Source organism: Conger conger, chromosome 7 (genome assembly GCF_963514075.1).
Source record: "Conger conger chromosome 7, fConCon1.1, whole genome shotgun sequence".
Taxonomy (NCBI): Eukaryota; Metazoa; Chordata; class Actinopteri; order Anguilliformes; family Congridae; genus Conger; species Conger conger.
The window spans coordinates 12,745,505-12,867,400 of NC_083766.1; the positions used below are offsets into that span (position 1 = coordinate 12,745,505).

At 41.4% G+C, this 121,896-nt stretch overlaps 2 protein-coding genes across 2 annotated transcripts; one reads left to right on the plus strand and one right to left on the minus strand.

Moving 5' to 3' along the window:
- Window positions 1-45,385: 45,385 nt before the first annotated feature.
- smarca1 (SWI/SNF related, matrix associated, actin dependent regulator of chromatin, subfamily a, member 1) lies at window positions 45,386-74,038 on the minus strand. Its single transcript, XM_061248585.1, has 24 exons — window positions 73,866-74,038; window positions 72,570-72,659; window positions 70,886-71,052; window positions 66,877-66,977; window positions 64,478-64,578; window positions 63,101-63,280; window positions 61,203-61,358; window positions 59,953-60,084; window positions 59,303-59,371; window positions 58,969-59,078; window positions 57,840-58,066; window positions 57,202-57,323; window positions 56,914-57,066; window positions 56,670-56,802; window positions 55,045-55,193; window positions 54,486-54,614; window positions 52,973-53,083; window positions 52,742-52,855; window positions 49,579-49,701; window positions 47,890-48,022; window positions 47,545-47,663; window positions 47,206-47,418; window positions 46,469-46,579; window positions 45,386-45,998 (listed from the first exon to the last, which is right to left on the minus strand). Exons 1-24 carry the CDS (start codon window positions 73,920-73,922, stop codon window positions 45,930-45,932), a joined length of 3,069 nt encoding a protein of 1,022 aa, XP_061104569.1. The 5' UTR covers window positions 73,923-74,038; the 3' UTR covers window positions 45,386-45,929.
- An 11,873-nt stretch (window positions 74,039-85,911) lies between these two features.
- On the plus strand, window positions 85,912-121,653 carry gab3 (GRB2 associated binding protein 3). Its single transcript, XM_061249801.1, has 10 exons — window positions 85,912-86,127; window positions 94,947-95,250; window positions 106,012-106,201; window positions 106,654-107,075; window positions 111,604-111,659; window positions 112,209-112,464; window positions 115,342-115,432; window positions 115,985-116,069; window positions 117,312-117,431; window positions 119,391-121,653. The coding sequence occupies exons 1-10, from the start codon at window positions 86,056-86,058 to the stop codon at window positions 119,505-119,507; spliced, it is 1,713 nt and encodes a 570-aa protein (XP_061105785.1). The 5' UTR covers window positions 85,912-86,055; the 3' UTR covers window positions 119,508-121,653.
- Window positions 121,654-121,896: the final 243 nt, after the last annotated feature.

Genomic DNA, 121,896 nt, shown 5'->3' on the forward strand with positions numbered 1-121,896 from the left:
TAAAAAAAATAAATAAAAATAAAAAAGTCTTCAAAACGGTATTTTGTATTCCAGGATCAATTCATCCACTCTTTATGAGTAACACATGTACGCCAACTTATTAATGTGATTATCTAATTGGCCAATCATGCAGCAGCAGTGCAATGCATAAAATCATGCACATATGGGTCAGGAGCTTCAGTTGATGTTCACGTCTATCATCAGAATGGGGGAAAAAATGTGATCTAAGTGACTTTGACTGTGGAATGATTGTTGGTGCCAGACTGGGTGGTTTGAGGATCTCAAACTGCTGATTTCCTGGAATTTTCACACACACAGAATAGGTGGGAAAAACAAACAAAAAAATCCAGTGAGCAGCAGTTCTGTGGGCAGAAATGTCTCATTAAGAGGAGAATGGCCAGACTGGTTAAAACTGACAGGAAGGTGACAGTAACGCAAATAACCACACATTACAGTGGTATTCAGAAGAGCATCTCTGAACACACAACACGTCAAACCTCTATGTGGATAGGCTACAGCAGCAAGGGACTTGCACAAGCCATGTATAAATTACCATTACAAAGAAACTGTAATACATTTCCTGTCTACATGCTACAGTTCACCATTATTTTTGTCAAAACAAATTAATGGAATGTATACTGTATATGAAATACTCACTCTGTGCAGTTAACCGCACACAAGTAATTATAAAGATTGCTAGCCAGAAATGTCTTGATTTATATACATATCTTTTCAAAAAATCTTATCACATTCACAAAATGAGATTAATGTATCTCCCAAAATAGAAGTGACTTTTCAACAAGTGCCTTAGATGTGGGCACTTCATTACATGCATTATTTATACATTCAACAGCATTAATACCGCAATGCTAAATACAGTGCTTTCGTTTGTACAGCTTGATGAAAATATATTTTCTCCAAGCAACTTATTATCTATATCATTATAGCTGTATACCTGTATGTTGTATGCCAGTAGGATGTAGATTAAATGGATATGAATGTCCAGCCTATACAGTACATCTTGCTTAAGCAAAGTGATTTCTATTGTTTCTTCGGTATCAGTGGATTTGTTTGTAGATTCTGAGCATCAATCAAATTACTGTCAATAAAAAACTGCTTTGTTTTGATCACCCTCAGCTAGTTGTACAAGGTATTCTACTAATTAACTGCCATGAATTCTTAATTCAATGACTGTTTATTTTGAAATATTACATAATAGAATGTAGAACATATTATACAATCCATAATATTTTTAAAATGTTGGGCTATGCTTGATTCATTGAATGTATTTAATGCGTTTAAGTACAGCAATCTTCAAAACATACAGGTGCTTTTGTAAGTGATGTTCTTTTGTTTCTGTTCTCTGGAAGATTCTGTAAACTTTATCTACTGACTCGTCCCAGTCAGGGTAAAGGTTTCTCCTTTGACTTGTCCAAAGAGTGTTGACTTGCATTGTATTGTGTATACATGCATTCATGAATGCTATGGGCACTTAAATGGGAGTTTATGCCATGCATATTTCTGACCAAGGCTGAATAAAGAAAATGAAAAACACAGGTCTGGCAATCTTGGGGCTAACTATGAATGTTAATTTATCTAAGAACAATGCAATAGCTGATGTGTTGCCACAGCGGACACATTTTGTGGGATGTATTGAATGCGTTTTGTGTTGCGCTGTCTGTTTTTAAGACAAAATTCTATTCCAAACTATGGTATTACCAGTATCACTCCACAGAATTCAGCTTATAGCCTGTGGTAGAGATTCCATGTTGTACTAAATGTGCTAAATCCCATTTGTATATAAGTGACTTAACTTTTCTTTTTTTTTGCATTCATTCCTTTTTTAGGGTGCAAATTTCAATCACTATGGTAACAGGATATACCGCTTGCATAAAACAACACCTGCATTACATTACATGGCATTTAGCAGACACTCTTATCCAGAGCGACGTACAACAATGTGCAAATCAAACACAAGAACAAGTGCAAAGAGGACCTGAGAGGACAGTACAGTTCCGAGTCCTAGTGTAAACATACAGAAAATCAGAACCCTTGAAGAGTACAATCAACTTTCAAACTAGCATACCACAGTTGGAAGCTAGAATACAACAATACAACAGCCAATAAAAACAACGATACCTATACAAGTAACAATATCTATACATAAGTGCCATTACAGTCTAAGGCTAATCATGGTGGTGAGTTGGGGAGGGAAAGGTGTAGCCTGAAGAGATGGGTCTTCAGTCTGCGCTTGGAGGAGGTAAGAGTCTCTGCCGTTCTGACATCCACCGGGAGGTCATTCCACCACTGTGGGACCAGGACAGACAGCAGTCGTGAGCGTGAAGTGCAGGTGTGGCGAGGGGGAGGCGCCAGACAGCGCGAAGTGGCAGAACGGAGGGGTCTTGTTGGTGTATAGGTCTTGATAAGGGATTGAATGTATACAGGGGCTGATCCTTTAACTGCCTGGTATGCGAGCACCAAAGTTTTAAATTTGATGCGAGCCATAACAGGCAGCCAGTGGAGGTTGCTGAGCAGGGGGGTGACATGTGAATGTCTGGGAACATTGAATACCAGACGGGCTGCAGCATTCTGGATCAGTTGTAGGGGTCTGATGGCAGATGCTGGAAGGCCAGCCAGCAGAGAATTGCAATAGTCTAGGCAGGATAGGACCATTGCTTGAACAAGGAGCTGAGTGGAGTAGGTGGTGAGAAAGCAGCATAATGAAACTAGCGTTTTCAATATGCATCTTGAGATTTTATGCCAAAAAAGGTTGAAGTTTGAAGTTGAAGTTTTACAGCAAATGTATTTTGTGATACCTACGTCTAAATGGAGAGTTCCAAGGAATCTCTTGTCTGAGTGAATATTTCTGAGGAAGACAGTGAAAACACCATTAACACAATAGAGGGTATTTTCAGTAACGTGACCCCATTTTATATTAGTGAGCATCAGAATATATTTTCAAAATAGTTTATAAAAATTCAGTGCTTATAAACAAGGAGCCAGCCTGCTTTTGAATAATAACTGATTACTTATGGGCGGCACACATGGTGCAGTGGGTAGAACTGCCGCTTCACAGCAAGGAGGTCCTGGGTTCAAATCCTGGTCAGCCGGGGCCTCCTGTGTGGAGTTTGCATGTTCTCCCTGTGTTTGTGTGGATTTCCTCCGGGTACTCCGGTTTCCTCCGACAGTCCAAAGACATGCAGGTTAGGCTGATTGGAGAGTCTAAATTGCCCGTAGGTATGAGTGTGTGAGTGAATGGTGTGTGTGCCCTGCGATGGACTGGTGACCTGTCCAGGGTGTATTCCTGCCTTTCGCCCAATGTATGCTGGGATAGGCTCCAGCCCCCCTGCAACCCTGTTCAGGATAAGCAGGTTAAGAGAATGAATGAATGAATGATTCATTATGGTACTTACTTAGTTGGTACTTACCTTTTCATTAGTTAATGCATTTGTTCATTTCATGCTTAATTAATGTATTAGTACTTCAATTCATTCCAAGTTAATAACTACATTATTGGCCTCCACTGGCTTCCCATTGCCGCACGCATCCGTTTCAAGGCCCTAGTGTTGGCATTTCAGGCTGCTAAGGGGACTGCCCCACCTTACATACAATCCCTGATCACTCCCTACTCCCCAGCTAGACCACTCCGGTCTGCCAGCCCTGGTCGCCTTACGGTTCCCTCTCTACGTGCACCTGGCGGTCGAGCTGCACGTTCACGCCTGTTTTCCGTTCTGGTTCCTCAGTGGTGGAATGACCTGCCTACCACTGTCAGAACAGCAGAATTCCTCCCCCTATTTCGACGCAGACTCAAAACCCACCTTTTCAAACTCTACCTTAGTCCTCCCTCCTGACTTCCCCTGCCCCTCCTTTCTGATATCCCTATCCTTGTCTAACCCCCCCCAAAATAAAAAAATAAAAAAAACACTTCTGATGACAACTATGTTTAGAACAGCGTTTCCTGTGTATTTTGCTAGTTTCTGGATGTGATGCTCTGACTTATGGTAGAACCTATGCACTTGTAAGTCGCTTTGGATTAAAAGCGTCTGCCAAATGACTAAAATGTAAATGTAAATGTAAATGTAATTGTGACCCATACAGGATTATAGCATTTGCTCTTTCAATATTGTGCAGATTTATGCACTTTTAATAGCACCAGTTCTATGAAATAATGTTTTTGCATGCCTGGAAATGACTTTACGTGATTATACATGCACATACACATCGATAAGTTATATAACTGCGTCTGCCCAGGAAGGGGTTTGTAAGGGACACTGGGTACCTGAAACCTACCAACCTCACCCAGCTGGGATGAGAACCTGAAGAGGATGCAGGTCATAAGGTTTTAACTAGAGGAGAACAGCATGATACATGAACTAATGGGAGTAAATGTGAAAGAAAATGTCTTTCTAAAGGACTGTGAGGAAAGATACTCCAGCTGGTGGATGAATTGCTGGCTGCATCTGTTGTTTTTAACAAAAGATTCGTCAAGGACAAGCACTGGTGAAGTTTATAAAAGTCTGTTTACTGATGTGAATTAATTTATTAGCCTTAATGATATCATTGCTAATCTAATCTCATGGAAGTCATTACTGTAGATTGCTGTAGATCTTTCTAAAATGGGTGTAACATACCTTAATTGAATTGAGTAATGCCATTATCATCACCGGTTTATACACCTGATCAACACACTTCAGGCAACGCTCGCCAACATACCTGAATCAATTATATTAATAAGGAGTATAATGAATTTGCATACACATGAGGCCATACACCCTTAATGTTATAATCATCCAGGCGCTAGATGTGAATAAAGTGTTAATAATAATATCTGTCACACGTGAGGATGAGGACGAGATGTGCAGGATACCAAGCACATTCATATTTGTATCACTTAATATATGATATTCTGTACAGTCAGTTTTCATGGATTTTTCATTTTCTCTTCTTTATTGCCCGTATGTATGAATAGCTGTGCTAACAAGGATGCAAAAGTAAACAAACAGCCTAGTCCTCACAAAAATTTTCTGAGGACATTAAAGTGGTTAAAATAAAATCAAAAATCAAAAAAGTATTTCAGTCAGCAGGCTTTGCAGCAGGATCTGCCAGTGTGTTTTTACTCTAGGGGAAACCTCACATTTCAACCGTAATATTCCTGTCAAACACGGCTGAAATTTTGCTAATGGCTGCTCTCATCATTTGGCTAATTTACTGCTTTCTCTCGAATGGCTAGATGCATATGAATGAGCGCCCACTCGATCATCAGCGGCGCTTCGTTTCTGAATTGATGAGATGTCTCGCCGGAGTAAACATCGCATGTCTGTGTCAGTCAGCCGTTGTCTCAGCCTTGTCCCTGCCGGGATCGATGATGGGTCCTGACCGGAATCTGACCCCGGGGGCGTCCTCAGAGGGGGCGCCTGTAAGAACCGCAGTGCGTCAGGATGCGAAACGGGAGACCGTGCGGTCAGGCAAACAAACGGAAACGCTTGTAGCGCACGCTCTGCGTCACGTGCCACGGAGGCCGTCGCGGTTCTGTAACTTGCGTAGGGGAGTTTGTAATGAAAACCAAACTAGTATCGATACTCGGGAGAGACGCACATAAGAGGGTGCTTTCAATGAGTTTGATCTTTGGAATTAATCTAGAAGTATGAATAATACGACATATCAAAGTGTAAATAATACAGACTTAAAACAAAAGGAGCATCCAGAATTTTTCATGTGTTTGAGATTGTGGTTGTGAGTTATTGACACTTATGATGAATTTCTGTCGGGAAGCAATTACCATATGAGTCTATTGTTCGCTAACAGTGCTCTTTGATATGGTCTATATACTATGTACTACTACTATATACTACTCTCCTGCTGTGTCATAAAGGTAGAAAAAAAGGAAAATAGTTTTTTTTTGCCCTTAAACAAATCATTCAGTTATTGGCTACAAATGAGTCAGGTCTGACGATTCATGGGACTAACTATCATCATTTAGTCTAATGATTGCTTCTGTACTGTTGGACTAAATTGAAATTGATCCCTCATTTTCTACTGAAACACACTGTTATTGACTTCAGCAGCCTAGACACAGCCCCGCACCTTCAAGTGCCTTGCGCCATTAAACCACATCATTTTCCATTTTGAGCTGACCGCAAGAGGTTCTTGAAGTGAGATATGCTTCAAGTCTCAATTAAGGGGATAAATGACAAGAGTCTCTTGTCTGCTGAAATAACAACGCACTGCACTTCTTTTAATACAACTTCATTGTAAAGTCAAAAACAAATGGGGTCTTTTCAGGTGGAGAAAGAGGCATCGTACAGCAGTGTAGCATGTTTCATGTTACAGCATGCCCTCGCATTCCCTTGATTATAGGCTAATCCTCCCGGTTTTCCTAATTTAGCTTCTCACCGGCCCCTCTCCACGTGTGAGCTGTTGTCCCATGGCGATCGCGTTCGGATACCGCCTCCCTCCTTCAGCTTACCTGGGCTGATCTGAGATCAGTGCTCAGCGAGTGAGCACTTCAAAGGGCATTTTGAGGGTAGTAGGGGCGTGACTGCCAGACCAGCTTGGAATACAGCCTAGATTTTAATACCTGGTCCTTACTGCTCGGTGCTGCTCTTTTCCTGCCCCCTTGTGGTGGAATTAGTCATGACTGGTCTTCAAGGCTTCCTCATACTGTTCACTCACATTATATGGTTATTATATCAGGCTTTCTCTTGAATTTTAGTATCCTTGTCACCTCCAGCCTGGGTATGTTCTCCATCTTGAACTTTCTTCCTGCTTAGTTCATCCCTTTTTTGTGTTTCCTGCTCTCGTCCTGTCAGTGTTTTCCTCTCCACATCCTGTAACTGACAAACCTCTTCAGTTCTCTGGACACTTCTACCTTTGGAGAAGAAATCCTGCTCTAAATGTATTGTTTTGAAGTTTTTTTGAAGTCTTCAAGTTTTACTGTTTTCCAAGAGTGTACTTAACACAGGACTCAGCTATGTTAGTTATTGTTCCTGAAATCTCCCTGTTGCTATTCTTTTGTTTTGTCCTCCTTATATTGTTTTCCATAACCCATGTGCTGTTGCTGCTATTAACATGTGATTACTTGGGGGACCAAGAACCTTTTTGTGTTTGCTTTCTTTTGTCTTCCCCCATCCTATAATGCATTTCTTCATTATGACAAAAACAAAAGCTTCTGTCTTAAAAAATGTTAATCGCGAAATGAGCAAGGAATTTTCAAAGAGGAAACAAATTGGAGAGATTCTTCATTCACCATTCTCTGTACTTTGAGAATTCAGGTTTTAATTTCAGTGGAAGTTCCCTTAAAGCCATGTGTTTTCAAAACCAGAAGCTGACAAGGGATTTCTGAGGTTCTAACATAATATAAAATATGTTAAATATTTCACCACCATTCGTAAGCAGTGGCATCAATCCCATTCAATGGCAGCTACACTACTAATAATTGAAGGAAATGGGTCAAAGGTTTATGAGGTTATCAAGTTTGATAAATGGTTCTATTGTTACCTTTTTTTAAAGCATCAGAGAAATCTCCTGGCGTACTATGCCCTAGAAAAAAAGACTTTTCAAGCTGTCAATTATGGCCTCTATAGCCCTGTATGGCAGTACCAGAGCAAGAAAAGAAAATAAGATTAGACTGTCATTTCAGAAATACAGGTTAAACAATAAACCACAATTTCACACAAAGCTCTCTTTCACTCTTCTAATAAAAAAACACACAATAGGGTAGCATTAGTAATCACTTGGGTGCTATCTTTTATTTCTTTCTGTTTTTTGTTTTTTTAAAGCCCAAAGGGTCCAAATAATGCAGTTGTGTGATGTCTTTCTCCGGTTGGGCATCGTGCTGTAGCCTCTGCCTCAGCTTTCTGCTGTGAAACAAAGCAAGGGGGGGAAATAAAGAGCATGAAATGGGGGCCCTGTTCAGTTCATACCTCAGAATCCATGAATGAAAAAACAATTCTCCCGGCCAGAAATGTCAGGCTGCCAGCAGCTCCATTGTGTGGAAAAAGGCACGGTGACATTTGTGCCGAGCGGAACCGGGGGGAGACGAACGGGGAGGAACCGACTTCGCCTCACAAACTGAATACAAATAGCCTGATAAATAAGCTATAGCACCTCCCGTCCTGTTTTTAACAACTTCATTTTCTAATTGTAAGGATCTCCTCACCGGCTCCCTTTTTTCCCCCTCAGAAAAATGTGATTCAGTGATTTTTACTGCAAGTTTTACCGGCCTGAGTGAAAACATACTTACTAGCCATACAAAGCAGCCTACAGAATTTGGACTGGTTTCTTGATTGTACTGAAGGTGTATATGCTGCCTGATTTTGTACGTTTCCTGGGTGATCTGTCTCTTGGACACAATATTCCCCCGATGCATCGCTGGTGTGCGGTTACCATGGAAACGTGATGCGGTTGCCGCTCTGTCTCCGGTGGACCAGTGCACAATTGACTGAAGCGACAACAGCAACTCGGAAAGAGCACACTGAACACAAGAGCTCAAGCACATTGCCTGCACAGCCTCCAGTAATTACATTAAATATATACATTTCTGCTGGACCAAGAGTTCTCATCTATGGGCTGATTTCAGTATGAATCAACCAGGATGAACATGTCTGTATTCATAACATTACACTCAAAACTCACAAGTTATTGTATTTCTGTCTGGTTTTTGTTCTTGACAATTGGAAGTCAGAAATGTTAGATGCATACTCATTTTCATCAAAGATAAAATGTCTACTTGCAGCGCATTGCAATCACAATTCAGATTGTGTTCTGAGCTAAAAGGAGTAATGCTGACATTTCACGATATTTAAAAAGAAAAAAGTAAATGTTTTCTTGTCAAGGCTAGGCACCCATGAAAGAAACATCAAACAGCTTTACCCTCATCAGTGTCTATTATAGTTTACATAAAACAATCATAACTGGGCATGCGTGAAATATGTTGCTGTTATACAATGTTAGATTGATTATATTGATTTTTATAATGGTATTGAGCCCCTCCCACATTGTTCATGAATGACAGGTATTGTCCATCATTAACTGTATAAAACCAAAAATATAGTGCATGTTTTAATGTTACCTTTTCCTTTAGGAATATATGTTAGTAATTACCCATAATTTCCCTCAATTCCTACTACATCTGTCCGCTTGACATTTTTATAAACATATTGCTAAGCCCAATTGAGGTGGGAAGGGGTAGGTATAGGTATGGTCTTCAGGATGTAATATAGGTGTTCATGATGCACATCATGATTTTATCACATTGTTGAGCACTTTTGTAACAAGACATTTGTTCAGTGAAATAATACAATTATTTCAGAATAATACAATTAATACAGAATAATACAATTCCAAAAACATTGTTAGCATTGTTAATAAAGGTTGGGGCCTATTTTTCCTCTGTCTAATTGATGGTTGGTGGAGTAGATTGACTTTATATGACCTGGCAGTTGACTCTGGCTCACTAATAAGGTGCTAAAAAATACATTTGAAAATGGCCAGTAGAATAGCAGTAGAATAGGCGATAACTTCAGCAACAGCCACAAATGGTTTTGGAATAAGAGTTTGCATGGTGACTATAACTGTATTGCACATGACAATTTAGCAGCATAACATTAGCCATGCTAGCATAACATAATTCCTCCAGCAGTTTCTCTAAAGATGACAAGATGGATGACCTTGCAATTGACAATCCAAGGAAGCTAACCATGTATAAGTAATTGTTTATATAAGCTTCCTTCCGGAGTTAAAGCACAATACTTTGTATATTTTGTAACCAAAACAATACCTATTGTGAGATTTGCAACTACAAGGTCAAATTCTCACGTGTTTAAATTATTTGAATGTGGTACTATAATATAAAGAACAGAATTTAGGTTTTCTTTACACCATAAATGCTTCAAGCAACACAATTAAAATATTTGAGTTGAAGACATTATTCCAGAGCCTTAATTTGCATTTTTTCCCATAAAAAACAAAGACAATTTGTAGTTGTTACACTATTTAGAGAACCTCACACTATTTAGTGTGGTGAATACTTCAGTCAAGGATGAGGCTAGTGTAATTTAAGGGTCAGATTAATTGGGCCAAATCTGTCTTTCAACAGGTCATGAAGAGTGAAGCAAAATCAATGTCATACATTGTGCCATTATCCCATTCACTTTACTCCAGTACAATGACTGTCTAGGAGTGATGTTTTGTGATGTTTTCATTTATTTTATTATGGACATTATAGATCTGTCCCGCAAAAATGTCACCGTTTATCCGGCATTTGGACAGTTTGCATCTGGTCACCCAAGTTTGGTCTGAACAATAACTGAACTGAACCTCTTGACTATGTCTGCATGCTTCTATGCATTGAGTTGTGGCCATGTGATTGGCTGATTAGATATTTGCATTAACAAGCTGGTGTGCAGGTGCACCTAATGGGGTGACCACTATATACACACACACACGCATACACACATTTTAAGTTAAATGATGCATAAAATCAGTCTTATTGGTTTATCTTGACATTTCAGTTTGAAATACATTGTCTCCCACTGCTACATATTCCGCCTTTAAATCTGCCTGCAGCCCCAAGAGGTTTACCCCTGTAAATATTTTAATATGGCAAAATAAAAATAAAAAATCCCCCAAGAGAGCATGTAAACATAGATAAAACCAATAAAATCCTACTGCAGTTAATTTGCTAAATCACAGCCACATGTCTTATCAGATTAAAGACCAGTAATAGTTAGATCTAGAAGCCTGCCAGGCAAGATAAACATTTTACTGCATTATTGATTTGATGTATTCCACCCAAATTAATGCATTCAATCACTTTTGTCACAACCTTGGAGAATCTATTCAATCCACAATCATACAATAGCATTCATGCTACTGCTGGTGAAATGCAGGGCTGCTGGTATCTAACATCTGTAATTATTACAGAAGATGTTTGCTTTTTCTTTCTAATCTTTCAGGGAAAAAAAAACTTAATAGTAGTGGGATGCTTTTTGCATTTTGCATTAGTTTGTCATGACAGGGACACAATGATATAAATTATTAGAACAATCCATACATTTTACTCAGTTTTACTGAAATAAAACAAATTTTATTTCAACTTATTGTATTTTATTTTAGGTCTCAGCCAGTGGTTAAATTTGGGCCCGAGTGATTGGGAGATCAGCTCCGGCACCTTATATCCCTTTCTCACAGAAAACCCACCCACTCATACCACACGATGGACCCGGGAATGTACCGGGTCCTTGCCGTTCACACCAGACCCTGGACTTTCCCAGGTCTGCAAGTTTACTTCCATATAAGTCACTGCTGAACAGGGCTATCCCGTCTTGAAATCATTCAAAGTGGACGTTATGTTCCTGTGAGGCTATACACTCACCGAGTATGTTCAACATGCGCTTGGCTAAATCTAGCATCTTTCTAAGCATTAATTTTATGTTTGACAACATATACTATAGGCTACTTTCTCCAATAGAAAAAATATATATTTTGCACAACAATCAAAACTGAAAGCTGTCTCGTGCTCAGTTGAATGAGACAACTGTTCAATGTCAATATACAATGAAATGGCAATTGTTCAATAGGTTTAATGCTACCAGCATACTGATATTTACATTCACATTCCGCATATGAACAATATTATTATATTATTAATATAATATTATTGTACTAACAATAGACCTTGTTGACCTTGTTGTATCCCAGCATACATTGGGCGAAAGGCAGGAATACACCCTGGACAGGTCGCCAGTCCATCACAGGGCACACACACCATTCACTCACACACTCATACCTATGGGCAATTTAGACTCTCCAATCAGTCTAACCTGCATGTCTTTGGGAGGAAACCGGAGTACCCGGAGAAAACCCACGCAGACACAGGGAGAACATGCAAACTCCACACAGAGAGGCCCCGGCCGACAGGGATTCGAACCCAGGACCTCCTTGCTGTGGAGGCGGCAGTGCTATCCACTGCACCATCCGTGCCGCCTGAAAATGTGATTCAATTTATGGAGCTTTTTACTATAATTATGTCCTTCGGTCTGAGACAAAACATTTTCTACAAAATAACCAGATGGCATCATGTCACATGGTGTGTAACAACCCTAGGACTGAAATGCGGCACTTACAGGTTTTCACCGTAATTTGCCACAGACAGAGAGCGACAGACACAAACACAAATGGACAAAGATTTCCACCCTTCTCTCTCACAGGTTTCTGGCCAAAAGCGATGAACAAAAATGACAAACTAAAGGAAACCAGCCTCAGCAACAGCTTTTCCCCTCTGCTTCACCAACCATTCAACTCTCCACCAGATCGAATGCAACGCATCACAATGCCATATTCATGCATGTTGTCTGTAAAAAAGATATAAAAATAACTGCCTTTCATGTAAAGATTCAATATCCCATGTTTTGTAGTGGTGCACCCCTTTTCCTTCCTTGTATTAGCCTACATATAATGCTGAGAGTAAGGGAATTATTTATCTGGAGTAGTACATTAGTTATTGCTGCACACAGCTTAATTGTAAGTTTAATATAATAAAAATCACATCACTAAGTAAAAGGTGGATTTTAAGGTATTAACCTGTAATTATCTCCCTCTGTTCTATTGGCACTACTGTCAGAAATTCAGTGTCTGCTGGTTTTTAGTATATTTCAGCACCAGCGGTTCATTGAAGTCTTACAGTAATATAAACACCTTGTTCTCTGTTGAATGAAAGGAAACTGCATGCAGGCAGTGCTAAGGGGGCACAAACAGTTCTGTGTTTAGATCCACCATCATTGATATCCATCATTTTCTTTCAGTGACTGTCAATTACATATACCTAGCTCATTTATTAAGGGGGAGTAACTGAAATTGTCACTTTCCCAGTACTTGCATTTGACACTAGTAATTTTGCTTTTGTATATTGCTTTTGATATTTCTTAAATTCTTCTCCACAATCCACCCACAAGCATCTGTCCAACACAATGTCTGAGTTCGATTTGGCACTGATGACAGGTAGAGGCATATGTCCTTCTCTTGGGCATGTTAGCAGACCATAAGCCAGCTCATTGGCGTGTGCTAGCCTGGCGAATTCCATCCCAGGCAGGCATGTGTACACACAGGGGCCAACCAGTACCTGCCCGATTTCCTTCATAGGAAAAAGTGCCCTTATGCCTACTCAATTTCTCTAGTTTGTTGCTCCCTTGCCACACCAAAGTACATGGCCTACTCTCATTAAATACAAAGGCTGCATGAGTCACAATCACACACTCAAATGTGGGAGTGAGCCTTCCACAGGCAGCCTGGGACTTCTGGGCTAAAGCTCTAAATGTTTTGAGGCTAGTCTCATTATTTTGTCCTGCCTCATAAAAATGTATTTGTTGACCACTCAAAGCTCATGCAAACATTAGTAAATTCAGTTCAATACTTTTAAAGCCTTTGTTTGGTTTCTTTAGTTAGCAATATGGATACGCAGGGCTTTTTCCAGTAAGCCTCTACAAATAAAGGCCACAAAGTGAGACTCAGCCAAGGGAAGATTGACCTCAACGTGCAAGTGCAGAAGTGGCAGAGCAGCTAGCTATTTCAGGTTAGTGTAGACCCAGGGAGAGATGGCTGGCCAGGCCAGGGATAATACTATGGTACACTGTACAATTCATGTTTTCCATAATGAAATGCATCATCAATAATCCACAATGGGTCATTACATGAAATGGTACCAGTTTCAGAGAACTTTTCAAAACCACTAGCACGCTGCTGTAAGGATACATCTAACTTTCCAGCTAGTACATACTGTCCACATACTTACTTTATCTAACATTAACATTAGGGATCCACTGTTGTGCTTTTTAAACAGTCCCCCTGGAATGCCAACACAAGCACCTTGAAGTGGATGCTTGCGGCAATAAGAAGCCAGTGGAGGCCAATGAGGAGTGTGTTGACATGAGCCGACTTGGGCTGACTAGTGGTAAGGCGGGCTGCAGCATTCTGGACCAGCTGGAGGGGCTTGATGGCAAAGCTGGGAGACCAGCCAGGAGCAGTAATCCAGACAGGAAATGATGAGTACCTGGACTAGGAGCTGGGTGGCTTTCTCTGTCAGGAGATGACAGATACGGCGTATATTATAGAGCAGGGGTCGGCAACCCTGGTCCTGGAGAGCCGCAGGGTGTGCTGGCTTTCGTCTCCACCTTAAAATAAGCAACCGATTCAGACCCAAGAAACCAGGTGAGGTGAGTTAACTGTGCAATCCACGGCTTTCATTGATCAATTAATGCCAAGTAACAACGAAAGCCAGCACACCCTGCGGCTCTCCAGGACCAGGGTTGCCGACCCCTGTTATAGCGGAAGAACCTGCAGGTTCTGACAGTGGAGGATATATGTGGAGTGAGGGTGAGGTGGTGTCTACTTTGTTATTTGTTATTCTAAAAACAGTTTGGGCCATTTCTGAGTTTGGCCCTTCTTTCTGTATTTGAAAAGCATGTGTCCAAAATACTGAACTCATACAGGAAGAGGAGGGCAAGAAGACTAAATAAATAAATAAATGCGACAATGAATTGATGCATTTGTGAGTATGCGTGCTAACATTACATTACAGGCATTTAGCAGATTATCTTATTCAGAGTAACGAAGTGCAGATCGAACACAGGGACAAGTGTGATGAGCACCCTAGAGGACAGTACGGTTCCAAGTCCTATCGTGACCATATAGATACAATTGGAACCGTTGAAGAATACATCAACTTACAAACTATCTATATATAAAGATATATAAGTGCCATTATAATCTATGACATGCACAAGGCTAATCATGGTGGTGACATAGTGGTCAGAGACTCTGCTGACAGCAGACAGCAGTCGTGATGGGCAAGTACAGGTGTGGCGGGGGGAGGGAAGGTACTACGCATCCCGCAGTAGAGGAACGGAGGGGTCTTGCGTTGTATGCGTTGGTGTATACGTTCTGATAAGTGATTGAATATATGCAGGGGCTGATCCCTTAACTGCCTGGTACGCGAGCACCAAAGTTTTAAATTTAATGTGAGCCATAACAGGCAGCCAGTAAAGGTTGCTGAGCAGGGGGGTGACGTGTGAATGTCTCAGGACATTGAATACCAGACGGGCTGCAGCATTCTGGATGAGTTATAGGGGTCTGATGGTGGATGCTGGACGGCCAGCCAGCAGAGAATTGCGGTGAGTCCTGGTGGGACAGGACCATTGCTTGTACGAGGAGCTGAGTGGAGTAGGTTGTGAGGAAGGGACGGATTCTCCGGATGTTGTACAGGAAGAACCTGCATGCCTGGGTCACTGTAGTGAAGGACAGCCCGTTGTCCATCCCCGCGTCCCCTCACTGTGGTATCCCCTAGTGAAATGGAAAAAATCTGAGAAAGGAGTGGTAAGAGCAGGGATGAAGATTAGCTCCGTCTTACCTGGGTTGAGCTTTCGATGGTGGTTGTCCATCCAGCTCTGGATGTCTCTCGGGCAGATACGGGTAGAGAACTGCGTGTCAGATGGGGGGAAGGAGAGAGAGTTGTCTGTCATCGGCATAACAATGATATGACATGCCATGAACAGAGATAACAGGGCCAAGGGGTCTGGCATAAATGGAGAAGAGGAGGACTGAGCTCTGGGGGACTCCTGTAACAAGGGGGCGAGGGGTTGATACTCTACTAACCCAGGTCACCTGGGAGGGCCGGTCAGAGAGGATTTAACCCAGTCTAGGGCTGTACCACAGATCCCTGTAGATGCCAGGGAGGATAGTAGGATGGAATAGTTAACTATGTCAAAGGCTGAGACCAAGAAGCATCAGGACCGGAGAGGAGTGCAGTCTCCGTCAAGTGGCCAGGTCTGAGGCCGGACTGGTGGGGGTCCAGCAGGTGATTCTGTGAGAAGGAAGAGTTGGTTAGAGGCAGCTCGTTCAATTGATTTGGATAGAAAGGGAAGGCGATAAACTGGATGGTAGTTGTGTATGCAGGAGGGGTCCAGCATGCGCTTCTTCAGGAATGGGGTGATGTAGGCCCTCTTGAAGGATGAGGGAAAGCAGGAAAGCCAGAAAACAGGGAGGTGACAAATGGGAGGGTGTCAGGTGTGATTGCCTGAAGGAGGTTTGAGGGGATGGGGTCGAGGGCACAAGTAGTAGGGCGGTGGGAGAGCAGGAGTTAAGACATCAGCATCTGTGAGGGGAGAGAAAGAGGAGAAACAGGGGGCAGACACAGAAAGGGAGGCAGGCACAGAGGTGGTGGTGGTCGTGATGGTGCTGCGGATGTCTGTGACGTTCTCATCGAAGAACACTGCAAAGTCATCAGCAGTGAGGGAGGACTGAGGTGGTGGGGGAGGTGTGCTGAGTAGAGAGGAGAACATGGAGAACAGTTGACAAGGGTTAGAATTATGAATTTTTGTTTGATGGTAGTTTATTTTGGCAGTGGTGACGGCAGAAGACAATGCCGCTAAAAGAGACTGGTAGGAAGAGAAGTTCCTCTCAGCTGCATGTAGGCTGGTCCTGGAGGTACGTAGAATGTCGGAAATCCAAGGGCTGGGAGGGGAGTATCGAGCAGGCCTGGTGACAAGAGAACAGAGAGAGTCGAGAGCTGAGGAGAGAAGAAAGCTGGTTGGAAGATGAGGAGTCAATGGGTAGATTGGAGAAGGATTCAAGAGGCGGGAGAGAAGAAGTGATTCTGGGAGCAAGCGAGGGGGGTGACAGAGCAGAGGTTACAGCCAACTGTAACAGTGGGAGTGAGAGGACGGGGAGCAACGGCGATGGAGAAGGAAATGAAGTGTGATTAGATATGTGTAGAGGGGTAACAGTGGGATTAGAAGAGGAGCAGTTCCTCACAAATATCAGGTCAAGAAGGTTTCCAGCCTTGTGGGTTGGGGGAGAGTGCTGCAGGTCAAAGGAGTGGAGTAATTGTAGGAAGGCAGCAGACTGGGAGGCTTCCAGGTGGATATTGAAATCTCTCAGGAGGATCAGTGGGGTGCCATCCTCGAGGAACACGCTGAGCAGAGTGGCAAGCTCATCAAGGAAACTTCCCAGGGAACCTGGAGGATGATAAACAACAACAATATAGAGTTTAACGGAGTGAGTGATTGAGGCAGAGTGGTATTCAAAGGTGGATAGGGATAAGTCAATGAGGGGAAACACAGAATTTCCAGGAGGGGGAGATCAACAAGCTAGTGCCACCTCCACAGCCAGATGGCCGGGGGGTGTGTGAGAAGGAGAAGGAGGATGAAAGGGCAGCGGGGGTGGCAGTGTTATCTGGTGTGATCCAGGTCTCGGTGAGGGCGAGGAACCGTAGGGACAGGAGGGAGGCATAAGCAGTAATGAAATCAACCTTCCGCGTGGCAGACTGGCAGTTCCGTAGCCCCCTGCAACTGTGAAGTTGTCACAGGGGGTCAGTGTGGGTTAGCAGAGGTTGGTGGGTTTCAACATGGATGGCCATGTCGCTGGAAACGCCTTCTGTACTGTAATGGGGTGCTGACATGCCATACCATGCTAACTGGGAGGGAGTGTTACTCTGAGCATGCCGATACCACCTGCTAATGACCAAATAGGATAATAGTTTGATCACTAAGATTCTAACAATTACAGCGTCCAGTGTTTAACTGATTCTGATCACCCAATCAGAATAACAGCAGCGAATAAAACTGCTGACGGCTGGGTGAAACTTACAAGATACTGTAGCTAATAACAAATACAATACAGCTGGTCTAACAGCTTGACAATTCGGCTAACAAAACTAGCACAGCTGAGAAAGGTTTCCTTAATATCTAATACTGACATGCTAAGTAAAACAGTATCAATACTTATGTTCTCTAGTCGGACGGCTAGAGCAGACTGAAATCCACTGGTGTTGGCCGATTGTTGGTTAATTTTATCACATCTAACGTTTAGCTAAAGTTAGTTATCCCGTTACTTTTCTGCATATGGTTTGGTAGAGCTGCCTTTGAGACGTAATTGCAGTAACTTGGCTAGCTACTAACTAATGAAATGTAAACACGAGTGATGTCAGTTAAATGGCTTGTGTGGAAAGGGACTACTAAAACAGATGTTTTATGAATCATATTAGACCATAGTTTTTGGCTCATTGCTATCATGGCTATCACAAGGTAGTTTGTAACAGTGCTACAAAATGACCAGCAGCTGGAGGGAATCATCTTAGGGGTGTAGGCTGAGTTGAGACTGGGGGCGTAGACACTTTTTGTGTGTTTTGTGTGTACACAGGAGGGAAGCAAGGAAAGAAGTATGCCTTTCAATGATAACAGATTACATAACAATAACACACTTCTATTTCGAATCAAAGGAAAAAGAATACATATTATAAATAAAATTAGCATATTTGGCTGTTGATGTTAAGGTGACATTAAAAACTTCATTTACTTTACTGGCAATCAGCAGACATTCTTATCCAGAGCCACTTATAATGCAAAAACAAGGATCAGCAACTGAAGCGCAGCAATCCCAAGAGAAACAAGTGCAGGAGTTCAACATAACTTTATTCTAGAAAGTAGACCTGCTTTCTAAACTTGTGTTATGCAGTAACAGAAATTGGACTTCAATTGTGGGTCACATAGGGGTTCCAAATCAATAAGCAGTCATTTTTATTCTTTTAGGGAGTTAATGGATTTAACCAAGCCCTTCTCACCTAAAGTGGCTTAGAAATGGAAACCAAAAAATGAAGATGACAGAAAAAAACTTCAGAAACTATAGCTGCAGTTTACTCTTGCATTCATCTTGCATTACTTTTAAATATCATTAGGAGCTCAACTGGTCCCTGTTGATGAGATCAGCTGGGTTCTATTCTCATGTCAACTTATATTATGTTAATTAGGTGGCCTTTATTTAGCCAAGTAAAAGCCATTTAAAATTGGGGAAATGTCCAAGGAATATTCTGCTGCTGTTGTCTCTTGTTTTTGTGATCATATGAGCTCAGATGGTTTTGTCAAACAATGTCTGATTTTTGGTGTACAAGACTACACAAACTACCATATTAACGTCCACACCTTTAAGTAGTATTAGCACCAATAGTTTTGTGTGAGATTACTTGTTTTGAACTTTTTCTGTGCTTTGACATTAAATGCTTGATGTTTTGAAAGGGACCAGAAACAAAGATCGCAAGAGTCACAGCTGAAACCATTTGGTGGCGGTAGTGAATAGCTTAGCTTACCCACTTCAGCAGAGTTCAGGCCTACAGATGTCTGGGAGGAGAAGGGGTTCAGCAGCGTTCTGTGATTAGAGTGCATGTGTCCCATGCAATGGTCAAGAAGTGCACTAATTTAATAGGTGACAGGCAAATGATGGGAGGGGTCAAACACCTGGGGCACGTTCAGTGGAAAACGGGTTGAACTGTACGTTTCTTCCCAACCGTGTGCAACCTGTTCCAACTGGCTTTGAGGTGGTTTTGCTCCAATTTGGGTGGGTGTGTGTGTTGGGGGTGTAGCACAAATCAATAAGGACATAGGTCTTATTGCTTTAAAGCCGGGAGAACGTCCAGAATAGTCTCCTGAGATGCAAACCGTACCTATGTCAGTCCGCCCATAGTTTGCGCCTGGAAGCCTTCCAATCACTACTCCACTCCTTTGATCAGCCGCACTCTCCCCAACCCACAAGGCTGGAAATCTTCTTGACGTGATAATGTTCAGTGCACCACCGTTTCTGTTTAAATAAATGGGGCTGAACGTGATTCTGGCACCCTGTGTGTCATGCTTTTCCTCTGCTGGCTGGCTGCAGGTTTGGGAGGTCAGAGATTAGAAGTGAAGCCGAAGCAGTGTTAATTCCTAGCCTGAAAGGGTGCCCTTTCAAAGTTCCTCTTACTGAAGTGTGAATCTCTGGAAGAATAGGCTGGTTTAGACAACTCACATTTTTCAACTCTAAACTTTCACGGTGTATACTTATTTGGAAGATCGGGTCTTTGAACAGGAGAGTCACAGAAAAAGGTGTTATGGGGAGGGAGGTGAAATTGGTTGTGCATTATTTTGAAAACATGCAAACTGCTTTTTGCCTTATCCCTCAGCTGTAGAAACAAACATATATTCCTGCCACCCCAGATTCCACTGCCTCTCCCACCCCACTCAAAGTTATTCAAAGCGGGACTACCTTTGTAGTTCATTCCAAGCCTGTGCTCACACAGGATGAAAGAGGTCGGCTTTCGCGATACCTTGTGAAGAGCGCGTTGCGATATCCTTAAAAAAGTGAAGCCAGAGAAGTCTGAATCTCATTTCAGGGAGGTGCTAAAGCATCCCTGTTCTCAGGGAAAAAATCGTAATAAAAAGTGTTGAGGTGAGAGACTTGATATCTCACCTCATTTAGTCTATGAATTTTACTTTTTAATCAGACCCCAGAGTTTTCACTCTTTGCAATTAAGTGCTTGCCATGTATTACCAACGGGCCTATTCTGAAAATGTATTTCTGCAATTTTTGGTTACTGAATCCTTAATGCTCTTGCCTGGTTTAGGGTCTCATAACTTTAGTTGCGACACTGTGTAAAGGATCAGCAGAATGGTGGCCTTGCTCATGTCACTATAAATCCAGTAGAGTTGCATGTGATGTGATATCTGAGTCTTCATTGCCTGCTAATCACCTCATGCAAATGTCAGAGAATTTCTTCAGACAGGAAATGTTCTCAAATCTATTACTTCTATCAAAGATCTTTCAGAATCCCTGCTTGAAAAAGCAGCTGGGAAAAGAGAAACTATTCGTAAACCCTCACTTACCAAGGCAGGCTTTTTGCCATTACAGCTGTGTGTAAAAACGCATTTCAAGTGTTCATATTAGCATAAGACCTAAACCATGTATTTCCGTGTAAGCATGAACATGATTTCAAAATGGTTTAAGTTGTGTATTAGATGAGTGTAATTATACTTCCAAAGTGAATTAAGTGCTGGGCGGTCCTCAACGTCCTGACTAACTTGGGCACACTGTCCTCAGGATTTTATGGAATTTTAAATGCGTCTAAACTACAGAGTTAATGCATGGGAGGTCTTGACAGTTACATCAGATTGTGCTTGCTTAATTTCCAGTGCTCACCCTTAGAGCCATTTGCAGTTCATTTACTTTTAATTAATTCAACAGTATCACTCAGCAGTATCACTTCCTTTTATTAAATAATTAATATGCACTAGCCTAATGCATTCCTAATTATAATTAGAAATATCCTCTGTGCTCGGTGTATGTGCAGTGTACAAGCAACATGACACTCTGCTGATCAATATAAGCCTATATTTCATGGGATGAGGGGGTACAGAGCCACCATCTGTAAACAATTATTTGTGTCATTAAAAATACAATAGAATTCACTATGCATCCTCTGCATTCAAAATATGATGGCCCTGCATTTAAATGTCATGCTTGAATTATAGAGTAAAATATTTTCCTGCATTAAAAGAAAAGAAAAAAAAGATTAATTTGGTCTTGATTTAAATCACAGGGTATTGTTGCAAGATGCAAGGGAAGATGGCTGCCACAAATCTCCTCAAATACAAAATGGAGAAAAACCTGAGATGGGCATGGCCTTCTCAAGTGTTATCTTATGATGAACAAGATAGTATTCCATTTGTCAGCCATTTAATTACTTCTGGTATTTGTTTACTTTTGGGAAGTTTAATAAGATTGGTATGATTGTGTTCCCTCCCACATCCCAGTATAAATGAGTTAAATGCTTTGTTTTTGCTTTGCTGTCGAAAAGTGAGGACCAAAACTCTCTGGGGGGCTGGAAAACATCCTTTTTTCCTATCTCCATTTTATGTCTTGTATTGCCAGATTATTTTTCCCCTTGCAGGATCTTGTGTGATCCTGTCAAGACTACACCATGTGACAAGGAAGCAGTTAGCAAATCAATCGTAAAGTGATTCATTTTCAACTGGCAGGTTGGAAGCTGGCACCAAGAATTCATCATCCAGGCAGAGTCCTAATAAAGACAAATTCACAAGCCTTCGTCCTGCTAGGAAGCCAAAGAAACATCCATAAATACACCTAAAGACAGTTTGCTGCTAATTAGTTAGGCTGCGGGATTCACTTCAATTACAAATCTTAGGGGTTTCGAAAATGTTTGAAAATGGATTCTCATACAAGGTGTTTTATCCATTCATGAGTGAAAATGTTCTGTATTTACTGTAAATATGATGTATAAAACAATGAAGACATCAAAATAAATATTGCCATCTAACATGAACTCAACTGTTGGGATATTCTGTTGAATAAGCATGCTGCATATTTTTAAGAGAATATGTATGAAATGTGTTTAATCTATTAGTGTTAAAAGTCGATTTTGCTTTTTCACACATTTTGCATTTTAAACATGTTCTTACAGGAAATATGACTTTCCATTCATATCCCTAAAATGGATTCTTAACTCTTAACCCCTTAAGTATCGGCCCTTTTCTTGACAAGCTTGCAGATGACATTAAATAAAATAAAATTAACCCTGTTGACTACAGGCATAATCCTGGGTAAGCTTTTGGTCAGGGTCAGAATTACTCCAAATAATACTAAAACAAAGTTAGAAAAGCTCACACAGTAAAGTAGCAGCTTTCTTTTCTCACTGAGAAGATTTTCTGTATTTGACTGGATACAGATTATTGTGGCTGTGGCTGTTGCACATAATGGATCACAAGAAATTAGCATTCTGCATTGTTTTTTCTAAGCTATGTCTAGGCAGTTTTCCAAAAAGGCCATTTGGAGACACCAAAAGGACACATGGAAACTAAATTATATTATGCGTCTTCTGAGGTGTAAAATACTACATTTTGCTTACTAAACTAAGTATTTTTATCCAGAAAAAGTGTTGGCACTCCCCCTCCCGCCACTCGTCACCTGTCGATATGTTTGATATGTTTCATATACAGCTGTGTTTGACTTTTGTTTCTTCTACTTTCGTTTGGTTTGGTTTTTGCTTTTCTTTTAGGAGTGCGTGAGCAGGGGAACGGTGGTGACAGTTGCGGTAATGGTGAGAGGGAGAAGAAGGAATTGGTGCTGTGCCTTCTACTCCCTGTAGTACGGCCCCGTTCCCTGATCGGAGGATACAGCAATCCGGGGAAGCAACAGTGTTCGGCCGCACCCGTTTCAGGACCCAGCCCCTGCCTGGTTTCTTTGGGGTTTCATGGTTTATTTAGGGACACGCAGGAGTCACCTCACACCCTTTGGTTTCTGTTTTGAAAAGTAATCATTTTGCAGAAGGAATTGGTTATTGGCATCTTAAAATGAAAAAATAAAAAAGGATAAGGATATCTGCTAAATATAAATAGTATTACATGTTCTACTTCATTACATTACATTACATTATTGGCATTTGGCAGACGCTCTTATCCAGAGCGACGTACAACAAAGTGCATACCCATAACCAGGGATAAGTTAGCTGAAAGACCCTAGAGGGAAGTACAATTTCAACTGCTACCTGTACAACAAAGATAAGGACAAGGGCCATTTTCTTTCTTTTTTTTTCTTTTTTTGAACAAAGAAACAAGCAAACAGAGCAAAAGTGACCAAAGTTAACTATCCAAACACTGCTTACCTAGCCAACTAAAAATACCGATACACAAAGCAAGTCACAGAGACAACAATTAAGGTTCACAGGGAGGTAGGGAGGGATGGGGAGAAGTGCTGCTTGAAGAGGTGTGTCTTCAGCTTGCGCTTGAAGGTGGGGAGAGATTCTATAGTTCTGACCTCAACGGGGAGTTCGTTCCACCACCGTGGAGCCAGAACAGACAGTAGTCGTGAGCGTGAGGTGGAGGTTCGGAGAGGGGGAGGTGCCAAGCGGCCTGTGGAGGCTGAACGAAGAGGTCTGGCAGGGGTGTAGGGTCTGATGATTTTTTGCAGATAAGCTGGGGAAGACCCTTTAACTGCTTGGAAGGCTAGCACCAATGTTTTGAATTTGATGCGAGCCATGACAGGCAGCCAGTGGAGGGAAGTAAGCAGGGGGGTGACGTGTGAGTATTTGGGAAGGTTGAAGACCAGACGAGCTGCTGCATTCTGGATGAGTTGGAGGGGTCTGATGGCGGACGCTGGGAGGCCAGCCAAGAGGGAATTGCAGTAGTCCAGGCGGGACAGAACCATCGCTTGGACCAGGAGCTGGGTCGAGTAGGGGGTGAGAAAGGGGCGGATTCTCCGTATGTTGTATAGGAAGAACCTGCAAGACCGGGTCGCCGCCGCAATGTTCTCGGAAAGGGACAGTCTGCTGTCCATCACCACGCCGAGGTTCCTTGCACTGGGTGATGGCGTGAGTGTGGTATCCCCAAGGGAAATGGAGAGATCCAGATGGGGAGAGGTATTAGCAGGGATGAATATCATTTCAGTTTTACCTGGGTTGAGCTTTAGATGGTGGTTGTCCATCCAGCTCTGGATGTCCCTCAGGCAAGCAGAGATATGGGCTGAAACCTGCGTATCAGATGGCGGGAACGAGACGAAGAGTTGGGTATCGTCCGCGTGGCAGTGGTAGGATAGCCCATGTGCAGTGATCACAGGGCCAAGGGAGCGGGCCTAGGACTGAGCCCTGGGGAACTCCTGTGGCGAGGGGCCGAGGTGTCGATACCGAACCAGCCCAGGCAACCTGGAAGGAGCGACCAGAGAGGTAGGACTCAATCCAGTCCAGGGCTGTGCCACAGATGCCCGTTGCTGACAGGGCAGACAGGAGGATGGAGTGATCCACAGTGTCGAAGGCAGCAGAGAGATCTGGAAGAATGAGGACAGAGGAGAGGGAGGCTGCTCGTGCGGCATGGAGTGACTCACTGACGGAGAGGAGCGCAGTCTCTGTCGCCTCTGTGGCCCGATCTGAAGCCAGACTGATGGGGGTCTAGCAGGTTGTTGTTAGAAAAGAAGGAAGAAAGTTGAGTAGAAGCGGCTCGTTCTATAGTTTTTGAAAGGAAAGGAAGAAGAGATACCGGGCGGTAGTTCTGGATGATGGAGGGATCCAGGGTAGGCTTTTTTAGCAGGAGATATACCTGGTTAATGTTTGCCCACATCTTTTTTTTTAATAGGTTGTTTTTGTCTTATTCACATTGATGTGTTGCTATGGAAACATGAACATTCCATTTATTGTACAGCAATTATTGCAGTATTTATAGTGGTGCAGAGACTGACAATTAATGTAGAAACATTCCTTTGTGTGTCTATGTTTATATGACGATGTATACCTCAACATGCATATACAAGAATATTTCTAAATGAATCATTTCTTTGAGGCGATTTGTTTTGTTGCGTCCTTCTGGAATATAACACAGGAGTGAGAATGGGTTGGAATGTACAATACTGATGAATAGATTTGTTTTATTTATGCCAAACAACTCTGCATCATAGGCCTGTACACAAATGGAGGGGAGGACTATGTATTAAAAAAAAGCCTCCAATCCATACACGGATCACAATGTAGGAATTATATATGCAGTGCACTCCATAATGTTTGGGACAGGGACATATTTTTCTGTGTGTGTGTATGGTCTTAGGCATCTGTATAAAATTCTGTACAGATAAGATTCTTTCAAAAATAATTCAATGAAAGGTCCTAAATAAATGTACTATACATTTGACATTATATTTTAGTAATTTGGCAGAATTGTTGAAAACAGAATTATATCAATATTTTTTGTGACAACCCTTCAGCATTAAAACTGCATCACTTCTCTGAGATAGCCGACGCTGTCCTGCAGTTCTATAAGACAGTCAGCAGGGAGGTTGTTCCAAGCATGTTGGAGAACTTGCCACAGTTCTTCTGCAGATTTTGGGTCCTTGCTTCTGATCTCAGACAGCCTTGATCAAGTTTTTATGTAAAAAGTAATCAATTGCTTACAGTATTATGTTACTTTTTAAAATTAAATACAAAAAATTCATTTGTGTTCAAATGTGTTCTGTTATACTAACACACACAAAAAATTTACATATTTATATATATAAAGTCTAGGCTGCCTAAAACTTCTGCACAGTACTGTATATATTGCTCCTCAGTTAACCTGTTGCTTCCCAGTCACATTGTCTTTAGAAATGATTGTCGAGGTTTGTAGGATCAACTTTGTCTAGGGGAGAAGCAGGATCTCCATATGTTGCAAGAAGAGGAAAGTTTATCCCCTTCCAAACATGTGGTTTCATATAAAGACCGATAAGTCAGTCAGTAATTTTGTTCTATTATATCAAATTATAGCATCATGTTGAAACTATTTCAACAAATCACTGTTATTTTATTTTAACACTTACTACAGTGACTATTATTTTACTGCTTGCATTATTTCAGGAACATTGAGATGAATCATAACTAATGAAACATACAGGCAGCAATGATGATCTTATTAAGCATGCTATTATTTTTTGTTGTGTGAATGTGTTTTGCATGGGCTGTAATCTGCAACGACAGGATATATTGCCCCATAAAAGACTGTGCATCTCACAAGCAGCCCAATAATGGCAGACCTGTAACTCTCGACAATGAGCCCCCTCCCTGCCTTCCTGATGCACATCAAAGATGGCATATTAACAACTCTATTCTTACCTTGAGATGGGTAAATAATGTGAATTAGCATTGTCGCAGGGGCACAGAGAGAGTAGGAAGAATCGTGGTATTATCCAGTGTTAATCACACTGCAGTGACACATTCCGAATCATATTAGTTTGCCATCACTCCACTGGTACTTTTGCTAGCATTATTCCCAGGCCAGTGACCCCTCAACTGACAATGACATCTACTGTACATTTAGAAAACAGGCACAATGTTTTTGAGCCTAGGCTGGCATGTGGTAGTTCTGAAAATATTGTAGGCAATAAATGCAAGTGTCAAAACACAGGTTTAAAGCCGATTCAGATACTGATGAAAATTTAGCTCTTGAGCTAAACTGTTTTATGCACTGTCCCTTCTAAATAAAAAAATATATAAAGATACATTTTTCACTCAAGCATTACCAGGATGAACTGGAGGTGTTCTGTTAATCAATGTCTAATAGATTAAATGCACAAGCTAACAAGTGCCTATTGGCATGCTTATTTTCCACAGAAGCTGTAATATAGAGTAAAATTACCACCTGTACTGGAACCCGTGATATTGTACAGATCTGTGATTACGGTCATCTTTATAATTCTACAGGTACCACATACTAGCAGAAGAGAAGCCTGGATTTGATTGAACACAATACAATGTAAACAGGTCTTTTCCTCCTTAGGGCTAGAAGACATTGCACTTATGATGCTCCTTTTCCTTTTCGAACGAGTAAAACCTCTGCAAATATGACTGCTTACACTTGATCCAGATGGGGGCAGATGCGTTGGGTCAGCTTGTGCTGTGTGTTGTGGCGGAGTATTTAAACTAGGGATTTAGGTGGATAAGGATCTTTATATCCCTTTCGCATAAAGCAACTGTGATTCAATGTACCTTCCTTTGCACTCTGTCAATGGACAATGGACAAGTGAGAACTATTTATTGAAATGATAAAGCATAACAAAAGGTTAGACAATATGTTTTCATCAAGAGATTATGCTTTACATACAGTATATCCTGGACTTTATGGACACTATTATGCGTTTTACCAAACATTAATGTTCAGCTTTGGAAGAAGCACTAAGACATGGAATGGCTGAAGCCGTAATGACCATCTTAAGACCAGGCTGTGAGTCTTCACTGTCTGCATTTTTTGTATATTTATCCTTATGAAGGGATAAATATATTTGAAAAAAATGTTTGTAATTTGTTATTACTTGCTAGGTTATTGATATTCTACCATGTACACCAATTTACAAAAGAGATATATGGCTCAAAGTTTATCGACACATACTGTAGGCACAATTTCATATGACAATTAACAAGCGATTAATCCTGTTGGGTGTAACAATCATGTACTGATAAGATCCAAGCATCCCTCGGTTTTTGCCTAATGACCGAACAGGATTGTCCAAATTTTCAATAATTGATTTGTTGCACGACAGCTTTGGTTATTTCAAAATGTGAAATGGATGTACAGTACTGTACACCATCCCTGGGAATTCTGACTAATGTTACATTTAAGGCTTTCCTGTGTGCTTCGAAGCTGTGGGGTTATCTGGAACAGCACCTTATAATATCATGCTTTAGTCGAATCCCTTGGATACCTCTGCTGTAGAAATTCCTCTCGTCTCCCCATTCTATCTCTGGGGAATGATACAGCCAATTATATGCCACCTTGAGGTCGGAATTTCATAGCAGACTGGAGAGGTGCCTCTACACTAAAGCCCAGTGTTTTAACAGGATAAGCCACCAGCAGCCCCAGTGCTTTCGGTACTTAGGGGATATACTGTTACATTATTCATGCTGTATGTAGGCCTACTGCCATCCTATACTAGCATCCCTGCTTCTATTAGGTAGTGTACTGCTCCCTGAACACTGCTACTATACTGTATGTAACTTCCTTATATTTTGATAATATTTGATTGTGGCACTTGAAAATAAGGCAGTGATACAATCAAAATGTGAGTAACTTCTAATGTATTCATGGCCTTATTCAAGTTTCATGTTTTGTAAAAAAAAAAAGAAAAAAAAAAAGGACTATATGAAGATTTAATTGAAATTTAAAAGTGCAGTGTCAAGCATGCTTATTGCTGATTGAGACACTTCTTCTTGAAAGAACAAGGGTGTGACCTCACCTAGAAGAAAGCGGTAGGGAGCTGTTTGAGGAGCTGAGATCAAGAGATGAGAGAGAGAGAGAGATGAGAAAGAGAGGAATTTACTGGTGGTCTCTGATTTGTTTAAGGAAATAAAGTATTACTTTGTAGAAGATTCCTGGAGGCTGCACAGTAGGGGACGGTTTCCGTTTCGGCCAAAATAGAAAATCCAATATCGCAGCACAGTGATTGTGCCATCCATCGGATGAGATGTTAAACCAAGGTCCTGCTCACCGTGCTCATGAAATCCCAAAGCACTTTTAGAGGGAGTAGGAAAACTGAGAAACTCAGAACTCAGAAACTGAGACTGTTTACATCTGACCACCTAATCACTGCCTACATCTGATAGGCATCATGGTCACTTGCATTTCTGCCCACTTTGATTCCCCAGGTCGTTTCAACACACAACAATTACTGTGATGACCTATGAAGAATTTTCAGTTTACCTCCCTGGTTAAATACAGATGAATGATTTTGGCTTTTTTAGTTTTGTGCTTTGCTGTATTTTGCTGTAGTTTGTACCTTCAAAACTATTTTCATCAAGCTGTTCCATTAATCTTTTGTTGATGTCTGAAATTGTATCTCCATTCCCGTCAATTAAAAAAAAATCTAGAAGCTCACTCCTCACTTTCCTCCAGATGTCATCTCATTCTAGAGAAACTTCATGTGATTCATGTGAGCATGTGGTAGACCAGGGATCATTTCCATGTACCTCTGTGTAATGGAAGGGATGGCACGGAATTGCTGTCGCAATTAATGTGATGAATGCCTGTTTTCCTTCAGGTCTGTTTGAAAGTCAATTACAGAAATTACTTTGGAAAACAGATGGCTCTTGCACCCGGAAACTAAATAACTTTGTTGTACGGCTGCAACAATTCACATGTACACAATTAGAAATGGTGCATACATTTGTGTACTTGGGGGTAAGGGGTGAGAACCTGTTTTTAATGTTTTTGGGTTTTTTTGAGAGATTGAGAGATGGCACCTTGGCTAAACAGATACTGTATGTCCCATGATTATATCAACCTGCACTGTTCCCCTTTTCATTGTATGCAATCATTTTACAGATGTGTGCTAGACGTTAAGTGGCTTTGATGTGTAGAATTGCACAGCTATTATGCATATTGTGAATTAGCATTATTCTACAACAATGTTACAAAATGCATGCATTTAAAGGCATACTATGCAGGATATAAAAAAATAAGCATGGTAAGTAAAATATCAAATATAGAAATGGAGGTGAGTGGGCAGGGTTGAGGTTGGAGGAGATTGCACACACAGGACCACAGCAAGGCTACAAATCCTGCATAGTATGCCTCTAAGGAAGTAGTAATAGTTTGCATATGCAATACATTAACCCCTTGAGTCTTTTTTGCATTCATTCCATTTTTTAGGGTGCAATTTCCAATCACTATGGTAACAGGATATACCGTTTGAAAGTGTTAACTCGTGGTTCTATCTGTATAACCTATTTTAACATGCCATTGCTTTAGTGATAACAGTTCCTTATTTTGTAATGTGGGGGGACCCTTATCTTCTCTGCAGATTAGAAAAAGTAATGCAGAATGCTAATTCTTGGTGATATTTTGCTCAAATTTGAAAGGGGATTTGTCCAGTGTTGACTTGGCTCCATTGGGTTTCTATGCGGACAAGCAACAGGTACAATAATCTGTATCCAGTCAAAGACAGACATTTTCAGTGAGAAAAGAAACTTCCACTTTCTCTGTGTTTGAGCTTCTGTGAGTTAGTTTCAGTAATATTTGGAGTAATTCTGACAAACCCCAAAGGGTTACCTTTCAGAAGAGATAAGGATTATGGTTGTAGTCATAAAGCTTCAAGAATAATAACTATTTTATTTTGCGTATGTCAAGTTTGTGTCAAGAAAAGGGGCGATACTTCAGGGGTTAAGCGAAATATTTTGACAAGTATTTAGACTATGTCATTCACCAAAGCTTAGATCTTGTTTCCATCTGAAATGCGTGCTCCCCATCATCAAATAAAATAGAACCTTGAAAAGCTACAAAATGGTCACCTTCCATTGTGAGGGTCACTGAAACGGTACAAAACGATTGACAGATTGTAAGATGCATCTCAGCCGCATTGGAGACTGCCTCTGGTGAGTGATAGAGAGTGACTGGAAGTCATTAAAATATATGGACTATTCTACTGCAAGTCTTGGCTTCCCCCAAATAAGCAGGATGAATTGTGATATGATCTATCACCGGGGCACTCAATGGTCACGGTTTATCACTGCAGAAGTTTTGCTGGGGATATTTATGGCAGACCACCCTTTTATTGCCGAAGCTCATCAATAATTTAACCTTGAAGAAGCCTCTGAACAACAGCCTCCAGCTGTGGTCTGGCAGGCTGCCACAATACGCCTTTACAGCTCCGGCTGAGCGTAAATACTATTTTCTTAAATTAATGTGATTTTGTAATTTATGGATTGCAATAATAAATATTGGCCTGGGAAAACACTCACAGCTCCCTTGGGAAATGGGGGTGGGGCCACAGGACCCTGAGGATGACATCACCACCATGTTGTAACTCTGTAATGTGCCCTATTTTTCATACAGTGCTGTAGATACAGGTCCGTAACGCTCAAGTGGATGAACAGGGATAATTTGCCTGCCAATTGTAGCCTCATTGTGTCTGAGAACTGAGCATCCCCAGAGCTAGAGAGGGCTTAGTCCCTGTTGCTGAAACAACAGGACGAGCCTCATTGCCCACAATGCCCTGGGATCTCACCACGGTCATCCGCTCTCTCCTACTGTGTGTTTCCTTTATTTTCCTTTTCTCTATTTTTGGTGCTGGATTCTTTTCCAGAGTCGGTAGAGGGGGAGGCGGGGTAAATGTCATTTACTGTTCAGTGAAAATAAAATGCATTAAAACACAAGACGGCTCTGTGAAGCGTACACAGAGCAGTCCGGTCACTAAAGCGGTGACATCAGCAAATAGCAGAAGCAGGCTTCTTCCGATAATTTTTCAATAGAGTGGTGCTTGGGCCCTTGTGTTTTTGAAGTGGACACATGGGTGGGCAGGGGGTGGGGGGGTTTATGGAGCAGGGCAATGGAGCTTTTGCACCTTGAAAGTAATTTCCTGCTTTCTGGGGCATTAAGAGCAATCACAAAAAAGCCTTCAGACAATAAGGGTTAATAACCAGACGTATTTATAAAATAATATAAAATGTTACAAGTGATAGTGAAAGATGAATCTCTCACTTCAAGGTTTTGACTTAATTTATAAACTTTTAAAAGATTTGAGGAAAGAAGCGCTGCAGTGTTGCACGGCTAAGGCATCGGACTTTCATTCAGTGCGGTCCCACACCGAGATTCAAGTATGGTTTAATATGTCATTGTGCATTTCTGGGCTCCGTTCAGTTGCATGGCACTGAAGTCTGTAATACTGCATATAATTTCTATAAATAGCTTACTATTATTCTTCAAGCTAGTATTTTCTCAGCAACAGGGACTGCCTTTTCTCCTGCTCCCATTTGCGTTTCAATTAATACATTTGTTTCTAAACTAGAAACAAGTTAGCCGTGGTATAAGCGGGATAATACCCTAGGAACAAGTCAGTTATGAGGAAATAATTGCCCTTACTTAAACACTTTGAATTGCGATTTGGAATTTATTGCATGTGGAACGTGACACTGAATTAAGAGTTCCATGCCTTTTATTTTGCTCTTATGAGAAACTATTCATGGATCTGATGATGACAAAGAATCACTGCATTATCAACACATTTTATTTTAGGTAGTTAATAACTTGGAACATTTTTTGCTGAACTAAGGAAGATCATGGATTCTAATTACCCCAATTAGGACTACTGTAATTACATGAGAGAAACCACACTGCTTTTACAAAAGTGATGTTCAGCATTTGTATAGAGTGCAATTTGAGAGTGTGGATATATGTTTTTCCACTGTTAATGTTTGCTGCATGATTAATCCGGACCCTATCCAAATAGGCAAATTCACTCTAATTTACTTTATGTATTCTGTAACATCTGACAAAAAAACTAGCTGATACATGCATAAAACGTGCCACGAAAGCCATGAATGTGAGCTTGTTAATTATTTCCTTAGGAATGCGTGATCAAGATAATTGGCAGCAGGTACAATTCAAGAGAACAATGCAGCTGTGATGTCATTAATTTGACTCAGAAAAGTCAAATAGCCCACTGTTTGCATGAGCCCTATCATTACACAAAGCCTGGTGGTGAGTTTTAAAAGGGGAAATAAACACCTGTAAAAAAGCAGCAGCATTGCTGTTTTGAGAACAGGGCAGAAAGTGGCTTGGTACATCACCTGCAATGCTAAAGACCTACAGCTGCAGAGCCCAAAGACAGCCGGATAATTATGAGCCTAATAATTTATCACATTACCAACACTGAAGAGTGGGTGGGAATGCTAAGCCATTCTCATAATTGTCGCAGCGCTATGAAAAGAAATGCTCGCAGATGAACCAACAATTTTTACGCCAGATGTCCCTTCTCTAAAGGAACAACATAAAAACAGATGTGTAAAGACGGGCACAATGAATTTGGGATGTAGATTTAAGGAAGGTGAGCAGAGGTTATGCTGTGTGTACAATTGTGCTTTTTACATCTGATGTTTTGCTTTCCCCGTATTCCGTCTGAAAGCACTGAGTGACAAGTGATAAAACCCTACCTGAAGGAGAACCCCCCCTCCCTGATTCACATCACTGCATTTCACACAACTGATGAGCTGATGAACAATTTATATTCAGAAAGCTAACTCGTCCAGAACACATTTCTGTCACAAGCAAGCATATAGCATGCTCTAAGAAGAATGCATTATTACAGTATATTACTGAGTTGGCTTTGTGTATATTATTTTTGACCAGCTCATCAGTTCTGTGAAACAGTGATGTCAATCTGAATTCATCAGGTAGGATTCAATCACTAATCAAATCAAAGCATATTTCTTTAGTCCTGGTTTCCTGTGCTAGGACAGGCATTTGCAGGTCTATGACATTTAATCTTCACAAAGATTTAAAATGTTAAATAAATATCTTGCACATTGATCGTTGGTTGTTTATGTGGGTCTTGTATCAGAATCGGATACAAACATCCGCTGTGATTTTTATATAGCTGTGAAGCACCCTGTATACACAGGTTAAACACCCAACATGAAGCTGAACTAACATAATCAGTGCATATCTTCAGAAACGCAATGGGCATTCAATTTTCCCATCGTAAATGATCATTTCTTAACATTCTCACTTTCCTTGAGCCAACTTTTAGAATATGATTTCTGTTTCTTAGCAACAGGTCTCAGAATTGTACAAAGTTTCCAGTAAAGTCTGACGGAACACTTTGGATGCTGACAAACCCATTGAAGCAGATTGTTTTTTATTGCTGAGAAATATTTAATGTGACATTACCCAGCAGAGACAGATAACATTTCATTTAAAATGAGTGCAGCAGGCATGACTTAAAGTAACACCAAGGAAATGACAAAAAGAAAGTGCCTTATTAATGCATACAAATGCAACACAAACAACATGTATTTTTAAATGCCTCCTCAAACAAAATGCCTGGAAGCAAAAAAAGAAGCTAAACAGAGAGTGTACACCACTGTAGTCCTCCCAAGTGGAATTTTAGTGGCGCCATGTAAGATTTTTAGCTAAAATTGTCTGGATACCAGTGTGACATGGAAACCCATATACACTCAGTGAGCAATTCATTAGGTAGACATGTATGTTATGTATGTTATGTATGTTAATGCAAATATTTAGTTAGTTGCTGCCACATTATTGGACGTGGTAAAGAGGTTCAGTTGTTCAGACCAAGAAATGGGGAAGAAATGTGATCTAATTTTTTTCACTTTGACTGTGGAATGATTGTTGCTGCCAGACAGGGTGGTTTCAGTATCTCAGAAACTGCTGATCTCCTGGGATTTTCATGCACAATATGCATGCAGAGAATGGTGCAAACAACTAAAAAACATCCAGTGAGTGGCAGTTCTGAAGACAAAAACGCATTATTAATGAGAGGTCGGAGGAGAAGGGTCAGACTGGTCGAAGCTGACAGGAAGGTGCCGGTAACGCAAATAACCACGCATTACAACAGTGGTATGCAGAAGAGCATCTCTGAACACACAACGCAGCATAACTAAGTGGATAGGCTACAGCAGCAATGAGTAAAATGAGTAAATTTAAAAAAAGGATAAATACCCAATAAAGTGCTCAGTGCATGTACATTAATAACTCTGTGTATGATGTTTAATGTTTATGATGTAAGCTTATTGCTCAACTACAGTATGTGTTATCAAAGTCATTACTTTTATATAGGTTCTGGTTTGTGCTTGAAAAAAGTTGATTCCTCTAAACTTTTTTCCCTCTAGCCAAACGTGAGTTTTGTATAAGTCAGCGTGGTGTCATTGAATTGAAAGTACCAAGTTAAATCAAAATTGTTTGTCCTGTCCATTTACACAGGGAGCCTATTTCATTATGTCAAAACAAATATTAGAAACCAATTAAATTAAAGTGATAATCCTAGAAGGTAATCAACACCCCAATGCTTCTGTTGAAGAAATGTAATAACATTCCAAATTAATTGTAATCTTTTGAGGAAAATCTCTTTGCAGTTTTCCATTTTAAATGCATTTATATTTATAAGGCCGATCATTAATGGAATGGGCTATTCATGTGAAATGAGCTTCTAGAATGACATTTTTCTTCACAAAAATCAAGCAATGCATATACTAATGGCAAAATATCGATGATTTTGTCTATTTTTATTGATGTGGTTTTTTTTTCTCTGTTTATATTCTCAGTGTGCATATTTTCAAGAAATGACTGATTTAACAGAAGTAGTAAGTAATACCAACTAAATTATTCAGCTGCAATTTTGCTAAATTCCTGCATTGGTACTACAAAATGTTAATGTCTAATTGAAATTGCATTATCTATTTGCATTAAGGACGACATCTACGATATGTTTATTTTTCTTACAAAAACAATATTATATTAATCGATGCAAAATCAGTGATCTTATGTAATAGACTATCTTAAGTTTTAATGTAATTACTACAATGAAAAAAATGTTTCAGTAAATAAAACAAAAATGTTTTACTTCTGTTTGTTATACTTATATCACCTAAAAAAATATAAGTGCAACAAATTGAAGTAACACTTTAGGTTTATCCAATGGAACCTTTTTTTCAGTGTATTCATAAATGTATCAGTATAATGGTTGTTGCAGTATTGCTAACTGATGATGGTGTGCTACTCACATTTAAATGCATAGAGCACCACCGGTTTTCCACAACCTTGACCTGCCGTGTTCACATCACTTAAGCTCTGAGAATTAGGGACTCAACAAATATCTCGCAGAAGAGCATTCTCAAGGTAAAATTATCAAGGCAAAAGCTATTTTTATAAAAGCCATAGGAATAACATTACCTAGGGCAATTCACTGTGTGTGCCACCTTTGTTTAAACTTGGACAGGAACCATTAGATGTTCTTACATTTTTGTCACTTCTTATAACAGTCACTTCTGTTTCATATGTATTATTTTGTTTGTATTTAAGAAGAAAAGACTTTAGTACACTCAGTAGGATGCATGACAACTCACATAACTTCACCTCCTTGTTCATTACCGCATTCTCTGTGGACCGTAAAAAATAGACTTTACCTCACTACCGTGGAGCCCCTCAAAAAGCATGCATGTGTGATGCAAACATCGCCCAATCAGGAAAGGCAAACACTGTATCACCAATCAGAGCTAAGCTGTTGCCAGTATTAGCAGGAGCAGGTGTTTTATTCATTGAGCTATTGGTAGGGGACAGATGCATTGTGGGCGAAAAACAATGGTGGCAGTCTGCAGTGGCTCATTCGCCAGTTGATACAGGAGTCTTTTGGGTGCAGGCAGGGAATGGGGAAGAGCAGCTGCTAAGCAATAGAAAAATATAGCAAAAATAGCTGATACTTAAGGAATCACCACTGGGAGGATTACATGGAAAAAAACTCCCAGTTGAAATGGTTACTACATCCTGCTGTTGAAGGATGTTTTTGGCTACATTCTACTGAATATAAATGACAGTCAATAGAATGAATGAATAAAAGGCATAGGTTAGGATGTCATGTAAGATATGTGTGAGAAGAACAAACTCACACCCACGCAGTTATTGTGCAGACCCTGACGTGTGCCATGTACTGCATTGAGGTATATTGATTCCCTTCCCCCAACATAGTCAATTAATTCACACCAGTACTGTGACCCTGATTTTCCAAACAAGAAAATGGGGAAATGCTGTACCATTTGGAAAAACACAAGCACAAGGTACTAAACACAAACACAAAAACCATGGCAATTCAGGAGTTGTCATTTTAAAGGAAGGTAAGTACACCAGGCTACAAGGGGGTGCTGCACGATAAGAGCACTGATGTAAATACATATATATATATATATATATATATATATATATATATATATATATATATATATATATATAGGTTTTTAGTTTGAATAAAACATCCATATTGTAGCCCCTCCCATTTGAACTCACTCAGAAAGCGACATGGCTGTCACTTTGTGAGGGAACGATTGCTCCTGCTGTAAATGTTTACTCTCACCAGTGATGATAATCTCTCAGCTCCATCACGTCTAAACCACTGCGACTGTAGAAACAGCGAAACTTTTTTTTTCTTGCTTTCGTTTTTTTCTTCCCAGAGAATATCGCCCTATCCACTGGCACTTCATCCTCCTTGTTTGGATTCAGTTCAGAACAACGTGCAGATTGGATTTATGGTTCATTTAACAAACATCATAACTGTGACTCTGTCACAGAGTTGCGGCAATGATTGGGTCTTTAAGATCTGAGTGAGGCGGTGCTCTGAATTGTAAATCCTGGTGAGGGTAGCTTCTTGGCACAGCGGGTCGCCTTCTGCCGAGGACTAATTCATGGGCTCTGCTCAGTCTCCTCACTGATTGTCACAGATGACTTGCTCTGTGCATGAGAACAGGATCTCGCGCAGCACTGGTCCAGACGAGAAATTTACTCCATCGAAGTAGCATAGACTTCAAATTCGAAAATTTACATACATTTAAGATGCTTATTCTAAGCAAAACACACAATGGCTGTTGCCGGCGAAGGCCATTTTAAACTAATTTCAACATTCAGCTTTCGATTCGCGCTTCCGAGATAATGGTGAACAAACTGCTTTAGTTTATGGAGCTGCAAGCAGGATGTGGTTCACTGCATAATCACACACTTGTAAGTTGCCATTGTGCTTTGATGGACGAGTATGAAAACGCATTGGGATTTTTATTTTCAGGCTTTTATACAGCAAGGATGGTTTCTTATTCTGATGGCTCGGTTTGCATACTTTTCTATTCAGCAATTTAGTCATAGTTCAGAGATGGTTGTACAACGCTTTTAACTGCCCTAGCCATACCCATTGTAACCATCTTTTCCACACGTCAATATGTCATTGCATTTCACGTCTTTAGTATTAAATATCCATAACTACATTCAATAAGGTAAATACAACTATGTGCATTAATGCCATTTTGTGTCCATGTTACATGGAGTCATTCAATTGATACATGCCAATTTATTATATTTAGCTGTGATGTTAAACCTGATGTAGGATACCATTCAGATACAATTGTTAGTGATCCCTTCAAATACCAGGAACAATATATCATGTAAAATCCTACATACCTGATTTTTTTGTCATTAAAGTGGTGGACAAAAGGACACAGCACTTGATGAAGCATGCCTTTGATCTGATTCATCTAAATAATATTTCATTGCCATGTTAAAGTTGTGGATGTTTAAGATGATTGGTCATTTGAAATGGCATATAAAAACAACATTGCAAATAGCAGCCCATTGATCCACAAAAGATACATTTTTGGTGGTTATATGTATATACTCAATTGTCTCTAGATGCAACCATTCCTTAAAGTTAACAGTAATTCCCCTTGAAAGCCTTTTGGTTGTTGTTGACTTTCTTTTCTTAAAGGTACAATAGGTCATTTCGGACTTCTAACGGTCACTCCCTCTTCTCTGTGAATGTGCTGATGTTGAAAACCCCCTCCCCGGCATGCCATTGGCTGTGGCAATTTTCCACCAGTGAGCTTGAGTTATTGTACAGCTATACAATGTTTTGGTACAAAGCGTCGGTCCGTCAACTGTATATTTTGAAACCCGGATTTAAGGACTATAAACACAGGCAGAGGGTGAGTCAACATATCAGTTAGCCATTTTTGCAACAATGTTTTAACACAAAAAGCGTACCTTTTGTACCTTTAAAGCTTGAAATCTAAATAATGAGACCAGACCGTTAAAAGAACGATACATTTTTTTTCCTGCACTGACTGTCTCTTATTTTTAAATGTCTTGCCCGTTTTCCTATTTGGAGCATAATTCTGAGGAAATTGTGAGTTTTGAAGCAGTCTGAAAAAAAATAACACGCTGAGATTGGATTTATGGCTCATTTAACCAACATAATATGTGGATGTATTATTCTGGCCTTTGTACTGAGAGTAATAATGGTTTATAATGAGAAGTCTGGGCTGCGTCCTGCCCAAGGAAGTGGAATCACAGTGTGGCAGAGGTTAATCCAAGCACCTCCACACGTGCAGGAGAAAAATCAGGCCACTATTGTAGCTACTGTACCTGCAGTTTCCTTTTGGAATGGCCACATTCGGTTTGGAATTGTCTGTTTGGTGCTAGGGATAGGCTTTTTTTTTCTTTTCTCTTTTTACCCACTTGAAATAAATTTTGCTTATGTTAATTTGCTTATATCGGTCTGAGGCATCAAAATTAAATGGAGACGGGTAAAAAATCAGTGAAGAATCTTAGCTTTAATGAATAAGTCAATATCCACCATTCTATGTTTACAGAACTAGCAAGTCAGCTGAAGGAATTCTGACCTCAGTGAGATCTGTTTCACGTTTGGTTATTAGCTACTCTTCCCCCGATTAGCTGTGGGTACCTTCATTTTGATTGGTGCATACACTTCTAACATACATGGAAATCTAGTAAATATAATTTGTATTTTATGACTTGTATTTCGAGATCTGTAAAACAGGATTGGTAGTTTTGTAATTTGTAAAACAAGTGTTGTGTTTTGCGATTCACTAAATATACTTACTGTACAATGCACAAAATACATGTAAATAATATTGCCACTAAATTGTGCGCTCCCTCTCAAACTTAGCTGGTGTGCGGTTAGCATTCTAATGAAAAATTGCTGCCATTGCATCACCCAGGTGTGGGTGCTGCACATTGGTGGTAGCCGAGGAGAGTTCCCCCTCATCACTTAAGTGTTTTGAGTGTGAGAAAAGTGCTATATAAATGTAACGTTTTGTTAGTTTTAGCAGAATGTCAGGACATAAAGACAGTGTACAGTAGCTGGATTTCTCTCACAGTAGCTTCTTATATGATTGCTATCAGTTAAGCATGACCATTCCCTGATATCTTTCTAAAAAAAAGTTACAAATTGCAGCTTTAAGTAATGAAAGGCCTGAGTACCTAACCCAAGTCCTACCCACCCAGTTTTGTTTCATATGTGCGCATCTTACAAAGCAGATGTGGGCCATAATAATCAAAACTCATGCCTTGAAATTACAAACAGTATCAAATGAAAAGCCATGTATGGAAAAAGCACATGCTAACATGCCAGTTATGCTTGACGATTGGGAATACTGTGGTTTCAATACTGTCCTGTAAGTATTGCTCCTCTTTGAAGACCTAACGAAGCATCAAATGAACATAATCAGAAATGTAAACATAATTAATTCATAAAGAAACCCTGCTTGGGGGCACAGGGAAAGCGGTTTGATAGAAATCTTATAGTGACGTTCAAGGATCTTGGCAGCCTATTTCTAGTAAGCTCAGTAATATTTAGAATGAATAAATGTGGAAACTGACTAAATGTTGACGCTCCGTTCTTGCAAATCAGGGAAAATGAATAGGATCTGGAATTTGTCATATTATAATAGCACTTTGTTTGAAATACATAATACCATGATGTATCAGTGGTGATGTCTGAATAATACATTTCTCAAGGATGCTGTTGCTTTGTTATTCTCCGGGGAAGTTTGTTTGTGCTAGTGGATGTACACATGAACAACATGTTGAATGCCCAGTCACAGAAAACTATTGCAGTGCACAATTATAATGACAACCATACAAATAGTTTATAGATATAGCTTGTGTATGCAGTACAGATATGCAGTATATAATTTCCACTCTTTACAAATTCTCTTTCTTTTCACTTTGTCATATTATGACTGTAGATTGGCAGGAATGGCAATTCTGTCCATTTAAAATGAAATCCACAACACAATAAAGTATGCAAAAAGTGGAGCCACTGTATATTTGTATACTTGTATTACTGGGCCTGCTCAATCTGTCCTTGATCATCTGAACCTATCTCAGGAGCAGCTCCTCCTGGCTCAAGCTGCCTTATGACATCCCAAGCAGTCTTTGAAATGGAGTCTGTACGCCTACAGTGCCCATGCTAAAGAGCTTGTTCTTAACTGTCACTTAAAGGAACTGTTGTCGGGTGGTCTACTTTTTGTCCCCAGGAATGGAAGGTAGGCGTGAGTTCATCTAAAGAGTTCATCATGCAATCAGCGATCAGCCGAAACCGAAGGGTGTACATCATGAATACTGTATTTGGAAATGCAGCAACATCGTTAACAACGGGTGTTATTGTGCAGTGACCAATGATATTCATGAAATGAGATTTGTGGAAAAAGTAAGCAGGAACTGGATAAATAAAATGACAGCAATTTGTTGTGTGCAATAAAACATCAATAATGCATCATCTACGAATAAAAACACGTGCTTTAAATCCTGTAAAAAAATAAATAAACTTGCTTCAATACATCACTCATTCTGAAGCATGAAGCACATTACACTTCAGATTCAATCGGGGGCAGCGACTGACAGACTCATTTTTCATGTACTGTTTGAGGTCTTATGTAAAACAAATCTGTCTTTCAACATCCATTACTGTCAAAGGGGCGTACGCCGTTCACCAGATTTCAGTTTACATTTCAGCCAGTCCCATCCATTAATTAACTACCCTCCCCCACCGACGCTAACTTCTACGGCAGGGAGAGATACGGGGCCCCCCCAATCAGGAGAGCTTACGGACCCGCGTTTCGCTAATCCGGCGACTCGACGGCTCAAAACGGAGGAGAAAGTTGTTTGGAAAAGGCCGGAAGGTCAGGGCTGAAGAAGAGGCGAGAGCTTCTGCAATCACATTAACCTGCGTGAATACCAGAAGATGGAGGTGGACCCAGTGCCGTTACCCTCGGCACTGAGGGCTTAAACGATCCGTCACGCCCTGAGACACACGCCAGGCTACTGGTTTACATGACCTCAAGGCAGGTAGGTGGGGTGGAGGGGGGGTTGTTGCAGGAGAGGGGGGAGAAAAACCTTCCCGCTCTTCGGTGATACAGAGGCGCAGACCTGTGAAGAACCCATCAGCGGGTGCAGCCGAGAATGCAGGGGGGACGTTTTTAGCTGCTAACCGTCCGACTTCTCAGGCTATACCGCTGCAGCGTTGATACACATACCGCTGAAAGATATTGGTGTCATTAAAATCAATAGAGCAGATGAGCATTGGCACATGGAACTCTGAGTCTCTTTCTCTGTCCTGTTGGAAGAGCGTTCTCTCTATTCAAATCAATAGTGACATTCCTTCAGAGCTGCTTTTGGTCACAGTATCTTTTCTTGTCACCGAATTGCTTACGTATTTGGACTTTGGAAACGTATTAACAAGGCTCAGTGGCTTTTGAAGTATTCTGTAAGGAAGGTGCGTCCCGGTTTTAATTTGTTGGTTCACATACATCCCCGGTAAAAACATCCTTCGGAATTCCATTTTACACCACCTACTCAAGATTTATGGTCCGCTTATTATTGTATCGGTCCTTCCAATACATTTATCACTGTGATTAATGCAGCAGTTTTTATGATATACTGTGAGCCTGTATCTTTATGGACCCCTTTTCTTATTCAGTGGCACAAAACTCAAAAGTTAATTTGACATTTCGGCTCTCGGCCCCCGACGAAGTGCTTCATTTAACTTAATAAGCTTAAATAACGGTCTCCAATCGGTCTAACTCCACCACCTTTATAGTGCTGAACAAGGAGCAGGATGGATGTCCCTAGCTGTCCTGTGTTTAAAGGAGACATTGGGAAGGATGACTCAAAAAACCTGGAACACGATACCAAGCCCAACTATGACCTGTCTTCCAGGAAGTGGTTAGTCTGCCAATACTGCTCTCCTAGCTTCTTACTGAACTTGTCACATCCTCTTTAACCACACCAACAAACACAGAAATTAGAAATTGTTGTGTGTCGGAAACACCATGCTCCTACAGTGTGAAACTCCCTGGGCATCATACAAAACAAAAGTGTAACCTTTTAAATAATTAGATTGTTTGTGAACCTCAAATAAATGCTTTAGTTTTACCAAACAAAACCTCCCCGAAGCTCTTCCGTCCACAATGGACCACTAATTGGAAGGTAATTCATAAATTTTCTCTCCTTTTTAACCGTCTGAGAGGAGACCGGCTGTAAAACAACCCAAAAAATCTCAAATTATATTAATAAAACATAATTTTAAAGGCCTTGAGTGGAAACCAAGGACATGCATAGCGAAGCAGACAGACGAATGTCTGCCATAATTCAAGATGGCTCCCTTTTTTTTTACACATCGGTTGATGGTAATCTCTGTGGGCCTCATCATTTCTTAATTATAGATAGTCCATTGTTCAACAGCAGTATGGGGCAGGAGTTTTATGAAGCCGATAAAGTCACACAGCTCTCTGTTTAGTTTTGGAGGCACTCTTTTATGAGATTGCAATTCACCCTGGATTTTCTGGTTATTGGAGGGCTTGTGTGACACATTAACAGTAAATCACGACGGCTAATGCAGGAAGAACATGTTGAGGCATATGTCTCGTTATTATGATTCTAATAAAATATCTAAAGAAAAAAAAAAGTGTTTTATTTGTTATTTTGAAATGACATCAATTACATGCCACTGAGGCTGCATGAAAGAACGCCATGTTGCCCAGTTTCATGGTCATTCAGTAACCTTGCTTCATTTGAAGAAGCACTGATTCAGAACCGATCAAACAGTGCGTGTCTGAGAATTTCTGAACATACCGGACAACACAAACCAGATGACACTGCAACTTAAATGATGTTCGCAGCAATTTCATGAAAGGTGGCCTCAAACGCATCGAAATGCCCAGTCTTTACATTTTCCCTTTTGATAAAATGAAGCGAAATTAATATAGATATTTACTGCTGGGTGTATAAACACAGCTCTACTGTGTAAAAGCTCTAGTTAGAGGGAAAATTGACTGCAATGAACATGTATACATGTCATTCATACTTAAAATCAGGACCTACAAGCACAAACACGGCAATACCGGCAAGCACATTGAATTATGCATACAGACGTCAAGGTGACGACTTTCCCTGATAAATTATTTATTTATTGTTGCAATTTTTGTATTCACTCATACAGTAAACAGCATTAACCCATAATAGATGCCGGCCTCCAGTCTGGCATGAGTAAACACGTGCATTGTTGCAACAAGACGCCGGATTCGTGTTCATATTTGTGTATACAATGCGTGTCTGTTCTGACTACAAGACAAAAGCATAATTGGGAGTGCTCATCAGCTTACTACCAAATGAAGATGGTCGTTGGGCGAGTGGGTTTTGCATTTCTTCACAGTATTAAAATGCCCCCGTGTGGACACACGCTCTCATTACTCGATGACTATAAACACAATCCGACTTACTGTCTGATGGACAAATAACGCCGGAACAGTCTTTGTTACAGTACAGACAGTTCCCAGACAGCTCAGAAAAGCTCTACCTTGGTTATGTGTAATGAACTGACATTACATAACTTAACTACAAGCAGTTGGCATTAATTTTGCAACCTCAGACTACCATAAAAAACAAGCTGGGTTAATTCTGTCAGGACTGTGCTTCAAACATACTTGTATTTGAGCAAAACTATTATGTGTCTGATGGACAAATAACACCGGAACAGTCTTTGTTACAGTACACCCTGTTCCCAGACAGCTCAGAAAAGCTCTACCTTGGTTATGTGTAATGAACTGACATTACATAACTTAACTACAAGCAGTTGGCACTCATTTTGCAACCTCAGACTACCATAAAAAACAAGCTGGGTTAATTCTGTCAGGACTGTGCTTCAAACATACTTGTATTTGAGCAAAAATATTATCATATAAGTAACGTTATAAACACAGAAAACATTATTCAAGAAACTCGTTTTTTATTTATTCCTACCAGTCAGTGTGACCAAAAACAGTAGTCGACCAAATCAGTGGCCAGGTTTTCTGTTTCAAGTGTGAATAAGAGATGTGATAGGCAATGCTGCAATTATTTTGTACAAAAATCTGAAATCAAACAGAAAAGAAATACTGTGCTAATCACGTTTTTTTTTCTTGCATTTTACTTGTGTAATATTTGAGCGACTGATCACAAGCCTTTTCAACTGCATATGGTCACGGGTTGGCTTGAAATATTCTGGGAAATTACAATTTTCAATGATCCGAACAAAACAGAATACAGTTCTGAAAAGAACTGTGGTGATATTTAAACACACCTAACAGTAAGCAACAGTAGAGACGCTCCAAAGTTGCTACGGTTACAGTATGTGCACTGCACCGTCTAGCAGGTGGCATGTGTTGTGAATGTCGTCAAACGCATCCAGATGTTTTCTGAAAGGAACGGACAAACATAGTGTGAACGCCGCACGCGGCTCAACTTTTATATTTGTTTAATAATACTGAACTGATCATTACAACAAATGAAACACTAAACCACATTTCAGAGTTTAAAATACATATATGGAAAATAGCTGGGCTGCATCGGTAAAATGCACTTTAAAGTAAAGGAAAGTGCTAAAGGTTTGTGCAAAGCGATGAGCTATATACATAACAATCAAAGGACAATTGGCAAACCCAAAACCAACCCCTCCCCCCCAACATAATTCCTCCAGCATAAAGCTTCCAAGCCATTTCTGATATGTCCGGAAATAGTAAAAACGCAGGCGTACAAAGGCCCTTCTCTTAGCATGCGAACTTAACAGGACATGGGACGATAAAAACCATTCAACGGACACAAATTGTAAAGTTTCAAAGTGCATCGAACAATTGCAACCAAAAGTATTATAAAATGGAGTTAGAATTATAAGTAGCAACTCCCTTCCACCGCAAATTTGCGCCGCGGATCGCTAATGAACGTAATGCGCTTGGCGTGAAAGCTGGTCGTTGACTGGTGATGGTAACGTGGCACGGGGAACCCTCAGGTTTTCACTTTCTTGTCTTTGCGCCCGGAGGACTCAGAAGACGTGTCCGCTTTCCTTTTCTGCACCTGGGAAAAGAGGCGACCGAAAAGACATCAGAGACACAGATCGTATGCCGCAATGCGTAAAACGTCCAGTGCTAATTCGGCTCTAAGAGTACATACAAGTCCAATTGGGACCATATGCTCTGTATGACTTAATTTAACACTGAACGTTTAACTATGCAACAAACACATTTTGGGAATAAATTATTATTAAAATATTATTATTTTTACATTACACTTCTCTCATTCTGCAGATGCTGTAATTCAGAGGGGCTTGCATAAGTCCATTCACCCGATTAATAAGAGCAGCAGTACTAGACTGGACTAACAAGATTCTCACACAACATTCCCATACACTAAGGTCAACCATCTCTGCTAACCAAGAATAAAACTCCAGATCCTGAACACATGCAAATTACATCTCTAACAAGACTACAATAACAAGGAGAAATTAAATGTTTAGGCAGATGGATTTTAGGGTGTACAATACTTACAGTCTGAGTTTTTGGGGCCCTCTTCTTTTTTTCAGCACGCTCCTTCTCCTCGATCTCCATGTTCTCCTTCTCGATCAGCGAGATGAGCGTGTTGCAGCGTCTCTGAAGCTCCTGAACACAAGGCAAAGAAAGATGAACCACAGTTGGGCAAGGGTGGTCATATTATGTTCTCTATGATTAATCTATTTATCATTTATTTTGCGCTTTCAGCATTTTAAAAAACTGTACATGTTGCCTGAATAATACATTATGAGCAAAAAATATAAATATTTGTTCATTCCGGCAATCTAAATAGAGTGCAAATTACAAAAGCTTGAATGTCAACTTGAGGATGATAAAGTGCGTAGTAAACACACTTGGGAATGGTAACAATTACAGATTTTAATAAATGAGACGTGCGTTTTCGACTTAACGGTACACCCCTGGCCAATATAAAATAAACTGACGTGGGCCATTATGTTTACGAATGCGCCGTGACGGGCTCATAACTGCGTTCATTATCTCCCATAACTCTTTGCTGTGCTTATTTTCAAACGGAAACCAAATTTGTCGGTGGGGTGAAAGGAAATGATTTATGGAAAATATTACTTTGTCCTCCTGCAAATAACCATCATACATAATGTGAAAAGGAAACAAAGTGGAGTGAAGACCGTTGCGGAAAAAGACTGTCCCGGGCAGTTATGAAAAACACGTTTAATAGGTTTTTTTTTTTTGTTTTTTTTGTGCCTTTGGCGTACCATGGCAGTGCGGGACTTTATGAACCAGTCGAATCGGAACTGGGGCGCATTGCGAACGCACTGACGCAGCTCCTCGTAAACGTTCTCCTTGTCGAAGCCCATCTTGTGCAGCATACAGATCAGGAACCTGTCCTCCTCCTCGGTGTAGTTCTTCCCTTTGCTGGTGCCGTACTGTATCCGTAACTGGTGAAACGGGGCCTTGTAGCGTGCGATCTGGAACAGCCGTACAAAAACATAAGGGCTCATGATCCGTTTGAACAAATAACAAAGTTTGAAACACAGTCAGTGGTGAACACGAAACAGGCCAATCGTCAGTTCTGAAAATCTGGAAGGGAGTACCTTGACGTCCAGAGCTTTCTTGATGCTGATCCTCCTCTGGATTCGAGCCTCGCCGCGCTCAATCTGAGCCATGATCTTCTCAATGTCCTGGAGCTCATTGCACCTTTCCCAGAAAACGGCTTTAAAACACACAGAACCTGCATCACACTCTCTCCACATCTCCCAAGAAACAGCTTTACAACAGAGAAAGAGCTTTACACTGTCTGAATATGGAAATGTATTTATTTTTTTCCCCCACTTGATATGAATTTCTGTTTCACTACGAATAAAAACACGCACACGGTCGGTGGAGTGAGCTGGATGAATACGGGACAGTGAGGTGTAATCTCGGGAGTCGCACCCTACCGGAATATTCAATGACTTCCTCGGGGCTCTTCCCTTCTACTTCGCGGGCGATGTTGTCGATGTCGTCTCGCCCGTACTTCTCATTCGCTTTTATGAACTGATTGAAGTCACGCTTGTTCCAGCTTGTGAACCCCTACAATAAATTAAAGGGATACTTTATTTTTTTTAAACACTAACATACCTTGTAAAATAAATGAATAAATAAATTAAAAAACAATCCGGCAAGTAAGTGTCAAAAATGACTCAAGTCATGACGTAGTACTATACTTTTCCTCACTTGCTGGTCCAGGGTCTGTCATTAATATTTTCTGTTCTCATTTGTCTGGTAATGTCTCTGTGAAAAATACCGTAACACGTGCTGTCTCATGTCGCTTTGGGACTAAGTCAGTGGAGGTGTGTGATAAGAAGACACGTTCTGCATGAAGGTAATAAGCATGCAAGTCTTTCTGAAAACCGTGACACATATCCCCCACACGTTGAGAGAAATAAAACCTTTCTCTAGGTGTGGGCTTTTGTACAGGGGCGTTTGAGGGAAGTAAAACCTTTCTCTAGGTGTGGGCTTTTGCACAGGGGCATTTGAGGGAAGTAAAACCTTTCTCTAGGTGTGGGCTTTTGCACAGGGGCATTTGAGGGAAGTAAAACCTTTCTCTAGGTGTGGGCTTTTATACAGGGGCGTTTGAGGGAAGTAAAACCTTTCTCTAGGTGTGGGCTTTTGTACAGGGCCGTTTGAGGGACGTAAAACCTTTCTCTAGGTGTGGACTTTTGTACAGGGGTGTTTGAGGGAAGTAACTTTTCTCTAGGTGTGGACTTTTCTACAGGGGCGTTTGAGGGAAGTAAAACCTTTCTCTAGGTGTGGGCTTTTGCACAGGGGTGTTTGAGGGAAGTAAAACCTTTCTCTAGGTGTGGGCTTTTATACAGGGGCGTTTTAGGGAAGTAAAACCTTTCTCTAGGTGTGGGCTTTTGTACAGGGCCGTTTGAGGGAAGTAAAACCTTTCTCTAGGTGTGGACTTTTGTACAGGGGTGTTTGAGGGAAGTAAAACTTTTCTCTAGGTGTGGGCTTTTGTACAGGGGCGTTTGAGGGAAGTAAAACCTTTCTCTAGGTGTGGGCTTTTATACAGGGCCGTTTGAGGGAAGTAAAACCTTTCTCTAGGTGTGGGCTTTTGTACAGGGGCGTTTGAGGGAAGTAAAACCTTTCTCTAGGTTTGGGCTTTTGCACAGGGGCGTTTGAGGGAAGTAAAACCTTTCTCTAGGTGTGGGCTTTTGCACAGGGGTGTTTGAGGGAAGTAAAACCTTTCTCTAGGTGTGGGCTTTTATACAGGGGCGTTTTAGGGAAGTAAAACCTTTCTCTAGGTGTGGGCTTTTGTACAGGGCCGTTTGAGGGAAGTAAAACCTTTCTCTAGGTGTGGACTTTTGTACAGGGGTGTTTGAGGGAAGTAAAACTTTTCTCTAGGTGTGGGCTTTTGTACAGGGGCGTTTGAGGGAAGTAAAACCTTTCTCTAGGTGTGGGCTTTTATACAGGGCCGTTTGAGGGAAGTAAAACCTTTCTCTAGGTGTGGGCTTTTGTACAGGGGCGTTTGAGGGAAGTAAAACCTTTCTCTAGGTTTGGGCTTTTGCACAGGGGCGTTTGAGGGAAGTAAAACCTTTCTCTAGGTTTGGGCTTTTGTACAGGGGCATTTGAGGGAAGCCTGCCTGTGTCAGGAGCTTCTCCTTCTCCTCTGCTTCTTCGGGAGAGAGCGGTTCCGCCTCATCGATCTTCCTCTGTTCCTCCTTTTGGACCTGCGCTGCGTTGGGGATGTCTGGAGTCCGGGGAACCTGCCCAGACAGCGCACAACTATTACTGAGCAAGCTGTAGATCAGACCAGGGTCAAATACATCATTGTTTTGCATTCAATTATTCTCCTGTGCTCGACTGATCTTGGCTGGTACAACTGAGCCAACCAGGAGGACCAGGAGGCAGGGGTTTGCACTTTCGGAGAGCGTTTCATAGGTTCCAATACACCAGACAAGCTCAGTAAAGCACAGAAGTCAGTCCTGGCAAGCAGGCTTATTCACGTATGTGTACAATGCACTGGATGTCCATCACCACCGAAAAATATCATTTTATGCAGATTGTCTTGATGTTGACATCATAATATATTCAACGACCTAAAGCAAATCCTCCAGCAGTATAAGAACGTGCTCATGCTTAATAAAACAAATTCAATTTCATAATAATAAGAGCTTAGTAGCAGCATTTATTTTATTTGGTTATTTATAACCATTAAAATGATTTTGATTAAACATGGTCTTGAGGTACACTGAGTCAAAGTTGTCAGGCACCATTACTAATGCAAATGCGATCCAGGCCCTGTTGGCTACACTCAGGATGCTGACACTAACGATTTGAAAATGTTCCTCTGTGCCGGGTTTAAGGTTAATAAGATAATGATCCGTTGGTTTTTGTAATTTATTATGTGGATAAATCAATACAAATATATACACATCTGGAAGGAGATGCAGTTTCCACAAACCAATAAAGCCTACAGCCCTGAGGAGAGTTTTCAGTGTATTCCTGGGTTACTAGCTAGTCACTGCAGCCAGTTGGCATGCGAAGAGTGAAGACCATTACAGCTGTGGTATACCTAGTGGACATGAAAACTGTGGTGTGGTGTCAGGTGGAGGCATCATGCAGACCGCCAAAGAAAAACACCTCAACAGGATTCGGGTAATACCTTCAGGCAGTTCATTTCTAGACGACCGCTACTGTTATTGCCACTATAGCCAGCTTCTGCTGAATGGTAGAGGCGAAGCAGGTGTGGGCTTGGTTTATACTAGGATGGGAGACCTCCTGGAACAAAATAAGTTGTTTTCCCTCAGGGCAATTAAACCCCAGTGCAGTGATGGGGACACTGTGCTGTCGGAGACGGCGTCTTTCGGATGAAGCTTTAAACCGAGGCCCTGCCTCTCTGTGGTCATTAAAGATCCCGTGACATTCATTGCAAAGAGTAGGGGGTTCCCCAGTTCCTGTTAATAATTTTGTAACCACTTTTTTATGTAGTTGCACCTAATTAAGAAGAAATATCAGCTTGTTAAAATTCTGGGATTGCAATTGTGGTTGGAACGAAAATAAGCATACACAGGGTTCCCTCAGGGCCGACTTGGATACGCCCGGTGTACGTAAAGCACAGAAATGCAAGCAATTAGCCATTATTACAAAAAGGATACGTTCCCAAGTCTGGGCACGAGACTCAAAACAGAATGGCCTCTCACAGAGACAGAAGTCTAGAGGAAAAGGCAGCCCTGCTTCAACTATTGGCTATGCTCTTATATGGCTTCCTCCCAGAGCACAGGAGACAGTGGATGATTCGGTTCTACTTAAACACATTCCCTTCCCTTGCTATCTTCCCTTGAGTGAACTACTTTGTGAAGAAATGAGAAAGTCGTTAAGTAGGTGAAGTTTCGACTTCGACTAAATATAGTATTGATGATATATACATATTTTTAGAAATATGTATATATCTCTTTCTTTGCTGAGTGCGGGCATACTGCAGACTGCACTACATGTCGGCATTCTATTTTCCAACGGTACGGGAGAAGAGTCATAAGTCTCCCCCAATTGTAATAAAAAGCTCCCCCTTTTCCTCTGTCATCTATTGGACTGTGATTGGACCACAGCTTGGACCCAAAGATGGCTCCAGCTCCTGCAAAGTACATTGTTTTTGTGTTTCATGCAACGTTTTGCCTCTGTGGCAAGAATGCCACCAACCGGGAAATAATACTTGCGAGGTTCCAGCAGTAGGGGGCAGCCACGTTGCATTTCGGCCTGTAACAAGTGGAGCAATCATTTATCGCAAGATTACCCATAATCCATACTATTTTAGGGTTCGTTTTCACACTGCCTCAAATGAGCCTCAAACCACTGTGCGAATGCCAGATAGATACGCAAGTATATCGATCGATAATTAAGTAATTAAGGCCAGGCGTTGGCATAAAAAACAGAAACTGATACAGCCCTGGCGCTTACAAACTCTGCCTTAGCCAATTTGCGATCAACCTTGTGTGAGGCTTTTACAGTAGGCCTCCCTGGCTATGCGAGGGAACAGGCACAGCTGGCAGCAGCCAAAGAGGACCAGCCCGCTCTCCTCTGTCTTACCAACTGGCAGTTTAGAGTACAGCCACAGCTGTCTGCCCAAGCCCACAGGCTCTTCTCAGGGCCTTCCGCAGGGGTTAGCCGCTAATGAAATGGCGCCATGTGTGCCCCTAGAACAGGGCTGCCCAATCTACCTTCCAGTAGGTTCTACTCCAACAAAAAACAAAGCACACCTCGTTCATCACCTGCTAATCAGTAATAATTCATTATAATTCCTTGCTTTTCTCATACTCAGGAGTGCCTTAGTGATGAGGGCAAAACTTGTCTCAGCCACCACCACCACCACCTCAGCACCCACCTGAGTGATGCAACGGCAGCCATTTTAGTGCCAGAGTGCTCACCACAAACAGCAGCGGTGGAGAGGGAGAGTGGTTATTCCGAATCAGTGCCAAATTAAGGTTGAACTGAAAACCTGCAGGGATGACAGATCTCCAAGAACAGGGTTGAGCAGTAAATGGTAAATGGTTTGCGTTTATATAGCTGTACAATTGATGCTTCTCATTCACTAATTCATGCACACACTCACACACCAACAATGATTGGCAGCCATGTAAGGCACCAACCAGCTTGTCAGGAGCATTTAGGGGTTAGGTGTCTTGCTCAGGGGCACTTAAACACACACCCAGGGCGGGATTGAACCGGCAACCCTCCGACTGCCAGCCGACTGCTCTTACCGCCTGAGCCATGTCGCCCAGTTTGGGGGTCGGGGAGGGGGTTGCTCACCTTGTAGCCGATGGTCTTCCTGTAGTGGAGGATCTCCATCTCCAGCAGCTCAAACAGGCGCGGGGGGAAGAACTGGAAGTCCTGGATGTTGGGCTGCTTCGGGGGCCTCGGCGCCTGGGTGAATTCAGACAGAGGAGCGTGGACAGGTTTCTTTCCCAACGCGCGGTCGCGACGCGGTCGCAGTCATAAGGCGGTCACCGCCGCAGTTTATTTAGGCACAAACCCCCCTACCTTCGGAGCCCTGGGCTCGCTGACTCGCAGGGCTTCTCTGAAATACGCGTCCACCGCGTAGTTGGCCTTCCTCTCCCGTTTCGGTGGCTCGATCCATTCCATCATGCTGAGCTGAAAGTCAGAAAGTCAAAGTTAACAGGAAGCACAGCTCACACCGAGTCTTCCCGAGATATTGTCAGAATACAGTCGCTCGCAGCGGTTATGAGTATTAGCTTGTCGCAGAAAAATATTACAGAGCTAATATAGACCTTACGGAATGCACACATAAATATGAATGCATGGCTGGCCAAGTGAATGAATGAATACATATTTACATTGTTTTTGCATTCCGTGTAAATTGAACTGAAACCATTCCTGCAATAAGCTCGGATTCCTTTATTTTTTGTGTGCACATTGTAAAAATATACAGTGCAGTACAGTATTTGAAATTTTAACAGCGACAACATTTTGCTTGGCCCCTAAACTCCAGCACACTGGACTTGAAACGAAAGAATGAATGTTGGCTTCAAGCGCGTACTGTGAACCTTCATTTGAGGGTATTTACAGTACTTAATGTGATCCTTGTAAGAATTAGAGCCTTATTATATAGTCATCCACCCAATTTTAGGGGCTAAAAATAATGGAACAAATTGACAATCTTAACTAAAGGCATCACATTTAGTCCTTGGTCGCAAATCCTTTGCATTCGTTGACTGGCTGCACATAGACATCACCAGATGCTGGTTATCTTCCCCGGTGCCAGGCCTGTACTGCAGCCATCTTCACTTAGATCCTGTTTGTTTCCGGGGCTTTCTGCCTTCAGTCTTGTCTTCTAGTTCAATTCGATTCAGGTCAAGTGACTGGCTCAGCTAGCTGAGAACATTCCTCTTTTTGGCTCTGGCCCTTGCTTGCTTTAGCAGTGTGTTTGGGCTCACTGTTTCTGTACACAGAACTCATCCTGCTGCTGCTGTCAGCAGGCACACCATCAATACAGAGATGCCCAAGCCAAATCTAAAAAGGTGAGGTCAGAAAGTGATTGATTTCTGACAGAATGCCCCTCTTGACAATGGACCGATGGTGTACATTGATGGTGTGTCAATGTTTTCACACACTAAATGCTTTGGCTACGTCTGCTACCGATTTAATCAGATTTTTCAGCCTCATAATGGCCTGCGTGACTGGAACTGATTCGTCTTTGGTCCTGACGTTCAACAGCAACTCTAAATGCAAATACAATACCATACAAAATAGGCAGGTTTAAAAAGTCAAATTGGGCCCCCAAAGTCTCTGGAACAATTGCCACAGCAGCGGAAGAGAATTTTTATTAGATTATTTATGTGCTTAACAGACACCCTGAACTAGGTGACTTGCACACCTTATGTTTATATTGTCCGTTTATTGAGCTGGACATTTACTGAAGCAGTTGAAGCTAGCAGAGCACTACCCTAGCTATCTTCAGTTTATAAGGTCACCACTACTGTTTAATGTCTTGCCTGAAAGAGGGATAGTCACGAACGTCCATAAGCCGAGATACCTTTTGCTTTTCCCTGTAGTCCTCCCCTTCAAAATTGTAGAGGCTGGTTTCCACAGTGCCAGTGTCCACTGTGAAGTTCCTCAGAGAGCCTTCGCCCATCTTCTGTAGCCGTTCGTTCATTTCTGCGGTCTGGAGCAAAAATACAAATGTATGTTATTATTCTATTGGTCAATTTCTCTGCACTGCATTTAATGTGTCCTATTTGAGAGATTTTCCAGATTTTGTTATGTATTTTTATATACAGGATACTCTTTTATATACAGTCTTGTTTTTGTTTTTATGTTTTGTCTTTGTAAGCGACTTTTATGAATATCTTTTATGCTGCCCTATTGGCCAGGTCTTGTAAATGGAGTTGGAATTTATATAGTGCACATTCACACACCAATGCCGATTGGCTGCCATGCAAGGCACCAACCAGCTCGTAGAGACTTTCACCTGGTTAAATATAGGCTTAACAAATTTAAAACAAAAAAACATGGGCGGTGTGCTTGGCAGTGAGCGGGGCCTTGGACCCCGCAGGTGGTCTCAGGAGGGCACCGGAGAGCCACTCCGCCCTCACCTTCTTCTCCCCGCGCTCCAGTATGGTGTTGATGTCCTCGTCTGTGAGCTCGCTGTCTTTGGAGGCGAAGACGTGCGTGGCCCCGTGCCGGATCATCTGCAGCATCTCGTCCTTGGCCAGTTTGCTGGACTGCTGGTCAATCAGCCTCCCTGGAGGGTAGCGTTTTTTAGCGGAAAAACATCCATACAGTTCTCACGCGTTAGCTTCAAATAGCAGAACCCATCTCTCACAAGATGGGCACATATCAATATACAGTATATGACCGAATGCAAATGGTGACTGACATAATCCTTTCTGCATGGACTTATGTGAAGCTGGTTTGAGAATACAGTGCCACTCCAGCAGGCAGATAAGGGGCTTTAAATTAATGCTTCGTAACTGCTCAAAAATTGAGAATTTGTACCGTGCTCTTATTGGGCAGCATCTGTGCTTGTCAACTTGTTCATGACAGAAATAGGATTATAACTGTCTGAGGTGACCATGCTGAATATCTTACATTTACCTTTCAGCATTGAGCAGATGCTCTTAGCAACTTGAAGAAATTAACATTCTTTATTCCTTAAACTCTACAGTATTTGATTACGTTCTGAAGTACTCAATGATACAATGGCAGTGCCCCTGTTGAACTGAACCTGTAGCCTTTGAGTTACTGTAAAACCCTGCGTTAATGCGCCAAACAATAACACAAATTCAGATACAACGTGATCATCGCTGGGCTCCCGTCCTCCCCTTTACTCATCTCTTACATTTTTAATGAAGGATTAGTGCTGACAATGCAGCCGCCATTAGTTTCACTTGATGTATAACGTTGTAAAATGATAACCGGTCGTGCTACACTCAGTTAACTTATGTAATTTCTAGCTATATATACATTTGTCACATTTTGTTTGTCATAATCAGCCTATTTCCTACATGTTTAACTTGCGTGTGTGTATTATGTTAAACATCAGTTATATGCTTCCTGTTTTTCTCTGTCAAAATTCAATAAAGGAAATTGATTTATCTCATATAATGTACGTGCATTTGGATTTAGGCCTTTTGAATGGGTGATAATGAGTGAAAACATCAACTCTCTCACACAGTAACTGAAAGACTGACTGAAAAAAAAAGAAAAAAGATTAACCTCGCAAAAACGCAACCCTGCATTTTATGTAAGTTAATTGTTTGGACCCCATTTATCGCCTTATGGCAGGGTTTTGCTCCATTTATAAACCCAGTTCCCAAAGCGCTGCACTGCCATCATTCATTCATTCATTCATTCATTATCCTAACCCGCTTATCCTGAACAGGGTCGCAGGGGGGCTGGAGCCTATATCAGCCTACATTGGGCGAAAGGCAGGAATACACCCTGGACAGGTCGCCAGTCCATCGCAGGGCACACACACCATTCACTCACACACTCATACCTATGGGCAATTTAGACTCTCCAATCAGCCTAACCTGCATGTCTTTGGACTGTGGGAGGAAACCGGAGTACCCGGACAAAAACCCACGCAGACACGGGGAGAACATGCAAACTCCACACAGAGAGGCCCCGGCCGACGGGGATTCGAACCCAGGACCTCCTTGCTGTGAGGCGGCAGTGCTACCCACTGCACCATCCGTGCTGCCCTGCCATCATTCACCTTGCTGAATAACGATGGAGTCCAGCCGCAGTTTCATTTCGGCCCTCTCCACAATCCTCTCTTCAACCGTGTTGTCGGTGATTAGGCGAAACACACGTACCGTTTTCTTCTGGCCAATCCGGTGGGCGCGATCCTGGAAAAAATGAAACAGCGAGTCAAAATGAAGAATTAAGAACATGAACGTAGAAAAGTCAGAGAACGACTTAACAACGTATGCATTCAGCGTGCAAACCGTTATACCAACCATCGCCTGCAGGTCGACTTGCGGGTTCCAGTCAGAGTCGTACAGGATGACGACATCGGCGGTTGCCAGGTTGATGCCGAGCCCCCCTGCCCTGGTGCTGAGCATGAAGATGAACTTGGTGCTGTTTGGAGCGTTGTAGGCCTCTATCGCTTCCTGCCAGGATTTAAAAAATAAACAAGCAACCAAATGGTTAGCGAGGTTAATGAGGTCTCAGAGCCGGTGCGTACACTGTAAACAGAATCTATGATTATCCTTTCCAGGACAGATTGGGGAAGGGGCATTCTGCACCTGTCTGGCTTCATGTGGGGTGTTCCCGTCTAGACGACAGTACTCATGGCCTCTCCACATGCAGTAATCTTCTAGGATGTCCAAGACTCGAGTCATCTGACTGAAGATGAGCACTCTGGACCCTACAGACACAGCAAACACATGTAGTGGACACTGGGTTAAGAGAAAGCGCCTTTCGAACAGTTAGTGCAAAAGTACAGTCAGTTACCGTGGAAAGGCATTCTCAGATTAACAAACTCTGCTATTACAGAATCTATTGTTAGTCTCCATGTAAAGCTGAAAAATAGTGACAGTATTAGTTTAAGAACCAAAAGTACCAGACAGTTTTCGCTAAGAAGATGGATAGGTTTAAATCTGTGGCTTTTTTCCAGTGCAATTCTCAGACTCTTGGAAATTTTGTGGAATAGATATACTTTTGTCCAGTCTCTTTGACAACAAATGTGACACAAGAAAACCATGGAATTGATAATTTATGTAAACCCCCAAAATGTAAAACGAGCAGGTCCTATGGGAGGTGAGGAATACCAAGGTCTATCAAAATCAGAATTGGACTTGGTCACTCTCCAGAGGAGAATCCAACCCCCCCCCCCCCCCCCCAGAAAAAGACATCTGCGACAAACAAATGATATTTCCCCAACCTTGCTCTTTGACTTTGGGGAGCAGTTTGTCAAGGGCGACCATTTTGCCACTGTTGGTGACCAGGTGTGTGTCGGTGGTGTAAGGAGGGCCGGGCTCCGCCCCGTCAAAGAGATAGGGGTGATTGCAGCACTTCCGCAGCTGCATCAAGATGTTCAGCAGCCTCATCTTGTCCATCTTCCCAGCCGAGTTGAGAATGTCGATGTCCTTCATCAGTATCTTCGTGTACCTAGTCAAAATGAAACCAAACTGAAAACTCGAACAAACCAGTAACTATGCTACATTCACTCAATGCTACATTCGTACAAGCCTGGAAGCAACACTTTGTTTTGATGGCGTGGCTCGCACTTGTTAATCAAACACCAAAGTGGAGATTTTAAATTAACGTGGCTACAATTGACTTTTTGCATTTGCGCGACATCTGAGAACAGAAAAAACGGCAATATGATATGGAACTATGATTACATTACATTATTACAAGGCATTTAGCAGACGCTCTTATCCAGAGCGAAGTACCTTGAAGTGCAGATCGAACACAGGAACAAGTGTGAAGAGGACTCTAGAGGACAGTGCGGTTCTGACTCCTAGTGTGACCATACAGATAAAATCGGAACCCTTGAAGAATACATCAACTTACAAACTAGCATACCATGGTTCGCAGCTAGAATACCCCGAGCACAACAATACAATAACTAATACAAAATACAATATCTATATATAACTATATAAGTGCCATTATAGTCTATATATGATATGTAGCTACCATTAGTTATACACCACTGCTAAGCTGTATATGGTTTGTTTCATCAAATTAATATTGCTTGCAACATTGCTATTCCGTATGTCTTTATCTAGTGGAGGCAGTGCAATATAATCGTTGGGGAAACTGGGCTTGTAACTCAAGATAGTAGGCCTGATTATCAATGGGATAGTTGCTGTTGTTCCCTTGAGCGAGGTACTTAACCAGAAGTGCTTCAGTAAATCTCCAGATGAATAAATGTACGGTGTGTAAAATACAAGCTGTGCAAGTCACTCTGGATAAGAGCACCTGCTGAATGCCGGGATATAATAAATAAATGTAAAAGCAACACACCTTTTACGTGCGCTACATGCAAGCCGGTCGCCGCTTACCATTCTCTCTGCATCTTGCTCAGTCCCAGGTATATTTTCACTTCCTTTTTGGGCGGCAGACTCTTCTCCACGTCGGCTTTAATGCGGCGGAGCAAAAAAGGCCGCAGGACCTTAACAAGTACAAACTATAACTGTAAACAAACAGTTTTCGGGGGGTTTAGCATGCAGGCAGTGTTTTTGCTAACGTAGCGATACAGTGCTCCTTCCCACTCTGTTGATTTCAGAATTTGTATTTTTTTAACATTGGGGTCTTTCTGTCAGTAGGCTGCAGTTAGTAATGAAGAGACTCCTGCCAGAGCGGGGCGTTCGGATACGGCAGACTCGCCAAACGTACCGCGTGCAGGCGCTCCACCAGTTTCTGGTCCCCCAGACAGTTGTTTGTGTCAAACCACGAATCAAAGTCCTAAGAGGAAAAACAAGATGAAAATGAATAATAATAATAAAAAACAAGCACACAGTGTTCATTTTTAATGCAGCAGCGCTGTTCAAAAGCGCGCTGACTAGTGGGGTTCAGAGCGTAGCTTATGCGCCGGGAGAGGAGCGCGGGGGGGGGGGAGCGTTCGAATCCGGGTGCTCGCCGTGCGTACGATTGTCAAGAGCCCGGGGAGAGGCGGTATCTGCCGTCCGAGCCTCGCGCCTGCCACAAACATTAGCTGAGGGAGGCTGGGGGGGGGCGTGTCGCTCCCGGCTCACTTTCGGATTGCCGCACAGCTAAAACATCCCCCCGCGATGAGCGCGGCTCACTGAAGTAGGGGAGTCCAAGAGGAGCGGCAGAAAGTATGACAGCGCTGGAGGGCCGGTGCAGGAATTGGGAAAACAACACAAGAATGCAGTTATAATTGCCTCAGGCAGATTTTGTTTATTTCTTTCTTTTTTTTTTTTTTATCTTGCAAAACAAAAAAGGCATACTAAACAATTTTTTTATGTTTTTTTTCTGTTTGTGAAACAACGCGGAACCACAGCACCGCGAGGACGGAAACGTACGTTTGCGGAGTTGAAGACATCCGGTAAGAGGAAGTTGAGGAGGGACCACAGCTCGTGAAGGTTATTCTGCAGTGGGGTTCCGGTCAGCAGGAGTCGGTTGGTGGTCTTAAACTCGCGGACAATTTCAGACAACTGTGGAGAAACTGGCACCATTTACACACACGTAGAAGAAATACAGCAAAACCCCACTATAACACAATCAGTGGGGTCCAAAATATTAAATCACATTGTGAGGTTAATGAAGAATTATATTTCACCAGCCTCATCTTGCAGATTTCGTGGGAAAGAAATCAATATACCTGCTGCATATTTTCTAGAATTTACCCATGGTTGCTGCCTTTTGGACTCCGGTTCAACAATGGGTTACACACCATTCTGTCTATTTTATTCTAACAGCATTAAATATACTTGAGTGACCAATGCCCTGTAATAAATAAAGCAATAATACAGTTAAAACGGTTCCTTAAATATAATGCAATTTTGGCAGCCATTATGGCAAAAAGAATCATAATCAGCCTACACTGATTCAAGAAGTGGGAGATAATCAGTGAAGGTGAGACTTGGGAGATTGTAAACATGTATTAGTGGATTATTAATATTACTATTTTTAGTATTTTCATATTTGTTATTCTTGGCAAGGAAATAGATTACATGGATAATACTGTAGTCATGTGTCCCGGGCCTCGAGATTAACACTTGCCCTGTTGCCATGGGTAACTAAATGGAATGCTTAATGCAGTTGTCTGATCGGGCAAGTAAAGAAACACAAACTGTAACACAAGCATCGCAGGGCTACGAAGCTAAACGTAAGCGCACATTTCTTCCGAGTTAGACCAAAGCACTTCTGTGGATTCGCTATGACCAGGAGAGATATGATGTGTTTTGTTTCACCTGCCAGGAGCTCCCAAAGAAAGCAGGTAAAATAAAATAAAATGTTAAATTATTTTTGGCCGTACCACTAGGTAACGTTAGGTCACCTAAGCTAACGAGTGAATCTGAAGATGACGTCACTTCCCTGTCAGTACCAGATAAAGCCATGAGAAATGTTTGAGGCAGTATTGCAGGCAACGGAAAAAATGAGAGCCAGAAAACTAATGGTTACTTAAATTAATTCTAATGTATGATGACAGAATTAATCGATTCTCTTGGTGCCTGCTGATCAATTTATTGATCACTGGCATAGGATCTAAGAAGTCTAGGGGACCAAAGACCCATCCAAAACCTCACCGAGCATGAATAAAGTGTCCCACCTTGGATTTCTCATTTTTGATCCTGTGAGCTTCGTCGATGACCAGGTATCTCCAGTTGAACTTCTTGAAGACGCACTTCTCTCTGATGACCATTTCGTAAGACGTGACACACACATCCCACTCGCCGGGCATCATGACATCTCGGATGAAGGCCGCCTGTAGGAGACAGAACATTTAATGTCGAGAGGAACCTTAATGCTTACATTACATTAAAGGCATTGAGCAGACGCTCTTATCCAGAGCGACGTACAATGAAGTGCAAATCAAACACAGGAACAAGTACATTCAGAACCCGAGACGAAAGTATAGTTCCGAGTCCTAGCATGATCACAGATACAAATTGAACCCTTGAAAAGTACATCAACTTCCAAGCTAGCATACCACGGTTGGCAGCTAGAGTACGCTGAGTACTATAATAACTATACATAAGTGCTTTTACAATCTATGACGCACATAATCATGGTAGTGAGGTAGGAAGGGAAAGGCGCAGCCTGAGTCTTCAGTCTGCACTTGAAAATGGTCAAAGACTGCCGTTCTGACATCCACGGGAAGATCATTCCACCACCCTGGGGCCATAACAGACAGCAGTTGACCAAGAAGAGCAGGTGAGACAAAGGGGAAGGGGCCAAGCGTCCCGAAGTAGCGGAATGGAGGGGTCTGCATGGTGTATAGGTTCTGATTAGTGATTGAATGTATTCGGGGTCTGATTCCTGTTCCATTTGATGCGAGCCATAACTGGCAGCCAGTGGAGGCCGCTGAGCAGGGGGGCGACGTGAGAATGTCTAGGGACAATGAATACCAGACTAGCTGCAGCGTTCTGGATCAATTGTAGGGGTCTGACGTGTTTTGCATAACGTTACGCAGAATACAATTGGTTCTTCAAAATAAAAGCAATTATGAATCAAAATAAAAGACAGGAGAATAAAATACAAATGTCAGATGCAATTGAAGTTTATTTATTTACAGTGCAGCCCGTAAGTATTTTGACAGTGACAAATTTTTTGTTGTTTTCCCTCTGTACTGCAGCAAACAAACAGTTGAAATAAAACAATCACTATGTGATGGTGCATCCATATTGGGTGAACTGTTTTGGAATTATAGCCTTTTATATTTTTTTTATGGGGACCAAAAGTAATTGGACCAATTCCAAAACGATGAAATAAAGTCATCATATTCAATATTTTGTTGGAAATGCTTTGTAATCAATGACTGCCTGAAGAACCACAGACCACCAAATGCTGGGTATCTTCCTTGGTGATGTTCTTCCAGGCCTTGACTGTAGCCCTCTTCAACTCCTGCTTGTTTCGGGGGCTAGTTGCCTTCAGTCTGGTCCTAGAATCAACTCTAAACCTTTTTCTATCTCTTTTATAAATTAACTAAAGATGACTTAACACACCTTTCGAAGAAACATTTGAGCAACCAATTATCCAATTACTTTTGGAACTGTATAAAAACAGCAACAATTCCTACACCAATATGGACATAAACAGCCACAAATTAAAGCTAGAAGTCTGCATTTTAACTTCACAATCATTGCTTTATTTCAAACTCCATTTGCTGGAGTACAGAGCAGAAACAAAATGTGTCACTGTCCAAATACTGTCAGACTGCACTGTATATGCAGTGCCGTGCAAATCATGCCCCTATATTGCTGGCTAGGGGTACAATTTTATGTACCTATAGGGTACCACCTCAGGCACTATAGGCACCTTTTATTTCTGAGATTGTAGAATAATGTGACATTCAGAAACCTGTATATAAATGCATATTCATACAAAATGTAAAGAGATTTGAAGTATAAAGCAAATGGTAGCTGTTGAAAAGACCAGACCAAGAGGAAGATGAACAAACCAGAAGAGCAGATGGGAAAGAGGGGGTGGGGGGTGGGGAGCTCTTACTCTGGCTTCTTTATCTCCGATGAGACAGACGGCTTTAAGGGACGGCACCCAGCGTTTAAATTCGTTCATCCAGTTGTGCAGCGTCGACTTGGGGACCAGGACCATGTGAGGCCCTGGAATGTTCCGGTAGTGTTTCAGATACCCAAGGAGGGCGATGGTCTGAAGAGTCTTCCCCAAACCCTGCAAAGTGTGACACATAGACCACATCACAACCGATCACATCAAGCACAAATGTAAGCTGTGTGCAGCTCCTATGCAGTACTGACACTCAGGGCTCCTCCTGTACTGGCTATTTCGAACAGTGGCTAGAAGCTAAGATGGGGCTCTTAAGCCCTATATCGCATACAGAAACAGGGCAATATCTGAGGGCATTATTTTGACATTATCTTGAGCTTCATGGAGCTTGACAATTCAAGTGAGGACCCTAAGAGCTGGTACCAGGAACCAGGGTACGTATGTATAAAGCCCCTCAGAATTACTCCTAAGAATGGTTTCAAACTTTGATTCAGGCTTTTGGTGAGAAATGTTTAGCTCCTAAGTGCTATGCATATGAGCGCTAAGACCATTTTTTAGAAAACCGTAAGCGGTATTCTTAGGTGCTGATTTAATTCACAGCTCACTCTCAGGTGCCGTAAAGAGGAACTACATTGATGGTGCAATTTGCCATTGCCTCCATTCAGTTTATATTAAAAAGGAATATACATTAACAGATATGAGGGACTGCTTCTTTATCACAAAATGTTGTCCCAACTTACAATTTTAAACAAGAACAATTAGCAATGTGCTTGTGCCTGCATTCAATTTGTATTAAAACATTTAGAGACCCATGTTTAAATTCACATTTTTAAATGAAAGTCTGCTAATCATATCATAACTAATTGTTAAGAGCTGTAGCATAGACTATAAAACAACGTGGTATGTTGAGATGATAATGGATTCAAAAAGGCTACTTATTAAAAAGGTTACTTATTCAAAAGAAAAAATGTAACAAGACAAAAAAGGCATGGCAAGAAATATCACAAACTACAAAAGACATTTCCAATACGTCCTTTCTTAGTTGAAAGGTGTGTCTCTGCATCTGTGCACGTGCCACAGCCATCTGCTGGCAACTCCTAACCGAGTTAAGACTCCCCCGAGCTCTCTTAAGAATGGTCTTAGCTCCTAAATCATTTGACACAACAATTCGTATAAAACGCACTTATTCTTACTACTACAACTAAGATAAAAATCGTGTCATTCTCAGAAATCTGACGCGCGTGAGATCTAAGTTTCACTCTCAGTGGCTTTATAAATACCGCCCCAGAGCAAGACACTAGAAACACTAAAAACTGCGTTTTAGGTTTAGCATTGGCTCATTTCCCGCTTCTGAGCTCTTACCATTTCATCAGCGAGAATTCCATTAATGCCATTTTCGTACAGAGAGATCATCCAGTTGAGCCCTCGTGTTTGGTAATCTCTCAGCGCTCCGTTTTTCACATCTGAAAAAAACAAAAAAAACATAAAAGCATATTCATTTACAAAAGCAGCAAAACACTTTTCAGCCGTTCTCAGAGTTCTGCAAATGGGCAGCAATTACTCTGGTGTGCGTCACCATTAAAAACCATCTGCCGACGGCAGCTGCAGTAGACAGTAATTACTGAAGGAATAAAAGACCTTATCTGTGCCCTTGCTCAAAGAATGCCTCAAACATCTGCACAAGTTTATCTAATGATGGCTCAAAATAAACACATAATTTCAAAGCATAAAAGGGAGGGGGGGGGGGGGATTCTTAAACCCCAACACTAGAGAGCAGCTGATGACAAAATCATTTTTCCGCGTCTCTCCAGATCTCCCCTGGTTCTGCGCACCCCCGTCTACGTTCTTACACCTAATTAGGTTGAATAAGGTGAACTGTTGGAAGCTGTAATTGCAGGCAGGGGTTTATTAAATAATGCTGCGCGCATGTGCTCCCATTACGTTCATTCACGGGGGCATGGGCGACTTCATTTTTCACTGCTTATTACTCGCATTTTGAGTAATAACATTATTTATATAGAACAGGCAAGTACAAATACAATAATAGACCATGCTTTCTGGGTATGTCCCTTACACCACTATGCTATAGGTACCCTCACCTCACCTTTAACAGTCAGTGCGTTACATTCATGTAACATATCAGCTTTATTCAGTAATGCTCCAGCATTTCATACATTTTTCATAGAATTTCACAGAACTAAAGACAACATAAGAAAACAGGTTTACTGTGGTTCTTCAATGATCTGCTCTCACTGTGTCGTATCAGGGGTGGATAAATTGGTTGTCCAGGCGGCCTTTTGGAAAACTGCCTAGACTTACGTAACTTAGAAAAACCAATGCAGAATGCTCATTTTTGGTGATATTGTCAAATTTGAAAGGGGATTTATCCAGTGTTGAGACTGTGCCTCCATGTGTTTCTAACCACAGCCACAACAATCGGTATTACATTAATGACATTTGGCAGGCGCTCTTATCCATAGCGACGTACAGTTGATTAGACTAAGCAGGAGACAATCCTCCCCTGGAGCAATGCAGGGTCAAGGGCCTTGCTCAAGGGCCCAATGGCTGTGTGGATGCTATTGTGGCTGCACCATAACGCTGATTGAACCACTGACCTTGCGGGTCCCAGGCATGTAGCTTAACCACTATGCTACAGGTATCTATTCAAAAACCAAATTTGCTTCCAATTTGAACTGTATTTGGGCCTCTGTAACTTTGCTTTAGTAATATGTCGAGTAATTCTAACCCCAAGGGGTTACCTTTCAGAAGAGACCAGGATTATGCCTGTAGAATAGGTTCAAGAACAGTAAACATTTCATTTTGAGTATTAATTTTCACACTTGTGAAAATTAATTCATGGGGTTAAATACTTTTTCTGTTCTGGCGGGTGGGGGGTTAAAAATTATTCTAATGTTTCTCACACTACAAAATTCATTTTATGTATGAAATGTAACATGCTCTTTACATTTCGCAGAAAAATTGTTTTACATTTAGTGTACAAAAAGTTAAATGTGGTTTGCATTACGTCCATAAAATCTATACCCTCACACAGGGTGCAGTCTGTCTGTCAGTTCATTCATTCCCCATCATTCATTTCACCTGTGCTTCACTTCCTGATTGTATAAAAACCCCTTTGTTAGTCTTGTCCATCGCCAGATTGTTATGTGTTCCAACCATACTATCCAGCATTTATATCTGATTGATTTCTGCTTTGTCTCCGACTTCCGCCTTCTGCTTTTCCCAGAGCCGTAGTTTATCAACCCATTTTGGCTTTTCGACTTCTGTTTCTGGATTCTGTTTTTGTTTTGTTTGCCCACTAGTTATCGACGCTTTGTCTGTGACTTCTACTTTGTTTTCGATTATCCCTGCTATCTCTGTTTGCTGGTGTATTGATCCTCAACCTGGACACTTACTAACAAACTGCCTATCCCCTGCTGATTCTGTTTTCTGGCTATCGACCTCTGCCTGTTTAATTTGCCAAGTTTACAATAAAGACACTGAACTGAATCTCGTGGTCATGCAACTGGATCCTGTTGTTCTGATACCTGCACGACATGCAAAATGGATTTTCAGTTGGGGGAAAAAAATGGTAAATTACTGTTTTGTGTTTACTCAGGCTCCCTTTGTCTAATGTCACATTTTCTTGAAAAGATTTGAAACCATTCAATGTGACAAATACACAATAATAGAAGAAATCAGAAAGGGGGCAAATACTTTTACACAGCACTGCACACACACACACACACACACACATATCTTACAGGATGGCGAGTCCTCGAATCGAACCAGGACATTAGCAGCCTTCCGGCTCTCTGATAAAAGCTCCTCATCTTCCTCTTGCTCGGTGCGTCGGTGACGGTTACTGAAAGTCAGAAAGGATGGCATTACCACACAGACAGAGCAGGAACACTAATATCTCTCAGAACGCACAGCTCTTTCAATCTGCCACCTAGTCATCCCTGATTCAATTGGCAAAAACATTGTTCTCTCCTTCTCCACCTCAGCTAGTTGCGCGGTGAATGTTCTGGTGCAAATGGCAGCTGTGCATCACCCAGGTGGGTGATACATCAGTCGTGCTGGTTGAGGCGAGTTTCCCCCTCGTCACTGTAAAGTGCTTTGAGCGTTTAGAAAAGCGCTATATAAATGCAATGATCTATTCAAGGACTTGCTGAAACTGCAGACAGCTTCCCCTCAACAGGGCAGTCACGCTCCCTGGGCCTGGAGAGCCACGGGGCTGACTAGAGTCCCCCTCCTGGGCCTAGAAGGGGCGCTTGGGGACCCACGTTTAGGGACCCCAGCAGACCCCGCAGCTCTCCAGGAACAGGTCTGCGACAGGTCTAAGTCTATTAGAGCTGCAGTGCAACTCACTTAAGAGTCTATAAGATGGTGTGCAACAAACCCATAACAGAAAATAATTTATATTCAAATGTTGTTTGTATACTTTGCATGTAATAATGAGGCACTCCATCTCAGAGAATAGTTTTCAGCTCAGTCAAAACATTAAATATTCATACAACGCACAATTTATTGATGCCATGTTATTATTTATTATCCTGATCTTTTAGTGCAATAAATGAGCTGATTAAAAGCATTTAGTTAATTATCGCTATTGCTGCCAAAAGTTCCATCAGCAGCATTTCTGGTGGTTGGAGCAGCGTAACTTTCAAAACAACTGTGGTCAAAAGAGGAGTATATTTTTTTATTTGTTTAGTCCAGTGGACTAAACCGCCATGTGGCTAAAGTTATGTTTAGATGCAGTTATGGTTCAGCTTTAGTTCAGATGAAGAATACCATTGTGGTTTATGTGCTAGAAATTCTCATTCCAAAAACTGTACTGTCACTTCTTCGGACATTACAATAACTGTTTTTAGTTACAATAAGACCAGTTATAAAAACAAGCACAGCTTTGTACACCTATATATAGATACATTTAATACATTTCGTATGAGTAATTTTTTTTACAGAAATTAAATTAATTCCACTTTGATGAATATAATACACTATGAAACATGATTTGTAAGATTTAAATCTTTTAGGGCTGAGGTACTGTACTGCCACTGTTACATAACACGGCCTGTAGCGTAGTGGTTAAGGTAAATGACTGGGACACGCAAGGTCGGTGGTTCTAATCCCGGTGTAGCCGCAATAAGATCCGCACATAACCCTGCATTGCTCCAGAGTAGGATCCAGTAGGATTGCCTACTTAGTCTAATCAACTGTATGTCGCTCTGGATAAGAGCGTCTGCCAAATGCCAACAATGTAATGTAATGTAACATAAGCACACTTTGTAAGAGCAACCAGTCACCGTGCTGCATTCTGTAGCCACTTCATGGGAGAGACTATTCTTCATTCATGACTGGCCGACTGATGGCCTAACAATGAATTGGGCAGGTACTGCCACTCCCCACCGTGTGACATTATATACAGTGCCCTCCATAATATTTGGAACAAAGATCCATCATTTATTTATTTGTCTCTGTACTCCACAATTTGAGATTTGTAAAGAAAAAACAGTGTTATAGTGCAAATTGTCAGATTTGAATAAAGGGCATTTTTATACATTTTGGTTTCAACATGTAGAAATTATAGCAGTGTTTATACATAGTCACCCCCATTTCTGGGCACCATAATGTTTGGGACAGAGCAATGTTATGTAAATGAAAGTAGTCATGGTTAGTATTTTGTTGTGTATTTTTTTGCGATTCATGGATCACCAGTTGCTGGGTGACTTCTCTGGTGATGCTCTGCCAAGCTCATGCTTGTTTCAGGGGCTATTCTCCTCATGTTTTCTTCAGCATATGAAAGGCATGCTCAATGGGGTTCAGACCGGGTGATTGACTTGGCCACTCAAGAATTGACCATTTTCTAGTTTTGAAAAACTCCTATGTTGCTTTAGCAGTATGTATGGGATCATTGTCTTACTGTAGAATTAATTTCTGGCCGATTCGTTTTTTAGGCATTCACTTGAGCAGATAGGTGTCTATCCACTTCAGTATTAATTTTGCTACTACCATCAGCAGTTATATCATCAATGAAGATAAGGGAGCCAGTACCTTCAGCAGCCATACATGCCCAGACCATAACACCCCCATCACCATGTTTCACAGATGAGGTGGTATGCTTTGGATCTTGGGTAGTTCCTTCTCTCCCCCATACTTTGCGACATAAGTTAACCTTTGTCTCATCTGTCCAACACCCTTTTTTCCAGAACTGCTGCTCTTAAGTTCTTCTTGGCAAATTGTGACCTGGCCATCCTGTTTTTGCAGCTAACCAGTGGTCTGCATCTTGCAGTGTAGCCTCTGTATTTCTGTTCATGCAGTCAGTCAATGCAGACAGTGGTGGTCATTGGTCACTGACAAACACACCTGAGTCCTGAAGAGTGTTTCTAATCTGTGAGACAGATTTTTGCGGATTTTTTTTTATTATGGAGAGAATTCTTCTGTCATCGGCTGTAGAGGTCTTCCTTGGCCTGCCAGTCCCTTTGCAATTATTAAGCTCACCAGTGCTAATTTTCTTCTTAATTCTGTTCCAAACTGTTGATTTTGGTAAACCTAAGATTTGGTATTTTGGTAAGCCTGAGATTTGGCCAATGTCTCTAACCATTCTGTATTCTTGTTTCTCAGTCTCATAATGGCTTCTTTGACTTTCATTGGCACAGCTTTGTCCTCATGTTGATAAACAGCATTAATAGTTTTCGAAGGTGATCTAAAGACCAGAGGAAAGACTAGGTGCTGAGAGCTCTCTTATACCTGCATTAAGGAGGCAATTAAACACACCTGAGCCATTACAAACACATCTGAAACCGTGTGTCCCAAACATTACGGTGCCTTCAAATGGGGGGGGACTATGTATAAGACACAGATACAGCTGTAATTTCTACACGGTGAAACCAAAATGTATGAACAAACTCTTTGATAAAATCTGAGAATGTGTACTTTAACCGCATCTTGTGTGATTCCAAATCTAAAATTATGCTAAATCAGAGGAAATTCAAGAAGATAATGGGTCTTTGTCCCAAACATTACTGAGGGCACTGCATGGACACAGTCTGACAGTGCTGACAGCGGCACATGGCAACACACAATAGGTGGTAGTATCACCCAGGGGTGGGAGGGTTTTAGTCAGCCGGGATGCCAGCTTCTCATCACTCTCTAGCGACCTCTCCTGGTAGATCGGGTGCATGTCCGTTTGTTAAGTTACGCTTGAAGTGTCCTCTTGCGACTTACAACTGTGCAAGCTCGATCAAAAGGGGCGACTGACACTGAGTACTTCAGAGGAGAATGCTCTCCCAAATCAGACCTGGTCTGAAATAGTTAATGTGATTTGAGTGACATTGGCTCAGGAGGTAAGAGCAGTCGTCTGGCAAGTCGTAGGGTTGTCGGTTCGAAGTGTCCCTGAGCCAGACACCAAACCCCTAATTGTTCCTGACTGGCTGGTTGGTACCTTGCAGGCATGGCAGCCAATCGTCGTTGGTGTGAATGGGAGAAAGAGAAGCATCAATTGTACAGTGCTTTGGGTAAAGGCGCTATATAAATACCAACCATTTACCATTTGATTCAAATATTTTTCTGCACTTGAATAAGCTTGTCTGGTGTACTGGAACAAGTGAAATGAAGTGTACACCTCACTGCCTGCCCATCTGCTCCTCCTTGCAGGCTTAAATTTCAACCCAGGTCAGTCCCAAATCAATAGTAGAGATCGCTGGCATCGAACACTGACAATGAAAAGCGATAAGAGAAGTAAAATGGCGGCTCCTAAAGCAGACTCACTCTCCGACGGAGAGAAGGTTCTGTTTCTCGTTCTGCTTCACACGAGGGCGGCCCAGCTTGACCTTCAGCGGAGACGTGGGGGACTTGTGCGACGCGGGCTGGATGAAGTGGGCAAACAGCTCCGTTTGCTTCAGCAGAAACTCAAACCTGTTTGCCCGATCTGTTTTCTGAGGGTTCAGAAACGCAGAGAAGGTCAATCGCTTTCAGGGGCATACACTGTAGAAGGCACAACTTCCTTGGAAGTACCCCCCCTCCCCCCTTCCTGATTTCCTTAAATCAGTTCTGCCAAGAAGAGAGGGCTAAAATTTGCACATATGACTTATATTTATTGGAATGTGTTCTGTGGGCAGCATTACATGTGATTGGTTCTATCAGACGCCCAATAAGAAGAAAGAAGAGGTGGAGTCAGGTTTCAGCCTGCGTGGACAAAAGTCTAGTATGCCGGTGGCAGCATCCAGTATATTCAGTGTGCTGGCTCACATCAAGGTCTCTGACACAGGAGACTTGGGTTTGAGGCTTTCCTGTTCTCTTTGTTTTGCTCACTCTTAAAAGTTATACAACATATTTTTCTGCTGAGTCCGGGGGGGGGGGGGGGGCTGGGGAAAGGCGATCTTAATTCCTCTTGTGCTGTAATTTGGTTTTTTACAGCACCAACAAAAGGGAAAAAAGTGTTGTTGAGCAAACATAATATAGGTCCTAACGGGAGATCACGCTTGCACTTCCCACTGTGAATGATCTCACCTCCTCGCTTTCTTGATTGGGCGCCTGATAGAACCAATCACATGTCCCCTCAGAACAAATTCCAATTAATAAAGTCCTACGTGCACAAACTTCCTCCACAGTGAGGTGAAAGACTAATTTCAAATAGTATGAATTGTTTGGCTGCAATTATTGCAGCTAAAGGTGATAAAACCATTACTTTTTCAAAAAGGTGATTTGGGTGTTTGATAACTTTAAGTCAGTGAAATGGTCATTTAAAAAATGTGTTTTGTGTTTACTCGATTTCCTTTGTCTTATATTACATTTTGTCTGAAGATCTAAAAATATGCTATAATATAGGAATATGAAGGGGGCAAATACTTTTTTTTCCTTCTTTTTTTAAAAACTAATTTTCTGTCCAAATGCATTTGAAGTATGTTCAAATACCTCCCCAGAATTCAATCTTCCAAGTATTTTTCCCAAATACATTATAAAGAAAGCATAATTCTCAGCATCAAGTTAGTAAAGGTATCTGTATCCAGACTGTGAAGCCAAATGTTATGACTTTAAGGGGTGACTTTGCTCTGCAGTCACGATATGTAACACTGGTGGGAGTTAAGAATAAAATTAACAATGTCAAATTATAGTGTCTCGAAGATACCACTAGGGGGCAACCACGCTACGCTCAGCACCGCAACTGACCCAACGCAATGCATAAAAATATGCAATTGACTTCAAATTATTAATGACCATTTAGACAAAACTAACTATATATTTCAGACCAAAGAAGCAAACCAACGTCACAAACAACAGTATACAATTATGTTCTCATCTGAAAATTACAAAAGGTTATTGTGTTGCATATGCTACTTAATAATTTCAAAGGTGCACTTCCAGTACAAAAAACAAAACAAAAAAACAAAACAAAAAAAAACAAAAAAAAAAACACATAATTTAAACTCGGACATGGAAAAAAAGAACTCACCCTTTTTTCCTCATACTCTGGGTCGACTTCTCCTTCCACTTTCGCTGCTGCCTTGGGGGGCGGCTTGAGCACGAACGGAAGATCATCCTTCTGCATGCAAACAAGTGTCAACCATTGAAACTGCTTATCCATAAAATATTATCAGCTGCAAACTTATGACAAAAAAATGGACAATGTGTTTCAGTGCAACTATGTTACATTAATGTACTAGAACATGATGGATTATTCTTTTCGAGAGTCGATTTCGAAAAATCCAAGTTGCTTCGTGACTATGTAAAAGTAAAACACGATGGCAACGTTGTTAACGTTAGGTTTCTGTTGACTGATATTTGTTCAGGTAATTACCAGCTAGCTATGCATCAATGTTCAGGTAATGTTGCAAACATGTAAGTTAGCGCTAGCTGGTGGTGCTGGCTATGAGGGGTTTCTTAAGGTGAGTTAGTATCCAAATGCTTTGATTCACTGCGAGTAGTTATTTTGTAATTAATCAAACGTTATGTATTCTAATACGTTTAAATAGGCTATTAAACCTAATAGCGAACGTTAGATAATTATAAGGTAAAAACACGTTTTGTTCGAACCACTCACAGAAGGCGCGACATTTAATAGCTACTAAAAGTTGCTTTTTTTAATGCACGAATACATTAGACTAACTTACAGTAATATAATGGAAGATCGCAAAGCAGACCGGTAACGTTAACGTAACGTTACAGAACGAATGTGTGCTTGGTGCAAACGTTAGCTAGCCAGACAATGACGCTAACCTTAGCTAAGTGAATGACAGCTCCTTCGTAATTGCTGACTTGCGATATCTGTAACACGTGTTATATTTGTCTTAGATAAGTTAGCTAGCGATCAAGCTAACCGTCTAACACAGTCTCTAACCATTAGCAACATAGCAGCTTGCTGGCGTGTTTATATAGCTAACTGACTAGCTAGCTAGCTAACGTTAGCTCATGCCTGCAGAAACCTGAATCGCGCTGTCGAGGCTGCCTTTGCTTTTGAGCTAACGATACCCACTGGCTGACGACTTTTTGCTTAAAATTCTCACAGCCAGTCCGTTTATGCATGAGCTAACAATTACATTGAGAATACATGTCAAATGATTCAATATGCAAATAGCTAGGTCAAACTACTTTCGCCTTTTCAACGTAGGGTAACATCTGTGTACAGATGTGTCAAGCCTCCTTCCCGCCATATTTCCCGAAATGAACAAAAAGGACCAAACTTCTGCACCGTCTAATAGTTTTTCAGGGAGGCTGTATATAAAACGTAGTGCGCAAACTCGCCCCTCACCTCTTCCGATTCGTGTTCAGGCTCCCGGGAGGTGGACGGGACCTCTTCATCGGACATTATGTCAATATGTACTGTTTTATCATGGATCACTTTGATTACAGTAAGTTAAAAATGATTAAAACCGATATCTACGTCACTACCACACTGTACATCGCTAGCATACGCCCCCTTCAACATTCGATTCGGAATCTCGCGACGTTATGGCAATGTAACACCGCGAGATTTCTTGAAAAGATTGAACCAGAATATTCCAGCGAAAAAATAAAAGTAAAGCCGAAATTGCAGTTATGCCCCTTTATCTTTCATTCTAGGCAATGTGCCGTCTGCGTGTTGTGCACACCTCCAGTGTTTACTTTGTATGCTGAGTTGCTGCGAACAATTAACTTGCTAATCAAAGAGGAACTTGGATGGAATTTCGCTGAAAACCAAGACTAACGTAATTACATATTGTTTAATTATGTGTATGGGGGTTGGATACTTGCAGTTTTTAGGGATTTTGTCGATAACCACTGGGACTCCTACGCCTCATCCAGATTATTTTTTTATATATGTATTCAGTGCCGCTGATAAGAACCTTCCACCACTTTACACCACGATTCGTTTACGGCCTGGAGGGAAACTACATTTTACCAGCTCGCAAATACCGCGCTCCACTCACTAAAGATTTGCACAGGCCCGCATTTCTTGCAAGGCTATCACGTACGTTTCTGAATAAAAAAAAAACAATAAAAAAAAACAAACTTGAATGGTTCTCCTTCAGTAATAAGTTTAGATGCCTCCTTACCGCTATTTTGTGCATATGAAATTAAATTGTAGTGCATATGAAATTAATCACAGAACACACCTGTGTGTTGTGTGTAAAACCAAAGTCTGTTGAAAGCAAACTGAAAATACAGAAATGGCCACTAGATGTCAGTACAGTACCATGATTTTGATAAGTGAAATGTGCTGTAATGCATTTCAAATAATTACAGTCTAATGCAGTCGTGTACAAATAAATATATTCTATATGGACCATTCTACAGAAGTAATGCAAAATGAGGGTTGGAAAAGGGAGACATCTGTATTCATTTTCCAAAAATCAACACTGTGTTACACTTTATCTAAGATGCACAAATATACTTGATGTGCAGTGCAGTATTGTCATTTTTTCAGAACCAGAATGATGATGACTGATGTCAGAACCGAAACATGGTGGATACCCTGCTACACAGAATACCCTGCATACACCCAAGCGATCATTTTAATTCACCCCCTTGATAATTTTTAAAAATTATTCTTGAATGCTGTTGAATTTCAATCGGGTATCCTGCATTTTTAAATCAAATAAAAATGTAGATTCATGAAATGGAGTCTATCCAATCTTCTCTGTAAAATTGACACGTTAGACCCTATGAATTTGATAGATTATATAAACCCTCACCAGCACAATATTTTTGATTGGCTAAAATTTAGAATAAAATGAATAATCAAACAACAGGTGTTTCAGTTGTGACCACATTGTTGTGGCTGTGACTGCTCTTACTACTTACTACCACCAACAAATAATAACACATCTAATCATACTGTAAATAGACATACAAAATCAGTGTCACAAGCAATTGGAGTTAAGTGTTTACAGTGAGCTCCATAATGTTTTGGACTGACATGTTTTTTGGCAATTCAATGGTGGTGCCCTGAAATGGGCTATGTATAAAAACGGTTGGCATTTATAGCGCCTTTATCCAAAGCGCTGTACAATTGATGCTTCTCATTCACCCATTCATACACACACTCACACACCAACGGTGATTGGCAGCCATGCAAGGCACCAAGGAAGGGACACTCCCAGGAAGGGAGTTACCACCTGAGCCAATGTTGCCCAATATATATAAAAAGTGCTGTACTTTCTACCTGGTGAAATCTGAATGCATAAATACTCTTTAATAAAAGCTGAGAATGTGTCCTTTAACTACATGTGAAACCCATCATCACTGCAGGCCTGCTGAGATGGGAAAATGTTATTACTTTTGGTAATACTTGTCTGATATCCAAAGTCCTTTGTGGTCTTGCACCTCCTCCACTTAGCAGTTTCATCCTTCAGAAAACTGTACCAGATACACAAGATCTGCCGTAAGAGGGGATGTTATTATACCACAAAAGAGAAGCACCTTTAGCCAAACAGCCTTGGCAGTGAGAACCTCTCAGGTTTGGAATACCCTTCCTTTACAGATAAGATATAGCACCACCTACCACTTGTTCACTGGCAGCGTTAAATCCTGGCTCAAAAGCTATCAGGTCTATCAGCATTACCAGCTACCTGTGCCAACTTCACTGTTGCCCTGTTTGCATGTTAGTGCTATTTGTTCACTGTTATGATTTGTATGACTAATTTAGTTGCGTAACTGTGTAATATTCTGTATGATATTGTCCCCTCGTCTGTATACTATTGTCTGCTCTGCTTTGTCTGTCTCATGATATCTGTGCTTATTGAAGAGGGATGTATTCTTGTGACCTGTTCTATTAGTTGTGCATTTGATTGTCTTGCTCTGATGACTTGTTTTGTAACCTGTTTTTCAAACCTTCCCAGAGCAGCTAATTGCCTGTGCTCCCACTGCTTGCTCACTTGATTCTGCACAAGTTGCGCTCGCCCTCCACCACCCCAACTACTACCTTTTGTTTGGATCTGGTATGTTGATACGTTGAAAAACAGAGGGCGTGTGTGATACGAAGATTGCAGTTGCCTTGAACAGTAGCTTTGCACTTCTGCTTTCAGCGACCTGTTTTATGTGCGTGCTACTGGCTAGCTCTCCAACCTTGAGGAGTGGAGACGGGAGCCGAGTGTGTAAGCCTCCCCCTGCCAGTACATAGCCTCTCCACCACCAAGACTCTGGCAGTGCCTCCCCACAGCAACATATGGTAACTGCGATCACAGGCTGAACTGCATGGGGATCTCAGAGCAGCAGTGGATCCCAGAGGCGCGACGTACAGGCCCCCCGGCGAGTGGTATACGCCCTGGCATCCGCCAACCACTGCCCCACCTATGGGTGAAATAGCACCGCACGCTGCCTTCTGGGTATCCTCTGGAACAGAAAAGGCTAAGGGAGCAAACTAAAAACACAGCTTGGACTCCGTCAGGCAGTTAAATGCTTTGAAGTATTGTTCTGGCAACTCCGGCAGCTGAACTGACGCCAAATGTATTGGTTTGCCGTTCCTTTGGACCACGCCAGGGAGGCGGAGAGGGGAGCCCTGCTGCCTGGGAAACACAGGGCCTCCATACACTTTGTCCAGCTCCACTGTGCAGTGGAAGCACAACACGGGAGGTAGCAGTTACCGGTTCTAAGTCCTTTCTCAATTTGCGTAGAGATGGGTGCCAGCCATTTAGGTGTTGTCCTGCCACAGCCTGCCTGCTTTATTGGGTGTGTAACAGGAAGAGTTCTCACCTGCACCAGTGGGTTGAATCTCTCTTCCCTGCCCCGCCTATTCCATGAATAGGGCGCAGGGTTGCACGGGAGACATCCGCCTTTTTCCGGGACAACTTTGTTGCGGCCTCTCGCCCCTCTTTTCAATCTTCCGTACCGGTGGCCATCGGGTTACAGCCGCCGTGGCATGCTGCATTTCCGGGATCTTATTGCTGGGCTGCCTCGTTACTTTTGTGTTTGTCAGCTTGTTGCTTGTTGCTCGACAATCTTGCATTCAGTATTCGTACGCAGTGGTCCTCTGTCTGGGTTCCTGGCGTCTCTCTAGCTGTCGCACGGGTCTGTGTGGCGGTTGTGGCTGTTGCTGTTCTGTTCCTATCGTCCGCTGTGCGGCCCGCTCTCCTCGCTGGCTAGAGGTTGCATCTCCCCTTTCCTGCCATTAGCCGTAACTCGGATAGCTGGAAGTGGCTACTAGCCATCGCTATGTTCTTTTGTTTATTAGTGATTGACTGTATGTAATTGTTGGTGGCCTTTTTGCTTGCTGGCTTCCCTCTGCTCTAGTGGTGTTTTATTTCTCTGACTTGCATGGGTGTGCTGTGTTATTTTCTTTAGTTTGGTTAAGTTTACTTTTGTTTGGTTTGCTGCGTAAAACATTTTGGTTTGCTGTGTAAAACCTTTTGTCTGCTCTATAGAGAAATCCTATCACTCAGGAGGTCAGGGCATTTGTCCTAGTAAACTAAGTCAGCCTGGCTAGCAATAGGCTACATATTTGTAGGCCCACATTGTTACTGCTTATGGCCTGTATATTTTATCTGGAAGAGAAAATAAAGAAATAATTATATTTTTGTATCTACTGAACCTCACGTCTTCATCCATTCATCAGACTATTTATTATGGTTGGTTACGGGAAGCTTACTGGGTAACCGGGAATTCAACGACTTAAATTCGGCCCTGTCACAGGTGCATGGAGCTTAGGGATTTATCCTAACTAGTGGGTTGTAAATTTGTGCACCAAACAAAACAAAGAAAGTAAAGACTCCAGTATTACATCTGGGATTCTGGAACGTCAGGACCATGACACCCGGACTAACACAACCTGCAAGAAATAAGTGGTGTCCGCAAGACTGCAGTCATAAACGACAAACTCCAGAAGCGACAAATTGACATCTCAACCCTTCAGGAAACCCGACTCCATTCATCAAGCTCACTAAGAGAAAAGGACTGCACCTTTTTCTGGCAGGGGAAGTCACCTGAGGAAACCAGGGAATATGGAGTGGGTTTTGTTGTCAGGAATACACTTATGGGAGCAATAGTACCACCCACAGGCAGCTCAGAGAGAATCTTAGCCCTCTGCCTGAACACAACCATGGGACCTGTCCACCTGGTGAGTGTGTACGCCCCAACTCTTAGCAAGAAATAAAGGACAAGTTTTATGATGAGCTTGAGGCGACTGTAAAAAACATTCCTAACAACTTTACATGCTTGGTGACTTCAATTTAAGAGTTGGCGCAGATCGTGACTCCTGGCCATCTTGCTTGGGACACCAGGGCATTGGTAAAATGAATGAGAATGGGTTCTGCACATCCCACAAACTTTGCATTACCAGCTCATACTTTCAGACTAAACCCCGTGACAAAGTCTCCTGGTGACACCCATGATCTGGTCACTGGCACCAGCTGGACCTGATCCTAACACGACATGCTGATCTCAGAGACATCCTGTAAATACACTCAGGGACCGGTTCACCCAAGCATGCCAGGACTTCAGCCTGAATAAAACCAAGTTGATGGGACAGGGCACTGACAACTCATAGCCCACACAAAGGTACAGGTGTACAGAGCCTGTGTCATCAGCACACTCCTGTATGACAGCAAAGCTTGGGCCACATACTCGCATTAAAAGCGGAGGCTAAACAGCTTCCACCTGCGCTGCCTGAGGTGCATACTGGGCATCATGTGAAGGGACAGGATCACACTGCAGTCCTGGAGTGAGCACAGCTTCTCAGTATGTACTCTCTCCTGATGCAGTGACTTCTCTGTTGGCTGGGCCATGTTCAGTGGATGGACGATGGATGAAAAGCAAAGGATATTCTTTACGCAGAATTGTCATCTGGCAAGAGGCCAATTGGCCGCCCACAGCTATGATATGAGGATGTCTGCAAGCAAGACCTCAAGTCCTTCAATATAAACCCTGTCGCCTGGGAAGATGGCGCTTCAGTGGCTGCTGACATATGAAACCACCTTGGCTCAACTCCATGAAACAAAGAGAACCAAGAGGAAGAAACAACAGCAGGACACCACCATACCATCAACATCATTAGGTCCAGCCTACACATGTAACATCTGCGGCCAAGTCTGCCTCTCACGGATTGGACTCCATAGCCACAGCAGACGCTGCACTAAAACCCAGGCACAAGAAATCTGGTCTTCTGAGACTGTGATGCAAATGAATAACCTCCCAAATGTAAACATATAAAATGGATAAGGGAAAAGGCAGTAATTAAAGAGAGTTTTAAAAAAAGTGGGTTTTCAAAAGTTTTTTAAAAACTAGAAACAGACTCCGCAGATCTAATATGGAAGGGGGGGATATTCCAGAGGGTTGGTGTATGGACACCAAAAGCACAATCACCCTTGGTAACGAGTCTGGTGCAGGGCACTTCTAAGGTGCTTTTATCAGCGGATCGAAGTGTCCTAGTTGGGATGTATGGCATAATTAATTCAGTAATATAACATGGGGCCTGACCATGCAGTGCTTTAAAAGTTATGAGTAGAAGCATATTCAAGGAGAAGATAGGACCCAGAATCGATCCTTGAGGGACCCCAAAGACAAAGGACCTGCAGAGGAAACAATCAAGGGCGACAGTAAATGACCTGTTAAATAAGCTGTGACCCAGTCAAGGGCAGAACCAGTGATACCCACCCATTGACTCCATTGCCTATTTAATAAAATAATGTGGCTAATCAAGGTATAGTCATGTGAAAAAGTAAGTATACCCCATGGAAATTGTTGAACATATTTGTACAAGCAAACATTTTATCTTCTTTGATACTGTGCCTATTAATAAAGGTGATATACTCAAACAAATGACACATAAAATTGACATTCTGTATGGATTAAATCTAACGTATCTTATCCAGAAGGTCTGAAATAATTTAATTGCAGTGCAGGATTAACCAATTTGTCAATAGTGTTAAATAACAACTATTTAGCTGTCAGCACTTATGGCAGCCATGTTTGTGACACAAAACTCTGCCATGTGTGAAAATCCCTGGAGATTAGCAGCTTCTGAGATACTCAAACCACCCTGTCTGGCACCAACAATCATTCTGAAGAACCTCACAAGCCTGGTTTTTATTTTTATTTTATTTTGAGTAACCTGAATGTCCCTTTGGGTCCCATTGATGGTCCAGACTGTACCAAATATTGTGATCCATTTGAGGCAAGAATGGTAAAGCCTAGCAACTCATGATTTTGGTCTTGATTCAGATGAAGGCAGTCTCATTTCCTGGCTTTAAAAAGGGTGTGTGGCTACAAGCAGGCCCACTTCACAAACAGACTCAAACAGTGCATCTCATTTGTGACATACAAATTGGGGACACATTTTTTAACAGATTTTTTTAAATTATAAAATTAATTACAAAATAGATTTCATTATTTCAACTTGCATTTCATAAATATTTCTATGCTTTATTAAATGTCAAAGAATTGGCGAAAGTCTTTAGGGTATTATTTTTTTCATGCACCAGTTTAAGGGTTGGGGACAGCAACCTCTTTATTATTGAATGTTTTAATTGTACACCAAATTCTGTGTGTGTGTGTGTGTGTGTGTGTTGGTGGAAATGCTGATGGAATAACCATGAAAATGAACATTAAATCTCTTCAACGTTATGAAATTCAAAGGGGAATAATGCTGAAAAATACCGATGCTTACATTCCATATATTTATGTGATCACATAAAGTAAACAATTATATAAAGTTACCAAGATTATACAAACATTTTATATATGTATAATGACAATTGACAACCTGACAATTTAATACAGCTATTAAAACAAAAATGATATAATGATAGGAAGAACAGACACACGCATCCATTATCTAAACTGCATAGCCTACTTCTGGTACGGGTAATGGGGGGCTGGAACCTATTCCAGCATTTGGGTGAAAGGCAGTAATACACATGGACAGGTCACCAATCCATCACAGGGCCCACACACCATTCACTGACACATTCATTCCAAGGGAAATTTAGTCTCCAATTAGCCTACTTTAGGGCCGTCCAACCCTGCTCCTGGAAATGTACCATCCTGTTGGTTTTCATTTCAACCCTAATACTGCAGACCCAATTCTACAAATTTTCTGCACTTTAGCTGCTGAATGAGGTGTGCTCATACGGTGTGCTCCAGGGCAGGGAGCAAGCATCTTTTTAGACAGCCATACACATTTTTGAGATGGGGAGAAATCAAGTTTTGAATTGTAATTCAAAATTAGTACTCTGAGACAACATGGAATAGCTCTTAACAATATTGGATAACATTGCAGCCACTAGGCTCCAAACTGATTTGCAGTGGGGCAATACCAAAAAGATGCATGAAGTTGCAGATGAACCCCTGAGAACACCACTCACAGATTGGAGAATGAGCGAGCTTTATGATATGACGTTTTCTATGTTCTGTGAAGAAAGTTGTGGTATATGAGCTAGTGGTTTTGGGATAAATTGCTCCAAATAATGTAATGAAATAAAAAAAATAAAAAAAGGAATTTTATCATTGCTAAAATATATTGGATTGTAAGGGGTTTTTTGTAAGAGGTTCTAAGGAGAAATGTGTAAAGGGCCGAGATTAAACTTGATTTGTTTCTTCTTTCCAGCATGGCATGTATCGCATGTATGAGACGTTGTTCCCCAAGGGACTCTGTAAGTATTCATTGCATGGTGCAACCGTAGGTAAAACTAAAATGATTTACCAGGTAAGTTGTATTGTGATTTTAAATTCTCTGTGTTCTCCATTGACGAAATGAGCTTAAGACATTGATTCTGAAACATAGACCCCATGGTATTGTCTCTTTTTGTATTTCTCCTACTGTGGTTACTATGGTTAAATCAAGAAGTAAAGAGGAGTTCTAAAGTACCAGCCTCCTGAAAAACAGGGAGCTACAGTATTTGATTACTCAAGTGCTGGTAGGACAATCAAAACAGCATGTAAAACAAGTGTGCTTTTCTCAAGGGAAGGTGGCATAATGTAGCACAGTGTGTACAGTATCTATTTGTGTTTAGTAGCCAAAAGATATAGTACATACAAGATGGTATCACACTATTTGCACATTTATAAGATCTACATCCACAGAATATGGTGTTATCATAGTATGATTATCTGATGGGCCATGAATAATTCATTTAAAGGGAATGGCTCCAGGGAGATGAGAAAATTCAGTGGAAGGGTGTTTATCAGAGGGTAATTACTGGAAATTAACAAGTTTACAAGGAAAATGCTAGAGCGAGAATGAGCAGGAGGATGCAATTATATGTATGTGTGGAGTTTTTCAAAAGATTATACAAAGTTAAAGCTTTAGGATTCAAGATCAAAAGATGAATATTACACAAAACATTAATTATACAGACAATCAACATGTACTTCATGGTATTTGCATGTGTATTTGTTTAACCATTTGCTGAAACAGCTGTTTTGAGTTCTCACAAATATATACTCAGTGAGCACTTTATTAGGTATTTATTAGGCTTATTTCTTTTAGACTTCTACTGCTGTAGCCTATCCACTTAAGAGTTATGATGCGTTATGTGTTCAGAGATGCTCTGTTGCATACCACTGTTGTAATGCGTGGTTGTTTGCGTTACTGTCACCTTCCTGTGAGCTTTGGCCAGTCTGACCATTATCCTCTGTCGTATCTCATTACAAGGCATTTCTGTCTGTAGAACTGCGGTCCATTGGATTTTTGTTTTTGGTTTTTGCACCATTCTCACTAGTCTCTAGTGTGCATGAAAATCCCAGGAGATCAGCAGTTTCTGAGATACTCAAACCGCCCTGTCTGCCACCAACAATAATTCCATGGTCAAAGTCACTGAGATCAAATGTTTTCCCTATTCTGATGTGAACATTAACTGAAGCTCCTGACCCATATCTACATGATTGTATGCATTGCACTGCCTCCACACAATTGGCTGATTAGATAATCGCATGAATAAGTAGGTGTAATAAAGTAAAAATGTTCCTAATAAAGTGCTTTGGTTTCTTGAGTATATATGTAGCAAAAGTAAATCATTCTCCCATTCTTTGTTCCTTCTGTTTGTGTACTTATAGAGGGCAACAGACACTGCAGCCGAAAAAGGTATGGGGGAATAAAAGCAGAGAACCTACACTGACTGCAGTTTGCCTTGTTTTTGATTTTGCAGTTACTATAATTTTAACACCCTCTTTTCTCTTAAATTGGGCATATTTGACCCAAACACTTAGTCACAAGATAATATATTTTCATAATCAGTCATCACTCAATTTTGACTAACATTGTAGTTACTGCATTTTGTCTTTCTAGGGCAGTATAATGGCTCTGGGAGGGCTCTGGAGAATAATGGTCTATCTTAAATTTTAAAGAAGTTAAAGCAAACCAGCCTGTAAATCATTTGGAGATAATTGAGATAACAGGACAAGCCAGTGGTGGTCTGGCTCCATTGAGTCCGGTCTAGTGCATTAAACTTAGGATGAGCCAATTCGATGTGCCCTGGAGCAATTACTCTGACAAATCGGCTGTTACTAACAACAGGAGGTCAAAATAAAGAAAGTATTCTGCTTATTCTGCCCTTGATTTACAGCGGTACTTAGATAAGGGCAGCCCTTGTACCTGCTGTGTTTTGACAGAAGACACAACAGTTGTGCTTTTTGAAATTGTTGTAATTGTTTCATGGTCACTTTATTTTTGTATTTCAGGAGTGCATGTGCAGTGTTACACCACTTCCATCGAATTCTTGGTTTCCGCTTTTTGTGAAGTCGTCATGTTTTGAATGCTTACTTGAGCCTCTTAAGTCAAAAATAACTAGACAGCCAATTTGCACTGCAATATAAAGGTATCTACACCACAGAAGATAGCATGGCCTTTAGCTGAGTAAATGGCTTACACATGGCATGAAAGCAGTGTTTACTATATACTCAGTGAGTACTTTCTTAGATATTTATGGATGTTTTGTTTTTTGCACCATTCTCTGCAAAGTCTAGAAACTGTTGTGCATTCAAATCCCAGGAGATCAGCAGTTTCTCATACTCAAACCACCCTGTCTGGCACAAACAATCATTCCACAATCAAAGTCAGTTAGATCACATTTATTCCCCAATCTGACAGTTGGTCTGAAAACAGCTGAACCTCTTGACCAAGTCAGACAGGGTGCCGCCACATGATTGGCTGATTAAATATTTGCATGAACAGGCTGGTGTACAGGTCTACCTAATAAAGCGTTCACTGAGTGTATGTCTCTTTAAATGTTGTCTATCCTTCTGGAGAATTATTGAGCTAGTCTGAACCTGATTCTCATTTCTGTGGCTTGGCTCAGCTCCCAAGACATGCACACACTTTCAGTGATGCAATTAAACCAAAATGCTCAAATAATTAGTCACTGGAAGGCCAAGGCAGCATGTGATGTTGTAATACATTGGAATTTAATGATTGATGTTAAAAATGAAAAATTATATACTGAATATTTATTTACTATGCAGAAAAATAAACTAAACACCCCATTTTTATGATTTTGGTAGGAGAAACTTATTTAGATTTATATTTAACAAGTGTAGCTCTGGGTGAACAACACAAAAAATACATTTCAACACCGATAACAACTCGCACCACAACAGTGACTTAACAAATACAGAAAAGTGATTTCATGGTGCAAGGGTTTATGGAAGAATGCAATGATCACAGCATAGAAACAGTGTGTAACTCTAATAAATAACCACGACAAATATCATAATTTAACTGCTTCATGGCAAATATTTCAAAAGTATTGTAATGTATTGTACTGAATCACAATTGTCCTATATCAGATATTTCTAACAGTTTGTATGCATTGTAGGATATGCAATTCAGACATTGAGAACCATGTACACACAACAGTTTCAGGCTTACATAAAAATATTGTTACATGAACAACTTTTGTTTTGGTTCTTCTATGACTTTACTCGTACCTCTGTATTGTGAAGTAAGCATTAAAAACAGAAGCTTGTGCAACACATCTTGTGATGAATTTCTCCACACTTGTTTGAGGTCACCTTTCTGGAACAGTGATTACTCATTATTTTTCCTCTGTTGTTTTTCTGGCTCCAGTTTGTCTGTTTTCAAAGAAACCAAGAAAATGCCGACATCAGGAACTGTTGAGTACAGAGCTACACAGTGCTAGGAAAGGCTGCACAGTGCTAGGAAAGGCTGAAGTAGCAGATGGTTTACAAAAGTCCTTTTACAGCAGCTTTTGGACGTGGCTCATCCACACACGCGTTGCTGTTTATAAAACATTGCGGTCATGTGCCTGCCGTACAAGTGCATTGTGTTTTAATTAGTGGGAGGGGACATCTATCGCTCTCTGTCTCTCTCTCTCCCTCCCTCCCTCTCGCTCTCCCCCCTCTCTCTCTCTTCTTCACCGTCAGTGTGATCAATGACTTGACTTCCTCTTTTGGCACGGCTGTGTGCTTGGAACACAGAAATTGACCGCTGCTCGTCAGTTTCCCAGCAGTCACGTTAGAAACGGTATAGCAGGCACACTGGATTCTAGCTGCTCCGGCTCTCAGCCAACAAGATGAGTACAGGGGATGTTGTATGCACTGGCTGGCTCATCAAATCTCCCCCTGAAAAGAAACTAAAGAGATATGTGAGTACTGAAACATTGGGGATTTTTTTTTTATTTTTTTTTTATTTTGGGGGGACTACATAATGTATCAGTATGATATATTTGTCTCATGATGTAGCAATAGTAGTAGCAGTAGTAGTAATAGTACAAGTAGTTCCTGCACCAAATAATGTGTGCAGAGCTCCTAGCTATTAGCTCCACAGCAGTGCTCTGCCATTCAACTGAACAATCAGTTTCTGTTTATAAAGAAGCGTGCAGGTGAGGGCTAAACTGTATGTCTATTGCGTTATTTATTTCCCGAGTAAACAGTGCAGGGGCTTGCATAATGTCTTCTCCACTGCATAGCCCAGGACATTGAGGGGATGCTGTGTCAAGTGCAGAGCGAATGTCGCGGTTTTGATCATCTGGCAAGAATATAAATGACTTCTTTCCTATCCTCAGTAGTCGCTTCTGTTTTCCTGAACCCGATTTGTGTCACTGGGTTATTTGAACATCTGCGATACCTTTAATGTCCTATGAGCGAAACTAAGAAATAAGGATGTGTAGATGTGGTTTGGTCATACTGTGTGGGTTGTTGTTGTTGTTCCATGTTGAGGGTAGTGCTGGTAGTGTGCAGTATGTTCAGGCTGTTGAGCAGGGAGAGAAGGGGCCCCTCAGGCTGGGACATGTGCTGTAACTGTCAGCCTGTTATTCTGTGAAATTTGGGTGTGTATTGCAAAACATAGGAAGCACTATCACAGCCAGGCTGCTCAGAAATGACCTGGCAAGCAGAAATGATGATCTGCAGTGATGAGTGCTATTAGTATTTCCTCTGAAGAGCTGAGCAGTTTCAAATGGTCAGTTGGGGTGGAGGGAGTGGGGGTGGGGGTGGGGACATGGGTGTTTGGGGAAGTGGGCATTAAGTGTGCTTTTGTAGGGACTGTATTTTTTTCCCTTTTTTCTCTCTCTCTTGGATGGAACATGGGTCAGGGGTCAGGGTGGGGTGACGTAGTGCAAGAGAATACAGACAGCAGGAAGGGTATGGCTTTTCCCCCTCAGTCTCTTATAGGAATACAAACATTTCTAAGCTAAGGTGTCTCCTCAGGCTTCCTCAGGCTTCAAGAGCACACTGGGATATGTTACTACCAATCTGGCATTTAATTGTGTGTGTGTGTTTTTGCACTTGTGTATCATTGTACAAACTGTCTTAAGACTGAATCTTAGTCCCCTTCCTGACCCCACACCCTAGTCATACCTTTTAAACTAATGAAGATAGTATGGTATTGGTGTTTCGGCTGAGGTTTTCCTCCCATGCAGATCCACTGGTTCGGGAACGTTCTCAGCCGTTCCTGAGCAATATGACGGACAGCTCTGAATTTGCCGAGTTAGGGGATGAGCTTTTCGATTTTGACGAAGAAATACAACCTTAATGTTTTGAACGGGATTTACAAAGGAAGAATTTCGTGAGGGGGAGAGACAGACAGCGGAGGACGAGGCAGCTTCGGCAGATCCGCTGTCTGTCTCTCTCACTCACGCAATTCTTCCTCTGTAAATCACGGTGTGCTAAGTACCAAAAGGTCTTGTGGACAGATGAGACCCAGATTCACTTCTAACAGAGTCATGGAAAGAGCAAAGTGTGGAGACCTAATGTCAAAGATTCAAAGTACCTCATTCACCTGATGGGGGTGTTATAGTATAGGCTGTAACAGGTACTGGCTTACTTATCGTATGTGATTATGCAACTGCTTAAAGCACAATGAATTCTAAAGTGGACAGAAGCATCTTACCTGCTCACATTTAACCAAATGTGTCCAAGCCCATTGAATGGCACTTTATCCTACAGCAAGACATTGATCCCAAAAAATATGCTGCTAAAGAAAAAACAGGTAAATTCTTGACTGACCAAGTCAGTCACCCAATCGAAATCCAATTGAACATGTGTTTCATATGCTGAAAAGAGAACTTAAGGTAACTAGCCCCCGAAACAAGGAGTTGATGATTTCTGCAGTACAGGCCTAGCAGAGCATCAGTAGAAGAAGAAGATACTCAGCACCTGGTGATTTATTTGGGTCACAGACAGTTATGTCATGTGACAAATATGTCACTGACTCCTAAACATGACTACTCTGTGCCTGAAATGTGTGTGTGTGGGTGTGGGGGGGTTAGGGTTAGTGCTGTCATTTTTACATGTATATAAGTATGGAACAAAGTATGGTTCAAAACTATTTGAATGTAACAGCACATTAAATTTGACTGATTGTATTTTCTTAACTGTGAAATTAATATATTTGAATTCAATACATTTTAATGACTCAAAATGATTCTCAAAATTCAAATCTTAAAACCCCACACTCCCAAAACATATACAATATACAGAACATAATTTATGCACTAAAGCATTACATTGAGCAAAATATAGCCAAGACATTGATAATTTACAAATGTTTTTTCATTCTATAGTTTTCTAAATCTTTCTAATTGTAAGCCCCCATTTTCAGCAGCCATTACTCCAGTGCACTAACATGATGTGTTACGTTGTCCTCCGCAATCGCATAGTCCACTTAACCTCCCACCTATTCCTGCCTCATTACCCTACCTAGATCTTTGAACCGCAAACTGTTCCAAAGCCAACTTTACCTACCTTTGAGAGCGGGAAAGAAAGCAACTGTTCACTTCTGAAAATAGCTCTAGACACTCGTATGAGTCATCACCAACACCTCAAGTACTACAGGGCCATTTGAACGTACCTAGTGCATTGAAACTTGTCAAAGCATTCATGCATGACCTGCAGCCCTACACTGACGCCCTCCAGGCATTACGTGATAAGTATGGCTAGCCGTACTCATTGTCATCCCGGCTGTGCAACTTACTTGCTGCAAAGACACATCCAAGACCACAAAGATGGTAATGAAGAGATCCTGGAGACTATTGGACAGGCGTTCTGTGGACAACAGTCTGCAGATCCTAGGGTCAGCTTCTGAAGCAGGAGACCTAGTCAAAAAAATGTCAAAAGTGCTCTCTGCTGGTGGCTTTGAGATCAGACAGTGGCAAGCAATGTTGTTTCAGTCATTGACCATCTGCCCAGTGAAACCCAGTCCTAAAGAAGTGACCTCTCACTTTCTCAAAAAACCCACCTTAGGCCTGCATTGGGACTGCTTAAAGGACACCCTGGGGTACAATAGCCATACCATCCCCTCTTCCACACTTACCCTGGGATACATCTACAAGCTGCGTGCCTGCCATTATGATCCTAATCCCATTTACGTGCAACGGTATTGGTTCAAGACCTGTGGAAGCGTGGTTGTTGAGGTGGCCCTATTCTGCAGCAGGACCTGCTGAATCAGTGGCAAGCATGGGAAGGAGTAGGGAGGTATTTACTTTATCCTTAATACTGTTAAGTGTACTAGCCTTGTGGGTGGGTTTCCACTAGGGATGTCTCTGACTGTGCGCATAAAACCCAACATGTGAGATTTATTTTGTGGAATAAGATTTTTGGGGGTTAATAAATGTAATACTGTAGGTAATGCATGTAATATAAAAACATAAGAAAAAGTGATTAGAACTAACATTAATTAGCATTTGTGTTAAATATGTAATAACCATTATACCTTCCTGTATGTATTAGTTAATACTGTACATAATTGAGCAGTGTAATGTACATTATCTTACTGTTTGAAATTTATCAGCTCAAAAAAGAAGAAGAAACAGTACAGATTAATGTTTTAAGAGTACAAACCTTTAAGCGCTAAAGTGACTGATTCTATTGCAGCTGTTTGTTTCTGTGACTTAAATTAGCTGATCTAATTTCAGGGACTGTTCTTAAGTATTCCGAGTAAAGTATTTCTATAATTTTAATTAAGATCATACTTGTGACTGTCATAGCTTCTGTTTTTAGTTTTGTATTGTATTTTACAGGAGGATATTTAGCCAGTTAAGAGATGGAATTTTGTTTTAATTTGTTGGTTGGTTAGAACTCTCATCAATGTTCAACATCCTCAGAATTTTCCATGCTCAGCTATTTTTCAGCTATTGTAACCTCAGAATCATGTTGGATGACTAAGACCAGAGGATTAACCTGCTGTGACATTCTCAGTGATATATGTGATACATGAAGGTATATGCAAACTGCATTTCCATATTCTGTTTTATAATATTAGAGATAATCAAATGACGGGTAGGTACAATTTCAGTGGTAAAGTTCCATGGCCAGCTTTGGATATAAACTAAATTAAAAAGAACACTGTTAATAGATGGAGACAGTACAGTATATGTACCTTTCAATGGATTTTTATAATTGTTATGTAGGTTTCTGTCAATGTGTATGAAATGTAAAACGGCAAAAAAGATGCATTTAATAGTAAATTTAAATAATACTCGGATACAACATAGTGAAACTATAAACTGATATCTGGGGCTCAAAAAATGTTTTTACACACAAAAAAAAAATGCTTTGAGAGTGCTGGACTGAAAATATAAATTTTTCAAAACAGGGAAACATGACTGTAGAGAGATAATTTCAGACTTTAAAATGAAAATAGACACTAAAATATTTGGAAATATTTTCAAATGTTGAAATTATGAAGGCTATTATATGGGTTTTTTTTAATTGATACCTTTGAAACATCTTTTTAATGATATTTTTGCATAGTGTCATTCAAATGTACTGCATGTCATGAAATGAAAATATGGAATAATATGGATACTACTGGATTGCCAATATAGTAAATGACAAACATATAGCCCTAAGCAAATACTTTTTATGAAACTGGATAAATGTTTTTGAAATATGATACAATGTATTTTTCCCTTGTAAAAGAGGAATTATACCGTTTATTGCATAACCTACATGGTGTGCTGTGTGTGTGTGTGTGTAGGAGAGAGATAGATAGATAGAGAGAGAGAGAGAGAGAGACAGAGAGAGAGAGAGAGAGAGAGAGAGAGAGAGAGAGAGAGAGATACAGCTCCAGAATTAACCCCTGAAAAAAAATTTCACCAAAATCAAGGTTTCATAGAATGTAGATCTGCAGTTTGTTGTGGTAATTCACTAATGCGGATGCCCACAGTTGATTCCATCTTGTTGGACATAAAAACAGTCATTAAAGAGAATTTGCTAACAGTCAATTGGGTGATCACTGGTCAATTTTTAAGAACAATTTTATTTAATAAAACTACAAAGTGTACCAAGGAATGATTTTTGTAATGTGCAATTACAAAATCATTCCTTTCAGCTAAAAAGATTTTATCACCATGTCAACAGCAATGACAGAGGAGGGGCATTTCCCTTATTTTTACCTTGCCTAAAGGTCAGATTCTCTCTGAAGGACTGCAGTTTTTCATACAGTCCTTTTATATTCATAGCCAAAATTTTTCATCCTTTCATGTCCATGCAGACTTTGTTGGAGATTATTATATGTTCAGTGTGTGCTTCATTAGGCATTTATTAGACTTATTCTTTAGACTTTTTAAGTCTTCTGCTGCTGTAGCCTATCCACTTATAGGTTTGACGCGTTGTGTGTACAGTGATGTTCTTTTGCGTATCGCTGTTGTAATGCATGGTTATTTGCGTTATTGTCAGTTGTGCATGAAAATCCCTGGACATCAGCATTTTTTTAGATAGTCAACCCACCCTGTCTGGGTCATTCCATGATTGGTCTGCAGGTCTCCCTGATAAAGTGATCACTGAATATACATAAGCACACATGGATGCAAAATCTTGAGCCAAAAGATAAAAGTTGAATTCTATAGAAGTTTTGTGCCCATTAACACTGGCTACTGTCACTTTGCCCGACTGCTGCTTGTATAATTGAACCAGCTTTTCATTCATACAGTCCAAAATAATAAGAATGCTTTACATCTACTGGAAGTTAAGCTCTCTTCTTATCTCATGTTTGATGGATTTGCAAGCCAAAAGTTACAAACAAGCAAATAAATAAATACACTTAAATTAATAAATAAAAATCCCCTTACTGCTTTGTGCCCTCTGCAGGGACCACTAAGGCTCAACGAATCACAGGCCAATGTGAAACTAAAAATAAAATGCATGGCTTGGGCTGTGGTTAACAGCTTAAAGGGTGAAAGTGAAACAGCCCAATTTTAACCACTTCAGCTATACTTGCAGATTCTTCTTTTACTTGTGCGGCTGAAGTTATTGAAAATATCTGGTAGTGATAATAAACTGCATATAACAGACAACATGGATAATGACATACGTATATTTTATGTTCAAACATACTGGAAAATTATGTATATACTTTTAGTTTAATACATTTACTCTCATGTTTCAATGTTTTTTATATCTCATTTTTTTCAAAATTATTGGCACCCCTGACAACAATTATTGGCAATATAATTGAGTTAATATCAGTCTAAAGGAACTATATTGTGTCAATCTATCACTCCCTGTTTCACTAGAGTATAGAAAATGAGGTAACAAGCATGCAAAATCCCTTTGTCAACCATCAGTATGGGAAAAGCCAAAAAACAGTCAGTTCAGAAGTTGGGGTACAAAATAAATGCATAATACATAAATACAGAGATACGGGTCAGGAGCTTCAGTTAATGTTCGCATCAGCCATCAGAATGGGGAAAAAATGTGATCTAAGTGACACTTTTGAAGTGATCTTTGAGTATCTCAGAAACTGCTGATCTCCTGGGATTTTCACACACACTAATCTCTAGAGTTTGCAAAGAATGGTGCAAAAAAACACAAAAAATCCAGTGAGCAGCATGTCTGCAGACAGAAACACCTTGTTAATGAGAGACGTCAGAGGAGAATGGCCAGACTGGTCAAAGCTGAAAGGAAGGTGACAGTAACGCAAATGACGACACATTACAACAGTGGTATGCAGAAGAGCATCTCTGAACACACAACACATCATAACTCTAAGTGGATAGGCTACAGCAGTAGAAGTAAAAAAAAATAAGTTGAATAAATACCTAATAAAGTGAGTGTGTATGTTCAGTTAAAACACATTACTCATTACAGACACAAACTACCACTTGAAATGGATTTCCTCTTTTATACGCTTTTGGGAAATGCTATGGTTAGTTCCCCACATAGGCATGCCAAAAGTTAGAAAAAAGTATGTGTGAATGTTTGCGTGTGTATATGACATTCACTGAACTTTGGAACCAAACATTGAAAACAATCCATTTTGGATGATAAATAAAGAAAGAAACAGAACTGCTTACTGTATGTAAAGATTGCGCAACTTTGCATGTGGTAGGGAGCATGCAAATTGTATTCTTGGGGATCATGTAAATAAAAACTGTTAGATGTTGATAAAAGTATGTGCCCTGAGTTCCAGCTTCAAATTTTCTAACAGTGCTTGTTCTGTCCTGTAGTATTCCAAATATACAATATAAAATGGCCACTGGCTCATAGGTGAGGGTATTAGAGGAGAGCATGTGCTTGACCTGCCACTAGTACTTGGCTGTGAATGACCGAGACAAGCCAAAAAAATTGAACATTAAGACTGATTTGCAGATTGGTTGAATAGAATCCCTTTTATTTACATCAGGAAAGCTTAAAAGGGTAAAAAAAAAAGAAAGAAAAAGAAAAGAAGCATAGCACTAATTGCATGTCCAGGTGTTTCAATGGCTTTTTGCTGGCTAATACACAAACATAAATCTATCTCGTAATATCTTTGTAGTTGCCCTCGATACAAGTGTCAGCCAGGGACTACAGGTGTAAATTAGCCCTAATGGCTAAATCTGGTACATTTTACATCATGCTTATTAATGTGCATTGAACTTTTTTAAATGAACAAACTTAAAACTTGAAGTCACACAGGATTGAGAATGACAACCTGCTTATCAGAGTCATGACTGGTGTCAGGCTCAATCAGACTAATTCAGACGTGACCCCTCAAATGTTTTAAACTTTGACTTTTTTGCCTTAATAATGCAATTTCATCGGACAATTCAATTGCAGTCGCAGCACAGATAAGTTACTTTCTCAAAAAACAACAGCAACTGAACCAATGCAGAATTCGGTAGGGTACCCACTGCCCCTCGTCTATAGACTTCATTCCAAGTGAGTGGCAAATAGAGCATTGCAATGTTGCAAACGTATAATTTGAAGGTTGTCATTATTTGAATCGTGAGTAACCCCAAACTATAATGTAATAAGTAACCAGTAATCTTGCTTTAGCATAGTGAAGGTTGTCATTGAATGATTTGAAATCGGTTTACTTATTGATCAATGGACATCAAATGAACAAATTAATTAATTAAATGTTGAGTTAACATGAAAATTAACCAAGAAGTTAAATATCCAGTTTTCTTGCTAGTTGGCTACGCTACTCTGTTTGCAGTTTAGTAAAAAACTTAACTCTGCAGTTGAGATGGTAGTCATTATTCGTTAGCCTGCATTTTAAAATGTTGGCTACTTCTTAATGAAAGGGAATGGGCTACTATCTAACTTCGAAGATAATGCCCCAACAAGCAGATACATATTTGCCATTTCATGTTCCATCAAATTTTTTGGAATGGTAAAATAAAGCTCTATTTCTTTTCTTAAGTCCTTACTTAAGTCCTTAATGGGGGCTGTTTTTTGTGTGTCCCCTCAAAGGGCGGCCTGTAGCATAGTGGTTAAAGTAAATGACTGGGACACGCAAAGTCGGTGGTTCTAATACCAGTGTAGCCCGTTGGGCCCTTGAGCAAGACCCTTAACTCTGCATTGCTCCAGGGGAGGATTGTCTCCTGCTTAGTCTAATCAACTGTACGTCGCTCTGGATAAGAGTATCTGCCAAATGCCAATAATGTAATAATGTAAAAAAAGAGAATTGGTGCATGACGCCCCTGCATGAGGTGTATTGTTTGGTGTCTCTCCTGAGCCTCCCTTCCCCTGTGTGCCCCAGGCCTGGAGGAAACGCTGGTTCGTGCTGCGTCGGGGTCGCATGAGCGGGGACCCGGACGTGCTGGAGTACTTCCGCAGCAAGAGCTCCAAAAAGCCCATCCGCACCATTGACCTGAAGGAGTGCCAGGTGGAAATGCACACGGAGGTGCGGCTCGTCAGGCGCGAGTTTCAGGACCAGCACCTCTTCGTGGTGAAGACCTCCTCTCGTGTCTTCTACCTCGTGGCCAAGACCGAGGAGGAGATGAACAGCTGGGTGAACAACATCGGCCAAATCTGTCACTTCGGACCTCTGGATGATGAGACAGGTAGGAGGACCCACCCAATAATCTGACAGTAATCTTCAGGAATACTACTGAGCTGATTATCCACCTGACACTCAAGCAGTTTCTGGTCTGTAACACAGGAATGCAGATAGCTGTTTGTGAGCAGGGTTGCCAAAGAGTCCCTCATATCAAATGCAGCAGAAATCGTATGTAAAAATGTGTAGAGGTTCATGAAAAGCAAAGTGCGGTTCCTTGATTTTATAGTCTTGATTTTGATGTACTGTATACTGCAGACACAACTAAAACAGCATACTATATGAAGGGAAGATTGAGAAAAACAAGCTTTTTTGTTCTCTCAACTTTACTTGTGAGAACCGCTGACAAACACTGTATTTAAGTGGAAGGAACAGAGGATTTATGTGAAATACGGCAAGAAATGAAAAATTATGTTTCCAGTCCATTATCTTCACACTAACACTATGGGCCAGATTTACGTAAACAAAGCTTGCAGTGCAAAATATGGCCTGGAGAGAGTCTGCCTGAAATTAACGTCTTATATACGAAGGTTACAGCTTATTACGCAGTCAGCGAATGAGACTGACTACGAACCGCATTTTGCTTATGAGGCAGTTAAAATGTGTGTTAGTGCATAGAATATCTTCACTACATGTGCTGCCACGTAAAAGCGTATCAAGCACAGGAAAGAATGTGTACATATATTTCTCAGTGTTGAAATAGTCTGATTCTTGCAAATATTATTTCAATACAAAGTTATTTCAAGGTTCAGAGCCTGTGTTTCGGTTGCGTTTACGCCTGCTCTTTAGAGGCAGAGAAATTTCACGCACAATCGGCCATCGTTAAATGCATGAACTTAAATTCAAAGCAAACTCAACAGAATACATAATCAGCCACACTTATAACATCTCCACTCTTTATCTGTGTGATCCACCCTTAAATGCATATGCGTTAAGGACAGAAGCGCATTTTGCGATGACTCACCTACATGGCACGCATTCTGCGGTTCCAGCCTTATGTGCCGGTTTAATAGATGCAAGGCATGATTATTCGCCAGAATGCGTCATATGTACGCCTGAAAACCATCACAAAAGCTGAGTAAATCGGGCCGTATTTGTCTTACTGTAATATGGCTGAATGGCTTTATGCTTACTTGCAGCATTTTCAAAACTATAAGTCATCTTAACGGCAGCTTCACACTTCATTAGCATAATGGTGATTTATTTACTGGAAACACTTGCTGCAGCAGACACTTACTTTACAGTAGGTTGCTTGAAATAGTTTATTTATTTAAGGATTGCAGTTACAGATTCACAGAAATAATGAAAAGACTACATTACAGAAAAGGGGAAACCAATGTATTGGCTATGTAAATATTACAATTAGTGGTTCTATATGTGGTATCAAGTACATTCATTCCTAAGGTGATGCACAAGTCCTGTACTTTCACAACTGTACCGTCACCAAAGTAGGCTTGAACTTGGAACCTAACTGTACAGACAGCAAGGGTCACCCACCGTGACAAAAAACCTTAGCCTTAGTATGACAGAAAAAACTGACCAACAGTTCTAGCCAGGTTCTCTATGACAGGTTCATAATACTGCATACTATATATTATAAGGTCTCAAATATGAAAATTCCTACTGTATTTCTGTATCTGACTAGGTTTGTAAGTACATTCCTTTGGCATATTAGCTGGCTCTCAGGTACACACAAGCTCTTAATATTCCACACGAGTCTGTTGGAAAAAGCACACATAAATTTATTTAGTATAAGGTCTGAAATAGCCTTGGGCATGTCTGTCTGAAGGGAATAGCAAAACTGTATGGGGGGGAAAAAACAAATTCTCCTGCAAATGACATGATGTGGGCGCTCGGCAATAGCTGAACACTAGCCCCCAGCTAGTGTGTGTTAAAGCTCTGAGGATGAAATGTAATTGGTTACACACCAGATGCTGCAGCACTGTGCACTGGCCTGTAAACACATTAATACATGAATCCACAGCATGCGCTGTATGTGACCGGACTTTAATGCAGTTGAAATTGTACTTCCCTCTAGGGTCTTTCAGCGAACTTATCCCTGGTTATGGGTATGCACTTTGTTGTACGTCGCTCTGGATAAGAGCATCTGCCAAATGCCAATAATGTAATGTAATGTAATGTAATGTGAAGGTGAGAAGCACTACCACTCCAGTTTCTAAGACGCTCAGCAGTGGCAGGTCTGATTCAGATCTTGCATCCTTTCATGATCATGGGAATGAGGGGGTGTGCAGGAGAGTCAGTTACGTGTTTGCGGTCGATACTGTACGTGGTTTCATTATTCATTTTAAATGGTCAATGTCTGCATTTATATAGCGCCTTTATCCAAAGCGCTGTACAATTGATGCTTCTCATTCACCCATTCACACACATTCTCATACACCAATAGCTGCCATGCAAGGCACAAACCGGCTCTTCAGGTGCAATTAGGGGTTAGGTGTCTTGCCCAGGGAAACTTTGACACCCCCTACATCGAACCTGCAACTCTCCGACTGCCAGACGACTGTTCTTACCTCCCCAGCCAATGTTGCCCCATTAATTTTCAATTATCATTTTCAAAATGAAACATTAGCAAGATGCGCAGGTGCTACCTCTTGATTGATTGTTGGGCAGTGAAGCTGTCCAAACTGCTGGGGTCAATTTGACCCCAAACATAAAAGCGGTCATAAAATCCTAACATAAAACGAGGGTTAAGTACGCTCAGGGTAGACTGTCTCAGCTTGAGTATCCTTAAGAACTGAAACGAAGCTGTTCAGAGCTGTCTCTATGGCTAAGGGATGTTAGAAATGGAGATATGTAAACTGCAGTGAGGCAATGCCCTATAAAAGTCCAGTCTTATGCTTTGTGGTTGCCTAAAATTAGACGGGATGGCAAATTGAATCAAGCCAATCTGAAATGTATGAATGTATTTTAATGAGAAGAAAATACACAAAATGCAATCAGATGTTTCTGTGATGGTGTTGGTCTTGCATGATGTGGATGCAAATATATTCCAAGAATGCAAGGCTAATGTCAACAGTTATTAAATAATATGGAGTGACCTTCACCTCATGCTAAAGCATTTTTATTCCTGCAGAGATGAATAAAATGATTACTGTATTATATTATTTTGGGGCAATAATTTAAGTGCAGCAAGTATGCGAGGGAGCACATGCTGTAATAAATTATTCTGTTATGTAGGGCACTGAGGACCCAGACGCAGACCAGGATAATCCAAAATCGTAGTTTATTCGTCCGTAATGCCCCAAGATGTCCGGAGATCCAATACAAAGACAAAAACAGAAGGCAAAAGAATGGTCGAAAAAACAGGCAAGAAGGTCAAAAATCCAGAAAATCAAAAGGCGAAAGTACAAAAGGGCGTAGGCAAAAATCGTAGTCAGTAAACAAAGCAGAATATCAAAAACCAGAAAACCAGAATGGCAAACAAAACAAGAGGGTAAGGCAGGCTTGGAAATCAAAGGCGAAGGGGTGTCTTTCTGGAATCTCAAAAATTAGGCTTACGAGGAATTTGGCACTAAAACTGATCAACGTTCTGACAAAGAACAATGCAGAGACTGAGGTTTGAATACATGAGGGAAGGTGACAATCTAGGCGGGGCTGGGAAAAAGGTGGGCTAAACAAATAGACAACAGGTGGGGAAACATAATAGGGTAATAACATAATAACGGGAGGGAGACGAAAACGCAGACTAGATGCACGTAACAAAACATGTAACACATACAGCTCCGGATTAGGGAGTAGACATTTGCATAGATTGAAGACGTAGTGATAGTCAGAGACAGTGCGAACACTTTGCTGAAACTAAGCAAGTAATTAGGGATAGCATAGGGAGGCGGAGTTATAGAATAGTGCAGAAAAACTAAGAGATTGCGTTAGTGAATTAGTTACGTGAATATTTCTAAACTACCCAATAAAAGTGATTGTTAGTTAGTTAGACAGACAGTAAGTGTATTAATCTGATTAGTACTGTACAATGCCTAGATTAGAAGTGGTTAGTAAGAATAGTGCTTTACAACATTTAACTACCAAGAAAAAGCAGGAAGTAAGAATCGCGAGTTTTAGAAGGAATGTTTGAAAACCTGAAAACTACCGTAAACACCCGAATAGTGGGACACGCAGACAGGGGAGTGACTAGACTGGGAAACATTCAGACGCAAACATAACAGAGGATGACAAATGAGAACTGTAATGGAAAACAATCACCAGGGATCTATGAAAAATTAATAAATAACAAGAATAAACATAAATACACACAGGACAAATACAGAAACATTACAGTTTCATACATATAATAACGATATGGTAGACAAAATGCAAAGATGACATTGCATATTGTCCTTGCACATTACAAGCTGTCCTTACCCATTAGAAAAAGCCCACCAATCCAAACACTTATTCTTTCTGATGATTAAGGGGGGGGTAACTCAGGTGAAAATAGTGATTAAGGCTGGATTGAAATATTGATATTTAGCTTCTACAACCATAAAATTTTATATGGGCCATGTCAAGTAACCAACCATGGCAAGTAAACCAAACACCAAAAAAACTATATTATTCCCTGTACAAAAAACTTTCTTTCAGACTTAACTTATGCAGTTGTTATAATAACCAAATTTTACATGGAATACCAATATTTTTATATATAATCAATTAATAAAACAAAGCCCCTCTGTATTTCCCCAGCTATTGAGTCATTCATCACATTGAAATCGAAAAAGTAACTCGTACTTAATCAACTGTGATAATATGAATCCACTGAGACAAAAGCACAATAAGATGCAAATTTGTGCTTTTTAAATTATCCACGAGCTAATTTGCATATGTTCCGAAAAAATAAATAAAAGTCATAATACAAAAAACGTTTGCATTTGTGTCCACATTCAAAATATAAAATGTAATTTTGATTGGAGGAAAGGAACCCCCCATATTCACCTGTGATGCCTCCCCTTAATGGTTTGCTATTTACCAGCAAAACATCAAAGACAACATTCTTTATATTTTTAACAGTTTTAACTGATACGACATGGATTGAGGCTTTCCCTGCACATGTACTCTAATGAGAAACTAGTGCCTCATAGCCACAAAAGCCACAAGCCCCTGTTTATAGACAACAGGCCCTGTCCCAGCATGCACTGCAGCATGCGCTGTGGTTCACTGCAGCTTTCATCTCCACATGGGCGAGACGGCTCTTTGTTTGTTTCTACATTTCTGTTCCCACCACTAACGCCACGCTCTCTGTTTTGATGTTCTGTGCTTATGACATCTGCTCACAGTAAATCATGGAGTGGTGTATGTGTGGGCGTGTGTGTTGAATGGGTGGGTATGGGTGTGGCTGTTAGGTTGGAGTAGAGTGCAATGTTTATCTATAATTTGTTTCAGGGTATTTTTTTAGCACACAAGGTACAATAGTACAATATCAGTACAATATGCTCTACATAGTTTGGAATCTTTTTTCATGCAATTGCATTTTGCACCCAGCGACATGTTTTTCTATCATGTTTTTCTATCTACAATAGCGCTGTAGGCTACTCAACTCTGCAGGTATTTGCTCCTACTGTGTGCTACACCACCTGAATTCACTAGTTATTTTACCTGCTTGGTTCAGATAATAAGGTAATTAGCAGGACGTGGAGTTTAGTAGCGCTGGCCTGCTGCTACTTTAACAATAGAAAAACAAAGCTGTCTTGGAACTTACTAAATTGAAACTTTCTCAGATGGTATGGTCTGGGAAACATGGGTGTGTGTGTGTGTGTGCATGTGTGTTTCATCATAGACTGAATCACCAAATTTCTTCACACAAACAAATCAGGTTCAGCTGTTACTTCACTGGAAATAGATGCTGTCCCATATGAATTTTCCAAAATAAAGTCTGTGGAGCCTTCTCAAATTTCCACACACATTTTGTTCAGTTAGGCCAGAGCACTCCGAGGTTACCTGCTCTGGCCTGTTCTCTTGCGTAAGTACCAATACAACCGCACATCTTGAGCTGTTGAAGCAAGAGCTGTTGAAACGTTTGGTAAAATATTTCTGTCTGGACAGACACTGGTGGAGACTGTAGGACTAATCCTCAAAGAAGGGATTCCGTGAGAAGGAGTAAGTCCAAAGTCAAGATTACACATTACTTCAGGAAGATGACAAAAGATGTCAGGTGTGAAAAAGAGGGAGAACTTATTGACTATTTAATACGCTGAGGTTATGCAGTTAAAGGTGCATATTTTTCTCTTGGGCCGCCACTGCTGTCTCTATACAGGAAGTGACAGTCATTGTGATTGATATCATACCAGTCACTGATCTTGGACAGTAGCCATAATGCCTACAGTGTGTGTCTGGCTGCTGAGTTTGGCCACTGTGATAGGGTCTTGGCATCAGGGCTGGTGTGATTGGTCAGTATGATAAGGTCCGGGCATCGGGGCTGGTGTGATGGGTCAGTGTGATAAGGTCCGGACATCGAGGCTGGTGTGATTGGTCAGTGTGATGAGGTCTGGGCATCAGGGCTGGTGTGATTGGTCAGTGTGATAAGGTCCGGGCATCAGGGCTGGTGTGATTGGTCAGTATGATAAGGTCCGGGCATCGGGGCTGGTGTGATTGGTCAGTGTGATAAGGTCCGGTCATCAGGACTGGTGTGATTGGTCAGTGTGATAGGGTCGAGGCATTGGGGCTGCTGAGCTTGGCCACTGTGATAGGGTCTGGGCATCGGGGCTGGTGTTACTGATGAGTTTGATAGGATCCAGGCATTGGGGCTGGTGTGATTGGTCAGTGTGATGAGGTCTAGGCATTGGGGCTGGTATTATTGGTCAGTATGATGAGGTCTAGGCATCGGGGCTGGTGTGAAAACCTTTTTAGAGGAATGAGTAATAATGGCTTAATCCAGTTCTTAAGTAATTAGACGTTATTGCATTTGTCTTTGTCTGCTGAAAGGATACTCTGGAATTCTATTTTGATATGGGGCTGTCTGTTTCATAATATTATTAATTTGTCACTTTTCAAGCCCAATCATATGCAGGGCCCTTTGGGGTGTTTATACAGTACATATACTGATGCAAAATAGAAATTCAATCTAACCTCATGTCACAAATATCAGAACACAGATTTTACTTTGTCAACCAAAAAACCGAAAAGTATTAGCTAACAGTTGTAATCTGTTCAGATTTGAAGTCATTCTCTGAGCCGTATTGTCTCTAATCGCTCTGTGTCCCCTAACCCTTACAGTCTCGGTAATCAGTAATGTTCGGCTAGCGGGGAAGTGACCAATTAATGTGTGCTGAAAGTAGTTATATGTTACTGAAGGGTGTTCTTCACACTTCTGAAAGTGAAACTATGCAAATAGCAGTTTGCGTGACCTCAAAAGTCACTTCAGGGTCCTAAAGCTAAGCATGTTTATGATAATGTCACTGCTTTTCAGAACTATAGACAAATTCTGAAGAATAATTTCTTGTAAGTCCACTCATGAGCTGTGACCTCTCTCCTTTCACTCGACAGGATGTGTGTAAGTCCAAGGAGCGACAATGTAGCATAACGGTTAGCGAACTGGGGCTCTTTTTATTGGTTTATTTGGAAAGGACACCCACAGATAGCAACACAACAATGGCATCCACTGCTCTGTATATACATTGTATAGCCAAAGTTCATTTTCAACACCAGTCCCTTGATGGCCGTTATGACATCAACAGGGGAAATAGGAAATAAATGACAAGGAGTTTGTACATGTTTGCGTTTTGTTGTCGGGGCTTGGTATTGTTAATTATTTAGGCCTAATTAAGGCCTAATAAAGAGGACCTTAAAATGGTTAGTGACTTGACGAGCTAAGGAAACAGGAGCTCCTCCAACCACAATGGACAGGAATTCATACCGAAATGAAGTCAATACTGTATTTACGACCCGATTCTATTTGTAAATAGCAATGTTATGTTATATTACGCAACACCATGGGAGGCATGAGCGACTTGGACTACGGGTCAGCACCGGTAATGGCCGCCACGTGTAACGGTGGCAGGGCAGTGGAGGAAGCGCGACAGTGGGAGATCTGAGCCGCTGTTGATAAGTGGGAGGCACAAGCCACATAAACCACGCATGACTGCCCCCTCTTCAGAGACGGACTCTAAATCCAGTCATCGCCACCCTCATCAACCCCCTCGCCGACAGCTTTACAAAACTCTCCCGCCGTCTGCAAACACTGAGTCATTCAGTTGAAGGGCAGTCGGCGGCAGTGAGCCACGCAGCGGTGAAGCTGATGGGGATTTTCCACAGTGTTAAGCCTAACTGCCGATCACAGCAGACGTGGCGTGGGGCGGAAGGCTGTCCCCCGGCATTCCAACGAGATCCTGGCGGCCTGCTGCATTTTGAGTGGCGTTCCTCTGTGGTGCCTTTCTAAGGCAAAGACAACCTGCGCAGTAATATAGTCAGTGCGTGTGAACAGACAGCCATGCTCCTGGAGAAAGGGCAGAAATCATGGACGGGCCCTTTCTGTGGGTGGTTTTGTTTCAGTTTGACACAACTTTGTTTTACGTGTTCGTTTTGAACGGGTACAGTGCCTGGCGCACTCTGTCACACACACACACACGCACACACACACAGTCAGACCTCTAAGTGTGTCACTATACTAGCATATTAGATGTTTGTTAGTACTCTTTACAACTCAGATCAAAAGCCTGGCATTGCTTGACATGGGTGTCTTTTAATTTGCATCAATATTGTTCTTCTCTCATATTGTCTGTAGGTTTGTCTGTTTTTATCAATTATTTGTCGCTTTGCAAGGGGAAGTAGAGCTAGCTTACTTGTTACTCATTATTAGCTCACCAGAAATCATTTCACAAAACAAAAACTTGTGCACTTATTAGCTGTAAAATTTAACCAGGAAAAGAAAACAAGCAGATTGACAGCAGATCCGACTGAGATTAGATTGCTTGACTGGGGCCGAAGCCAAGGAGGATGGCACTGGAATGAATATGGGACCCATACCACAGCACTGACAACAGTACTTACACATTTTACACAAGAGCAGAATTTAAAACATTGCTAATGATATGGATAATATGGAAAGTAAAAATACTCTCGAAAGTATTGTGGTTTTCATACACTGATACAGCTGAGGTATATAAATATGTTCTACACTTGTATAGTATCGAAAGCATTTCAGTCAACTCGCAATTGAATTAAGCAATATTTATTGAGGTTTAATGTAGTAAATGCAAACTTTGGCATCAAGGCTCTGCTTCTTATCATTCCCTCTCTGTTGTAAGCCAGCCAAAATACAAAATAACAGGGAATTTCTACAAATTCAGCACAAATACAACCTTGCTGTTGTCCCTGCATTGTGCATAGTATTGTCACTGGAAATGTGTTCCTTTTGCAAATGAGATGATGAATGTGTTTTTCTTTGGTGTTTACAGGATTTTGGTGTGCTAGTAATATCTCCTAATTTGTCCTCAGACTGATTTTTGAGGAGAGACACTGGTACATAGTGTATACCGTACTTTTAAGAGTATTTGGTGTTAATGAATCAAACAGAACTGGGATGCACCCTCTACTGGCACATATATGCAATTGCATTTGATATATGCCCCATGACAAAATATGAAAGGCAGGATAATGGAATGTAATACATGTTAAATATTGTATATGTTACTTTACACTCCATTTTAAAATAAAGAAATAAAACCAGTAACAGAATAAATTATATGATAAAAACATAATTTTGGGGGTTTTTGGACAGGAACATGAAAAGAGTAATGTGCTCTCGTCACTTCTTTTTGAGTTTTTACAGTTTTTATCAGATAATCAATTCAAAACCGCCTCCTTGAGTTAAGCCTCAAAATTATTAATATTATGAAGTGAAGGCTCACATAGCCTTCTGAAGGAAGTTGACTTGCTGAAAGACAAAGACATTTCATATCGACATCACCTCAAGATTTCTTCTTTTTTCATGTTCCTTTAAGCTATCAGAGAGAAAAAGTACACGCAATTTCAGCAAAGTTTTATTGAATATTTAATCATTATATCAACATTTATCATGCATTACTAGATTAATCTTTATAATAATAATATTTAAATGTGATCATTATTATGATAATGAATAGAGCGTTCCTCTATTTTACGAAACTAAAATTCTAAATTGGCTGCAAGCATACATGAATAATGGATGTGCAGAAAGTGGGAACAGATCAAAGGGCCCAGATATCTTCCCTCTCCTGAAAACTGCTGAAATGCTTTGCTGATTAAGGGCTAAATAAAAAGTTTGTAGGGGCGACATTAGGTCAGGAGGTAAGAACGAAGGGTTGCCAGTTCAATCCCTGCCCTGGATGTGTTGAAGTGTCCCTGAGTCAAGTGTCCTGATGAGCTGGTTGGTGCCTTGCACGGTAGCCAGTCGCAGTTGTTGTGTGTGTGTGTGTGTGTGTGTGTGTGTGTGTGAATGGGTGAACAAGAGGCATCAATTGTACAGCACTTTGGCTAAAAGCGCTATATAAATGCAGACCATATACCATTTACCACACAGGCCTTACCATTTAAAGAGAGTGACATGCTTATGTCTAAGGGTATGCAGTACATGTAGAGCACTTAACTGTCACTTTCAATCCGCCCAGTTGGTGTATATGCCATACATACATAATACATAAACAACTCACAAACAACTCACAAACAACCCTGACATCAACCCTGACCCTGCAGATGCATATCGTCCATCATTGTTAGTTTGAAGGACACTCAGTGTGAATTCCACTTCAAACAGTCTCTCTCCCTCTCTCTCTCTCAGAGTCAGTGGACAGCTTTTTTCACACCCCTCCCTCTCCGCCAGTCACCCCTCGAGCCTCCCGCGTCTCTAGCCAAGACCTGACGCCCGACGGCAACACTACGGAGGAGAGTCGCAGCGAGTCCGAGTCCAGCCTGCCCCTGGACTACCTCTTCCTCTCGCAGTGCGAAACGGGAAAGGTCAGCGTGACCAGGCAAGTGCCACTGGTGGCCCACCAGAAGAAGCTGAGCGTTTAAGACTGTCTTCTTCTGTGGTTTTTCATTGATCTGTGAACATGGTGCACTGCACTGGCTAGAGAAACCAGTCGGCTGAAAGGTAAAAGTCATGTCACCAGAGGTCTCTACCCAGTTCCCAGTATTATATCCAGTCATGGTTGCATGGAACTGACTTCCAGCTCACATTACTATAGAACACAATGAAGCTTTAAAAAACAAGTGAAGGAACACCTAATGTCTTCATGCCTGCAATTACATTCTGTGAAACCTGTGAGCAGCCGTTGACCCTGTCAATATTTTTGCATGCACTGAAGTGCCAAGAGGAATATTTATATTCACTTGCAGTTGACAGGAGTGTCAATCAAACATGTCAGAAACGTCAGTCTAGAAATGTTCTCTAATAGCGTCTGCTTCTGTTTCTGCCGTTTAGGTGCAACAGCTGTTCGAACTCGGAGAGGTCCCTCGAGCAGACCTCCGCAGACTACACCTCGGAGGACATCTTCCCCTCCCCGCTCTGCTCCCACCCCGTCTTCTCCCCATTCCTGCCCCCCGGGGCATCGGAGCTGCCTCTGAGCGCCCCCTGCGCCTCCACGCCCCTGGAGAGGCTGAGCGGCTTCTCCTCCCCCACCTCCTCCCCGCTCGCCCCCTGCCCCTCTGCCGACGTTTTCCAGTTTGACCGGCTCTTCTCCGGCCCGGTCCTGGAGGCCGGCGTCAACGTGCGCAGTCCCCCGCCCCGGCCCCCAAAGCCCGGCCGGTTCTCAGATCGTCGTCCCAGCGAGGGGGCCTTCGCAGGGCAGCCTGGGTCCATCCCCCGCAGGGTCTCGCTGTCAGGCCTCGACCATGTCAGGAGAGGTAGGACGCACGTCCAGGATTTCACACTCACCAAACCCCCCTACTCCCCCATCCAGGTTTTTGTCCCATTATTATGACGACTTGGTCAGGTTCCTTGTCCAGAGTCACAGATGGGCTTTAAATGATCATTTTATGTGATCATTGCAAATGGCTGAATGTAGCCTAGTCCAGTGATGTTCTGGATGTAACCTTTACCTCATTTTGATTCATGATTTTTTTTTTAATGTTAGACTTAGACTGTTCAAGGGTTGAGACTAGACTTTGGGACAAAAGGGAAATCCTAATTTGTCACATTACTCAAATTGAGCCCATTCAGCACCCACCCCCATTTAATTGGCCAATAGGTGACACTCTGGTTGACATTGACATTGACATTGACAGTGACATAGTCATTGGCTATGCGAGATATGAAAATAATATGTCAAGAAAATGAATTCCCATAGCACCGGCAAAACTTTCTAGTGCAGGAATCATTACCAGCTCCGTGCAACATGTTGCACCATCAAAAGAGATCAAGCCTGTTTCATCCTTTTCCTTTCTGCCTAAGGTTTCTAACTAATTCTGAGTGTGCAAGTTTTTTTTACAGTGGTCGCGCTAGCCCGAGGAATGCTGCATCTTTGGATCACAGGACATTTCAAAATCTGCGTTTTACCCTAATTAACTTGCGCTCAGATGAAAATAAGTGGAGGGGAGGTCTGTGAAATACACACACTCGCTGACAGGCAGTACCCAGAGAGGGAGGCTTTGCTCAGGGAGTTTTCACAAGATTGGGTGGAAATTAATTTCTTAGAAACTTACATGAAACTGCAGTGCCTGGGTGTTTAGAGCAACAACCGTCTAGCACTTCTGTCCTCAAATAGCCTTGGTGCAGATCACGTTATGACCGTTTATAAGAGGAAGCAGGGTTGCAAATGCGATCATGCAAATAGTTTGAATGATGCGGTGAAAATTTATGCTCAGTCTGCTAATTCTAAATCTGCAATGAAGACTCAGCTTTAGCCTACTAACAAAAAGCTTGACAGCAGTGCGAATTCTGAAATATTAACATGGCCTACTACAGTAACGCAAGCACCACAACAGTCTAATTGCTAGGAATATTGGTTGTATTTGCCATGGCATTTTTCACGGCATATTTTATTTCAACAGCTGTCATACAGAGTCCTGCATAATGTTTGTGTCACGGCGGGGAGGACAGAGGAACCAGAAGCAGACACAGGGGTGTGGAAAATGGCAAGTTTACTTGCAGGCGTAGCGTAGTCACAAAACAGGCCAAGGTCAAAAACCAGGGGGTCAGTTCAACAATGCAAAGGTACAGCTATCCACAACAACGAAAGAAGAGTCCAGGGAAGCAAGCATGGGTCAAAACTGGAAATCCAATAAATAGGGGCAAGGACTCAGGAACAAGGGCAAGGATACAGGAACAAGGGCTCAGGAACAAGGGGGCTAGAACTGGGGGAAGGAATAAAGGTCTCAGGAACAAAAAACAGGACAAGACGAACTAGCAGCGTGCAACTGAAAAGGACAGGTATAAATATACAGGGGAATGAGACAAACTAGGCGGGGCATGGGAGTGAGGGCGGTCTAACAAATAAACATCAGGTGAGACACATGAAAGGGTAGTCAGACAATAAAGAGGGGGAAACGAAAATGCGGACTGGATTCACAAAGACATGTAATACAAACGGCTCCGGACAAGAGAGTAGACAATTGTAGAAAATCAGGAGATGCAGAGATACAGAGAGACAGGTGCGAATACTTCGCTGAAACTAAGCAAGTAATCAGTGATAGAATAGGGAGGCGGAGTTAACAGAACAGAATTGAAACTGGAGATGCGTTAGTAAGTTAGTTAAGTGATTTAAATTACAAATACCCAAAACTAGTGAATGTTAGTTTGTTAGTTTGACAAACATATTAGTGTGTTAGTATAATTAGTACTGTACAAATTCTATGTTAGTTGGGATTAGTATATTAGTGCTATGTACAAACATGAAATGGAGAGAAAGCAGGAAGTAAGGAATGCAAGATTGGAAGGAAGATTGAACCCCGGAACTACCATAAACACCCGAATAGTGGGGCATGCAGACAAGGGAGTGACTGGGCTAGTAAACATTCAGACTCAGACATCACAGGGAAGACAGGTGCAAAGACTAATGAATATAAACAGAACACCAGACATGAATATGAAAAATAATAAATTACAAGAATAATGATAATAAACAATGATAAACGAACACACAGAACATAACAGTACCCCCTCCCCTAAGAAACGCCTCTTGGCGTTTCATCAGATACCCATGGGGAGGAGGAGCAGGGAGGGTGGGAGGAACAAGAGAGAAACTGAGAATACAAAGGAATGGGAATGATGAGGGCAGCAGTGAGGGGAACTGGGTAGGGTCTCGGACCGGAACGGGGGTCTCGGAAGGGAGCTTGGGGTCTCGGACGGAAACGAGGGTCTCGGACGGAAAAACGGGGTTCTCGGAAGGGAGCTTGAGTCTCGGACAGCAACAGGGGTTTCGGATGGCAACGGGGGTCGGAACCCGGAGACGGGCAGTCCTCGGGCAGACGGGTCCCCGGAGACGGGTACTGTGGTCGAAGGGAAAGCTGGAATTGGTGTGGTTCTGGATGCCAGGTCAGGAGTGGAGTGGGAGAGTGGATAAGGGATGGGAAAGGGAGTTGGATATAGCGTGGTCCAAGGAGCTTGGCCTGGATCGCATGGATCGCTGCAAGCTGTGCAGTGATCTGCTCCAGCCTCCACATGCGGGCCAAGTGGACAGATGTGTCGTACGCCATATCCAAGGGGAGGGAGGAGTCCGCTGGTTCCATGCTGGCTAGTTCGTTCTGTCACGGCAGGGAGGACAAAGGAACCAGAAGCAGACACAAGGGTGTGGCTGGGACAAAGGCATATTTTTTCTTGATTCGGCACTGTACTTCACAGTTTTTTTTATTTGTAATCAAACAATTCACATCTGGTTATAGTGCAGATTCTCAGCTTTTAGTGAACTTTTAGCAAAAAATAAATAAAAGTGAAATATGTTCAATTTCCGAATACAGCAACAATCGACAACACCCTCATTTAATATTCGACACTCTGAATACCGAACACAAGATTAAGATTTTATTAAGTTCCCTTATGTTGTTAGAAGCAGGACTGAGCAGTATGACATCGTCATCAAAAGGTTCATGATTTTAGTCTCTTTCTAAGGAGACCCACCATGAATATTCTAGGAGGTACACAAGCTCAGTTTTTTTATACCTCTAAGGAAATAATTTCCGTCTGCTTTGAACAATAGAGGTGATACTTGAAGACAAGTAATTGTTAAATACAGTCAGCTGCAACCTGCACCTTCAAGAAACATATGTGTTCCATGTTAAAAGATTGAATCGCACCGAGTTAGTTTCCACTCAAAGCTGGAAGTGCTTGAAGAAAGCAGTCAATGATTTCAGTTGGATGTCTTCACCTTGAAATCAAAAGGTCTTTGTTCCTTTCAGCGTGTGGAATGTTGGGAAGCTGGGTTGGGTGGGTGGGGGGGGGGGGGGGGTGTTCTTCTTCTCAAGCCATAAAGTAATAAACTCTCAGCATCAATTTTGGGGAGGGGGGGGGGGGGCAGTGATAGAGACAGAACAGTCAGCATTCCACATGATTAAGCTACTTCAGTCATGTGGACAATCCAAGTTTGCTAAAATCATTTAAAAAACGGTTTTGCCTGTGTCTCGATGCCAATAATCAAAAGTAGTTACCCGACTAAGGTGAAAAAAAAAATGAAAAAAAAACTTATTCTGGAGCCCTTTTTCGGCACGGATGGTGCAGTGGGTAGCACTGCCGCCTCACAGCAAGGAGGTCCTGGGTTCGAATCCCCGTCGGCCGGGGCCTCTCTGTGTGGAGTTTGCATGTTCTCCCCGTGTCTGCGTGGGTTTCCTCCGGGTACTCCGGTTTCCTCCCACAGTCCAAAGACATGCACGTTAGGCTGATTGGAGAGTCTAAATTGTCCGTAGGTATGAGTGTGTGAGTGAATGGTGTGTGTGCCCTGTGATGGACTGGCGACCTGTCCAGGGTGTATTCCTGCCTTTCGCCCAATGTATGCTGGGATAGGCTCCAGCCCCCCTGCGACCCTGATCAGGATAAGCGGGTTCAGATAATGGATGGATGGATGGAGCCCTTTTTTTGTTGTATATGCCAAACTCTATTTGTAAAGAAAAAAATGTGCAAGTGCATTTCATTTCAGTTCAAATTATATACTGAAAACAGGGTGAGACACTTCTCAAGTTCACTCATAATCAAGTAGTCTATTGTGTCCAAATGAACGCACTGTTTTCCCATTTCTCAATGTGTGATCCTTTACATAATGATCCACTCTGCATACTATATAGCTTCTTGGATACACCAGAGTCCCATCAAATATGTAAAAATATGTTTTCCTTTTAATTTATCATGCATTGTTTAGGCCCACAAGCTGGTGCTTTCTTTTCATGGACTGTAATGTTCATGATTAAAACTGCTTATGATTTATCTAATGCTTCTATTTTTAAGGGGAGTTTGAGAACGGTTCAGGTCGAAGCTGGAACAAAAGGCTCAGTCTTAATTTGGTAAGAAATTGCCACATTGTTATACATTAATTACAGTATCATCCCTCAGTACCTTTGCTTTATTCTCATTCTCACAAGAGCTATTAAATGGTTATATGGGGTGACGCATTGTGAGCTGTGAATTATAAGGTAACATTAATAAATTGACACTTTTGACAAAGTTAGAGTTAGTGTCATAAGTATGTTGATTATAGGGCACTAAATACAGAAGAGGTAGAACAGTGGTCTCCAACCCTGGTCCTGAAGAGCTGGTTTTTGTTTTCACCTTAAAATCAGCACCCTGTTGAGACCCAGGTTACAAAGTGAAGTGAGTTAACTGTGTAATCAACTGCTCTGCTTGATTCATTAAGAGCAGAGTAACAACGAAGGGTTAGAGACCACTGAAATAGAATAACCAGAGTCATACTATATGCAGTATTTGGTCAACAAAATACAGTCCCCTCCAAAAGTTTGAGGTCAAAAGATGTACACGAGATGGACTTTTGGAGGGCGCTGTAAATAATACAGAAGTGCTTGTGTTGCGGTTTTAACACAAACCTTGTGCTCCAGCCTCGTCCTGCCACTGTTCAGAGCCCGAGCTCCGACTCCTACGAAGACTCCTACGTCCCCATGAGCTCCGGGGCTACGACTCCTGCCCTCTCTCCCGACACCACGTCCGACGGATACATCCCCATGAGCCCCACCTCCGCTAAGCTCCTCCTGCCTGAAGGAGCCGAGACAGCCGCGCCCCCCGCCCCACCGCGAGGCCTGCCCATCGACCTGGAGCCACCGCCAGTCAACCGGGATCTCAAGCCCCGCAGGAGAGGTGAGAGAGCAGCTCTCCTGGTGCAGCATGAGCCTGTCTTTACAAACAGACTGCTCTAAAGGGCAGCATGTAGCGTAGCGGCTAAGGTACGCAACTGGGACCCGAAAGGGTGGTGGTTCAAGCCCCAGTGTAGGCACAATAAGATCTGCACAGCCCCTGAGCAAGGCTGAAAAAGTACCTTAACCTAAATTAATGCCATAACCTGAAGGTGGGGTTGGGTAGGGAACAAAGATGCGGTCTGCAGAACGTGGGTGGGAAAATTCCATATGATTTTGCTGTCTTGACCATTGTGGAAGTTCCACCTCTGGGGGGCGCCAGTATAGACAGGCATCATGACTGGGAGAAGTGGATCAGCGACTTGAGGTCTGACCAGGTATGAAAATTGGTTGAAGGCATGAGTTGGAGCTGCTTTATTTGCCCGTAGTCAATTACCACGGTTTTAAACTTACGAGATAATCATAACTAATGATTGCCTGGGCCGATAAAAAAGTCCCAGAAAGTGAAGTGTGAATTTAAGCCTTTTTGTGGCGAGCGCAGGGCTGTGGTTTCAACATCCAGTAAAAGTCGATTGCGTGACCTGCTTTTCTGCGGGCAAATGGCCTTTGTTTGTTGTTGGTCTCTGCTCCATTAAAAAGGCTGTGTTTTGCAACAAACATTTTGGCCAAATACAACAGGGTAAAAATGCTTGTTCCTGTCTAATCAGCATGAGAGGATGGCCTTTCTCTCGGAAAGTGAAATATAGCCCATGCCCTGTGCTGTGGCATTTAAACGTTCAGTGGTTTATTGGTATAACCATAATGGGGACACAATAGTTTGCAGTCACAAACATCAGAATAAAACATCACAATGAAACAAACAAAAAAATATATTGGATGCATGCCATATTAAAACTGTTACATTTATACAGCTTTAGAATTTCCCAGTTTCATGAGATTTTAAATTTGGTGTTGTATTTTTACAAATGAGGCATATAAAAGTTGAGGTGTTTGTGCTCTGGTGAGACCATTCTAAATATAACGGCATACTAGCTCCCACAACACAACACAAACTAGCTCAAACAGCATGCTAGCTCCCACAATACAAACTATCTCAAACTGCATGCTAGCTCCCACAACACAGCACAAACTAGCTCACACAGCATGCTAGCTCCCACAACACAACACAAACTATCTCAAACTGCATGCTAGCTCCCACAACACAACATAAACTAGCTCACACAGCATGCTAGCTCCCACAACACAACACAAACTAGCTTACACAGCATACTAGCTCCCACAACACAACATAAACTAGCTCACACAGCATAATAGCTCCCACAACACAACATAAACTTGCTCACACAGCATACTAACTTGCACATCCTCTGCCCCAGCCACATACATTTTAAACATAAACTGTATGTAATAGTACTCAGTCCATTACCTAAAATTTTACTGTTCAGAAATGGACAATGGACAATGGACATCTGGATCACCTGTATTTATGTTTACGTACATTTAACCATTCAGCAGATGCGTTTATTGCTTTTACGTAAGTGTACACATAAATGTTTGGGTGAGGAACAGCTGGCAAGCCATTAGTGTCACAGCCAATAGTAATAAAATACATAAACCTACAACATAAAATTAAAGTACCATAGTGGATGCAAGACTGTAGTCCTTTAACCGGCAAATGTATTTGAGGGTATTGTGAAGAAAGAAATTAGCAAGTCCATTTAATTTAAGTTAAAATTTTGTACTGAAAATAGGGTGAGAGTTCAAGTTAAATAGCTGTAGACAAATGATAATCAAGTAGTCTACTGTGTCAAAATGAATGCCCTGTTTTCCCATTTCTCAATGTGTGATCCTTTACATAAGGATCCATTCTCCATACTATGTAGCTTCTTAGAGACACCAGAGTCCCATCAAATATGTAAAAATATGTTTTCCTTTTAAATTCCCATGTTACAGTACATGTACTCTAGCATAGGTGGGGTTAGTAAATGTATGGTATCAGCTCAAAAAAGCAAGTCATACATATTGTATGAATATACATATGTAACACTCAAAATGAATAGTTGCAGTTATGCTCACAGTTTATATAGTAAAAGTATAGAAAATAAACTGTACGTTTTTCAATTTACTGAGACGTCAAACAGGATATTGGTATTCCAAACATACAGGACACATTCATCTAACGTGTTTAACGCTTGTGCGAACTCAGATACCCAGAGGAGAGACCATGCAGGTCTGTGCAGCTGCAGTAGACTGAAGTGTTTTCCGCAGGTTTTCTCCCGTTCCAATGCAGCAAATCAAAGCCGCCTGATAGATCCTGAGCTTTGCAGCCGTTTTCCAGGTCTCGTAAATTAAATCCCAGTCCCACACACGCTCCGCTGATGGGAGCGAGCTGATGGTGCGGCCTCTTCCAGCTTCGGGACTCCAGGAAAACGTTCATGGATGGGGCGTCCTCCACCCTCCAATGGAATTTATGCGTCGGTTGTGGGCTGCAAATTTACACACACGCACACACACACACACACACACACACACAGGTCTCAAAGGCTTTGCAGATTAATGGGTCAATTCTATGCACTTTTCTGCGCAAGGAAGAAAAGGCACCGGTGTGCTGTGCATTGCAATATGGCCTGCAATACGTAATGTGGTGCATTATTGTGCATTATTTATTCGTTTTGACCAGGGGTTTCGGAATCCAGTTCTGGAGGGCTAGCAATGTCTGCAGGTCTTTTGGTGCATTTCGAGACTAATTTATGTCACTAATTGTTTCTTTGTTTGGCCGTTTGTAAATCGTCGGCAGACGAAAAAAGGACTTGCGTAAACAATGTTCAGTCTATTTTTGCAGATGATGGCAATAGCTTGCTGTTTATTTCTTGTATTATAGCTAGGCCCCCGCCTCTGGACTTGAGGGGTCTGTCCACCATCCGGGAATGCCCCACCCACATACCGCTGACCAGGACCTTTACGGAGCCCGGGTAGGTGTGACAGAAACACCTCAGAGCCCACCCCCTGACTCGCTTCTCCTCAGGGAACTTGGAGAGTCAGTTGAGTCCATCCAAACCAGCTGCGCTAATAGGCCATTTAACGTTACAGTATGCATTAAGATTCTAAAAAATTCAACCGGTTCAACCAATTCTGAATAGAAATCTTTTTATTCCATATGAAACAGTGATCCTCTAGCACTAATATTGATGCCTTTAGGAATGAAAGATGATCACTGCATAATGCTTGTCTGAGCATTATGAAATCTAGTCTGTTGTATTCATTTTATAAAGAAGTTTTTTTCTGTTTTACCACTGTGGAGTCAAATTTTAATGAGTTGCTGTGGCCCCTTTATACATTTGTCTCTTCTCTCTTTTTTCCTATTTATGTAAAAGTGTAGTTTAAGTTTAGGACTCCTGCTAAACTATGCAGTCTTGAAAGATCCAAATCTAACCTCTTTATACTCTTGCGTGTGTGTGTGTGTGTGTGTGTGTGTGTGTGTGTATGTGTGTATATGTCTATATGTTTTGCTTATGAATTCTCAGCAAAGCAAGTCTGTGTTTCCCGCTGGACAGAAGACGCACACTGGGAGGCGTTCCAGGAGATCAGGAGGACAGCAGCATTCTAACAGTAATGAGACTTGACTTCTTCTAAAATGAAACTGAAACATTGTTATTCAGCCTTTTGTTTCCAATGAAGTCTCTTGTGGGAGGTCAGAGTGGCTGCATCAGCAAATGCCATCACTGTCTAAACCATTTAACATCTCCACTGAACAAGATGTCGACTACGTCCTTACATGTTTAAACAGGGGGAGCAATCCACTGCCATTTTGTGCAGTGAAAGAAGGATTGATTAATGGTAACAAATAAATGCTATGTAAGCTAAAAACAATATTTTATGTAATGCAAACGGAGAAGGACGTGGTTCCTCCAGTCTTAGCAATGTCCCTTGTGCTGATGCCACATCAACAGTAGTACTGTGAAACCTTGAATAGGGTTCTTTGAAAATAAGAACCCACCCCAAACGTTTGCGTCAATAATGTAAGAGTAAGATGACTTTGTGGTCCAGGATTCAATGAAATTTCACTTAGGTTGTTTAAATTCCAACGAAAAAAAGAATATCAACAGTACAGAATACAGCTTAAAAAAAAGCACTGTGTGCTTCATTCTAACTTGGTACATTATGGTTGAGGAAAAGATGTACATGTGCCCATACTGGTAATAAGACCGGCAACCAAGGACCCGGAAGATTCTCTGATTCTCTACAGCAGAAGCACAATGACATTGAGTGTCCACATAAGTAACTGGTGCAATATAACAAAGTGTCCATCATATCAATTTCTCAGAATGAGTCATCTAGCAGGATTGGTTTTACATCATTTAATTGGGTTGTGCCGCAGTTTTTCTCAGAAAGCCGAGGCCGGTAAGAAAGGCCGTGCCCTCTCGCTCTTTCAGATAACCCACGCGGAAAATTCGGCGACTGCAAAATGGGGAGCAAAGCCAGAGGCGTCATTAGCGCTCTACGTCTCCTCGTACTGCCATCATTTGTCACGTCGGTCTCATCTGGTGTAAAACCCTCCATTAAATTGAACATGACAGAAATGTAAAATGCATGAGCACCGAGAACAGTAGATTTGCAATAATTTTCTCACAGCCTTTATAAATGATTGAACACGCACGGCTGTTTCCTTTCCCCTAAAAGTACCAGAGCCTCCATTTTGGCTCCAAGTTTAGCTCTAGGAAAATGTCATTGAGCCAAATTTTCAGCAAATAGCCATAAAACGATACTTCAGACACTGCATTTGTTCCTGGTCTTTGCCAATGTGCGCAGAAGCTGCAGGTAATTAAGTTTGTCGTTGCCTGTCGATCGCAGGACACCAGGCAGCTGTTCTTCTCTGCGAACGGTAGCGGCGCTTTTCCCTGGCTCCGGAGATCAAACCTTGACTACCTTTCTCTGGACTTCAACTCCGCGTCCCCCTCACCTGTGCAGAAGGTGAGTAGGATGTGGGAAAGAGGAGCTTGTCTGATGCAGAATACAGGTGTTTATCAGCGGATTTATGTGGCATAGGACCATCTCATCCTGTGAACAAAAAAAACCTCACTCTCGTGCCTTGCATGTTCTTTTCTGTTAAGTAATGAATTACTCAACAACACCAATTTAAAAGTAGGCCAAAGACTAGCTAGCTAATCAAATATTGTCTAATATTTTTGTACTGGATGCACAGGGATGACATTGATATTGATCTTATCATATAACTATGGGTAAGTTCAAAAATACAGTACATACACTGGCCATCAAAAGTTGGGGAACATTGAGACAATTTTTGCAGTGTTGGCTTTGTACTTTAGCACATTGGATATGAAATGAAACAATCGATATGAGGTTAAAAGGCAGACCATCAGCTTTAGTTTGAGGCTATTTACTTCAATATTGAGTGATGTAGGAATTAAGGGCCTCTCATACGGTATATAGGTTATACATAATTGTTTGATTACAAATCTAAAATCGTGGAATACAGAACAAAAAATAATAAAATAAAATAAAATTTGTCCCAGACATTATGGAGCTCACTGTACATAGCATGATGTGGTGACCAAAAGTTTAGGGTACATTTTAAAATTCAGTTTTATATGCACTACTCAGATTTTATGCACAGCCCACCCAATGTGATTCAAATTTGCTCAGAAAACATATTGTACCCTCATAACTCACTTCATAAAGCGGTTATGAGTTCATGCCCAACCACATGAACTGTAGTGACAAACAAAGCCATTTGCAAATGAAACTACTTTCCATATGTGCGGCATGGCTGTATCGAGGCAACTGCTCCTTAAGAGCCAGCTGGTTTGTGTTCATGATCTAACAGTGGACCCAATTCAATCACTGGCAGTTCTTAAGCATAAAGTCATTGACTGCCAGTCACTGATAAATTAGTCCTTATTGTGGCATACCTGAGCAAAATAATATACTGTATATTTTACACATTACATTACCAATAATTTCACTTTCATAAAGGGCCTTGTTTTCTTATTCTTATACATTTTAATAAATACTTGACGCATCAGTTGGCAAAATTGTCTTCAAAGATTTTAAAACTGTGTGCCAGCAGAATTATGTTCCTGTCAACATTCATTTTACCCACTATGCATTAATGATGCTACTACTTCTAGTTCAAGTATTAAATGAACAAAAATTATTTGTCTGTAAAGTGGTCTTGTTGAGATCTTTAAAAAACGACAGCAGCGATTACTTCCGGCCAAGTCCTCATTGCGGAAATGTTAAATTTTGCATGAAATAAATCATTTCTTGCTTGAAGAACTGCTGATATAGCGGTTATGACAGTGAAGGCGAAATTCATCTGCCTCGCTGCAGCAGTGGCACATAAGATATTTATGTCCAGTTTGTGAATTTGACTTATTTATGAGCAAATAAAAGTGATGAGGTAGTGCAGTGGTCATTGCCATTATAATGAATCACGCAGCGGAACCGAGCGTGAGGCTGGCCTGTCAACAACTCACCCTGCCAGAGGTACCACCAGCTCTCTCCTGTGCTGTGGCATGGAACGTACACTCCAGATGCATTTTTATAAGTGAAAATTGAAAATTGAGCTGGTCATAAGCTGGTCTAGCTGGGAATGAGCTGGTCAACCAGCATGGCCAAGCTGGTCATGAAGCTGGTCTAGCTGAGTATGAGCTGGTTAACCAGCTAGTGCTGGTGGCTTGTCTGATTGCTGGTTGACCAGCTACCAGCAGTTTCACAACATGTCTTCAGCTGGTCTAATCATGTCAAGCTCTGAGCTGGTCTGAACTGGTCAACCAGATAAACCATGTCAAGCTGGGAGCTGTTCTGAGCTGTTTCAAAACTTCAGTTGTTTTTTTTCAGCAGGGCATGCTACAATCATATCTGTGTTCTGCTTCATGGCTTCTTCCCTTTGTGTCTTATGTGCTTCAGAAGGCGTTTCTCAGTGATGAACATCGGGTGGACTACGTGCAAGTGGACCAGAAGAAGACCCAGGCTCTGCAGAACACTAAGATGGAGTGGACAGATGTGCGTCAATCCAAAGTGTAGACTCATGCTGGGATGCGTATCACCAACACCAAATGGCATAGTCCACTACGAAGCTCCATGTACGACTGTATTTCAACCTTTGCGGCAGAGAGAACCCATTCATTCTTTACCATGGTCAAAATGATTCTGTACGAGACAGTGTCACACTGCCCTGAACACACATACAGTATCAACGAAGCATTTGAGGACAATTGAGTCTGTTACACTAAAAGCCATATCACTCAAAACAGCATGAACATTGCCAGGTGCATTAAAAAAAAAAACATTTTTTATAAAATAATTATTGTAGCCTGGGATGGTTATTGTAAATGATTTTTGATTGTTAAGAGTTACATTTCTGTTATGCCAGAGGAGAGTTTTACATTGATGTAAATGCAGTGTGAGGATTCCATACTGTAGATGTCACATTGCCAATTCACTTCATAACGAACCATGATTTGTGGTTATTGCAATATATAATTTCTTTAAACCGAATTTGAATGACGCCTTGGCGGTAATTGTTTCTGAAAATTGGAGAATGTAAGATTTTGAGCTTCGGCCAAATCCGTCTGTGGCTCAGCTGCTGCTCGATCAGCTTCACTCGATATAATCCAATCTCCTTTATGCCTTCGTGGGCGACGGGGCTGCCAGAAATTAAAAGATTAGATTAATGTACTTAAACTGTGGTGAAACGGTTCACTGTGGATTCCCTCCCCCCAAACACACGCGGGGGGAAACACAAATCAGTTCCCCCTGTGAAAAATCACCATTTCAAGCACCGTGTTTAGGGAATGGCATCGCTACCGACATTTTACGGCGCAGCCGGAAGAGAAATAAATGCCAAGACCTGCACAGAATTGCATCATGCCAAATGTAAAGTGTACATTGTGTTTTACTACTTTTGTTCACCACTCAGCGTTTTGGTCATTCCACTTGTAAAAATTACGAGCTGAATATTCAGTTAAATGTGTTTTGCTGCAGTTTGCTCATTTAATAGGAGAGACCCCCCTCTGTGCTGCTACAGATTCTCACACACGATTCAAATTGGACCCCTTTGCTTGTTTAATCAAAAATAAACAAATGAAATTCATAAAGAAAGCAGGCTCTATTTTCCCCCAGACCTTTAATTCTGGGTTATGTATGTTATATGTAACTATTTTACCAGCAGCATGGAATTTCTGCCACATGAATAACTGTGCTTCCATCAACCAAAAATGTTTGCACACATACTGATGAATCATGTTATAAGAGGTTACACAAACTACTACAGTCACAAGATACAGTTTTGTCTTTCTTATGACTGTATCTTGTACACACAGAGCTAACTGGTTTAAGTCCATACTGCTGAAACAGGATGATAACAACAGGATTGTGGTACAACCTTTGGTATTTTCAGGGTATTCAAAATGGCTACCCATGCTGTCACTGGTGGCGTTGTTAAATCTGCAAACTGACATACAAATTAGTGCATTAAGTCACCTGTATGGAAATTTGCATTATTGTGGATCAGCATCAATTGATATTATATTGTACAGTAAAAACAAAAACTTTCCAGAAAGGAAGGGTGATCATTCTAACCACATGGAAACTGAAGAAGGAATCATCCAAATCGCATTGTCCCATCTGTATGGCGGACATATTTGTTTTCAGGGTACTTCATTTAATTAACTGTGATTCGCTGGAGCCACGAACAGCAGCACTCCGTTCCCAACCCTTCTGGTGCCAAAGGGGTTATCATGACAGCTGTGCTTCCTAAATGTGTCCAACTTTATTTCATTATTTGACTGAGTAGTGGGAAGTCTGTGCCTATTATTTTTAACTGACCCACTAAAGTAGTAGTTTGGGAAGGCTTGCAGTTTTTTGTTATTTATTCATATTTCATGTTTTAAAGACTCATAAAACAGAATGTATTTTATATGTGACTAACCGGAATGTCATTGCCCTCTGTGCATTTGACTGGACAGTAATTTCCACCCTGTCCCTGTTATGTGGACTCCATTTCTGTTGATTGGGCACTGTATCAGTTTGTCCATTAATTTTGTTACAATACAATGCGGATCCATTCTTACAAGCATTGTGGCTGGATAATAAGATTGCGATCATCTCAGGTGCTTTGTTTTATGTTCTTGGCTCAGTGATCTTCTCAGTAATAAAAATATCTGATAAACTGGGCATGCTTCTGATGTTTTAGCTCATCAAAACCTGGTAGCTGATGCTTACCTAAACCTGGTCGCAGCGATTCATGTTTACTAAGCATTGAAAGATGTTTAAATAGAACAGACTTGGCTAGACTGACGCAACACTGCACTGAAATTTGTCATTAACTTGCCATAATGCATGACATAGTTTATTATTACACAATCTAGTAAATAGGTTTGTTATTTGAAGACACATTAATGCACACTTTACC

Excerpts from the sequence above, each read along its gene's own strand:
- smarca1 (XM_061248585.1), bottom strand. The coding sequence starts at position 73,922 with ATGTCCGATGAAGAGGTCCCGTCCACCTCCCGGGAGCCTGAACACGAA. Across the intron at positions 60,085-61,202 it reads TCAAAAATGAGAAATCCAAG|TTGTCTGAAATTGTCCGCGA; the intron begins GTGGGACACTTT and ends GTTTCTCCACAG. Across the intron at positions 55,194-56,669 it reads CTCCATCGTTATTCAGCAAG|GGAGGCTGATTGACCAGCAG; the intron begins GTGAATGATGGC and ends GCTACCCTCCAG.
- gab3 (XM_061249801.1), top strand. The coding sequence starts at position 86,056 with ATGAGTACAGGGGATGTTGTATGCACTGGCTGGCTCATCAAATCTCCC. Across the intron at positions 86,128-94,946 it reads AAAAGAAACTAAAGAGATAT|GCCTGGAGGAAACGCTGGTT; the intron begins GTGAGTACTGAA and ends TGTGTGCCCCAG. Across the intron at positions 117,432-119,390 it reads CCCCCTCACCTGTGCAGAAG|AAGGCGTTTCTCAGTGATGA; the intron begins GTGAGTAGGATG and ends TATGTGCTTCAG.